Raw genomic sequence first — 105963 nt, 5'->3', positions numbered from 1 at the left:
GCAGACCGGCGACGCCCAGGTCGCCCCAGGGCTCCCCGCCACCCCACCCTCTTCCGCCCACGCGGGACGCCCCAGGCTCGGGTTCCACCATCCTCCGGTGTCGCCCCCGCGGCCCCCCCTGGCGGGAGCTGAGAACCTGAAGACACTAAGGGGGTGGGGGGATTCGGCCTTTCTGTCCCCGCAGCCTTGCAGCCTTGGTGGGAGTGCCCCCTCTTCCAGGAAGCTCTCCCTTCCGGGCTCCCCACTGGGAGGGCGTTCCCTGGGGTTGGGGCTGGGTGAGCGGGTGAGCGGGGTTGCTGGCCCAGCCCTGTCTGCCCTCCAGCCAGAGGCACACCAGAGCTGGCCACCCAGTGCCATCTTGGGGCGCTGCCACCTGGCCCATCCCCGGCCAGCAGGGCAGGCAGCCCCGGAGGGTTTAATCCCCCCTTCCGATGCCAACACTCAGGGTAAGCAGCCTAGACCCACCGGAGGCGGGCTAGGGGGACTGGAAGGCACTCACTGAGGAGGTGACTCCACCAGGAGGTCAGAGTGCAGGGCTGGAACAGCATGTGCAAAGGCCCTGAGGCTGGGATAGGGGACTAAGAGGCAGGAACAAGTTGCCTTAGGGGCTGGGGGAGATGAGGTTGGAGGGACGGGTGCTATGAGAGGGGTTCGAACCCTAGTGGGAGGGGTGCTTTGGTGCTGGAAAAGCCACCCTGTGTGGGGACAGGAGTGGGCAGTAGGGCGTCCTGAGGGGCAGCAGCTTATACTAGGGTGCAGCGGGATGGGGAACAGTGGTGGGTCCCAGCCCTGTTTGGGAGCAGAGTCGGCAGGAGGTGCTGATGGATGGGGGTGCGACAGGCAGAGGTGTCTCTGGGTGCAGGGAGGTGCCCCATCCCCTAAGTGTGTGGGCTGGGCCGGGTCTGGCTGGAGACGGTGTGTGGGTGTCATGCGCACACGGGATGTTTAGAGTTGTGGAAGAGATCGGGTGGTTGGGGGGGCAAGAGGAGAGCCAGGTGAGCCTGGGGGCCCTGAGGGAGGACGACGCAGAAGTGAGGAGGGAGGGGTGGAGTCTGTCAGACGCCACAGCGAGGTCAGTGGACAATCATGTCCCCCCTGATGTGTCCCATTCCCGGAGGCACAGTACACAGTGCTCTGCAGGGTGTGCAAACAGCAGGCACTGTGCCCCCCAGGGAAGGTATACAGAAAGCTCTGTGCATTGCAAGGAGCAGGCATTATGCTCTCTGTAGGAATATGCTCAGCAGGCACGATGCCTTGCAGGAGGTGTATACAGCAGGTGTTGCATCTTGTAGAAATGCATGCAGTAGCAGACTGCCCTGCAGGGAGTGCATATATGGTAGATACGGTGCCTCGCAGAGTGCACCCTGCAGACAGTGTATGCAGCAGATGCTGCCTCCTGCAAAGAGGGTATACAGAAGGCACTGTGTCCTGCAGGAAGTGCATCCAGCAGGCTGAGGCTCAGAGGCTCTTGGTGTCCCAGCCCATCTCACCACACCCCCCTCCCCTTGCCTGGACCCCAGCCTGGGGATGAGCTGGGTCCCCCCACTCTGAGCTCCAGCCGGGACCCCCTCCCCAAGGCAGGGCCAGACCAGGACGGGGACTGAGGCTGAGGTCCCAGCAGGGGTGTGGGTCAGCGGGGCTCCTGCTTCCTCAGTGCGCCATGGCCTCGGGGCCTCACCGTGGCCCGCTGCATGGCAACAGCAGGGCTGTGCACTTGGAATTTGTTAGGAGAGATGTCGTGTGTTCTGACCACATAGAAACCACCGAAGGGACACTTGGAAATTTGGGGAGGTCACAGATACGTCTGTCACCATGATTGTGGTGAGGCTATCACTGGTGTTCACATGTGTCCAAACTCATCCAATTGTACACATGATATATGTTATATATGTAACATATATGCACATTTATACATCCACATGAAAACACATCCATATAAAAATCTGCACACAAATGTTAATAGCAGCATTATTCACAGCAGCCAAAACGGGAACACAGTCCATCGGCGATGAATGGACACCCACAACATGGTCCACCCACACGCTGGAACGTCACTCAGTCATGAAAGGGACAAGGCTCAGACACAGGCCACAGCGTGGAGGGACCTTGAGGACATCGTGCTCAGTGAGAGGCGCCAGACACAGAAGGACACAGTGTGAGACTCCATTTATACAAGGTGTCCAGAACAGGCAGATCCACAGAGACGGGACATGGATTCGTGGGTGCCAGGGGCTGGTGGCAGCTAGAGGGTGACTGCTCATGGACACTGGGCTTCCTTTTGGCGTGATAGAAATCTTCCAGAACTAGAGAGCGGTGAGGCCATGGTTGCCTGGCAATGCGAATGTACTAAATTTGACCACGGTAAATTTTCTGGTTACGTGCACTTTACTACAGTTAAAAAACCAGAAATGAGGTAAAACTATATGTATTCATTCACTCATTCACACACACTCATTCATTCACTCATTCACTCACTCACACACTCATTCACACACTCACTCATTCACACACACACTCATTCACACACTCATTCACACACTCGCTCATTCACACACTCATTCACACACTCACTCATTCACACACACACTCATTCATTCACTCATTCACTCACTCACACACTCATTCACACACTCACTCATTCACACACTCATTCACACACTCACTCATTCACACACACACTCATTCACACACTCACTCATTCACACACACACTCATTCACACACTCATTCACACACTCGCTCATTCACCCACTCACACAATCATTCACACACTCACTCACACACTCACTCATTCATTCACACACTCACTCACTCATTCACACACTCACTCATTCGCACACTCACTCACACACTCACTCATTCACACACTCACTCACACACTCTCTCATTCACACACTCATACTCTCATTCATTCACACACTCACTCACACACTCATTCACACACTCACACACTCATTCACACACCCACTCACTCACACACTCACTCACACACTCACTCATTCACACACTCATACTCTCTCATTCATTCACACACTCACTCACACACTCATTCACACACTCACACACTCATTCACACACCCACTCACTCACACACTCACACACTCATTCATTCACACTCACTCACACACTCATTCACACACTCACACACTCATTCACACACACACTCACTCACACACTCACACACTCATTCATTCACACACTCACTCACACACTCACTCATTCACACACTCATTCACACACCCACTCACTCACACACTCACTCATTCACGAGGCCGACATAGCCCTGGGTTGCGTGCGCGTGGAGGAGGCCATCAAATGTCTGCTCAGATAACTGAAATTGCCACACCAGTAAGGGCTGAAAGTGAGGCTCACTGTGTCTGGAAAACTCCAGACTGGGAGCCCTGAGCTCCTTTTGTGGAGGAGGCACTGAGGGTCTTCCCTGAGGAGGGGACACTGAGGCAGGACCTGGAGGGTGCAGGAACTGTGCACGGGAGAGAGATGCTGCTCCTGGCACAGCATGTTCAAAGTCCCGGCGGCCACTGGAGCAGGGTGGGACCAGGCCCAGTATTGAGGCCAGAGAGCGGCAGGGGAGCAGGAGGAGGCTTTAAAAACCTACTAAAGGCCGGGTGCGGTGGCTCACGCCTGTAATCCTAGCACTCTGGGCGGCCAAGGCGGGCGGATTGCTCAAGGTCAGGAGTTCAAAACCAGCCTGAGCAATAGCGAGACCCCGTCTCTGCTCAAAATAGAAAGACATTAATTGGCCAACTAATATATATAGAAAAAATTAGCCGGGCATAGTGGCGCATGCCTGTAGTCCCAGCTACTCGGGAGGCTGAGGCAGAAGGATTACTTGACCCCAGGAGGTTGAGGTTGCTGTGAGCTAGGCTGACACCATGGCACTCACTCTAGCCTTGGCAACAGAGTGAGATTCTGTCTCAAAAAAAAAAAAAATCTACTAAAATCCAGCCAGTTGTCTAAGGCACATTGTTAGGTGGAAAAAAAATAGAAAAAAAAATTTCTCCTCTTCTTAAGCCTCCAAATTTTTAAAAATTATGCACAATATGGTGCCATTTATGTAAAAGAAAAAGTATATGTATTAGTATAAACTCAGACAAGAAATTAAAAGAAATAAACACCTAGCATCACCCACAGTGACCTTGGAGAGGGGTTGTGGGTGACTTAGAGTTATTGCCTTATAGGTTTTGTTCGAATTTTTTCTAATGATCTCCTAATTCCTTTTTTCTAAATAAAATGTTTACTTTGGAATAATTTCAGGTTTACAGAAAAGTTGCAGGGGTACTACAGAGGCTTCCTGTATTGGCAGAATAATGCTTCTCCGCCCACTTAAACAACAAAAGGGGCTCTGCAGATGGGATTAGGTTAAGGATCTTGAGACGGGAGGTGACCCTGGGCGACCTGGGCCCCAGTGTCAGCACAGGGTCCTCCCACGAGGGGCGGGAGGGTTGGAGGCAGAGAGACCGGAAGACACTCGCTGCTGGCTCTGGAGGGGGAGGAAGGGCCCCGGGCGGAGGGAGGGGACCAGGGTGGCTTCTAGACACTGGGAAAGGCGGGAGACCGGTCCTCCCTGGAGCCCCCAGGAGGGACTCACCCTAATAACACCTTTATTTTATTTTATTTTAGAGACATAGTTTCATGCTGCTGCCCGGGCTAGAGTGCTGTGGCGCCAGCCTCGCTCACAGCAACCTCAAACTCCTGGGCTCAAGCGATCCTCCTGCCTCAGCCTCCCTAGTAGCTGGGACTACAGGCATGCGCCACCATGCCCGACTAATTTTTTCTATATATATTACTTGGCCAATTTCTTTCTATTTATAGTAGAGACGGGGTCTTGCTCTTGCTCAGGCTGGTTTCGAACTCCTGACCTCGAGCAATCCGCCCGCCTTGGCCTCCCAGAGTGCTAGGACTACAGGCGTGAGCCACCGAGCCCAGCCTTTTGAAAACTTTTTAAAATGCTCTTTTTTGTTTGGTTTGGTTTTGGGAGACAGGGTCTCACTCTGTCACCCCGGCTGGAGTGTAGTGGCATCATCATAGCTCACTGCAGCCTCCTACTCCTGGGCTCAATCGATCCTAAATAGACACCTTGATTTTAAACTTCTGCCCTCCAGACCGTAAAAGGATACATTTACATTGTTTTAAGCCCCTAGGTTTGTGGTCATTTGTTACAACAACCTTAGGAAACAAATACTATTTCTCACGACTAAGGAACTGACATTGGGATGTTACTATTACTAATTAATAACATCAGTGATTACTATTACTATTTAATGAGTATTGGCTAACCTCCAAGTTTTATTTGGATTTCACTGGGCATTTTTCCCAGCTAATGCCCATTTTCTGCTGCAGGTTCCCATGTGCTATTGAGCTATTTGTCTCATAATTAGTAGAAAGAGCCACGCAGACAAACCAGACCGTCCCCATGGAGGCCTGGCCATTTCCGAAGCCACGTGGCACCTCGACTGTAGCTCAAGTCGATCGATGTCCCTGAGCGCAGGTTGACACTGTGTCTGGCGAGGAAGAGGGCACACGGGCAAGGGTGTCCACCCTCACGGGGGTCACAGGAGGGATGAGGACGGACCAGGTCCCTGCTGCTGGAGCTCTCAGTCCCGTGGGACAGAAAACCAGCCAACTAGCAAGGAAATAGCGTAATTTCAGGTCCTGATGGGACCAAAAAGTGGACAGATACAGATCGGGGCTAGGGAATGATGGGGTGGGGGCGGCCCTCTGGACACAGGTAGCCCCTGCCCGCCTGAGTCCTAAAAGATGAGAAGAACCAACAGGCAAAGACTGGGGGTGGGGAGAGTATTGGGCAGAGGGAAGGGCACGTGCAAAGGCCCTGTGGGGATGACCGTGGTGTGAGCTTGGCTAACAGGGAGGCCGCATGGCCAGAGTGGGGAGCGTGGAGGCTGCAGCGTGGAGCCCCTGCCTGAGCTTCTCGGCCCCTCTGTGCTGTGGACTAGGTGGTTAACGTCTCGTGCAAAAGCCCCAGAAAATGCGGGACAGATAGCAGGGGGTTGGGGTTTGAGTGACCAATTCTGGGGAATGTTCTACCCAGTCCCTCTGAGGGTCCCCAGTGGTGCCCAGCTCCTCCCCTCCTCCCCAAACCGAGTCCCTGCACCAAACCCTTGCTTCAGGCTCTGCCTCTGGGGAGCTCAGGCTGAGATAGGTGAGGAGGGACACTCGGCTCACGTCAGCCGTCCCCCGGCCAAAATTGAGACCCGCACTCACTGTCCGCATGAAGGCCACCTGTCTGGACAATGTCAGCAGGAGGACGTGAAGGGAGGGGACAGGGGGCCTCAGAATGAAGCCCTGGGTCCCGGTGAAGTGAGGATGAGTAGGAGGAGGCGGCTTGCAGGACAGCGGGAAAGCATGGGCCAGAAAGATGGAGCAGGGGCCTGCCGAGAGGGAGAAGACCGAAAGACCAAGGGCTGGTTTGAGGGCGCCACGATCACGGGGTTTCGGAGCACAGGGACCCCTCCCTCCCGCCTGCTCCGCTCCCGGGCACCTTCCCCTGGGACCAGCATGGTCAGCTGAGGCTCATGCGTCCGGGCACGTGGGACTCCACGGGTGCTTGGTAAAGGCCAGGGGACCAGAGAGGGATGCGGGAACGGGGCTGAGTCAGGTTGCCTGGCGGCTGCCACCCCAGCACCTTCCAGGGAGGGGCTGGCAGAGCCCCAGGGGAGTGTGGCCTCCCGCTGCCTCAGCAGCCGCCCTCCACCTGCAGCAGGTATTTTGAGCAAAGCTTCCGGGTGCTTCTCCCGAGATATCTGCTGAGTATGGAAGAGAGATCGCAGGTCAGCGAGAGGACAGGGACTGGAGGGACGTGGAGCCCGAGGCCTGGAGTGCAGGGGTGCGTGGAGGTGGGCTGCCGGGGGGTCCAGCCAGGGGCCACCCAGGACTGGGGAGCCCAGGGCAGGGGCTGCAGCGGGAGGTTCAGGCGGCCCCGCTGAACCCTGCTTCTTTGCGAGACAGCAGCGCTGTGCTTGGCACACAAGCGTGCCTCGGTTTCCTCCTCTGTAGAATGCGGGTGTTCGTGAGTCCCCTAGAGTCGTGTGTTTTGGAGGGTGAGGAACCGAATACATTTTCATGTTTTGATTGTGACAATATACATAACATAGAATCTGCCATCTTAACTGTTTTTAAATGCACAGCTCAGCGGCACTGAGCACATTCAGTGCTACGCAGCCGTCAGCACCCCCCGTCTCCGGAACATTCTCGTCTCCCGAAGCCGACACACTGTGCCCGTGAAACGCCCCCTCCCCAGCCCCGGCACCCACCACGCTACTTCCTGTCTCTGTGGCTCTGACGACTCCAGGGACCCCCTGTGAGTGGAGTCTCACACTGCGTGTCCTTCTGTGTCTGGCGTCTCTCACTGAGCGCGATGTCCTCAAGGTCCCTCCGTGCCGCGGCCTGTGACAGGAGTCCCTTCAAGACTGAGCAATACTGCACGTGGCAATGGGCCACACTGCACTGGTCCATGCGTCGGTCGATAGACACTTTCTTCCACCTTTTTGCTGTTGTGAATCCTGCTGCTAGTGAACCTCTATTTTTCAACTTAATATCCAGTTTATTTCATTCTCGAGTACAGGTTCCAAGACATGAAGTTCACTGTCGAAATGTCCCCTGCCGGGTTCTCAAACCTGAGGCCCCATCCCTTTGGGATGTGCAGAGGACACATCCCTGTTTCCAGCGTCCCAAATGGGGGATATCACTCCCTGACCCCCAGGGCAGGCCACCTCTTAGATGCTCCCTCTGACCCTGTGTCTAAACGTGTCCCCAGCCCCACTCTGCTTCCTTTTTTCCTTTTCATTATAGTGAAATTCACATAATATAAAATGACCCTTTTAACATGCACAATTCAGTGCCACTTAGCTCACCCAATGCTGTGCAACCGCCGCCTACCTCTGTCTAAGCCTGAAATATTTTCATCACCCCAAGAACACACCTCCCCCAACGTCTGTGCGAGGGTTCAGGGAGAGCCGAGGGTGGCATTCAGGGATCCATCCCCAGGTGCCCCTAAAAGTACCCAGGTCAGGCTGGGGTGGGCAGGTTCCCCAGGGCAGGGCAGGGACAGGGGGTCCCTGCTCAGAGGGCCACAAGCTGGGACCAGGAACCCCCCCAGCTCTGAAGTGGGGGTCAGCTGAGAAGACACAGCCCGGGAGAGGGAGAGGGAGCGGGAGCCGGTCCCGGCGCAGCGGGCATCAGCTGACAGGCAGGCTGTGCGGCTCCAGGCCAGGAACTCCGATTTCTTTCCCCCCCAGGAAGTTTCTGGACACCTGGCCAGCTCCGCCGCGCCCCAGCAGGAGGGCTCTGCCTAGCACAGCTCCCGGGGGCTGCTGGGACAGGAAGCCTGCAGGGAAACAGGATCGTGGGGAGACAGGGGCTCTGAGCCCACTGTGACTTAGAGTCCAGGCAGGCTCAGCCACTTGTGGCCCAGTGATCTCAGGCGTGCACAGGAGCCTCAGTTTCCCCATCTGGAGCATGGGGCTAAGAACAGCACCTTCCTCAGGGACAAGCTACTGCCCAGAAAGAGACTGGTTGACTCACGCCTCTGATACCTTCTCTGACCCCTGACTTGGTTAAATTTTGGGCCACCTCCCTGCAGTCCCTTAAATTGTTGTCATTTTACAAGGGCAGGGCTGGGTCTGTCTTGGGCACTCAAGCCCAGCACAGGTCTGCATGCAGTAGGTGCTTAATAAATACCCGAACTAACATTGGGCTACCAAGAAGGAACTAGCTTTCTGCCCCTGAGGATTCTAGGGTGACAGTGCTGTGACGGCTCAGACCCAGGGGCCCCTGAGCTGCCCACCTCTCTGCTGGCGGCGTCCGGTCCTCCTTAGCAGGGCTCTCCGGCTGCAGCCAGCTGGCCCTGCACCAGCCTGGCATCCTCGGTCCTGGCACTGAGACCAAACCCCCAAAAAGGTGCCCAAGTCTTGCCCTGTCAAATGCACCAGGGCCCCCACTGGACACACCAGGTGGACATCACCCTAAGGGATGGATTTCCTGTCCCTGGCGGTGTGGCTGGGCCAGATTCCGAAATCTTGTCTCTGGAAAATTCCAGCCGCACGGAGCCCTGCTAACCCCTCCCCATCTGTTGTGTTATGTAACATTTGGGGATTAATACTGTGGCTTCCAGAGGCAGCTGTCTGGATTCAAATCATGCACTGTCCCTTCCTGGTGAAGCAACCCTGGGCCTCAGTGTGTTCCCCTGTAAAATGGGCACAAGGTGGATCCTGCATCCCAGGATGGGTTAAGGACGAGGGTGAGCATACTGCAGAGGGGCTGGAGCACAATGGGAGGAGCCCCCGTGGGGACCAGCAGTGGCCGGGGAGCCCCTCCACTGTTTTTTTTATTCAACTGCTTCTGCCAGGTGTCCATCTCGGGGACAGCTCACCTGGCTGTCCATGCCAGGAGTCACAAACCCCACATCCCATCCCTTTCGCTGCTGAATCTCCCTCATATAGGGCACCCCCACCCCATGGGAGCCCCCAAGCCTCCGTCCTGCCTCCCTGGTCCCTTCCCCTGTCTCATGGCCCTGCCCACCAGCCCCAGCCCTACAGATACTGGGGTTGTCCTTGGGCACTGGGAGCTACGGCAGAATTCAGAGCAGGAGAGAGCCCCAGGGACCCGCCAGCAGGCAGAACCCACACTCAGACACATTCCGGATGGCGAGACTCACACTTCAAGCGCACTTTGGGGAGAGCCCTCACCCCCAAAGCCCCCAGTCCCCACCTGCGGGAGAGACTCAGTTTCCTGCTCGGTAAATGGGCGTATTGGAGGTCCCCACCTAGCGGGAGGTGCAGGGTTGGAGCGCGCAGGCTGAGCGGCGGCGCCTGTTTGGAGCGTGGGGCACTGGCGCTGTCCCCGGAGCCCCCTCCGCCCCGCGTCCCCGCGCGCCCCCGCCCCGCCCGCGGCCCCGCCCCCGCCCGCCCCCGCAGCCAATAAGAATCACCCCGGGCGGCGGTAGCCCCGGAGCGGCGGCGCGGTGGTCCTGGCCACTGCGCTGCTGCCCGCGCGTGTCCCGGCCGGCCGGGTCCCCGGCGGGATGGAGCCCGGGCCGCGGCGGCCGCGCAGGAGCCGCCAGCTGGTGGCCGCCTTCCTGCGCGACCCGAGCTCAGGGCGCGTCTACAGGCGCGGGAAGCTGATCGGCAAGGTGGGGCCCCGGCACCCCGAGTCCTGGCGAGGGGCTGGGCCAGGGGGCGGCCGGGGGCGGAGTGCGCGCGCGCCCCGGGCCCTCGTCTCTGCGAGTGTCGCGTGTCCGTGTGAGTTTGGCGAGCGGCGCTGTGCCTGCGTGGGCTGCGCGGCGGGGCCGGGGACCCCCCTGTAGTGGCTGGTGTGGCGGGAACCGGCGTCCGCGCTCGCTCGTGTGCGGGGCGTGGGCGCGCGTCCGGGTCCTTTGGAGGCGACTGTGCCGCCGTGCTGTCCCCAGGTGTGGCGTGCGAATGTGTTACACATCTCCGCTTTCTGTGTGCCCGCGTCGGAGTGCGCGCCGCTGTGTTGAGCGGCCAAGTGCTGTGCTGTGTGCGGCGTGTCCTGGGCTGCGTGATGTTGCGTGTCCGTATGCTGTGTCCCTACGCCTTCACGCGTGTCTGCGCTGTTGTGTGTCCAGGTAGGTGGGTGTGAGATGTGGCCAGAGACAGGGAGGTAGCAGGTGTCCTCTGTCTCGAGTGTGTGTGAAGAGACCTGGCCACACCGGGGTCCCTGTGCGTCGGCCCGCACTGCCCGCAGCGCACCTGCCCGCTGCTCCAGCTGGTCGCCTCCCCACAGGGCGCCTTCAGCCGCTGCTACAAGCTGACAGACATGTCCACGAGCGCAGTGTTCGCCCTCAAGGTGGTGCCTCGGAGCGGGGCCGGGGCTGGGCGCCTGCAGCCCCGGGGGAAGGTAGGTCCCCCATCAGGGGCCCAGCCGCAACTTGTCCGCAGAGAAGGCTCCCGTGGGGGGCGGGGGTGGGCAGCCCCATGTCCCGGCGTCGCCCGCAGGTGGAGCGGGAGATCGCCCTGCACAGCCGGCTGCGACACCGCAACATCGTGGCTTTCCATGGACACTTTGCCGACCGTGACCACGTGTACATGGTGCTGGAGTACTGCAGCCGCCAGGTGCCAAGCGGGCGGAGGGCAGGAGGAGGGTTGGCCCATTTCATGGCTGCTGTCCCACCTGTGCCCACCCTTGCCCACCTGGGCTTACCTGCTTCCACCTGCGCCCACACCACGCTCCCGTGAGCCCTCTGCCAGGGCCTGTCACCAGCATTTCCTGTGCCCACATGTGGCATCAGGGTCCATCCTGTACTCGCCATGCCCACCTGGGCTGTCTTGACCCACCTGGGCACACCTGGGCACACCTGGGCTCACCTGCATGGGCCTGTGCATGCATGTGGTCACCTGTGCCCTTCTTGCACTCAGCCGCGCTCGCCTTGGCCGAGTCAAACTTACCTTTCCCCTCTAACCTGGGTCTGCTGGACGCTGGTGCTGGCCGCTGTCACCTGCAGTCTCTGGCCCACGTGCTGAAGGCGAGGCAGACCCTGACAGAGCCCGAGGTGCGCTATTACCTGCGGGGCCTGGTCAGCGGCCTGCGCTACCTGCACCAGCGGCGCATCGTGCACCGGGACCTGAAGCTGAGTGAGTGCTGGGGACGGGCACCCGTGGGGGGCCAGCTGGGAGGCTGGGGTGCGGCACCCACCCTCACACGCAGCTCCCCTGCCCGCCGGCAGGTAATTTCTTCCTGAACAAGAACATGGAGGTGAAGATCGGAGACCTGGGCCTGGCTGCTAGGGTGGGGCCGGGGGGCCGCTGCCACAGGTGATAGCGGGAGGCTCTGAGCAGCCTGTCCGGGGGGGCACAGGTGGCCCCAAATCTGGCATGGGGGCCCCAGCCTTCCTGAGCCTTCCACAATCCGCTCCCCAGAGTGCTCTGCGGGACCCCAAACTTCCAGGCCCCAGAGGTTGTCTCCAGAAATGGGCACTCCTGCCAGTCAGACATCTGGGCTCTGGGCTGTATCATGTGAGTGGGGCCCTGGAGCCCTGGGCCTGGGGAGAGGGGGCAGGTCTTCCCCGGTGGGACCTGGTACGGGCAGGTGCGGGCGGGTAGGGACAGGTGTCAGCATGCCCAGGGGAGGATGGGCAGGTGTGAGCAAGAATCAGATCGGATTGGAAAGGTGTGTGCAGGGGGAGCCCGGTGCAGGCAGGTGTAGACAGGTGCTGATGTCACCCTCGGGGTGTGCGGCATTGGCCAAGTGCACATGGATGTGGGCCAGGTCTGGGGAAATGGCTACAAGGTCTGTGCCCAGTAGCGCCGTGTGGGATAGGGCCAGGTATGCACAGGTAGGCGTGAGCAAAAGCTGGACACAGGTTCCTGCCCCCACCTGGCCCAGGTACACGGTACTGACCGGCACCCCACCCTTCGTGGCGGCACCCCTGTCCGAGATGTACCAGAACATCCGCGATGGCCACTACCCCGAGCCTGACCACCTGTCGCCCAACGCGCGCCACCTCATCGCCCTCCTCCTGGCCCCTGACCCCGCCGAGCGGCCCAGCCTGGACCACCTGCTGCAGGACGACTTCTTCACACAGGTGGGGGGACCCTCTCAGCCATGGCCAGGACCCCAGGTGACCCAGGTGCTCAGGAGCCTGGTGGCCTCGTCTGGGGGGCTGACCATGGACCCCCATGCGCAGGGCTTCACTCCGGACCGGCTGCCGCCCCACTCCTGCCACAGCCCACCCATCTTCACCGTCCCCCCGCCTCTGGGGAGGCTCTTCCGGAAGGTGGGCCAACTGCTGCTGTCCCAGTGCCGGCCACCCTGTGAGTGCCTCGCCTGCCACACCTGCCCGCCTCTGCCCAGGCTCCCGACGCTGCTCCCACCTGCCCGCCCCTCACCTGCCCACGCCTGCTGACACCTCCCGCCCGCTCTGCAACTTCACGCCTGTCGCAGAGGGGGGTGTGGGTGGCAGGTGCCTCCCCCTGCACGCGGCCCAGGCTCTGCCTCGCAAAGCTTCTGCCTCCCCCAGGCTCCTTCACTCCGAAAGAGGCCTCGGGTCGTGGGGAGGACGAGCAGGACCCTGACTCCATGGAGTGGGGCAGCAAGGTGAAGAACCAGGGCTGGGACATGGGGGGCACATGGAGGGTGTCCCTGGCCCCTACTACAGCTCCCTCCTCCATGCAGTCCTCCCTGGACCCCTGGGCAGAGCCTCCAGCCCCCTCGGGGCTGCCCAAGCCTGGACCCCTCTCCCTGGCCTGTCCTGCCCCACTGGGGTGGAAACCCATCTGGGCACAACTCTGTCCCCAAACCTGGGGTCTCTCAAGGTCCAAGCCCCAGGCTGCAGGGCCCTACTCCCATCCATTGGTTCATTCCATCACATGTATTGAGTGCTTACTGTATGCCTTTGAGACACTCCAAGGCTGCATCCCAAGAGGAAACCACTTCCTCCGGGTGCTGAGCTTGGTGGGGCAGAGGGACAGGCCACCAAGGGGTCGCAGGGAGGTGGCCACCCCTCACCTCTGCTGCTCCCTGCCCAGCTCTCCCTGTCCGAGAGGGAGGCTCCCTGCCCGGAGGCCCCCATCCGCCTACTTACGCAGGGCACCCTCCGGAGTGACCCAGCAGGTGAGCAGACCCTCTGTCTCCAGGGAGGGAGGATCCAGAAGTGGGAGCAGAGGCCGACCCTTGCCAGGGTCACCCCCCCCTCTCCTGGCCTCAACTTTCCCACCTGTAAAATGGGAATGATGCCCTGAATCCTTCTGGGTTGGAAATGAGATTTTTCTGGATGCAGAAGTCGGAGGTGGGCTGGGTGGAGGGGTCCCTCTTGGTAGGAACCCGGGACTGTCTGGCCCCCACATAGATCTGTCTCCCCAGGGCCGGAGGGGAGCCAGAGGCCGGAGGTGGAGGCAGCCATGAGGAACCTGCAGCTCTGCCTGGATGCTGGGCCCTCGGGTAGGAGCCTCAGGCAGCGCCCCCAGGGGCCATGGTTTGTCTCAGTTTCCAGGGAAAATAGCCTTTGCCCCATCTGGGGCCCTTCTGGGGATTTCTGGGCTCCCCTAAGGAACAAGGGACCCTTTCTTTTAGAGATAGGGTCTAGCTTTGTCACATTGACTAGAGTGCAGTGGTGTCATCAGAGCTCACCGCAGCCTCCAACTCCTGGGCTGAAGTGATCATCTTGCCTCAGCCTCCCCAGCAACTGGGTCAACAGGCGTGTGACACCATGCACAACTGATTTTTTTTTTTTTTTTTGAGACAGAGTCTCACTCTGTTGCCCTGGCTAGAGGGCCATAGCGTCAGCCTAGCTCACAGCAACCTCAAACCCCTGAGCTCAAGCAATCCTCCTGCCTCAGCCTCCCGAGTAGCTGGGACTACAGGCGTGCGCCACCATGCCTGGCTAATTTTTTCTATATATTTTTAGTTGGCCAATTAATGTCTTTCTATTTTTTTTTTTTTTTTGAGACAGAGTCTCGCTTTGTTGCCCAGGCTAGAGTGAGTGCCGTGGCATCAGCCTAGCTCACAGCAACCTCAAACTCCTGGGCTCAAGCGATCCTTCTGCCTCAGCCTCCCAAGTAGCTGGGACTACAGGCATGCGCCACCATGCCCAGCTAATTTTTTATATAAATATCGGTTGGCCAATTAATTTCTTTCTATTTATAGTAGAGACGGGGTCTCGCTCTTGCTCAGGCTGGTTTTGAACTCCTGACCTTGAACAATCCGCCCGCCTCGGCCTCCCAGAGAGCTAGGATTACAGGTGTGAGCCACCGCGCCCGGCCTGTCTTTCTATTTTTAGTAGAGATGAGGTCTCACTCTTGCTCAGGCTGGTTTTGAACTCCTGACCTTGAGCGATCTGCCTGCCTCGGCCTCCCAGAGTGCTAGGATTACAGGCTTGAGCCACTGTGCCAGGCCGGATTTTTAAAAATTTTTTGTAGACAGGGTCTCACTATGTTGCCCAGGCTGGTCTTGAACTCCTAGACTCAAGCAATCCTCCCACCTCGGCCTCCCAAAGTGCTGGGATTACAGGTGTGAGCCACCACACCTGGCCCCCAATTTTTTAAATAAAATACAGCCTTAGAGTGTTTTGGACATCACACGTGTTTCCGAATTACTTGTTTGTGGAGACGTGCGGCGATCTCAGATGCTCCGTCTGCGAGGAGAGGGTTCGTTGGCAGCTCCTTGGAGGGTTTTGGTCCCTCCGCTGCCTGTTGGCCCACCTTAAGCACCCCTAGACCTCTGCCCAGTCCTGTCTGCAGGGCCCCACCCAGGCCCCAGCCTGACCCCAGGCTCAGCTCACCTGTCTTTGCACCCAGCCACACAGGACCCCCCAGGGGAGCAGCGACCCGTCCTCTGGGCCCCCAAGTGGGTGGATTATTCCAGCAAGTACGGCTTTGGCTACCAACTCTCTGATGGGGGCTGCGGCGTCCTGCTCAGGGATGGCACCCACATGGCCCTGCGCCCCCCAGGAGGGTAAGTTGTGGGGCTCCTGTCCCCTGGGGGACCAGGCCCTCCTCCCTACCTTTCTTTGATTCATCCCTCGAGTATTTAGTAATCACCTGCTGCACGCACCTACAGCTGCTCACTGCCTGGTAGGGGATAACAATGCTAAACAAATGAACGTCTAAGTGCTTTTTTGGTAGGAACTGAACCAGGCGAGGTGACAGATTGCGGGGAGGGGAATATCCGTGGCATGGATGGGGAAGGGGGACTCTGAGGAAGTGATGTGAATGACAAGAGGGAGCCTGTTGGGAACAGCACTTGAGGCACAGGGAACAGCATCTGCAAAGTCCTCAAGGTGGGATTGAGCGTTTCAGGTTAGAAGAACAGCAGGGACGCTGGAAAGAGCAAGAGGAAGACAGGGAGACGTGAGTCAGAGAGCCTCCTGGGCCACCGCTGGGTTTGGGCAGTGAGATTAGGGGCTCACTCAGGTCTTTAATGAAATCTTTCTGTCAGAAGTGACCCAGGGGGCCAGCCGGGAGGCGGGCGGACTAGTCAGGCTGGTAACAGCGGTGGCCTGGGCTGGGGTGGTGGCCGGGGCAGGTGAGGGGTGCTGGAGTCCGAGTTGAAGGCAGGAGGGATGGAGCAGCCGCCATCCGGGATGGGGACATGGTGGAAGGGACACGTTGGGGGCTGATCAGGACGTCCTGAGAGGCCAGGGCTGGACGTGTGGACAGCGTAGTCAGTGCCAGTGCAGAGCTGGTCTTTAAAGCCACCATTCGAGGGGCTGTCCCTGGGCGCGAAGGTGTCCACGGGCATGGGGTGCCCAGGACAGAGGCCCCGACAGCAGGCACCGCCCTGTGCCCCGGCCACAGCCAAGTCTGCTACACGCCTGGCCGCGGGAGGCTGCACACCTTCGCCCTGAGGGACGTGCCCAGCCCGCTGGGCGCCAAGCTGGCCGTGCTGCGGCTCTTCGACTGCTACATGCAGCAACGGCTGCGACAGGTGAGGGCCGGGCCGGGCGATGGCTGGGAGGTGGGGACACCCCCGTGGCCTGAGTGACCTCAGGGCTGAGTCTGTCTGCAGGAGGGGACCCTGCCCGCGCCCTCGCCACCCGCCGGGCCCAGCTTCTGCCTGCTGCGCTTTCTGGCATCCGAGCAGGTCCTGCTGCTGCTCTTCAGCGACGGGACATTGCAGGTGAGCCGGGCCCTGCACGCGGGGCTCAGCAGGGCGGGGCCTGGCCCACCCGGCTGTGGGGGAGTCCCGGGAAACATTTCCATCCCGAAAAACAACCAACAATTGGCTCCTGAGTACAAAAACTGCAACATCAAAGATAAACGGCGTGTTTCAGTGATGGCAAAACATCACCTTTGGTCTTTGTCCTGGGCGATGGATGTAGCCACTGTCAAAATGTCATTTCGGTAGAAAATGGTTTTCAGGTTAGAGTTGGCCTGAGCATCGCCATGGTTTCTGAGAAATCACAGCCAGACCAGAAACACAGTTCAGAAGCCATAGAGTGGGTCACACTTTTCCATGTCATTATTGTCACTTTACAATAACAGCATAAAAACACCTCTGTGTGCGGAGGCGGGTGTACGGGCTGCTAACGGGCTCACCCTGGTCTGGGCTGGTGTCCCCCGTTAGAAAGGATCATCTTCATGTAATCCTAGCACTCTGGGAGGCTGAGGTGGGCGGATTGCTTGAGGTCAGGAGTTTGAAACCAGCCTGAGCAAGAGCGAGACCCCGTCTCTACTATAAATAGAAAGGAATTAATTGGGCAACTAATATATATAGAAAATTAGCCGGGCATGGTGGTGCATGCCTGTAGTCCCAGCTACTCAGGAGGCTGAGGCAGGAGGATCGCTTGAGCCCAGGAGTTTGAGGTTGCTGTGAGCTAGGCTGATGCCACGGCACTCACTCTAGCCCGGGCAACAGAGTGATACTCTGTCTCAAAAAAAAAAAAAAAAAAGAAAGGATCATCTTCAGGCCAGGGCGTCGTGGCTCATGCCTGTAATCCCAGCAGTTTGGGAGGCTGAGGTGAAAGGATCACTGGAGGCCAGGAGTTCAAGACCAGCCTGGGCAACATGGCAAGACCCCCATCTCTACGAAAACCAGAAAAAGTAGCCAGGTGTGGTGGCGCATGCCTGTAGTCCCAGGTACTGGGGAGGCTGAGGCAGGAGGATCACTTGAGCCCAGAAGTTGGAGGCTACAGTGAGCTGCGGTGACACCACTGCACTCCAGCCTGGGTGACAAAGCAAGACCCTGTCTCTAAAAAAAAAAAAAATCATGAGAGAAAGTGCTGTCTCCATGTGACCCTTCTCCCTTGACCGTGGCTTCTCACGCTTGGCAGGTCAGCTCCAGGGGCGTCCAGGCCCAGCTGGTGCTGAGTGGCGAGGGCGAGGGGCTGCTGCTCACCCAGTGGGAACAGGGCCACCCCGGCACCTCCTGCTCCCCGGGTGTCCTGCGGAGCCACGGCTGCACCCCGGCCACCCGGCAGCGCCTTCGCCAGGCTCTCCGCATGCTGCAGAGCATCTAGTACCACCGAGGGTCAGAGTGGACCCCTGCATGATGGTGCCAGGGACCCAGGCGCCTTTTCTATTCCTTGGCGAGACCTGAGGGCAACGCAGGAGGCGTGGGAGGGTGTGACCCCCACTTGTGGCATGACTGTTCACCCCAGACTTTTGTTGGGCTTTGTTTCTTTTTCATTAAAGAAAACACGATGCTTTAGAGACTGCCGCTGCCTCGCTTCGGGGGAAGGAGTTTGAGAAGCGTCGGTGACGGGGTGCTCAAACTCGCTGTGACCCTGGGTCCCCTGATCCCATTGCTCCTTTAGGCAGAGACGGGCGAGATTTTCACCAACACAGAAATCAGTACCGGAAGTGGGGTTCCGCCGTCACCCCAAATTCAAAATACAGGACAACCGCTGAGAGGATGAGCAGGGAGGACACCTGGGGCAGATTGGGTAGAGGGCGAGCCGCACGCTGTTCGTCACGGACGAGATGTCACGTGCAAGAGGTGACCTGGTGACTCACACCCACCACCCGCACAAGCATGATTGTGGGGCACCAGGAGGGGCGGCCGTGTGAGCAGGCGGCTGTCCAGTGAACCCTCAGAGAGGCGTGAACCTGAATGAGGACAAAGTGAGAATATTCACAGCAGCAGTGTTTGTGATACTGAAAAAATTGGGCACAACTTAAGCGTCCAAGAGTGGGGGACTTGGTAAACAAATATCTGGGCTCATGCCTGTGATCCCAGCACTTGGGGAGGCTGAGGCAGGAGGATGGCTTGAGGCCAGGAGTTCGAGACCAGCTTGGGCAACATAGCAAGACCCCCCTCTCAAAAAAAAAAAAATACTCCTGGCACGTACCAGGTGGAGGCAGGGACGCTGCTCAGCACCTGCAACGCGCAGGACGCGCCGCCCCAGGGACGCGCCCGGCCCAGCGTGCACAGCGCCAGGACGGAGAGACCCTGCTTTGGAGAAAGGAATTGAAATACGCAGACGCGACGCGGAATTCCCGCAGCACACGGCCTCTGAAATCAGAAAAAAAGCAGCGGTGTTGAAAAGTGCCTCTCCTGGGGGAAGCAGCACGCTCCGCACCCACGCAGCACCTCACAGGCGCGGGAGCCCACGCGTGTCCCCAAGATGTCCCCTCACTGAGGTCCACGCTGCACAGGGGCCAAGGCCGGTCAGCCTCCTGCCGGACACGCAGGGGCTGCTTGGGGGCTGGGGGCCCATCCCAGCCCCGCCGGGCACCCCGTGTCCTAAGCAGGGTGTGACGCTGCTCAGACTGGGGTGTGACGTGCCCGGGGCCACCCAGCAGCTCGGAGGACCCCCCCCCACCCTCCCCACTGCGTTCTCCCTTTCAAATTATTTCCTATCAATTCCAAAAGTAAAACAAGGATGCCGTCTCTTTGTGACAAAATAGCAATCTAACCAATCAAATTCAGGTCCCGGAGTTCCACCGCCTCCTGTCCCCGGGTCCCTTCCGTTTCTGGGGAGCTGCCAGGGTCGCCTGGTTTTCTCCCATCACGCTTTTGTTCCTGGAGAGAGTAACTGGGACGACCGTGGTGTCCCCGCTTCCCCAGCCACGTGCCTGGCGGGCGACCGCATCTGCAGAGAGAGCCCCTGGCTGCTTTTTGTGGAAGGAGGGGAAGGGGACAGCCGGGTGTGCGGAAGGGGAGGAAGCGGAGGCCAAACGCACGCGGCCGGCGGGAGTGGAGAGAAAACAGACGTGTGAGGGCGGCGAGGAGCCCAGGAGGTCGGGGAGGTCACACGCCTTGGTGCGCCCAGCTGGGAGGAGACACCGTGCTGCAGGGCGGCCGTGGGAGCTGGAGGAGGGGACGCACACACGGGCAGGAGTGTCATTTTTTTGTTTTTGTTTATTTTTGAGACAGAGTCTCGCTTTGTTGCCCAGGCTAGAGTGAGTGCCGTGGCGTCAGCCTAGCTCACAGCAACCTCAAACTCCTGGGCTCAAGCAATCCTCCTGCCTCAGCCTCCCGAGTAGCTGGGACTACAGGCATGTGCCACCATGCCCGGCTAATTTTTTCAATTAGTTGGCCAATTTATTTCTTTCTATTTATAGTAGAGACGGGGTCTCACTCTTGCTCAGGCTGGTTTCGAACTCCTGACCTCGAGCAATCTGCCCGCCTCGGCCTCCCAGAGTGCTAGGATTACAGGCCACCGCGCCCGGTCTGTCGTTTTAATGATTGGCCTGAAATTCCTGGAACATGCAGTCCACCATTTTGAACTGAGTGATTCCGTGGCTTTGGGTGCATTAGAGTGCTCTGCGCCGCCCCTGCGCTGCAGTTTCAAGACTTTTTATCCTCTCCTAAAAACGCCAAGTCCCCATTATAGCTGTCACCCCACCCCCTCCCCAGCCCCTGGGGACCACGAATCCACGTCCCGTCTCGGCGATCTGCCTGTTCTGGACGTTTCATATAAATGGAGTCTCACACTGTGTGTCCTTCTGTGTCTGGCGTCTCTCACTGAGCACGATGTCCTCAAGGTCCCTCCACGCCGTGGCCTGTGTCAGAGCCTCGTCCCTTCTCCTGGCTGAGTGACGTTCCACGTGTGGATGGGCCACATTGTGTTTATCTATTCCTCTGCTGATGGTATCATATTCATTTGGCTTCGGATGACAGAAACCCCCTTACTAATGGTTAGGAGCAAAGCAAAGGATTGGCTTCTGACACCGAAGTGTTCCAAAGCAGAGACGGTTGCAGGTCAGGCTGGATCTGGTCTCAGATGAAGACTAAGGACTCCCCCCCCCACCGCCTCCCTCTTCATTTCTCTCACTTTCCCTACCTCGTCCTCCCATCCTTTGTCTTGGCTTCACCCTCCAGCCAGTCTTTGTGGCGTGGTGGCATGAGTCACTCCGGCACGGGCTGACGTCCTACCGGCTCAGCGAGCCCAGCGGACAAGCAGCGGCCACTTCCCCCTTTGTGCGGGCCAAGTCCCAGGGTCGGAGCTCACTGGCCCAGCCTGGGCTTCCTGAGCTGCCCCCACCACCCGGGCTGAGCTGCGGTTGGGTGCGTCCAGCGGCAGAGGGAAGGGGGTGTTCCCTCTCAGCATCCTCGTGGAACGCTGTGGCGTCCGGCGTCCCGGTGTTCTCGGCCTTGTGTCCTCCCCCTATGCGGAATAAGGCTGACCTGTGTAGCCGACAGTGTCTCAGAAGTGGCAGTCCGTGTCTTCTAAGTTCAGGTCATAAAAGATGTTGAGGCCAGCGTGGTGGCTCACACCTGTAATCCCAGGTGTGAGGGAGGCCGACCCTTGAGGCCAGGAGTTCATGACCAGCTGGGGCAACATATCAAGACCCAATGTCTACAAAATATTTTTTTAAAAGATAGCTCAGGGCCGGGTGCGGTGGCTCACGCCTATAATCCTAGCACTCTGGGAGGCTGAGGTGGGCGGATTGCTCGAGGTCAGGAGTTCAAAGCCAGCCTGAGCAAGAGCGAGACCTATACTATACTATACCTCTACTATACTAGACCTCTACTATAAATAGAAAGAAACTAATTGGCCAACTAATATATATGGAGAAAAAATTAGCCGGGCATGGTGGCGCATGTCTGTAGTCCCAGCTACTCAGGAGGCTGAGGCAGGAGGATTGCTTGAGCCCAGGAGTTTGAGGTTGCTGTGAGCTAGGCTGACACCATGGCACTCACTCTAGCCTGGGCAACAGAGTGAGACTCTGTCTCAATATATATATATATAGCTCAGAAGAAGGGAAACTTGGTTAAATGTTGAGACATTTTTTCACTTTCTCCCATGAACAATCACGGAGTAGAATGTCATGATTGTGAGTGGTGACGTCTAATATCTCTTCAGTGCCATGGCATCCCAAACGCAATTTCATTTTTTTTTATTTTTGAGACAGGGTCTCGCTCTGTCACCCAGGCTGGAGTGCAGTGGCGTCATCACAGCTCACTGCAGCCTCCAACTCCTGGGCTCAAGTGATCCTCCTGCCTCAGCCTCCCTAGTGGCTGGTGTACACCACACCTGGCTAACTCTTTTATATTTTGAAGAGATGAGGTCTTACTCTTGCTCAGGCTGGTCTTGAACTCCTGACCTTAAGCAATCCTCCTGCCTCAGGCTCCCAAAGTGCTGGGATCTCAGCCGTGAGCCACCGCACCCAGCCAAGAATTTCAATCTTTGACCACAGTGTTAAGAGCTCTGGCTTTCTGGCTGGGCAAGGTGGTAATCCTAGCACTCTGGGAGACCAAGGCGGTGGATTGCTCGAGGTCAGGAGTTCGAAACCAGCCTGAGCAAGAGTGAGACCCCATCTCTACTATAAACATAGAAAGAAATTAATTGGCCAACTAATATATATAGAGAAAAAATTAGCCGGGCATGGTGGCGCATGCCTGTGGTCCCAGCTACTCGGGAGGCTGAGGCAGGAGGATCACTTCAGCCCAGGAGATTGAGGTTGCTGTGAGCTAGGCTGACGCCACGGCACTCACTCTACCCTGGGCAACAAAGTGAGACTCTGTCTCAAAATAAATAAATAAATAAAAGAGCTCTGGCTTTCACAGTCCGTGAGTGCTCTTCAAAACCACCCATGCCTGATGTTTTGAATGCAACTTTATGAAAGACCTTGAGCCAGGCCCACCCTGCCAAACCACTTCCGGGGACCGGGCGCGGTGGCTCACGCCTGTAATCCTTGCTCTCTGGGAGGCCAAGGCGGGCAGATTGCTCGAGGTCAGGAGTTCGAAACCAGCCTGAGCAAGAGCAAGACCCCCGTCTCTACTATAAATAGAAAGAAATTAATTGGCCAAATAATATATATAAAAAAAATTAGCGGGGCATGGTGGCGAATGCCTGTAGTCCCAGCTACTCGGGAGGCTGAGGCAGGAGGATCACTTGAGCCCAGGAGTTTGAGGTTGCTGTGAGCGAGGCTGACGCCACGGCACTCACTCTAGCCTGGGCAACAAAGCGAGACTCTGTCTCAAAAAAAAAAACAAAAAAACACTTCCGAATCCACGGTGAGAAATAAGTGTTTAAGGTTGTTTCACGACACCAAGTTTTAAGGTGATCAGTGACTCGGGAATGGCTAATACACATGCCACAGCACGCAAAGGGACACGGTTCCATTTCTGCGTGGAACTTCTGTTTCTGGGGAGAAAAAGACAAAACATCTTCGGCGTGTTTAACTGCGTGTCTTGCAAAATGACCTACCTAGCGTGTTTATTTCCATCTGCTTGTGGGCGCAGGAGCGCAACAGTCTGTGAGCTTCTCCCACGCCTGAGCCCACGACGCTGGTTTATTAAAAATAAACCGGCCGCAGAATATATTAATTTTCTAACCTCCCAGGGCCGATTCTTATTTCGAGGGCCAAGTGTGTCAGGAGATGGAGAAGCACCCACGCCACGCTCACGCTGCAGGGTGAGGGTTCACCCTGTGCCCCAAGAAATAAAATGCTTAGTCTCACTGTTCTGGGGCTGACAGGGACTGGAGCCTTAAGAAATGGCGGTGAAGCCACTACAGCCTGGGCTAGAATTTTCTTTCTTTTTTTATTTTTAAGGAAAGCCCTGATTTAACTCTGAGGAGTGATGGGGAACTTGTCCCGGAGTTTCCAAAGTTCTATTTTACCCTTTTTCCCATCCCGAGGCTACCCTGAAGCTGGGCCTCTGGACCACCTCCTCATTGGTCCATGGGAGCATGTGACACAAGCCTCCTCCAATCACCAGCAGGCAGGGCGGGCCCAGGATGGCAGCATCTCGCGCTGGCAGGATTGGCTGCTGCCATGGCAACCATCTGTTACGTCACAAAGCTTCCCTGGCTCAGAACATTCTCACTGCTCCCCTGTGAGCTGCAGCCTCTCTGTTCCCATTTTACAGATGGGGAAACCAAGGCTCTGGGTTTCCTGACATATAAATTGCTAAGAAAAAAGGAGGCACCTGCAGGTAGGTCAACCTTGGTCCCACGGGGAGTTTGTTTTAAATCCTGATGACTCCAGAGAATTATGCAGAGCGATAAAGGCCAATTCCAGAAGGTCACGTACTGTAGGATTCCGTCGGTATAACTAACATTTTTGTTAGGGAGAAGGATGGGTGGGAAGCAGGGGGCTGTAGGTGCACAGGGGGGTCTTCATGCTGAGGGAAATGTTCAATCTCGTGACGGCAGCAGCGGAGACACAAACCTACCCCAGCGATTATAGAAAACTAAATACACACACGCACACACTACATACACACATACAAGTGACACCCAGGAAATCTGAGTGTGATTAGTGAGTTACATCCATGTCAGTATCCTGCCTGTGATGTTGACCTTAGTTTTGCAAAATGTCACCAGTGGGGGAAATTGGGTGACATGTACACGGGGTTTGTCTGTGTCATTTCTTACAACTGCAGGTGAATCCACAATTATCTCAATTAAAATTCCAATTAAAGAACTCTGTTTGATGGTCCCTCGATATGTTTAATATATAATAGAATTGCCATGTGACCTAGTGTTCCCACTTCTTAGGACATATTCAAAGTAATTGCAAATAGGTGTGCCCCCAAAAAACTTGTACATGAATGTTCATAAACAACACTGTCCATAATGGCCCAAAGTGGAAACGACTTGAATGTCCGTAGATGGATGACGAATAAACACGACGTGGTCCATCTATACATGTGATGGAGCATCACTCAGCCATGAAAGGGGACGGGGCTCTGACACAGGCCACAGCGTGGAGGGACCTTGAGGACATCGTGCTCAGTGAGAGACGCCAGCCACAGAAGGACACACAGCGTGAGACTGTTTATATGAAATGTCCAGAACAGGCAGATCCATGGAGACGGGACGTAGATTCGTGGTCACCAGGGGCTGGGGAGGGGACAAGGAGTGACAGCTGATAGGGACGGGGCTTGCTTTGGGGAGATGAAAACATTCTGGAACTTGATAGAGGTGGTGGTTGCATGACACTGTCAATGTACTTAATGCCACTAAATTGTGTACTTTAGAATGATTAAAATGGCAAGTTTTGTGTTACATATACTTTACCACAATTTAAAAAATTTCTGCTGCCCCTGTCACACTCCAGGCCTAGGCTCTGGCTTTGGTGCTTCTGAAAGCTCCTCATTAACTCCAGTGACCAGCCAAGACTGAGAACCGCCAGGTTGGATTAAATGAGATAAAGACACAAGAAACAAATGCTGAGTGAGGGTGTGTTTGGATAGCGACTTAAATAAACCAATGGTTAAAAAATAAATACAGCTGGGAGATTTAAATGCTGACCAGATGATTGCTATTATGAAATTAAGCTGAGCATCATGGCTCACACCTGTAATCCCAGCACTCTGGGAGGCCGACGTGGGAGGATCGTTCAAGGCCAGGAGTTTGAGACCAGCCTGAGCAAAAGGGAGACCCCTGTCTCTACTAAAAAGTAAACCAGTAAATAGAAAACATAGCCAGGTATCATGGCGCGCACCTGTAGTCCCCGCTACTCTGGAGGCTGAGGCTGGAGGATCGCTTGAGCCCAGGGGCTGGAGGTTGCAGGGCTATGATGACACCACTGCTCTCCAGTCTGGGTGACTCAGCGAGACCCTGTCTCAAAAAGGAAAAAAAAAGAAAAAGAAAAGAAATTAATCTTCAGTTCAGACAGGCACAGTGGCTCACACCTGTAATCCCAGCACTTTGGGAGGCCGAGGTGGGAGGATCGCTTCAACACAGGAGCTTGAGACCAGCCTGAGCAATACAGTGAGACCCTGTCTCTAAAAAAATAACATATATATAAAGAATGTAATGCTAATAACTTTGAGTCTGTAATGACACTGTGGTCACGTGTTTTGCGAAGCTTCCGCATCTTGCAGAGAAATGGAGTTTGCGCCGGCGCAGTCTTGCCGGGCAGAGGCCGAGTGGGGAGGAACAGCCCATCACTGCTGGGCGGCCGGTCACGGGGGCAGCCGGGTCCCTGTGGGTCGATTCTACTGTCCTCTGTGCTGCGATTTGTGCTTGCCATTTCCCACACTCAAAAGTTTTTAGAGTGGAGCATAAGCTGTTTTAGCCGGGACGTAAATCATCTTAATTGTTGCTTAGAATAAACCCACATCGAATTTTCTGACTCGGTAGAGCAGAACTGGGTGGGATGGGGACGCAGGAAGCACCCTAGGGACTCTGCCTGTTCAGGGGACGTTTTGAGCCAGCCAGGTTTGACTCAGCAGCGCCACATAGGGCATGTGTCACCTAATCTCACCATTGTGTCCTCTGAAAGGGCAAAAGGTGGCAGCCACATAAGTCCCCATCCAAGCGGGGCTGGCTGCGTGAGCCCGGACACACTGACTCCACGGGGGAGCAGCGGCGTGATTTGCTGCTGTTTGTGCAAAAACAAACGCTCTCCCCGGGCACGCTGCGCACACAGAGGACGGGAAAGGGAACATCTCTGGGAAAGGGAGTGGGAGGGTGAGGGCCTACTTCTGACTCAACGGGGACACTGCAGAGACATTGTCATTGTCACACTGGGGGAGCTCCTGGCATGGGGTGGGCGGGGACAGGGACGCTGCTCAGCACCTGCAGTGCCCAGGACGCCCCGCCCCAGAGAGCGACCCGGCCCGGTGTCCACAGCGCCCGGGACAGAAACCGGTCCCACTGATTAGGAAAAAAAAAAACAAAAAAAAAACAAGCCAATGAGGCAGAAAACATCATTCAGAGGGACTGACACACAATGATGACCTGGGACCGATCTGTGTGCCGAAGTGGCCCGGCCAGCAGGGAGAGGGGTCCAGGGTGGGGCGGGAGGCTTCGCCGTGAGGAACACGAGTTTTATGAACTCCCTGCGGCTGAGGGTGTCAGAGGGTGTCCCCTCTGCAAAGTGGCATTGATCCCAGCTCCTGACTCAGGGCTGTGTGAGGACTCAACCATGAGGTCGTTCCGAGCCAGGCGGGCCCCGGCAGGTGGGATGTGCTCACTGTAATCCCAGCTATTATTATTATTGTTATTGTTATTACTGTTGCTATTTGGGCTAACTGAGCGACTTTCTCGGACATGCCTGGGGCGTCCCCACGGGGCGGACAGGAGCTGGGCTTGCTGCTAGCGCGACACGCTCCCAACAAGCCCAGCCGCCCCCGCCTCCCACCCTCGCCTGGGCTGTGCCCCCGCCTGAACAGCCAGACCCGCCCGCCCCCCCCCAGGGACGAGTCGTGAGCCACGCATCTGGCTTTGGGCCAGTCTTTCAAATAGCCGCAGATGGCGCGTTCCCTGCAGCTTTGGCTCCCAGAGCCCCCGCACACTCAGGGCAGAGCCGCCCGGACTCAGCCCCGGGGACACAGCCCCGCCCCGTGTCACTCCAAGAGCCACAGAAAAATGCACTCAGCAAAAACATAGGAGCTTGCCCAGATACAGTCACTCCTTAACAACATTGCACAGCTAGTGTTTTTTCCAAATATTTTTACTCTAAAAATTATTGAGCTTTTCTTTAATTTTTTTTTTTTTAGAGACAGGGTATCGATCGATCTGTCGCCCAGGCTGGAGTGTAGGGGCGAGATCACAGCTCACTGCAGCCTCCAACTCCTGGGCTCAAGGGATCCTCCTGCCTCGGCCTCCCAAAGTGCTGCGATTACAGGCTGCACTTTACTTTTTTTTTTTTTTTAATTTTTTGCACTTAACTTTTTAAGAACAGTTTTAGATTTACAGAAACATTGAGCAGAAAATGCAGAAAGTTCCCATCTACCACCCCCGAGCCTGCAGCGTGCCCTGTTAGTAACATCTTGCAGGAGTGATTGTGCTACGTTTGTTACAATTCAAGAAGCCCAACTGATACATTTTCATTTACTTATTTATTTTTTGAGACAGTCTCGCTCTGTCCCCCAGGCTGGAGTGCAGTGGCGTCATCACAGCTCACTGCAGCCTCCAGCTCCTGGGCTCAAGCGATCCTCCTGCCTCAGCCTCCCGAGTAGCTGGGACTACAGGTACGTGCTACTGTGCCTGGCCTCATTTTAGCCATTCTTAAGTGCACAGCTCAGCGGCATGAAGCACATTCACATTGTTATGCAACCATCACCACCCTCCGTCTCCAGAACTTTCTCATCTTCCCAAACTGAAGCTCTGTCCCGTGAAACACTCACTCCCCAGCCCTTACCCAGCCCCCAGCACCCACCACCCTACTTCCTGTCTCTGTGGATCTGATGTCTCCTCCATACGTGTGTGTGTGTGTGTGTGTTTTATATATATATATAATGGAGCTGGGGCCACAAAGGCAAAAGTGCCTCAAGGTTTGGGAATGTCCTAACGCACTCCTGGTACCCAGCACTCAGGAGGAGAAAGACACCATGGCCAGCCTCTATGGGGACACCCACCCTCCTGATCTGTAACAGCAACAATGGAGCTCTTTATGTATGATGCACACTGTTTGCCAAGAAATAGTCAGTCAACAAACACTCACTGAGCACCAACCCTGTGCCAGGCCGTGTGCTGAGTCTTTGTCCTTTTGCTCAAGGAGGGAGGAGGAGGCAGACAGTAAATGAGTCAACAACCAAAACAGTCAAATTCTGCACTTGCCAAGATTTTTCTTATGCCTGAAGGAGAAAGTTTAAAACCGCTCTGGCAATGACCCAGCCCCTTGACTAAGGTGCAGCAAAGACACAAAAACCTCACTCTCCTGCAAAGTGCCCTGGCCTGGGTGTCACACCACAGTGGAGGTTTGTTATCTCCCACTATGGAGTTCAGGTAGGGCTTGATCCAGCCCCTTTCATGTACAGGCAGGTCTCCAAAGTCTCCAGTCCTGTTTTTTAGTCTGACATGTGCAGAAAGTAGTTTTACATGTACAGAAAAGTTGTGAAGACAGTACCAGAGAGTTCCCACATAACCCACACCTGGTTTCCCCATCCTTAACATTTTACATTGGTGTGGTGCATTTGTCACAATTAATGAACCAATATTGATACATTATGATGAATTAAAGACCACACTTTGTTTGGATTCCTTTAGTTTTCCTCTCAGGTTCTTTCTTTCTTTTTTAGAGACTGCTGGGATTACAGGTGTGAGCAACAGAGCCCAGCTCCTCCCTCAGGTTCTCTTTCTGCCCCACAGCCCCATCTGGGACGCCATGTGACATTTAGTCATCACATCTCCTCAGGCCCCTCTGGGCTGTGACACTTTCTCACTCAGACTTTCTTGTTTTTGCTTTTTTGTTTTGTTTTTTGGGACAGAGACTCATGCTGTCGCCCGGGGCTGTAGTGCTATGGCGTCAGCCTAGCTCACTGCAGCCTCCAGCTCCTGGGCTCAAGCGATCTCCTGCCTCAGCCTCCTGGGGAGCTGGGACCACAGGCGCCACCATGCCACCACACGTGGCTAATTTTTCTATTTTTTGCAGAGATGGGGTCTTGCTCTTGTTCAGGCTGGTCTCAAACTCCTGGTCTCAAGCAGGTCTGCCAGTGGTAAAATGAGGAAAAGGTGGGCCTCTTTGTGTGCCATGGAGGCTCACAGCCCAGGGCCAGGGCCAGGGGGCCAGGGGTCTCCACCTTAGACGCAGAACCCAGAATTTCCCAGGTGTTCTGGGCCCCGAGGTTGCTGTGGGGAAGGGTGTTGTGTGAGGCTCTGGCCACACGGTGGCGACAGAGGACAGGCCGACGGGCCCCACCTGGGCACTAGGGGGAGGGTTGGGCGGAGGAGGGGGAGGATGGAGAAGGGGAGAAGTGGGAGGTGCCTTGGGCTTCATCCTGACCCTGGCTCCGGGGCACACTCACTCTGGCTTTGGCAGGGATCAAGGCACTGGGTACCCATAAATACAGAATCGATTTTGGTCTGTGTTCCCCAAACGGCCTCCCTACCTCCCGAGTAGCTGGGACTGCAGACTCGCACCACCACGCCCCGGTAATTTTAAAACCTTTTTTTTAGTAGAGACGTGGTCTCACTATATTGCCCAGAATGGTCTGGAACTCCAGGCCTCAAGCGATCCTCCTGCCTGGGCCTCCCAAAGTGCTGGGACTCTAGGTGCGAGCCACCTCGGTGGGCCCCTTTTATCTTATAAGGACACAGGACACGAACCGCTGGACAGAGGGCTCAGTCGCATTCGGGACGATTTCATCTCCAGATCCTTAGTTATAACTGCAGAGAACCTCTTTCCAAATAAGAAAACACATCCACAGGTTCCGGGGGACATATTTTATGCACTCCCGAGTCTCACAGGGCGGGAGTTCGGACCCGGGAGCACCCGTGTCCCATGGGTGGGGGACAGCAGCTCAGGGGCCCGGGCAGGGGTCTGGGTCTTGTGTTCCTCGGAAGCCCTGTGGTGTCCGAGCTCCTGCGCCTTCTCCCGGAAGCTCCAGGCCTCTGTCCACATGGCCCTGGCTTTCCTAGCAGTTCCATGTTCAGAGCCCTGTTCACGGCCCTGTCCTCAAGCCAGCGGCCCGTGGGCCCCCAGCCCCCGCCCTGTCCCGAGTGGCCCGTCATGATGCCCCATGCTACATGCATGCTTGGGCTTCCTTCCGTCCTGGGAACGTTGCTGGCACCTGCCGACTGCTGGAGGTCCAGCCCACGGACCCTCTGTCCTAGTCTCCTGGCTCCACCCCAGGCAGGAGAACCCCCACTTTCCGGCCTTAGTGCCTGCCATGTCCTTCCTTCCCCGGCCTCAGTTTCCCCTCTGGCCTCTGGGGGACATCTCGTCACTCAGACACCCTTCACACACCAGGAGGCATTGGGGCCCATTCTGGGGGGGATGTCCAGACCTCAGTGTCCCCGTGTGCGCAGGAACCATTCAGACACACCACAGAGCTGGGACGATGCCCTCCAGGAAGGGACAGCTGGCTCTGCTCCCTCCCTGGAAGTGCCTGGTCAGATGCCAGTTGCAGTAGGGGCGGCCTCGGGGAAGGGGGGCCCCTGGACCCCTCTCCACACAACCCGACCCCTTCGGTCAGAACAAGGGACAGTGCCTGGCTGCATGAGGGCGTGGACCCCGGAATGGGGGTGTGAGGAGCGGACCGGGTGTCCTCCCCGCCGGGCCTCCCTCCCGGCGCCCACCCCCCACACCACACCGAAGCCGAGCGCTCACATGTAGTAAAAAGACTTTATTAAGAAGGCTTTGAAGTCAAAAAATAAAACTCTTGATACAATTTTTTTTAACCCTTAAATCAGCTCAGCAAATATATAATCAGTAATTTAGCTGTGTAAGATTAAAGGTCCATTACTTTATTTAAAATAAAATATATTTTTAGTTCTTAAAATTTTATTCCATAAAGTACATATTTCCCTATAAATTCCCTACATATACACGAGGTAAAAAGTAAAAGTAAAAAAAAAAAAAAAACTTTAAAAATTTAAAAAGTGACAACAGAAACCACAGCAGGAAGGGAATTAATAATTAAAAAAAAAAAAAAGAAGTTAGAAATTTCTGGTTGGGACGCCCCCGGACCCCGCCCCCCACCCCCCTCCGGCCCTGAGCGGCCGCCGTACAAAAGGGTAAACGGTTAGCCCCAAAACGGGAGTAAAAATGTCACCATGCCCTCCTCGCTTAAGTGCCTGTACAGTCTGAGGCCGGCGACAACAAACACTGTCAAATCAGAAAACGGCTACGTACAAAAGGAGCACACGAGAGTTGTAAAAATCCTGTTTTTTTGTTTTGTTTTTGAAAGATCACCCTGGAGGTGGGGTGTCTTAAATAAAAGTATAAAAGTGCAAGCAGACCTTTTCTCTCTAGTTTATTTTAACCTGTCGACTCAATACTGTTATTTGTTAAGAACTGAGGGTCGCGGGCTCGCCGTCTCCACGCCTGGGACAGGAGTTAAAGCTCGTCTGTAAACACTGGCCCGGCGCCCCGCGCCCCGCGCCCGGCCCCCAGCCCCCCGCGTCCTCGCCCACCCCTGGCGCCCGCGGCTGGCCCAGGTGGCGCCGGCCGGGGGCCACGTCGGCCCCGCACTAGGAAAAGATATGAATAGCCTGGGTGGCCGGCGTGCGGCAGGCGGGGCACTCGGGCTCGCTCTTGCCGCAGATGCGGACCGCGCAGTCCATGCAGAAGAGGTTGTGGCCGCAGGGCACCAGCGCGGCCATCACCTCGCCCTCGGCGCACACCACGCACTCCCGCGCCAAGGCCGGGGAGGCCACCGCCGCGGGGGGGCCAGGGGCCACCGGGGCCGCGGTGGCCGCGGAGGGCTTGCGGCTGCTCTCGGAGGCGCCGGAGTCCAGCGGGGAGCAGGAGGCTGCGGGGGCGCTGCTGGGCAGCGAGGTAGCCGCGGAGAAGGCCGTGCCCCCCGGGAAGGGCAGGGAGCCCTGCGGGGACCGCCAGGGCAGCGCGCCCACAGGGTCGGGGACGCCGCGGCGGGCCAGCGGGAGCTCCAGGCCCAGGCCGCCGGGCTCGGGAAGCGTGGGCGAGTGGCGCGGGGTCCCGGTGCCGCTGCTGCGCCGGGCGCTGGCGGCGGGCGGCGCCGGGGCCCCGTTGACTGCCGAGCAGCCGCTGAAGGCGGGCAGGGGCGCCGCCCGCTCAAAGGGGGCCCAGATGGTGGCCGCGGCGGGCACCGTCAGGTCCAGCGCCAGGAAGTCGAAACTGAAGTCGCAGTCCTCGGGGGCGGCTGTCCCCGCGGAGGCAGCGGGGCCGTCCCCACCGAAGGTGAAGCCCCCATTGCCCGCGCCACCGTAGGGGCTGGCAGGGCCTGTGTCCGGCACTGGCGGCCCCCCGCGGCTGCCCGCGTAGAAGGCCTCCGGGGCGCTGGGGGCGCCGAGGGCACTGTCCCCGCGGAGGCTGGACGTGGCTGTAGGGGGCCGCCGCCCCGGGTTGGGGGCCTTGGCCCAGAGGCTGGTGGCCGCGCCCAGCAGGTCCAGGCAGACGTCGGTGCCATTGGCGTGGAAGTCGCTGTCCGGGCCGGCGTCGGTGAAGGCGCCGGTGCGCAGCGTGATGTGCGCCTCGATTTCCTCGCGTGCCCGGTCCACGTTCTCCGGCATGCCCGTCACCGCAAACACCGGCTCCTTGTCGCGACCCGGCGTCACGATGTACGTGTGCGTCCGCTGCTGGATGCGCTTAATGGTGGCGCCCTTGGGCCCCACCACCAGCCCCACCACGCGGTAGGGCACGCGCACCTGGATGGTGGTCTGTCCCGGCAGGTTGGGCGGGCCCTGCGCGGCGCCGGGCAGCCCCCCGGCCTTGCTGCGCGTGGCGCGGATCATGGAGAAGTGCTCGGCGGCCGACAGGATCTCGCGCTTGGCCATCTCCACGTCCTCCTTGCGGCCCGTCACGATGAACACCGGCTCCTCCCCCCGCACGGGCGTCTTGATGTACGTGTTCGTCTTGGCGCGCAGAGCCTTGATCTTGCAGCCTGCGGGGCAGGAGAGAGACATGGTGAGGGGGGCCCCTGCCCAGCACAGGGGCCCACCTCAGAACCCCCACTTCCCGGCCTTAGTGCACGCCATGTCCTTCCTTCCCCAGCCTCAGTTTCCCCTCTGGGCTTCTGGGGGTTGGCAAAAAAGCATGTCCCTAACTCATGGCCACCTGGAACCTCAGAATGTGACCCCTGTAGCGTGAATGTTTGTCCCTGGCCCCAAATTCATATACTGGAATCTAATGTCCAGTGTGACCATATTAGGTGGGGCCAGAGGGGGGGGACTCTGTGGCAAAGGCTCCACCCTCATCTGAGATCAGCGCCCTTATAATAGAGGGTCCAACGAGCTCCCCCCCCAGCCACGCCAGGACACACAGAAGGCACCATCTATGAGGAACAGGCCCCCACCAGACTCCCAATGTGCTGGCACCTTGGTCTTGGACTTGCCAGCCTCCAGGGGCAATCACTGTGCTGTTTCTGAATGACCCAGTCTAGCCTAAGGTTGTTACAGCAGCAGGAAGGGACCGAGACAGCCATCTGATCTGGAAACAGGGTCTTTGTGGACATTAGTTACAATGAGGTCATCCTGGGTTAGGGTGGCTCCTAAATCCAGTCTGATGGTGTCCTTAGAAGAAGAGAGGACACGCACAGAGACACCCACAGAGGAGGTGGCCGTGTGACAAGCAGAGACAGAGATTTAGGGATGCGTGTCTACAAGCCAAGGAACACCAAGGACTGCCAGGAGCCAACACAAGCTGGCAGAGGCAGGAAGGACTGTCCCCTGGAGTCTTCAGAGGGATCCGGCCCTGCTGCCACCTCGATTTCCAACTTTTATCCTCCAGACACCCGGGAAAGAGAGAATGTCTGTTGTTTCAAGCCACCTGGTAGATAAGCCCCAGGACACAAAACAGAGACCCCGTGAGAGCAACTCCCTGTCCGGCGGGAGGCAGCTGAGGCTTGGGCTGTGGAGACCACCCATGATTTCCTTCCAACCAAACGACACTCTCAAGGCCACCAGGACCCCTGCCCAAGGGGAGCCCAGGCCTCAGCCCAGTGGCAGCCTCCTGGGCCTCCAAATGCCCCAGGTGGTCCCTGAGAGGGTGCTTTGGGGACACAGCACTATGGCTTCACTGTTGCCGGCTGGGCTGGGGGTCTGACTGTGTGGGGGCAGGGTCTTTTTGGTGTGTGTGGGAGGGGGCTCTTCGCCCATTGTACAGATAGCCCTGCCTGTCTAAAGGCCAGGTGTGGCCTTCCCCGGGTCCCAGGCATGCCCACCCCACCCCTAGGGCCTGTAACGGGTCTTGAGACACCCCAACCCCACATAGCCCCTAGCTCTGGGGAGGCAGAGACAGAGGGACACAAGGGTATTGTTTTAAGACAATAAGAGGCGGCACTGAGAGGGTAACAGTGTTGCTGACTCTCTAGCAGCAAAAGATACAAAATTAGTGGGACCAGCACATTTGAACATGAAGAACCAAAGAGAAGGTACCTGGGCCAGGAATGTGGAAGACGAGGGTCCCAGAGGTCCAGCAGGAGGGACGATGCAGGGGGGCCCACCCCAGGGCAGGCGGCAGCCCCCATGCCCCAGCCACACGTGACCATCCCACCTGTAACACTCTCCTGCCCCCACCACCCTCGGTTCCCTCCATTCCTCCCCAATACATCGTGGCCAGGTGCCCCCCCCCTCCAGGAAGCCCACCCTGACTGGAGCAGGAGGAGGACAGAGCCAGCAGGAGGTTCCTGCCATGGGGTCCTCCCATGCGGACCTCTGAGGTGCCTGGTCTGGGGAGGGTCACACATGGGAGGGGGTGGCCACAGCTGGGCTCACAGGTTGTGGGTCACATAGAGTCTGGATGCATGAGGAGACACATCTGGGAGCTGTGGGTAGGTCAGGGCAGGGAGGGGCCTGGCAGTCTCCCCTAACCTGTCCCCATCCTGTCCCGTCCCACAGCTGAGAGGCCGTAAGAAGAGAACCTGAGTCCAGGTCACCGACTGTGCCCAGCTGAGACCAAAGCCAAGAGGCAAAAGGCGGCGGAGGTGGGCTGTGAAGTTGGGGCTCTAGTGACCCCAGCCACACCCTTCCCCAGTGGGGAGGACACAGCCAGGCCAGAGTGACAAGAACCATGGGGGGGACCCTGCCCCTGGAGGCGGCTGTTAGTCGGGTGCGGCTGAAATGCAGATTTCTGGGCCCTGCCCCCACAACTCCAACTCAGAGAGCCGGGTTTGCCTGGGAATCGAGCGACTGCCCCAGAGGCAGGGGCTGACTCGCCCCCAAACCCACTCCCAGCCCAACGCAGCCGGATCCTCCCCTCCACGGGCAGGGCCAGCCCATGCCAGGGGGCATCGCTGATCTGACCCCGTGTGGGGTCCTGGCAGCAGGTGGCCTGTGGCTACAGACCTTCAAGTAAACTGCAAGGCTGGGAGGGGGAGCAGAGGCCACCGCCCCGGGCTGGACAGGTTTAACCCGGCCACCAGGAGGCCATGTACCTGCGGAGTGGCTGAGGGGACAGCAGGGGCAGAGTTCCAGAGGCGGGACTGTGCTGGGACAAGTCCCCATCTCTAAACTCAGTACAACACACGGCCGCCCCCAAGCAGCAGGCACAGGACAGCCCGAGCAGGTCCTGCCTGGCTGGGTGGTCTGTCGGGGGAGGAGGAAGCTGGCTCCACTGTCAAACAGGGACATCAAAATGCCCCCATTCCCCCGGGAGCATCCACACTTGTTAACAGATAAACGAACCAATGCATATCCCCGTAACACCCCACACTGTCCCCAGCCACCAGAGGCACCCAGGCCGGTGGTGGTGGGAGAGAGAAAACAGCAGGCTTCGGGGGCCTCCCAGTCCAGGGAGGCTGTCTGAGGCCTCTGTCCTCAGCCTGTGACAACAGCAGAGAGGGAGGGAGCCCTGGGTGGCTTCCAGGCCCAGCAATGACTGCAGCATCATTCATTCACCCGCTGGTTCCTGAACACCCACTGTGCCACAAGCCCCGTGCAAAGTACCAGGGACTCGACCGTGACCAACAAGCACCTGGCCTGGGTCCTGCCCCCGGGAACTTGCAGGATGTGCCCAGCGTGAGGAGGGGCTGAGGGTGAGTCTCAGAAGGAGCTGAGCCCGGGGTCCCCCAGGTGACCTTCACTGACTGGCAGGAGGGAGATGCCCACACGTGTCCTCTGAGAACCCCCCCTGCGCCCCCAGCTGTGGAGCTTTGGCAGGGGGGAAGTTCTTTGCTGACCCACCCCTGCCCCAGCGATGCAGGAAGAGTCGGAGAAACTAGAGTTCGAACCTCAGCCCCCAGCGCCTGCCCTCTCCCGTGATCCGAGAGGCTGCAGGACTTCCCCGGAGCACACCTGGGCCCGGTGAGACGTGGCAGGGGAGTCCGGCCACGGGCTCAGCACAGAGCAGGCGTTTAATAGACTTGGCAAATGAATGAACTGGAGCCTTTAGCAGACAGGAAAATGCCTCCCTGTCGGGGCCTCCGTAGCTTCAGGGAGGAGAGAGAGCTCACAAGGGGTGTGAATGACAATGGTGTGCCCGGAAAGTAATGGGTTTCCTCAACCCATTCTAGGGTTGAGAAAACTGAGGCACAGAGAACAGCACGTGGGTCTCGCGGAAAGGTCTGGCACCAAGCCTGTGTGACTCCGGTCTGGTGGTGGAGGCCGGGCAAGTGTACCCCTTCTGCCCTCCAGGAAAGGGGGTGGCCTTGGACCTTGGGTTTGACAGAAAAGCAGGAACCCCCAGGGTAGAGAGTGGGGTGAGTGACCAGAGGGAGGGAGGGAACAGACTTGGGGCACGAAGGATATTGAAGCATGTGCTTGAGAAGAAGTGGGTGGGTGACAGAAGCTGGGAGCCACAGATGGTTCTAGAGCTAGGGGAGATGCAAGGAGCACGGAAGCTGCCAACCTGTCCTGGAATTCATGGTACATCCCTGGCACCCCATAGGCTACTTTTGGGGTGGCAACTGTGTACAACCTGGAGCTGGACAAGAACCCTTGCAACCACCCCAAAGGAGGTGCTGTCTCTGCATCACAGAGAGGAGCTGTCATCTGCCAATGGCCACAAGGCCACCCCAACCTGCAGGGTGAGCGCTCAGGGCCCACTATCCACCCCCCACGCACACACAGGCTGCCTTGCTGACTGCCACCAGCGGGAACCCAGCCTGACACCTGGTAACTGGGTACTGAATGCACTTCCAGGAGGTCAAGGCTGAGCCTGGTGCCTGGGGGGTTCAGTGCTCCATGACCCTGCCAAGAAATGCTCAGCCTGAGGCCACAGGTCCCCATGCCCTCGGCCCAACTCCTATACCACAGCCTCTCAAAGGACCTCCAGGTGCCAGGACACATGCATTCATGCGGAACACATGGCCATCAGCCTGGTGACTTTGGACAATCAGCCCTGAGGCCACAGTTCACGACCAGCTGCCTGGGGGTGGGGTTGGGGAGCAGAAGGATTGTGGAGGGGAGCTGTCCAGCCCAGTCTCCCCAGGGTGGAGGGGAGCCAGCAGGGCTCAGAGAACTGCCTGTCCCCCTCCCTGACTGGCGGGTCCCAGGCTGGCACGATGCCCCACCCTCCGTGTGTCCCTACATGAGCTGGACAAATGAATGACTGAGAGAAAGAGTGCTTGCCGGCCAAACTGCCCCACCTACCCTGAACTACAGAAGGGCTGCAGGGAGGGCATCCCTGGGGTCCCCTGGCTTGGGGAGGGTGACAGGTGACCTTGCAATTAAAGCCCCCCACACCCTTCTCTGGCTCCTGCTACTGAGAAGAGCCCAGAGGCTGGCATGGGCCTGAGTGCCCCGCAGCCCCACCTCAAGCCCCGCCCCAGCCCCACCCCAAGTTCTAGAACCTAGCTGGTCACAGGCGGTCAGCAGGGAGCCAGGGTGGGGAGGGGCAGGTGGGAAGGCAGGAGAAAGTTGAGGCCGGCAGGCGGGCTGGTGGCTAACGGGGTGGTGGGTGTGTGCTGGGCCGGGCACTGCCCACCAGCCGCCCGCCCGCCCCGAAGCTCGAGGGCCAATGAGCAGCGGCCGGCCTGATGTCACCCTGCAAATCTCAGCCTAGCTCTCTAACAAAGAGAACAATGAGGCGGCCACAGGGACACCCTGACAATGCCCCTTCTGGACCCTCACACCCTGGGCCTGATGCCCCCCAGCCTGCCAAGGAGGGCTGCCAGGCTGTACCCCTCAAGTTGCTTTGATAGCCAGTCCTCCCACAAGCCCCCAGTCCCTGATTCAGGCATGAGAGTGGGGTGGGGGTCTTTACCCAGCGGGTCCTGCCCCCACCCCAATCAGGGCCCCCAGGCTGGGGAGTTGAGATGGACCCTCTTTGTGCTGTCACACTTCTCTCCCGATCCTGCAGGCGGCCCCCCAAGCTATCCCCAAATCTGAGCTTGCCCCGCCCGTGCCTGTTTTGGGTGTGGAGTGCCCACCGCCCAGCCCAGACCCCTGGTCCCTAGCGCCCCTCTCCGGGATGTCCCTGCGGCGGAAGGCCCTGGGAGCGGCGCACACCCGGTGCCGGCGGCCCAGACAAAGGCAGCGGCCAGGCCGGAGCGCAGAGGGGAGGAGCGCGGGCTGCGCCCAACTTTCTCCCGCGGCGGCTGCAGGACAAAGGCGCACAGGCGGCCTCCGGGGCCGGAGCCCACGCGGGGCGTGTCTGGGCTCCGGCGCGCGGCCGCGGGCAGGGATGTGCGGGAGCGACCCCCTCCCCGGGGTGGGCGGCGCGGGGACCCCCGGGCGGCGCCCCGACGGCGGCCACTCACCCTGGCGACCCACGATCTCGGCGACGTGCTCTGAGCTGGGCACAGGCACACACTCGGTCATGTTCACGCTCTTCTTGCGGCTACCGATCACGCTCATCTGCTCGGCCAGCAGGGTCGGGGGGCCCAGGGCCGCGGGGTGGGGCGCGAAGCCCGCGAACACGTCGGGTGGCGACGGCCGGGGCGGTGGCGGCGGCGGGGGGCTCACGTCGGGGTCCAGCAGTGACAGCGGGCCGGGGACCACGGCCACCGCGGGCGCCACGGCCAGGGGCGCGCCGACCTCGGGCCCGTCGGGGGGCACGAGCTCAGCCGCCGCCCCGCCGTCCGCGCCCCCCGCCGCCGCGCCGTCCCCGCCGCCCGCGGTCGCCCCCTCTTCGTCCGTGTCGCCCGCGCCCCCCAGCCCCAGCGCGGACAGCTGGTCCAGCGCCAGGCGCAGCGCCGCGGCCGCGTCGTCGGGCTCGGGCGGCGGCCGGGGCGCGGGCGAGGCCTCCTCGGCGCTCTCGGGCGGGGGCGGGGGCGGGGCGGGGGGCGCGGGGCTGGGGTCCTGGCCGGCCGCCGCCCCCAGCCCGCCGCCGCCCGCGCTCCCGCCGCCGTCGGGCTGGCCGAGGGAGCTGGGCATGGCGGGCGCTAGCGCTCAGGCCCGCGCTCCCGCCCCGCGGCCGCCGGCCGCCCGCGCCGCCGCCGCCGCCCGCGCCGCCCTCCGCCTCTGCGAGCTCGGCCGCCGGCCGCCGGCATCCAGCGGCGGGGGCGGGCGCGGCGGAAGGGGCGCGGGGCGGCGGCGGGCGGCTGCTCGGGGCCGGGCCGGGCCGGGCCGGGCGGCGGCGGCGGCGACTCTGGCTGCTGCTCGGCGACGGCTGCGGCGGCTCCTGGGCGGCCGAGGCGGCGGCGGCGGCGCGGGACGCTCCTTCCCTCCCGCCGCCCGCCTCCTGCGGCCCCGCCCCGGCCCGGCCCCGGCCCCGCCCCCGTGACGTCAGGCCGCGGCCCAACAATGGGCGGGCGGCAGCGCGCATGCGCGGGGCGGGCAGGGCGGGGCCGCGGGCGGTCACGTGGGCCGGGCCCGCCCCCCCGCAGCACTCGGGCGGGGACCGGTGCGCTCGCACGTGGGCGCTGCCTGAGGTAGGTGCCGGGGGCCCCAAGCCGGGTCCTCCCCAGCCGGTGCGCGCCAGGCCCGCGGGGCCTCTCCCCGAGCTCCTCCGGCGCTCCCGCCCGGCTCTAGTCAGGCTCGCGCCCTGCCTCCCCCAGCCCGGACTGCCACGCTCGAGCACAAAGGCGTGGGGCCCTCCCCAAGGCTCCTTAGAGATCCGGGCGGACTTCGCAACCTGGGCCCCTCCCTGATCCATGACCCCCATCCCATGCTCGCTCAGAGCCTGGGGTCCCTCTCCGAGTCCCCTTAGAGATCCGGGCGGGGCCCCCCAACACCCCGCTCCCGCCTTCCCCGAGCCGTGGATTCCCAGCCCCGCGCACGAAGGCGTGGCGTCCCTCTCCCCGAGTCCCAGGTACCTCTCGAAAGTCCCGCCGGGCTGACAAGTCAGGTCCCCCGCCCGTCCCTACTCTGTGCTGGGGGCAACCCCCGCGTCGGTCCTCTCCTCAGTCCCCCTGGGGATCAGGGCTGGGCAGTCCAGACAGGTCAGAGATCTCCCACCGAGGGGCCTTTCCTGCATGGCAGGTTCCCCAGCCAGGGCCCTCGGGTGTGGGGACCCACTCTCTTCAGGGGGCCCCGCCTCCCGTCCGTCCACGCCCTAGGCCACAGCTACCCCTTAATGTCCTTCACTTGCAACCACTTCTACCAGGCGGGGCTGGTCAGGACTCGGGGAAAAGCCCTCAGCCTGCTTGGGTCAGTCCCTCTGTCCAGAGCCCTTACTCACCCTAAAATGTCTCTCCTGACTCCAGGCCCACCAGCACCACTTCCTCTCTTGAGGTCCTGGACTTCTCTTTGTGCATTCAAATGTTTGGAATTATTTATTACTTTTTTTCCTATTTTTTTCATTTTAGAAATGGGGTCTGGCTATGCTGCCCAGGCTGGAGTGCAGTGGTTATTGACACATTCTATCCTACCCCTGATCAGCACGGGAGTTTTGACCTGCTCGGGTTCTGACCTGGGGTGGTTCACCCCTCCCTGGGCCAGTTCACTCCTCCCTGGGCAGCCTGCTGGTCCCTCTCTTCCAGGGGTCATCATATCGACCCCGAATTCAGTGCAGACATCCACTTGGCACAGCACATGACAGCCCAGAGCTCCGGCTCAAGTGATCCTACCGCCTCAGCCTCCGGAGTAGCCACCATGCCAGGCTGCCTGGAATTGTTAATTGCTTTGTAATAACGGATGCCTGGCCCCCTCCCCATGGGACCAAACTCTGGCAGGGGAGTTCCGGATCTGCTGGGCTCCCAGGAAACACATAGTGTGGGATTGATGGGCCTCTGCCCTCTCTGGGTCCCTTGACCTTGTCTCCCCGAGGAGCAGAAACCTCCACCTTAGCTGGTATTCAAGGCCTCAGGCCGGGCATGACGTCCTCAAGGCCCCCTAAGCTGTGCGCCTAAGGGCACCCGGCGCCAGGCTTTTCAGGTGGTGACCTGTTGGGTGGGCTGCCTGCACGCTGGGGCAGAGGGAAGCATACAGATTCCGTCCTGTCGTGACATCGACGTGCAGGGGCTCAGGGTGGGAGAATGGAGGAGGAAAGGGGTGGGGCATGGGGAGGGGAAAGGAAGAACAACATCAGGGCCGTTGGTGGTGACAGATGGGGAAACTGAGGCCAGAGAGGGGCTTGCCTCAGGACACACCTTTGTGGGCATTCATGCACCCCTGACCCCATGTTAGTTCCTATGGAGCTGTGTTCACACAAGCCGGGTGCTGGTGGCTTGTGTCCTGGGCCTGCCCCTTTCTCCTCCCAGCCCTCACTCACGCCACTTCCCTCTGCTGGGCAAGGAAACTGGACTACATTGAGGCCTGGGGCGACGCAGCACCCAGCCCAGCTAACTCCAGCCCACCGCAGCCACCTGGCAACACTAGGATACCAGGGGCGTGGGTGGGACAGGTGGGTCTGGAGGCTCAACACCCAGGTGTCCAGCCAACAGGAATCTGGAACAAGAGAGGGCTTGGGAGCTAAAAACACAGGAAGATTCAAGGTAGAGGAAATCTGGAACAAAGTGAAGCAAAAAGACCAGAGCTGGGAACTGCAAGAGGAAAAGAGAAAACAGATTCCATGTGGGACAGAGGAAGATGGAAGGAAGTTGTCAAAGAAATAATAGGAGGGGATGCCTGGGACCATGGGACCAGTTTCCAACAACCTAAGACCCTGCAGCTTGTCCTGGGGACACGTCTGGGATCCAGAGAACCCTAAATGCTTCCGGGTCACATTCCAAAGGATTAGGAGGGAGAACACCTCTGTTCCCAGGGAAGGTGATGGTGGATGCCCAAGTGGTGTCAAGTGAGGAAGAATCAAAGTGTTTCAGGCCTTTGAGGTTTTTACTAATTAGCTTAGTGTACTGGAGGATGCGCTCCAGCAAAACAAGGGAGTCAGTAAATGAAGAAAGAAACAGGTTCTGCCCCAGGAAGGTCCTGGGGAGGCTTGAAGTTGGTGGTGGAAGGTTTGGCTGTGTTGAACTGTGGGCAGCATCTGCCATCAGGAGCAGAGGCGACTACCGGTGCCAACATGCAATCAGGGATACGTGAACATTGGCCTGTTTAATGTTTGCAAGGATTTATTGATAATGGCCCCTGCAGCCATGTATTTTTAAAGTCTTAGGCTGGGCATGGTGGCTTATGCCTCTAGCCCCAGCACTTTGGGAGGCTGAGGTGGGAGGATCACCTGAGGCTAAGAGTTCAAGACCAGCTAGGGCAACATAGCGAGACTCTGTCTCTACCAAAAAAAATTTTTTAAATTAGTCTCACTGACACTAAATCTGCTGGTGCCTCTGCCTTCAACTAACAGTCTCCAGAAATGTGAGAAATAAATTTATAAAGCACCCAGTTTGTGGTATTTTATCAACCGGAACAGACGACAACCCTGGAACAGGGTTTTCCCCCCTCAATACTACATTAATCGGCAGCCGGGTCGATCTCTGGGGTGGGGCTGTCCTGGGCACTGCTGGGCCATGTCCCTGCCCCCACTCACCCCTTGCCAGGGGAACTCCACCACGTATCCCACACCCCATATTAGTTTCTAGTGGCTGTTGTGACAAACTATCAAAAACTGGGTGGTTTAAAGCAATGAGTATTTAATTCTTCCCACTTCTGGAGCCCAGGAGTGGAAAATCAAGGGCCAGCCTCCTTAGAAAGTGCCAGGGGAGGCTCCTTCCAGCATCTGGGGCTCCAGGCAGCCTTGGCTTGTGCCACATCATGGCAGTCTCAGCCTCTGTCTCCACACGGCGTCTTTACCTGAATCTCCATGTCCAAATGTCCCTCTTCCCACCAGGACTTGCACCCTCCAGTGTGAGCTCATGTTAACTGGATCATGTCTGCAGAGAGTCTGTTTCCAAATAAGATCTTGTCCACAGGTTCCAGGGTTTAGGATGTGAACATATCTTTGTTGGGGTGTGATTCAACGTGTGACACGTCCCCAGGCATGACAACCAAATGTTTCTCCAGGCGTGTCCCCTAGGTGCAGCAATGCCTCATTTGGGAACCACTGGTGTAGTTGGTGGGTGTATGGTGGTCTCTGCAAAGGTTCTTTCAACTCTGCAACTGTCAGAGACGTATGTACAGTAGAACGTCAGAATAAAACAAGGAATCAGAGGTGGTTTGGGGGACAATGGTTTATGGGAGACAAGGTGGGCCTGGGTCCTGCTGATGAGCTGTGGTTGGCACGTTATGTGTGGCTGGTGTATGTTTGAAACCTTCCGTAATACAAAAATACACTTTAAGGCCAGGCGCGGTGGCTCACACCTGTAACTCCAGCACTCTGGGAGGCTGAGGCGGGAGGATTGCTTGAGACCAGGAGTTTAAGACCAGCCTGAGCAAGAACAAGACCTCATCTCTACTAAAAGTAGAAAAATTAGCCAGGTATGGTGGTGCCACCTGTAGTCTCAGCTACTTGGGAGGCTGAGGTAGGAGGATCGCTTGAGCCCAGGAGTTGGAGGCTGCAGTGAGCTGTGATGATGCCACTGACTGCACATGGGGCAGTAGAGCAAGACCCTGTCTCTGAGATAAATAAAGAAGGCTACTCCTGCTCACCTAGGGCTGGGGTGCTGAGCGGTCTCAGGGCGTGTGTCTTGGATGCCCCTGAACTGCTGGCATTGAGCAGGGACCCAGCTGGGGGGGGGGGCCATGGCCTGATGGGCTCAGGGTCTGTGGGGAGATGACAACTCAGCCCTTGGTGCTGGAAAGTGCAAGGTCACAAGGGCTGAGACATGGGGGTGGTCAGTCAGGGGGTCCCCAAGCCAAGAGCCCAGGAGCAGGGTTCTTGAGCTCCCCACCCCCACCACTCCTGGGACAGGATGGGACAGTGGGCGGGGCACAGTGCCATGTACTCCTGGGCTCAGCCTGGCGGGCAGAGAGTCTGACAGCAGCCTGACCACCTGGGCCACTCCCCAGCCCACCTCCTGCCCCCATGTGGCCTCTGCCACTCGCCTGCATCTCTGGGGCCGCATCTCCGGGGCTGCTGGGGCCCTTGAGGCTTCAGGGAGGGAGGAGAGAATTTAGGAGGGACCCTTAAGCCTGCACAGGTGGCCACAGCCTAGGGTCTGGACGGGCCTTGGGTGCAGACAGCCCTGCAGCGGGGTGGGATTCACTTCCTCCTCAGGCCAGGCCCCAGCCTGTCTCAGGGCCACTAACACATCTGTGGTCCGAGTGACTGGGGTGTCTCAGTGGCAGAAGGCTGGGCTCACAGACCCAACGCCTGAGGGGTGAGGAGGCCCCCAAGGCCCTGACAGTGCCGTGAGGACAGGCAGCCAAAGTGCTAGGTGCCCCCAGGGCAGGACAGACCCTCCAGAGGTGGCCGGCGCAGGGATGGCTGCTGAGTGGGAACCCCAAGGCCCTGGGGCTGACCTCATCCTCCCTGGAAGGCCCATCCTGCCTCACCTCCCTCAGGGTGACAGGTGGGTGGCTCTGACCTCAAGCCTGCTGTCCTCCCTCCAGACAGCCAGACCACGACCTATGACCTGGGGCTGGGTGCTGCCCCGGGTTCCCTCCCAGGACGAGGTGCACCCACCTGCGTCACCGCTGACAAAACTGCACAGGCCAAGTCTGGAGAACTCGTGCTGGTGGCCACGCAACGCTCCCAGACACGGCGGAGCTCTGGGTCCTCAGGATTAACCGAGGCTCTGACACGTTCCACCTGAGTGGCTTTATTCCGCCGTGGGTACAGGACACCCCGCTGCCCCATCCCTCCTCCCCCAGGACCCTCTCCGGGCAGGGCACAGGCCGAGGCCATTCTACAGACAGCACCTGGGGACCTCGGGCCAGGCAAAGGGCGGACACTGAGCCATTGCCATGGGGACCCGACAGCATCCCCCACCAGAGCTGCCCTCGGCCGCCTTGAGGCTGAGCCCTCCAGGCCCAGGGCACGGAGCCCAAAGCTCCAGAAACCGTCGTCCTCTGCAAATTGTGCTTTGACTTGACAGAACAAAAGGAAAGCATTAGCGCCAACCAGGTGAGCACCCTTGGAGGGCCAGGGGACACTGGGCCCCCAGTGACCTCATTAGAGGTCAGCGCCTACGCACCTGGCATCCAGCCTTCGTGGGGTTCGGCCATGACCCCCACCCCCGCCTGGCCCTGCGGGGCAGCAGACAAGGGAGGAGGGGCACAGCCAGAGATGACACGCCAGAGGCGCCCCTGAGCCGGGCGCTGGCACACAGTCCCTGGGGACAGGGTCGGTGAGTGAGGAAGCAGCCCCCAGGTTGGGGGCGGGGGAGTATGAGTGACACGTCATTCAGGTGACCTTGGTGCCAAAGGCTCTGCCCTGAAATCTAGGCACCTGTCTCTGCTCTACAGATGAGGAAACCGAGGCACAGGGGTTGGTGACAGCAGAGCTGCCTGGAGCCCCAGCCTGGCACACTGGTGCCCGAGCCCTCCTTAAGGCGGTTCCAGGCGCAGGGGGCTCCCCTTGGGGCCTGAACCTCAGACCAGGGCGCAACAGTGGGAGACAGTCTGGTTTTCAGAAGCCAAGGCCGGAGTTCAGTCCAGATGCAGCCCGCACGGAAGCTCACACAGCTGGGAACGTCCGCCCTCGTGTGTATCATGGGTTTATTAAAGGGACGGGACCTCCTGGGTGTGCCCGGTGGTGACTCCGCCCCGCCGGGTGGCCGTGCAGAGGGAGGGCCGACGTTCAGAGCGGCGTCCCACGCACTGCATGGGGAGGCGACCGGTTCCAGAAGTATTTCTCCAGCCTCGTGGAGACGCAGCGACTGAAGAATCCTTATAGGTGGCCCCGGTCCCTGGGTATGGCCCAGGCGGGCACCTGCAGGTGGCTCTTCTGTCTCCAGGGGCTGGTCTGGGCCCTGGCACCACGTGGCTGCGATGACCCAGGAGGGGCCTCCTGCCAGGCAGGGCCCAGGAGCGACCGGCACTTCTGGAACGCAGGCCCTTCCCAGGGCAGGCATGGAGGGTCCGTCGGTGGGGAGCTGTCCCCAGCCGTGCCCAAGGTCCAAGGCAGGGAGGATGGAGCAGGCAGGGGGCAGGCAGCCTTCCTCCCCGGCCGCGCTTGGCTCCCAAGCCTGGTCCCAAGCCGAGGGCCGAGTCTGCAGGCGGCTCACGCTGGCGCCCCCGCAGCGTGGGGCTCTCGGCTGGGCATCTGGAAGAGGACAGGGAGGGACACCGTTAGAGATGTATGGGGACAGGTTGCCTGGACTCTCCCATGGAGACACCACCGAGCACAGCCCTCAGGGTTGTGGAGAGACGGCCCCTCGGCTAAGGGGCTTCATGTCCACTGACCCCCAACACCGGGGCCGCACCCGCCAGCCGCTGGCAGTCACTGCCCACGTGTGCGCTGTGCCTGGGACCTGTTCCAGCCACAGGCTTGGCCCCGAGCTCCCTCCCCTACCGGGGCCTGGGCAGTACCTGCCCTAGACGTGCTCCATCTCCTGGTCCTGGTCGGGCTCCTCCTCCTCCTCCTCTTCCTCCTCCTCTTCCTCGTCCCCACAGGCCTTGTCCAGCGGCGCCTCGCCGTCGCGGGCCAGCTCCTCCACGTGCGCCAGCATGTCGGCCATCAGCGCCTCCTCCAGCCGCTTCCGCACCTGCTGCACCAGCTCCTCCTGCTTCCTGGGGATACAGGCCACGCTCGCTGGGGAAGGGAAGGCCCCGGGGCGTCCCCGGGACAGCCCCTGCCTGCCTCCTGCCCCTCTGGGTCAATGTTCCAGGTGGCACACCTTCCACCCTGCCAGGGGCCGAGGACGTCCCAGACCCTGGCACTGGCCGCCTCTGCCTGACCCGGTCTCCCCGGCCTCTGCCGCCAACCCCGCAGGCACTCGGGAGAAGCTGCTTCAAAACCAGTTACAATCTGCTGGCGACGCGCCACCCTCTGGGCCGGAGTCACCTGTCTGCTCCGGCCTCTGCCTGCATCCGGCAGCGCTGGGTGCGCTTTCTTTTACTATCGCTTATTAAAATGGTTTGTTCTGCAGAACTCAGATTCAGTCAAAAGACCGCGCCCAAGCATCCGGAAAGTCACGTGTGGCCCGGAGGCTGCAGGGTCCCCACCCCTGGCTTCGGGAGTTTGGAAAAGAAAAAGGACACCTGTGAGTTCAATCTGGCTGTCCGACCGCGGGGCCTCTCCTACCTCCCCAACCGCGAGCTGAGCGCATTCTGGGGACACTACTCCACCACCGTCTCACGGCTGCCGGCGGCCCTCTCCTGGCCCCCGTGTCTCTCACGATGCTCCTGACCCTCCTGGCCCCAGAAGCACATCCTGGCTAACTCGCTCCCGTGTCTCTAGGACCAATTCTGCTGCTTAACGCACAGCTGAGTTCCTCATCAACGGCGTTTTCTACTTCCAGATGATTCACGGAGCTTTTCAACACCCGTCTAGTGTTTCCTGACAGTCTTGCGCTTTCTTCTGTTTCCCTTCTATCACACCTTTCCTCATCGTAGGGGGTTCCTAGACCTTGTGCAGAGTACAGACTGAGCCTGACACCGTGGTGGGGGTGTCAGCACCCGGCGGAGCCACCAGCACAGAGCCCGTGGGGCCCCATATTCCGCCTGCGTGAGGTGCTGGTGTCTGCCTGCCATCTGGTCTCCGCTCTCCTGCCGTGTGGCTTTCAGACCCCTGGGTATTGAGCAGGAAGCCCACACAGCCGGAGCCCCCTCCCTGTCCACCCAGGCGTGACTGCTCAGAGTGTGAGGTCCCTCTATTCTGGACCCTACAGAGGTCCTTTCCCTCCTTTGACCTATGATGTGCATCGCAAATAGAGCTAAGAGATGTGTTTTCTCCTGGCACTTCTAGACACTTCCTGCATGTGCACGACAATCTCAGGTGACCCCTCTGGACCAGGAGGCCTTTGCAGATGGTCCTAGCACATGCGCCCTCCTGGCTGTGGCACCACCCTGTGCACTGGACCCTGGTTCTGCCCTGAAATGTCTCCCGAGGGCCCTTTGCCCACGGCTGCTGCCCAAACCCTGAGCCCCAGCATCCAGAGCCCCTGGGGACCCGGCAGCCAGCCTCCCCTTGCCAGCTTCACTATTTTTTATTGTGGCAGCGGCCGCAGGCCCTGCCACTCTGAGCACTATACACGCTGCCACTTCTGCCGGGAAAGCCACCCCTTTCCCCCAATGCAGGAACCTCCGGAGTCACATGCCCTTGAGGACAGGAGGCCTGGGTGACCCACCCCTGCACGCCAGTCAACACGAGCACAAAGAGCCACGTTCCCTTTTCAAGAACATCCTTCGAGGGGCACCTGACTGGCCTGCCCTGAACCTAAAACTTGGGTGATCAAGTTCAAGCTGCCACTTTAACATGTGGTTCCCTTGTAGGTGGTGCTCAGGGACACCCAGGGACACTCTACCACAACCCAGAGAGATGAGGCAGAGGGATGGGAAGAGGAGGGGAAGGCCAGGCCGGCTACTTACCTGATGTCCTCATCGGTCACCATGAAGGCCTTGCACAGCGGCTGTGTCGTGTTGAGCCACACACCGGGGTTCTTCTCCACGGCAGCCGAGAGCTGCCCGGTGATGGGCATGGTGCTCGTGTGCAGGGCACTGGCGATGGCCGACAGCAGGGTCTCGTCTGTGCAGCCGGGCCCCACACCTACCAGGGCAGCAGGAGAGACGGCCCCAGGCAGTGAGGTCACCACAGGCAGCCATGACCCAGAAAGAGGCCCCCGCTGGCCCCCCAAGGCTGGGCCAGGCCTCGGGACATGCCCCAAGAACAGGGCTTCTCCTTCTGCCTTCAGCCTGGGGTTTGGTGTCCGGATTTCCTCCCGCCTGTGCCGTTTTGTTTCTTTCTTTTTTTTTTTGAGACAGAGTCTCGCTTTGTTGCCCAGGCTAGAGTGAGTGCCATGGCGTCAACCTAGCTCACAGCAACCTCAAACTCCTGGGCTCAAGCGATCCTCCTGCCTCGGCCTCCTGAGTAGCTGGGATTACAGGCATGCGCCACTATGCCCGGCTAATTTTTTCTATATATATTAGTTGGCCAATTAATTTCTATTTATAGTAGAGGCGGGGTCTCGCTCTTGCTCAGGCTGGTTTCGAACTCCTGACCTTGAGCAATCCACCCGCCTCGGCCTCCCAGAGAGCTAGGATTACAGGCATGAGCCACCTCGCCCGGCCTCGTTTTGTTTCTTTAACAACAAGCCACAAGCTCCGCACGTGTGCGTGCTCCAGGCTGTGGCAGCAAAACTGAACATCCTTGTTTGTCTTTTTAGGATCCCCAAGGTAGAGCCCTGCCTCCCGCAGGTCAAACCACCCCCCAATGCCTGGGCCGCACCCGGAAGCCCCAAAGTCCAACACCCACAGGGTCTCCAAGGCCAAGCAAGAAGGGCCTGGCCTGAGAGCCTCCCCGCCAGCGCCCGCGACCCTGCCCCCATGGCGGCCCTGCCCCCGTGGCACACAGCTTCAACACTCCTCGCGTCACCTTGCAGGCCCTTGGGGAGGTCCATGGTCTTGACCAGCTCCTCCGCGATGTCGAAGGCGTTCAGGCCGCTCAGCTTCTTCTCCCAGAAGAGCTGCAAACACAGACGGGAGCCTCCATGGTGATGGCCCTGCCCGAGCCACTCCCATGCCCTCCGGCCCCGGCTCAGGGCCCGCCACACCCATGTCCCCAGTGTGTGTAAATGACTGTGGAAAACACAAATGGTACTCAGTTTCTTAAAAAAACAGGTCATAAAACCACACACGCACAGTTAGCCCTCCTGACGGTTCCACATCCAGAGATTCAACCAACCGCAGATGTGAAATATTTGGGGGGGGGACCAAATAACAAACAATACACAACTACAAAATGATACAAAAAAGCCAAAACAGTATCATGATTATTTACATTCACTCTAGAGATGGCTGAAAGTGTGCGGGAGGACACATGCAGGTCACAGCAAGCACCAGGGCGTTGTCCACAGCGACCCGAGCACCCCTGGAGCGCCGGACATGCCCGCGACGCCGAGGCACAACTGCACTCCGAGCCCCCACCCGCAGGGCCAGCGACACTCACAACACGGCCCACGTGGCGGGCAGGGGACCCGCATCCCCGCGCTCACCTGCCGCGGCTGGTCCACCGCCTTCTGCGGGTCGCTCTTCACCTTGTTGCTGGGGTGGTTGGTGATCTTGGTCACCGGCTGCTTGAAGATGGACGCCGTCTGCCGCACGGGCAGCGCCGTGTTCAGGTCGGGCTTGCCCTGCAGGGACCAGGTGCTGCAGGCTGGGGCCGGGCCCACCGCGTCCCCATAGCACCCGCGCTCCCACAGCCCCCGGCTCGGCCCCGCAGGCTCCAGGGCCCACGTCCGCGCCATGTCTGACCTCTGCCCTCCACCCCCGCCAGCGTCACGCGTCACCGCCCAGCGTCATGACGTCACACAGCGCAAGCGGCTCACCTTAACCTGGTTGGACGAGTCATAGCGCACACGCTGGCGGCTCTTGTTCATCTTGCTCATGAGCATCTTGCCCGTGCGGAAGTCGAAGGTGCTCAGGTCCATGGAGCCGCCCAGGTAGCGCGCCAGCTGCGGCTTGCTGCGGAACTTCTTCCCGCTTGGGCTGCGGCGGGAGGGCGGCGGTGGGCCGGCCGGACCGGGACTGCCACCGCCGGGCCCGACATGCCCCGGACCCCAGCCCTAGACCCCCGCCATGGATTCCCGACCTGGACCCGGACCCCAAGCCAGGCCCCTAGCCTGGGCAGCCAGCGCGAGACTCACGCTGTCACCTACAGGATTGTGGGTCCCGGCGGGGGAGGCTGGCTCACGTGTCCAAAACATTCCAAAAACAGAATTAGCTCGTGCTCTTGCGAGACGACACCGAGGAGAGCAGATATCGGAGGGACAACCCTGAAGGCAGCCTCCTTGCCTCGGGAAGGTGTGAAGGGGTCTCGTGCAAAGATTCGGGTCCAGGACCCTGAAAAGCTGTCCGGGGGGTGCCCTGGCTCCAGCAGGGAAACGGATCTGGGTGAGGGCGGGATGCAAAGCTCTGTCCTCAGCGCTCTCTGGGAAACACGGACACCAATCTGTAGGGTTGCCCTGCGTGCTGAGTGTCATACATGACTACACACAACCGGCACAGTGTCACCATGGTAGGTGGTTGTGAAAGGGAGCTGTAGTTCTGAAAAACGGTCTGGCAGCTCCTCCAACAGTGAAAGGCTCCCTATGACCCGGCCATTGCACTCCTGGGTATCTACTGGCGAGAAACGAAAACTCGCGTCTGCACGGTAACTTCACACACGGTAACTTCTACTTGAATGTTCCCACCAGCACTGTCACAACAGCCAAAAGGTGGAAACAGCCCAAATGCCCAGACACACACAACATGGTCCACCCACATGCGGAAAATTACTCACCCACCAAAAGGAACGAGACTCTGACACAGGCCACGGTGTGGATGGACTTTGAGGACATTGTGCTCAGTGAGATTCGCCAGACACAGAACACACAGTGTGAGACTTCATTTATATGAAATGTCTAGAACAGGCAGATCCACAGAGACGGGCTGTGGATTCGTGGGTGCCAGGGGCTGGGGGAGCAATTGCTCATGGGGACAGGGTGTCTTTTGGGGGTGATGAAAATGTTTTGACATTAGATAGTGCTGATGATTGCACAACTCTATGAATATCCTAAAAACCACTGAATTGCACACCTTAAAGTGGGTAAATTGCATGCTCTATGATTATATCTCAACAAAGTTGTCTAAAAATAACAGCGCTTGCGTGGTGCTTACTAGGCCAGGTACCTTAAGCACAGTACCTCTACAGACTCAGTGAACAGTCCCTCTTATTAGAGACTGCTCAGTCCGAGAGACTGGTGAGTGGCTCTATTTTGTTGGTTCTCCCTGGAAACCTCTAGGACGAGCTGCTCCTGCACCTGCAGCATATGTCTTGGCGCATGGCAAACACAGGACAATAAAGAGAACAACTTGGGATCCGTCACAGCCAGAAGGAAACCCAATCCTGCGATGTCTGCACAGAAATGTTTGGTCACATGCTTCGTTCAATCTCCCAGATCTGAGATCTACACACTAGGTTAGTACACAGACCGCAGAAAGTTAAACTTCCCTCTCTGCTGGGCAAATTCAGTGTTACACAAGGGCACGGACACATCGACTAGGACACCGCACCCATGGAGGGCACCAAAGGACAACTGCCTGGGGCCCTGAAGCCACACAGGACTCCTCTGGAAGAGTTACTTTCCTAATTACGCTCTGGGCTGGCTGATGTTAAATCTGGGCCCACTTGCCCAGGGCAGTGAAAACCAACCCAAGGCCGTGAGTCAGCCTTCAAATACAGCCATAAAAAAGGAAGGGACCCCCTCCTCAACCCAGAGAGGCTGCTCTGCCTTTTATGACAAAGGCTAACAGGGACACACAGAAGAACAGAATGTACACTAGTGGTTGCTTGGGGCTGGGGTAACAGGAACATAAAGCAGTGGGTTTTTCCTGGGATGAAGAAACTCTAAACTTGAATCTGATCATAGCTGCACGTATCTATGAACATGCTAATAAAACCCCACTGATTTGCACGCTCTGAGTGAACTGTATGGTATGTGAACCACATCTCAATAAAGCTATCTCAAAAAAATAAATGCAAGACATAAAGTGGATGAGTGGTTAGCAGGGGGTAGGGGAGAGTGAAATGGGGAGCAACTGCTGATGGTGACAGCCTTCTTTTTAAGATGATGAGAATGTTCTGGAATTAGTGGTGATGGTTACACAGCTTTGTGAATGTATTAAAGCCACTGAAAAGAGGCCAGGCGAGGCGCAGTGGCTCATGCCTGTAATCCTAGCACTCTGGGAGGCTAAGGCGGGCGGATTGCTCGAGGTCAGGAGTTCAAAACCAGCCTGAGCAAGAGCGAGACCCCGTCTCTACTATAAATAGAAAGAAATTAATTGGCTAACTAATATATATAGAAAAAATTAGCTGGGCATGGTGGCGCATGCCTGTAGTCCCAGCTACTCGGGAGGCTGAGGCAGGAGGATTGCTTGAGCCCAGGAGTTTGAGGTTGTTGTGAAATAGGCTGACGCCATGGCACTCACTCCAGCCTGGACAACAAAGCAAGACTCTGTGTCAAAAAAAAAAAAAAAAAAAAGAGGCCCGGTGTGGTGGCTCACACCTGTAATCCTGGCACTCTGGGAGACAGAGGTGGGAGGATCACTTGAGGTCAGGAGTTTGAGACTAGCCTGGGCAACACAGCAAGGTCCTATCTCTGCAAAAAGTAGAAAAATTAGCCAGGTATTGTAATGGCATGCGCCTGTGGTCCCACCTACTTGAGAGGCTACGGCAGGAGAATCGCTTGAGCCCTGGGGTTGGAGGCTGCAGTGAGCTATGACAACACCACTGCACTCTTCTCAGGGCAACAAAGGGAGACCCTGTCTCCACAAAAACAAACAGAATGGGCCTGGTGGCTCACACCGGTAATCCTAGCACTCTGGAAGGCCGAGGCGGGCAGATCATTTGAGCTCAGGAGTTCGAGACTAGCCTGAGCAAGAGTGAGACCCCGTCTCTACTAAAAAAATAGAAAGAAATTAGCTAGACAACTAAAAAACACACACACATATATATATATATATATATATATTAAATTAGCTGGGCATAGTGATGGATGCCTGTAGTCCCAGCTATTTGGGAGGCTGAGGCAGGAGGATCGCTTGAGCCCAGGAGTTTGAGGTTGCTTATGAGCTAGGCGCACGCCACGGCACTCTAGCCCAGGCAACAGAGTGAGACTCTGTCTCAAAAAAAAAAAAAACAAAAAAACAAACAAACAAACAAAGAAAACCTCCCCACTGAATCGTATACTTTAAAAGGGTAATTTTTACGGTATATGAATTATATCTCAATTTTTAGAAAAGGTTATGCAGATCTGTATCGACACAGAAAGACGTCCCTGATATTTTATTGAATGAAAAATGATCAGACTCAATACAACCGAACGTATAAAACAAAATGGGCCCTGCAACCTGAGTGCTCTCAGGCCTACCTGAGAGTGCAGACAGGGAACAAGGAGGCCAGGATCAAAGCCTTGGGCAAGGAACACCCCAGGTCTGCAGCGGGCTGCTCTGGGCTGAGTCTGGCTTCACCTCTCACAATAGGAAACCTGAAATTTCTCTAGCCTTTTTAGAACTTTCCCCTGCTCTTCTCCACTGCCAGACCTGTATGCTCAGGGTGGGGGGCTCAGAGTCAGATCCCCCATGGCTGAGGCCCTGAGAACCTCCCAGGCAGACGGGGACTAGAGATGTAGGGTGATGACAGTCTCAGGACTCTCTCGCCAAACTGGCCTTGGTTCGGATCCCAAGCCACAGCCAGCTCTGAGCCTCCCCGGGGCCTTTGCACAAGCAGTTCCCAGTGCCACTCCATGTCACCTCCTTAGAGAAGGCCTCCCCAGTCTCAGCCAGGCGCTGTTATCACCACCCACAACCATGGTTGTAAAGGGAGATGGCTGGTGCCCTGGCTGTCACCCATGAGGGGAGAGCCTGGTCTCACTCCCAGGTGAAAAGCCAGGATCCACCCAGGCAGTGCCTGACACACTGGCATTTGTTATATTAACAAAGGACTAGAGAGGCAGACACAGACCTGCCAGCTGCTTTTGGAAGGATGAGGCATGCAGATGTGACTGAGTTAGGCATGCAGAGGTAGCATGCTGAGAACAGAAACACGAAGTTCTTATGAGGATGAAGTGTGTGTGTATGGGGGGGGGGGGTGTTGGGCAGCAAAGGGGAATGTACAGATTTATTCCTAAGTGACATTGTTTACACTCCCACTATTTCAATGCCTGTAATTACAGAGTTCCAGCTAATTACAACATTCAATGATGCACCAAGTCTCCCCTCCGCTTTGCAGCCCTCAGTTTTTGAAAATCAAAACCAGAGCTTGTCCTAGACCATACCCGCAGGCATCTACACAAGCCGTCCCTTCTCAGCTCACTTTATCTCCCTAAATGGGGACACTGGAGAACCACAGGCCACTGAAGTGCTCAGTGGATGCAGCGGTGGTCCTGCCGATTCTTGGCTCATGAATACTGGCCTTCACAGGGCTGGGGGATGGACTGGGACCAGCAGCACCCAGGCTGAAGAACGCGGCGGGTGTCCGGCTTTCCTTTGGAGGGGGACCTAAGGGCACCGCGGGATACCGAAGCACAGGGGCCAGCGCAATAAAAGCTGGCTCAGACTCAAGTGTCTTTTCTTTCGCCAGCCAGGGAGGGGGAGAAAAAAAGGAGGAAGACAAACAGCAGGTGGCCGACTGTCTGGGGCTGGGCTGCATGCCAGCGACACACTCTTTGTTCCACGGAAAGGCTGCCCTGCCACCTTTCCCAGGCCAAGAGCGGCGCCTCCTTGCAATTTCGGGGAGGGGGCTCTGAAAGCCTCCGACAACCAGCGACAGCGACGCCAAGGCTACCTTCCTGGGCTCAGAGTCGCGTGTCTAGGTCCTCCACCACGACCTACCAGGGGCAATGGCCTGGGAACATGTCCGAGAGTGGAAAAATGTGGTCCGGCCACCCTGGGAGGCCCATTCCGAGCACCGGGAAGGGCCCAGGGACTTGCCTGTACAGGACACCATCCCGGTCGCCCCAAGCAAGCCCTGCAGCCCGCTTCCCGGCTGGCCGCCCCCCTCGGGCCCCGCGCGCACCGAAGGGCGAGCCCACCCCCACCCCCGCCTCCCAGCAGCGTCAGGCCGCGGCCGAGCGCCCCTCGCCCAGCGCCTGCGAACAAAGGCAGCCGCCGCCCGCGCGCCCCGTGCCGGCCAAGGCGCCATGAGGCCGCGCGGGCCGCGCACGCGCACTGGGCCGCCAGCAGGCACGCACGCACGCACGCACGACGCACGCGCAGGCGCGGGGCGGCCGGGCAGGGCGCCGGCCGCGCGGAGGCCGCTGGGAGGCGCCCGCTGGGCCCTGCGCGGCCGGCGCGCTCATTCACCTATAGTAAAAGACATCCCTGTGGCCGGCCGACAGCCCCGACCTTCTGGGCACTTCTTCCCTCTCCCAGCCCTGCGGGAGCGCCGGGCACTCCCACCTCTTCCGCTCCATCACGCCCGGCTCCTCGGCCCGCCTCGGGGCCCGCCGCCGCCGCTGCCGCCGCCCGGACCCCCGCTCGCCGCCGCCGCCGCTGCCTCCGCCGCCGCCGCCACTCGCCGCGGCTGTTCTGGCCTGCGGGCCCCCACCCTCCGCCCCCAGCCGGGCGCGCGCCGGCTCTGCCGCCCTCTCGGCCCCCTCCCCGCGCTCGCCAGCCCCCGCTCGGGGGGCCCGCTCCGCCCACCCGCCCGCGCGGGGCCCCGTGCTGCGCAGCCGCGGCTCCAGGCCCCGCCCCGTGCCCGCAGGCCCCGCCCGGGGGCGGCTACCGCCAATCAGAGCACGATCCGGGCGGGGCCTGCGGCGGGGCGCGCTTGCGCACTGGGCCCGTCTCCGCGGAGCTGGTGTGCCCCGAGGCCGAGTGGCCGCCACCTTAGCAGTCTGGCCCGGGGGCTGCTGCGGTGCCGCCTCCTGCCGGCCGCGCGCGGGAAAACTGGCGGGGGCTGTCCCCTCTCGGCCCGGGTCTGGAGGACCGGAGTCCAGTGCCCCGACCAGGCCTTGCACCGACTTCCGGGTCTCCCCGCCTCCGGGGGCTCCTGTGACCTCCCCATCCACCGCCTCGGGGCCCGCCTGGGTCTCCACCCGACACTTTGATCCCTTGGAGTCAGAACTCTGACTCCCTTTCCCCGTCTCCCACCTGCACCTCCGTCCAGCCACCGTCCTACGCTGGGAGGATTCCAGTACCTTCTTATGGAATCGCCCATCTCCCATCACTTCTGTACCCAAAGGAGGACCCAGGGACACAAAGGTGGGGCCGCCCGCGCTCAGCCCGCGCCAGTTTCATCGCTCCCCAAGGCAGGGCTGTCTGGCCGGAGCAGGTGTTTTAGACAGAACTGATCTTCCCTCTGCCCTTCTCTTGTGCCTCGGGCTGGAGAACGTTCGTGGTTTTAAAGACCCCTGTGTTGACATTGGGCCCACCCAAGTAATCCAGGATGATCTCCGATCTCAAGGTCTTTAATACCATTTGCAAAGTCTTTTGCCATGGTAGGTGACATGTCCACAGGTGCCAGGGATTAGAATGCAGACACTGTTGAGTGGCGCTGTGCTGACCACACAAAGTCTGGATAAGTCTGGCTGGCTGGTGGGCAGGAGGGGACTCATTCATGCCCCCACTCCTCCCACCTGGCCTGTGTTCCCAGCATCCCCCACCGAGGACACCTGCTCTGGGGTGGGTGGGGTCTCAGCCTCCCACCCGACCTCGGCCACAGGACTCTGTCTCAGTAACACTGGGATCACATGTGTATGTCACTGAACCTTGTAGTTGTTTTCTTTGTTTGTTTTTGAGACAGAGTCTCACTCTGTTGCCCGGGCTAGAGTGAGTGTTGTGGCGTCAGCCTAGATCACAGCAACCTCAGACTCCTGGGCTCAAGAGATCCTCCTGCCTCAGCCTCCCGAGTAGCTGGAGCTACAGGCATGCACCACCATGCCCGGCTAATTTTTTTCTATATAGTTTTAGTTGTCCAGCTAATTTCTTTCTATTTTATTTTAGTAGAGACGGGGTCTCGCTCTTGCTCAGGCTGGTCTCGAACTCCTGAGTTCAAATGATCCTCCCACCCTGGCCTCCCAGAGTGCTAGGATTATGGGAGTGAGCCACCACACTTGGCCTCCCTGTAGTTTTTTAATGGTCAAAAATTTCCCCAGAGCATTAAAGTGATTGAAAAAGTATTGAAATACTAAAAAGTAGTTGTATGAAAACTCACAATATTTGAAGCTTAAATACACTACTTCTATCCCAACCTGGATGTATTAGAATTGTACTTTTCTGGCTCCCAAGGAAGCAAAAACTCAGCTCTATTTGCTTTAAGACCACTAACCATTACAAAAACACATAAAAATGTGCCTGTTTGGCTTTTTCTCTGGGGGCTGTAGGCCTGGGCTCAGCACAGGGCCTGGAGGATGGGTGGTGATGCCACCATGTGGGTTAGCAATGTGTGTTGGCCCGGCACAGTGGCTCACACCTATAATCCTAGTACTCTAGGAGGCCAGGCCAAAGCAGGCGGGTGGCTCAAGTTAAGGAGTTTGAAACCAGCCTGAGCAAGAGGTTGCTGTGAGCTAAGCTGACGCCACTGCACTCTAGCCCAGGCAACACAGTGAGACTGTCTCAAAAAAATAAAATAATAAAAAAAGAAATGCTAAGAGTAATTCATTTGCCTCATGTGGATCACTTACAGGTAGGTATTCATCTGACAGATACATTACAATAGGTCTGAAATTCCATTACTACAAGGCCATTATTTTCATAGCAAATAACAGGAAATGAGCATCTCTTGGTAACAGAGTGGCTGATAAACTTTGGTGTGGCCCCACTTCAGAATACTAGGCAGCTGCCTAAAAACTGGGTAAGCTCCGTGTTTACTGAAGTGGAAGGATTCCTCTGGGAAACAAGCCTTAAGTGAAAAAAGCAGGCATACAATGGTGTGTAGCAAATACTACTATTTCTGTTAAAAAAATACATATATGGCTGTGGCTGGGTGCCGTGGCTCACACCGTAATCCCAGAACTTAGGGAAGCTGAGGCAGGAGGATGGCTTGAGCCCAGGAGTTTGAGTCCAGCCTAAGCAAGAGCGAGACCCTGTCTCTACAAAAAATAGAAAAATTAGCCAGGCATGGTGGTGCATGTCTGTAGTCCAGGTACTCAGGAGGCTGAGGCAGGAGGATTGCTTGAGCCCAGGAGTTGGAGGCTTCAGTGAGCTGTGATGCCACCACTGCACTCCAGCCTAGGCAATAGAGCAAAACCCTGTCTCAAGGGGGAAAAAAAGGCCACTATGGACTGCATGTCTGTGTCCCCCACAAATTCATATATTGAAGCTCTAACCCCCATTGTGACTGTATTTGGAGATGGGGCCCCTACAGAAGTATTTAATATTAAGGTTAAATGAGGTCACAAGGGTGGGACCCTGATCAGACAGCATTAGTGTTCTTATTCCAAGAGGCACCATAGGGCCCACCCCCGTCCACCATGTTCGCACACAGCTGCAAGCCAGGGGAGACTCACCAGGAGGCCACCCTGCCGGACTTCAGTCGCAGACTTCCCAGCCTCCAGAATTGTGAGAAAGTAAAGTTCCCTTGTTTAAGCCTCGAAAAATCTATGGTATTCTGTCATGGCAGCCCTTGCAGACTAATACAATAGTTGTTTCCACAATATGCTTACATATGCCTAGAATGTTTCTAGAAGAATTTTCAAGAAATTGGCAAGAGTCAGGGAGAATGGCAGAAGGGGCACAGAATAGACTTTTCTGTGCCCCTCATGATGGTGTTGAAGGTAGGAAGCAGGTGCCATCCCAAAAGATGCCTAGTTGACTTTTTTTTTTTTTTCACACAGTCTTGACCTGTTGCCCGGGCTGGAAGTCCAGTGGCATCATCAAAGCTCACTGCAGCCTCCAACTCCTGGGCTCAAGTGATCCTCCTGCTTTAGCCTCCCAAGTAGCTGAGACTAAAGGTGTATGCCACCATACTTGGCTAATTTTTTTTCTATTTTCAGTTGCCTGGCTAGTTTTCTATTTTTAGTAGAGACAGGGTCTTGCTCTTGCCAAGGCTGGTCTCAAACTCCAGAGCTCAAGTGATCCTCCCACCTCAGCCTATATTGACTATTTCGAGTTAAAAATATTGGAGAAATTTAGTTTCAGAAAGGGTGAGATGACTTGTCATTTCTTGAAAGCAGCAACTGGGCTCACTCCTATAATCCTAGCACTCTGGGAGGCTGAGGCGGGTGGATCCTTTGAGCTCAGGAGTTCAAGACCAGCCTGAGCAAGAGCGAGACTCTGTCTCTACTAAAAAATTAGCCAGGCATGGTAGTTCCAGCTACTCAGGAGGCTGAGGCAGAAGGACTGCTTGAGCTCAGGAGTAGTTTGAGGTTGCTGTGAGCTAGGCTGACGCCACGCCACTCTAGCCCAGGCAACAGAGTGAGACTCTGTCTCAAAAAAAAAAAAGAAGATTCCTCTGGGAGGGATACCCTGTCTGTACCAGGGTGAGAAAACGGCCTTTGTCACCAGTAACATGGAGGTTATTGGATCTGAACCAACTATAACCACATCTCCCACTGGTTTTACACCTCCCCATGTAGCTCCTAAGGACCCCCTAGAAAACGTACTGCCTGCGGCCAGATTTTCTTTGTCCTGTCATTTCTTCTCCACTTTTTCATTCTTTGTTTAAAAAGCACAAAAACATCTTGCTTTGGCTACTTCTTTAGGTATCACTCTCCTGTGAAATCCCCATGTACGTGTAAAAGTACTGAAATTTGTATGCTTTCCTCATTAATTTGTTTGGTGTCAGTTTGGTTTCTAGATCTAGCTGAAAAGCCCATTCATTAAGAGCTACAAGGCAGGTTAGAGGTGATCTCTGGCTCCCTTACAGTTTAAAATATCTACACACTCTGGGAGGCCAAGGCAGGAGGATCGTCTAAGGTCGGGAGTTTGAGACCAGCCTGAGCAAGAGCAAGACCTCATCTCTACAAAAAGAAGGGAAAAAAAAAAATGAGCCAGGCGTGGTGGCACACCTGTAAGTCCCAGCTACTCGGGAGGCTGAGGCAGGAGGATCGCTTGAGCCCAGGAGTTTGAGGTTGCTGTAAGCTAGGCTGACTCCATGGTACTCTAGTCTGGGCAAGAGATGGAGACTCCATCTCAAAAAAAAAAAAAAAAAAAAGGGTCAGGCCTGCTTAGTACTTGGATGGGAGATAAAATGTCTACAAATTCTGTCAGCCAGTCTTCCCTTCAAAATTTAGAGCCAGGGCTGGGCCCAGTGGCTCAAGCCTGTACTTCTAGCACTCTGGGAGGCCGAGGTGAGAGGATTGCTCAAGGGTCAGGAGTTCAAAGCCAGCCTGAGCAAGAGCAAGACCCCGTCTCTACTAAAAATAGAAAGAAATTAATTGTACAACTAAAAATATACAGAAAAAATTAGCCAGGCATGGTGGCGCATGCCTGTAGTCCCAGCTACTTGGGAGGCTGAGGCAGGAGGATCGCTTTAGCCCAGGAGTTTCAGTTTGCTATGAGCTGATGCCACGGCACTCTAGCCCAGGCAACAGAGTGAGACTGTCTTTAAAAAAAACAAAAACAAACAGAAAAAACTTAGAGTCAAATTCTCCTCCCTTTGAGTGTGGGCTGGGTGTAGGGCTTATTTCTAACAAGCTGGACGTGGAGTAAGTGACAGCACAAGACTTCTGAGGTTAGCTCATAAAAGCACATGGCCTTCTCCTGGCTCTCCTTTGGATCACTTGCTCTGGGGAAACCGGTGGCCATGTTGTGAGGTGCTCAAGAGGCTCTGTGTCAGGGTTCCAAGGGAAGGAACTGAGGTTTTCACCCACCAGCCACATGAGGGCACCAGCTAGAGGGTGGCTCAGCCCCCCCCCCCAAGCTTCAACTGCAACCTCAAGAAAGACCCTGAACCAGAATCACCCAGATAAACCACTTTCAAACTCCTGACCCACAGAAACTGTGAGATAATGAATGTTTGTTGTTTTAAGCCACTAAGTTGTGGGGTAACTTATTCTGGCAGCAACAAACACACTGTGCAGGCCGGGCGCGGTGGCTCACGCCTGTAATCCTAGCACTCTGGGAGGCCGAAGTGGGCGGATTGCTCGAGGTCAGGAGTTCGAAAGCAGCCTGAGCAAGAGTGAGACCTCGTCTCTACTATAAATAGAAAGAAATTAATTGGCCAACTAATATATATAGAAAAAATTTGCCGGGCATGGTGGCACATGTCTGTACATGCCTAGCTACTCGGGAGGCTGAGGCAGGAGGATCGCTTGAGCCCAGGAGTTTGAGGTTGCTGTGAGCTCGGCTGATGCCACGGCACTCACTCTAGCCTGGACAACAAAGCCAGACTCTGTCTCAAAACAAACAAACAAACAAAAAAAACCTCACGGCACAGCAGTTATCCGTTAAATGTTTTAAACAGTCAAACAATTTCTGCTGGCCACTGGACAACTAACTCGTTTAGATTTGCAACATTTAGGAGCTGAAGGGACCCCTGGGTCACCTAAGCCACTGAAGCTGCAGCCAAAGTAACTGTGTCACCAGCATGATCAATACCCAGGTGGGGGGCAAGTTTCACAGTGAGGTTTAATGCTACACAGACATTAAAACATCCGAGCTGTTTTCAGAACATGAGACGTCTTATGTAGCGCTGCGGACTTCCTCGGGGTCCGTCTGGAGGGCATGGCTGTTCCTGATGCAGCAGGCACTACGATGGCAGGAGCTGGCACCTCCAGACCACTGGACGCCTGCAGGGGAGAGGGGACAGGCAGGGTTAAGTGGAGACGTCCCTTCCACCATAAGTTGGCTGTGCCAGTGTCCTGGGGATGCCAGTTCACCAGACACTGAAATGGCACAGGCTCTGGGCTCCGAGTGGTGACGAGGACAGACCCTGGAGCCAGACTCTGTGGCCCATGTCCACATTGAGCTGTGTGGCCTTGGGCCTCAGGCTCCCATCTGCAACATGGGGGTGTGAAAGTCATGTCCACGTGGGACTATCAGGCAGGCAATTAGCTCTGACACAGGCCAAGTGGCCGGCATGACACCCGCACCATAGAGAAACAGGCAGGTGAGTCCAAGGTCTTGAGTGATGCCCTCGGCAAGCTCCTCGGGACAACAGTGGCATGAAACAGCCTTAATCTTCCTCATCTGCTGAATGGGCATCCATCCCACCAGGACTGGGGTGCAGACTGAGGTGGCCAGCACTGCTCAGGTTCCAAGACTGCTGGGAGCCACCTAGCAGCTGAACGATCCCAGTGAGTTCCCAAGACCTGCCACCCCTAGCTCTGGAAGCTCCGGGCACCGGCTCTTGCATCATCCGGCAGCCACACGGCAGGCAGGACTTTCACATGCTTGCTGGGACTTACCAGAGGGGTCCACAGACGGTCGCTTTGATTAATCATCCTTCTTAAACTTGCCATTGATGTAAGGCACCCAGTCCAGAATCAGCCGCCAGTCGGTCATCCATACCAGCCCCACGGCACCCACGGTGCCCCACATGCCTGCCGTGGGCATCCTGCCAGAGGGAGTGGGCAGTCAGGCCCCGCTTGGGGCTCACCCTCTGGGGGCCTCTCCTCCCCCACAGCTGGTGTCCTCCCCAGCCCCAAGCTACCCTGCCTAGTGCTGTGGGCTCTTCAGGACTCAGGGAGGCGCCATGATCAGAGTCCCTGTTTTTTGGTTTTCTTTTGAGACAGAATCTCACTCTGTTGCCCAGGCTAGAGTGCCATGGCATCAGCCTAGCTCACAGCAACCTCAAACTCCTGGGCTCAAGCGATCCTCATGCCTCAGTCTCCCAAGTAGCTGGGACTACAGGCATGTGCCACTATGCCCAGCTAATTTTTTATATATATATTTTTAGTTGTCTAGCTAATTTCTTTCTATTTTTTAGTACAGACAGTGTCTTGCTCTTGCTCAGGCTGGTCTCGAACTCCTGAGCTCAAAGGATCCGCTTGCCTTAGCCTCCCAGAGTGCTAGAATTACAGGCATGAGCCACAGAGCGCCACCCAGAGTCCCTGTTTTAAACAATAGAGGGGGTGAGTCACTCCCTGAGGACACAATGGCAGACAGTGGAGATGGGAACCCAGGGTCCGAGTTCATACCCTTGCCCACCACAGCACACACTGGGAAAGTCCAGGATGGCCCAGCAATCCCACCCCCTGGCATTCACACCCCCATAGAGTGTGAACCAATGCACCTGCTTCTGGTGTGCAGAACGCAGCAGAAGTGATGGGTGTCACTTCTGAGATTAGGTTATAAAATGACTGTATTTCCATCCTGGGTGCCCTGTTGTGCCCTCTCACTTGCTTTGTGAGAAGCCAGCTGTCACTGCCACACTGTGACCTGTGCTACAGAGGGGCCCATTTGGCAGAGAACGGAGAACAGCCCCCAGCCAACAACCACCAGGGAACCAAATCGCACCAACAACCATGTCAATGAGCTTGGAAACTGACCTGCCCCAGCCAAACCTGACCTCCACCAGGCACTGATCATCCGAAGCACCTAGTCTCCCCTTTCTCAGCCCAAGACACCAGGGCCCAGAGAAGCTATAACCTGTGGGGTACCCGGTGAGCAGGGACCCTCAGATCCCTGAGTCTGAGACACAACCCCACAGTGCCCCGGGGAAGGGGACTGAAACCTGCTTCCTGGTCTACCAAAGCCATGGTCTGGTAGGATAGACAGGGCTGCACCCGCGTCCCCTACTTTATTAATTCAGGCCAGCCACACCCTACAGATCTCACTGTCTACTTTGTCTTGCAACTACAGTGTCAGCCCACAGGATTCTGTTTATTGCTGCGTGTCGAGCACACAGTGGGTGCTCGATAAATGCTTGCTGACTGAATGAAATCAGGGATGGGGGCGGGTCACTGCACTTACCAGGCACAGATGGGAGTGGACCCACTGCACCTGGGAGAGGCAGCACTGACTGCCCCCAGCCGCTATGTTCTCGTCCCAGTTCGGAGTCACCCACGCTGTAAAATGCCACCATCGCACTCCACCTGAAGGTCCTCGTCACCTCCAGAGCCCCCACCCCCAGTCCCCACTTCTGCCTCTCTGTCCGGGATGGAGCAGCGTGTTCCAGCGCGGGGACACGTCGCCAGGCACAAGCCCTTGTTTCTTAGCATGCCACGTGGGGACACCGGACAGCGCCTGCCCCCGGAGACCTCCCCAACCCTGTCCCGCCGCCCGCGAGCAGGTGCAGCCACAGGTTTCACGCTCCTTGGCAAAAATCACTTAAAAATAACAATAAAAGCAAAGCCAGAGGCTTAGAGGTTTAGTTTCAGGCCCAAACACCTGAGCCGAGGGCGCCGGGCACAGGTGGGCGTCCGCAGGCAGCAGAGCTGCGCACCTTCCGGGCGACTCGGTCCAGGTGGGCACCGCTGGGATCCCCGGGTAGAGACGGGGAAACTGAGGCTCCGGGCGACTCAACCACGGCGCCGGGGATGCTGGGCTTTGGCCTCGAAACTGCCGCGTCCCGCGCGCCCCGGGACACACCGCCAACCACTCTGGGTCTGTTTCTTCCTCTGTCACCGGTCGCAACAGAGGACCCCAACCCAGCCCTAGGCAGCAGCCGGCGGGAGCGGCGGGGGCGACGTCCTCACCAGTTCTTCGCCAGCTCCCGGTAGCGCGGGCCCAGGAACCTGGTCAGCATCGCGGCGCCGTCCGCACCCTCAGGGTGACCCAGTCAGGTCTGCTCGGCCGCATTGCGCAGGCGCGAGCGCATGGCGCACGCGCACAGGGAGCCCCGCCCCGGCATGCCTGGAGCCGCCGCGGCCTCTGCGCGCGCACACTCGGAAACTCATTACAGTCGCTTCCGGGGAGGGCAGTCTTGGAGTGGGCGGGACCGGCCGGTCACATGATCTGTGGACCACGGAGCATCGTCTCTGTGTCAAGCGGTAGGAGTGGGCCCCTGGCGGCAGGGCTGTCTGTAACTCAGTCCAGCCAAAATACTCGGCTGGTGACTGTTTACCCCTAGTATGTGCCAGGACTTTATTTATAAGGAAGGAAGCTGCGATCCGACAGGGAAGGTATTTGCCCAGAGGCGCACAAAAGGGAAGGGCTGGGACTTAAACCTCTTTGGGAGGCGTCCTGGGTTCTCACCACCGCGCTGCTGGAATGTCATTACAAATCTCTCTCCAACTTTGTTGTTTCTGGTGTCTATCACTGAGCATGATGTCTTCAGGGTCCCTCCACATCGTAACCTATGTCAGAGCCTCGTCCCTTTTCATGGCTGATATTCCAGTGTGTGGACGGAGCACGTTTGTTTACCCATCCATCTGTTGATGGACACTTGGGTTGTTGCCAAAATATATTTTCACTATTGAAACAAAACAGAATGGGGTGTCAAAGGCAGCTTCCTCGACCCTCCGTGCAGGGCTAGGCCTCTTCCCCGGTCCCCACCTTGTTATTTCCTGATTACTGCAGAGCAAACCCCAACATGAGTTTCATTGCTAAGTAGTCACTGTGCCCGGCCAAAAGAGTGTTTTTTTATAAAAGGAAAACAGCTACAATTCCATTACCGAACCTAAGCAGTTCTAAAAATAATTGTTTGAAATCAAGTACTCAATGCTTGTATTCTCCAGTGTCCAAAGTCATAATTTGTCTTTATGCTTTGACACCAAACCAGGGAAAGCCCAGAATCCGCTTTCTGGGCTTGATAACATCTCAAAATATCTCTTGATATCATCTCAAGAGATTGATAACATCTCTTGAATCTCTTTCCACTGACTTCCCCACTTTTTAATTTTCCTTGCAATTTATTCACAGAAGAAACGGATGGAGTTCCCTCAGCTGGCTCTTGCTGGTGGCCTTGTGGCCCTAGGGACACTTGGTGATGTTGGGGGCCATCTGTGTTGTCATGACTGGGTTGGGAGTGCTCCTGGCATGGAGTGGGTGGAGGCCAGAAGTGCTACATTCCCTTCTCCCTGGGGAGCTGTGCCCATGATTCGCAGGGATCTGATTGTTGGGGGTCATTTCAAATGTCCCACTCAGGAGCCTATAGTTGCCACCACAGGAACAGACAGTGACACAAGCAGACTTGGGCAGCAGGGCTGGAGACAGGGAGGCCAGTGAGAAGCCAGTTCAACCTGCCCAGGGCAGATGTGGGGAGTTCTCGAGCCCTGGGGGTGGGAGGACGAAGGGTCCAGATCATCCCCACACTCAGGACTGTCCCACAAAGTGCAGCACCCCAGGGAGGGGCTTTTCCCCAGGAGTCAATCCTGCTTCCAGATCCCCTGGGGCCCTTGTTCCAAGTGCAGGTTCCTGGCCTCCCCCGCAGAGCTGTGCACCCAGAAGTTCCCGAGTTGGAAAATGCTGCAAACAGTACAGGTGCATGCACCTCCGGCCCCCTTGTGGGCTGCACCCCATGACCGGGTGTCAAACCTCAGATTTCTCCCCCCATTGACACATAAGCACCCAACACCTGAAGGACTCCGGGGACAGCTGAGTATTGTTATAAAATGTCACATTTATTGCTACACTGCTGTTATATACAGGTCTCCAAATCGACTTCAGAGAGGATCGTTTAAAAATCCCAAATAATCCAGCCAGTTGTGTTGACATGTATAAAATTATTTTTCTTAAAAAAAAAAAACAAAAAAAAAAACACAAAACTTTGTTTTGAAAACCAGTTATCTTGAGGCACTCAGAGAACAATTTCCCCCAGCAACTGCGGTTCTTCCCGCTGCCCACCTGCTACGTTTTCTTCCTTTTTATGCTGGGTTAATCTTATTACATATATATAACTTAAATTATGTATATAATACACAGTTCCAGAGTCTACGGGGCCTTGGGGGGACATGGTGGCTTCTCAGCCGCTGCCCGTCTGGATGTATGGGCAGGACCAGAACCAAGAGGGAAACAGAGGCAGGTTCTCCAGGAGACAAAACCCACAAAGACCTGGTTGGGAGAAATGGCCACAGAAGGTGAATCAGCTCCCAGTCTGGACAGCTCTGCCCTGTGCCTGCCCACCCTCGGCAGACCCCATAGGACACCAGAGGTCAGGTGGCAGCCCCCAGGCCGTGGGATTGGCCCACCTAGAGCTAGCCTTGGGCTCTCCTTGAAGCTCCCGTGGGGCCACAGGTGGGGAAGGGAAGTCAGGCAGCCCTGGCTCTCCTGGGAGCAGATGTCTGAGCTACTGGCGGGCAAACACAGCCAGCCTGGGGTCCATAAGGCCTCTATGTGGGGGAAAGGAAGATGAAGGCACCCGGCAGATCTGATCCCACACCTGGGTGACACAGCGATGATGACCCTGGTGGGCCTGGGACAAGTTTGTTCTTCTCAGGACGTGAGACCACAAAAGGAGGTTTGGAAAGAGGCCTGGGTGCTGGGGACACAGAACAGATGGCCCCAGGGTGGCCCAGCTCTTGGTTTTGCAGCTAGGACAGATGGGAGGCCTGGGGGGCCTTTATGGGGCCCCAGGACCCTGGTCCCCTCCCTGTTCCAGCCATTCCCAGCCCAGGCCCTGCATGGAAGGGTGGCAGGCATGGCCCCAGACCCAGGAGTCCTCCCTGGGGTGGGGTGTGTCCTGCGCTGGCCCCCAAGATACAGCCCCCCTGCTTGAGTCCAGAGAAAAAGCTTGGGTCCCTGGGTGGAAGGAATGAAAGGTAAAGGTCCGGGGAGGCCCCCAGCATGTGAGGGATCATTGGTCCCAACAAAATACCCCATTTTGGAGAGGAGTGCAGGGAGTCCCGGGGAAGGCAGCTGGTGGGGAGGGGGAAAGTGCCTGGGGGAGCAGCTTCACCTGGGAGGAACGTCCCCTCCTTGCAGAAGTCCCTTCCCCACAAGGCGAGGAACAGCAGAGGCCTGTCCCCTCCCTGAGTAGGGCAGAGGACAGTCGGGGCAGCCCCATCCATGGCACTCACAGCAACACCAAGAAAACCCCCAACACTCAAGTAACAGAACACGTGACAACACGCCTGCCCATCCCTGCGCCGTCTGTGTGCAGTGGCCTCCGGAGCGGAGAGGTGCGGGGACCTCAGGTTTACATTGGGTCTTTTTAATGCAACTTTTAATAATCTGGTTGATCATGAAATGCAAAACTCATTTCTAGAAACAGCAGCAGAAATAGCAAGAGACACGAGACTTTTATACAAAAAAATTTGTTGCTTACAAAACATATGCCAAAAAAGCTTTAAAAAAAAAAACAAAAGATAGACCAAGACCATCCTTACTAGTTCTCTTCTACATTAAGGAAGAAAAAAAAATCTCATAACTAATGTTCTTTTTATTTTCCTTAAAAAAAAAATAGGCTTAGGCACGATTTGCTGGCGGCTTCAGAAGAACAAGCCGCGTTTGCACAGCGTCTCCCTCGAGTGATATGTTTCGGCTCTCGTTTTAGAGTTAAGGCATTTTCTTTCTTCTCTGACAAAGTGTATATTTTGTTGCTTGCTTTCGGTTTTGTTCCCTGCCCCCACCCCAAAATGCTGTTTTCGGCCCAGGCGACGGGACCCAGACACAGTTTGGGGGTCAGGGGGCACGTCAGGGCATCACAGCGGCCAAGACGAGGGGCAGGGGGTGGAGGCCAGTGGCGGTGGGCCGAGGAGCCAGGCAGCTCCCCGACCTGGTATCACCTGCGCAGCCCCCGTCACTTGGAACCTCGGTGGGTCAGTCGTTGGCTCAACGCTGGCGACGGGTGTGTGTCAGGCACGGCCCGTCCAGCCCACTGAGCGGCCGAACACCCGGCACCTGGTGTTGACTGTTCCGGGTCAGACCTGAGCCCAGGACGCAGGCCCAGGCCGGGTCACTTGTCCCACGACGGCGTACCTTTCACATGTGCCCGGCGGGGTTGTGGGCCTCGCTCAGGCCAGGGTGGGCAGCGGAAAGCACCATCTGGGGGTCTCCGACCACACCGGACACCTTCTCCTCTTCTCGCCGCTTCAGGCAGGCAGCTTTGGGGTTCAGGTTACGCTCTGGGAGGGAGGGGAGAGCACCGTGGGGGAGGGTCCCCAGAGAAACACGAGCGGTGGCAGTGTGGGGGGAGGCTGGGGACAAGGGCCCTTCACTCATGGCCCCTCCGTTTCTCACGTCATCTCCTTCCCAGAGAAGGCCCTGGAGTGTGTGGGGTGTTGCAGTGAGACCTAAGTGTCCAAGGGTGTCTGGGGGACGTCACAGAGTCTGAATCCAGCCACTAGGAGATGTGGACAGAGACCAGAAGCCCGTGCACACAGGTGTCCCAGCAGAGCGCGCGGCGGGGCGGGGGACGGCCACCTGGGGCCCTGGCCCGGAAGCCTACCTCGCACCTGCTGCTCCAGGCCCAAGATGACCTGCACGGCCTGCTGCAGGATGAGCAGTTTGGTCTGCGCTTTGTCCGACTTGAGGTGCAGCTGGCACATGCGCCCCAGCTCCCGGAAGGCCTCGTTAATATCACGCACGCGCACCCGCTCCCGTGCGTTATTGGCCATGCGCCTCTCCCGGTCCCTCAGGTCTTTCTCCTCCAGGGACAGCACCTCCTCTGTACTGCTGGGTCACAGCACGGGGCCTCAGTTAGTGACGGGCCAGGGGTGGGCGGGAGGGTGGGGACAGGCTGTAAGGAGGGGATCGGCAGGCTGTGTTTGTGCTGGTGTGGGTGGCAGCTCAAGCACACAGCTGGTGTCAGTGTGGGTGGCAGCTCGGGCACACAGCTGGTGTCAGTGTGGGTGGCAGCGCGGGCATACGGCTGGTGTGGGTGGCAGTGTGGGCACATGGCTGGTGTCGGTACGGGTGGCAGTGCATGTACTCAGCTGGTACCAGTGTGGGTGGTAGCGCGTGTACACAGCTGATGCCGGTGTGGGTGGTGGCGCGTGTACTCAGCTGGTGTCAGTGTGAGTCACAGCGCTGTGGGCACGTGTACACAGCTGGTGTCGGTGTGGGTCGAGGCGAGTGTACACAGCTGGTGCCGGTGTGGGTCGAGGCACGTGTATACAGCTGGTGCCGGTGTGGGCCGCGGTGCGTGTACACAGCTGGTGCCAGTGTAGGCCGAGGTGCGTGTACACAGCTGGTGCTGGTGTGGGTGGCGGTGCGTGTACACAGCTGGTGTTGGTGTGGGTGGCGGTGCATGTACACAGCTGGTATTGGTGGCGGTGCATGTACACAGCTGGTGTGGGTGGCAGTGCGTGTACACAGCTGGTGTCACTGTGGGTGGCGGTGCGTGTACACAGCTGGTGTTGGTGGCAGTGCGTGTACTCAGCTGGTGCCGGTGTGGGTGGCAGTGCGTGTACACAGCTGGTGTTGGTGTGGGTTGCGGTGCGTGTACACAGCTGGCGTCGGTGTGGGCCGTGGTGCGTGTACACAGCTGGTGTCGCTGTGGGTGTCGGTGCGTGTACACAGCTGGTGTCGCTGTGGGTGGCGGTGCGTGTACACAGCTGGTGTCGCTGTGGGTGTCGGTGCGTGTACACAGCTGGTGTCGCTGTGGGTGGCGGTGCGTGTACACAGCTGGTGTCAGTCTGGGCCGTGGTGCGTGTACACAGCTGGTGTCGCTGTGGGTGGCGGTGCGTGTACACAGCTGGTGTCGCTGTGGGTGGCGGTGCGTGTACACAGCTGGTGTCGCTGTGGGTGGCGGTGCGTGTACACAGCTGGTGTCGCTGTGGGTGGCGGTGTCGGTGCATTTGCTGTTCGTGTGCTCAAATCCATGAAACTGTGCTCATCGTGTGCACAGGGGACGCGTCCCCCGTCGAGTGGAGACTGCCGTGCTCGCCTGCGTGTCGAGCGGCTGCCCACGTGCACAGGCGCGCACCAGCTCTAGGGAAGGCGGTGTACACGGTCGTGCCCAGGACGGGCCGATGCCTGACTGCTCCCGGGACGTGTGCAGAGGGAGGGAAGGCCTAGGTTTCTGCATCTGGAAATCTGGGGGGGCTGGTCCCCTTGCCCTGAGCTCACGCCACGTGCCTGGGGCGGGCTGGGGAGCAAGAGAGGCCCAGCGCCCCACCCCTGTTCCTCCTTCCCGAGGAGACGACCTTCCCCACTCAGAGCGGCGCCTGCTGGGTGACAGAGCTAGGCCTGGCTGAAGCGCCGTCAGGGGTGCCAAGAAGGCCTGGCCCCCAAGCCCAGGACTGGGGAGTCCGGGACTCGGAGTCGGCACCCACAGGGCGTACCCGCTCACACCCTGCGAGACCCCCATGCTCTCGGGGGCCTCAGGAAAGCGTCTGTTCCTCACAGTGACCGCTGGTTGCCCCGGCGGGCCCCAGGCCTCCACGTGCCCCCCCACCTGCCTGGGCGGAGCACTCGTGCCCTAAGGCCTCCAGGAAGGCAGCCGCTGTGTCCTCGGTGGACGGTCCCCAGGGCGGCTGCCATGCAGCCTGCACCAGGCACAATGCTGAGACCCTTTTCCGTGCCCTGCAAATCCTGGCTCGGCCCTTGTAGCCATGGGCTCTGCACAAGTGACTCCGCCCTGGACAAGTTTTCTCCTCAGCATAAACGCTAACTGCCATCGCCCCCCGCACTCCGGGTGGCGCCAAGATAAGACAGCGGCGAGGCTTGGCCACGGCCTGTCCTGCTCCTCCACGGACGGAGCTGCCCTCACCTCACCTGCCTGCCCTGCCCCTTGGGTAGCAGCGGCGGTGGCCTCTGGAGCCCAGGACAAGCGCGCAGACCAAACTGACAGTGGGACTGGAGGCCGGCATGTTCCCTGGGTCTCTTTTCTTCCCTCAAATCCCCACTGGGGGCTTTGGGGGAGGAGGTCCCCGAGGGCGCGGCCCCGGCCAGTCCCGGCGTCGGGCAGCAAGTGCGAGGTGAGGGAGGGCCGCCAGGGAAGCAGCAGGGACGGACGGGGCGGGGGACAGGCAAGAGGCAGAGAGGAGAGAGGCGGGGACACAGGCAGGACACACACACTGCTGTGCAGACGCAAAGGCCTCAGAGCTGAGGGACAGCGGGTGGGGCAGGCCGGGGCTCGGGCTCCGGTCCAAGCAACAGCGCTGCAGGAGAGAAAGGGTTAACGGCGCAGGACGGGGAGGAGTTAAGGAAGCAGCTGCCAGCGGGAGGGGAGGAGGGAGCCAAGTCACATTTGGGGGGGCCAACCCCACCCACAGACGGGGAAACTGAGTCAGAGGGCAGGACAAGCTCATGCGGGCCCCATGTGGCACCTGCTCAAGGTGAACAGTCTCTGGGCTCGGGGCGCCGGCTCCATGCCCCGGGCTCTGGGCTTCCTGGGAAGGAAGTGCCGGGGCGCATGGGGGCTGCTGCGGTCTGGGAACATGGTTCTGAGCCAAAGGGCCCAGGTCTGCAAGGCTGGGGTGCAGAGAGAGACTGGTCCTCCACCCCAGAGGGGGACGTGGAGGCAGCCAGGCGAGGGGACGTCACTGCAGGACGAGGGCGGGTGGGGGCAGACAGCAGGGCAGGAGCAGCGGGAAAGTGGCGCACTGCGGGGACGGCTGGTGGCCCGCGCCCCCACTGACCTCGCACTTGCTGCTCCAAGTTCAGGATGACCGACACGGCCTGGTGCAGGATGAGCAGTTTGGTCTGGGGCTTCTCACTGTTGAGGTGCAGCTGGCACATGCGCCCCAGCTCCTTAAACGCCTCATTGATGTCGCGCACCCGCAGCCGCTCGCGGGCGTTATTGGCCACCCGGCGCTCCTTCTCCCGCTCGGCCTTCTGCTCTGGGGGGAGAAGGTCGTCCTCGTCCTCGTCTGGGCTATGGGGGAGGGGCCGGGAGGGGCCAGAGGGAGACAGTGAGGTGGGGGACGGGCGGGGGGCCCGCCACGGCCTCCCGGCGCGGGCGTGTGTGCGTGTGCGAGTGTGTGTGTGCGACCTGCTGGGGTGGGGGTGGGGGGTGGGCGGGGCCGAGGAGGAGCTGGCACCTGGTCCGCGTCCGGGGGGCCTTCAGCTCCTTCTTGTCCTCTTCCGAGTTGTCGGCCACCGACGTGTTCTCCTCATCCTCCTTCTCCTCCCGCTTGATCTCACTGGCGCCGCCTGCTGCGCCAGCGCGCCCGAGCCCTGCAACAGGCCTGGGTCAGGGGCTTTGGCCGGCCTCCGAGGCCACCTGACAAATCCCTCTTTGACCCTCTCACGAAGGGCACAAGCTCTCCTGGGGCAACCAGTTCTTCATTTGCCAAAAACAAAACAAAACAAAAAACCCAAACACAGCCAGAAAGGGATCCCTACCTCACGCCATACACAGCACCAATTCCAGACAGATTAAGGACTGGAAGGTGAAAGGCAAAATGTTACAACCTTTAGAATGAAGGACCCAGAATTCTGTTGCAACTCTGTGGCAGGCAGCCTTTTCTTTGTCTATTTTTGTTTTTTGTTTTCGTGAGACAGGGTCCCACCGTCACCCAGGCTGGAGTGCATTGATGTCATCAGAGCTCACTGCAGCTGTGAACTCCTGGCCTCAGCCTCCCCAAAGTGCTGGGATTACTGGCATGAGCCACTGTGCCCAGCCAGAACTTTTTCTTAAAGTATTAAATGAGCTGTTTTCTTTCGGGGGGCAGAAAATTGGTTAAATCATTTATTTAAAAATATGGACAGCTTCACAAATTTCCATGCCACCCTTCCCCAGGTGCTCTGCCAATCTCCGTATCATTCTTATTTCAGTCTGCATGCCCCTGAAGCAAAGGCTAAAGGAGCTGTTTTCTAAAGAAGAAACAAACCAATACATTCGACGATATAAAATTTGAGAATTTCTGACAACCAAAAGATAACACCAAGCAAGACTGGGCTTGGTGGCTCATGACCGTAATCCCAGCACTTTGGGAGGCTGAGGTGGGAAGATTGCTTGAGCCCAGGTGTTCGAGACCAGCCTGGGCAATGTAGTCAGACCCCATCTCTATAAAAAACACAACAAAACGCTAATGTCATGGTCTCTCCCCCGGCACTGTGGACACTGGGGCCAGATGGTTCTCTAGGGAAGGGCGTCCCTGCCTCCACCCACCCCATGCCAAGAACACCCCCAGTGTCAACCACGTATGTCCCCAGACATGGCCAATGTCCTTGTGGGGGCAGAACTGCCTAGGATGAGACACTGCACTGGGGCTGATAAAATCTAGAAAGTCAGGGAATCCAACAGCACCGTGGCTTTGGCAAGCACGCACACATGCACACACACGCACAAAACCTCAGGAAAGGGCTAATTTGAAAAATCAGGCTGGGTTTTGGGGGTGGAGGGCCCTGGGGCTAGGATGGGGCCCACAATAACCCAACTTTCTCTTCCACAAGTCATGGGTGTGCTGGGTGGTTAGCAAGCCCCAGGACTGTCCCACCCGTCCCCTTCCTTACTGGGCATCCCAGCACTGTCCTCACCCCCTCCCCGCCCACGTCCTGTCCGCATGCAGACCCTGTGGGCTCCACCTTCACAACACCCAGAACCCACCCACTCTTCACCCCCCAAGTGGCCCCCGTCGGGCAGGTCCTTATCTGTCCTGGACCTTGGATCCCACCTGTGCCCCACACAGCACATCCTCTCCACAGCAGCCACCAGAGGGCGCCTGTGAGCACCCAAGTCAGGGACCATCCCTCCTCTGCCCACAGCCCGCCATGGCTCCCACCTCCCCCAGGGCCAAAGCCCAAGTCCTCTCCCAGGCCCACCAGGCCCTGTGTGCCTGCCCTGTCCCCTCCTCACCCTCTTTTCCCTCTCTCCCCCGCCTCACTCTCGTCTGGCCACACAGGCCTCCTCGCTATTCTTCCAACACGCCAGGCCCACCCTGTCCCAGGGCCTTTGCACAAGCTGTTCCCCTGCCTGGACACCCTTCCCCCAGGTTCCTGCCTCCTCCCGCCTCCTCCTAGGCTCTGCTCACAGGCCACCTTCTTGCCTCTGGACCACCTATTTAAAGTGAGCAAAAGCTCCTAACGCCCCTGCCCGGTGTCCTACACTTGTCCTGTGTGCTGAGCTCACTGCCTCCAAGGGAGGCCTGTGCTCTGCTTCACTCCCTTGTTCCTCAGCACAAGGATGGCACCAGACACATGGCGGATGCTCCACGTGTGCCTGTTGGATAATCTCAACTTGAGAACCAACGGGCAGTGGCCTGGAAGCCACCACCATCACCCACTCAGAGGCCAAGGCCAGACGTGCTGGTCCCTCCCAGAGGAGCTAACCAGGCACCATGTTCCAGGAGCGCCCCTCCACGGTGACGGCACCTGTCCCCATGTCCTACCCCCAGATTCTTCACCAACAAGGTGGGTGGGATGCCCCCACTCTGTGCCCTGCTCTGCTGGGACCAGTGTCCCAGGCCTTGCCCTCGTGGGGCCCCTGAAAGGCTGAAGGACGGGGTGACATCCTGTGACTGGGAATCCCAGTCGGACTCCCACTGTGCCTCAGTTTCTCCAGCTGGAACCAGGGGTCAGAGTCCTGTGCCGAGGGCTTACCGCTGTAGGAGTCGGGTGGCCGAGAGAGGTCGGGGAGGGCCCCGGGCTGGCTGGGCAGTGCCGCGTGGTTGTGCAGGAGGCTGGCGCTGCCCGCGAGGCTGTCCTCCGAGTGGCCGCCTCCAACCTGCGGGTGTCGGGAGGGGGCTCGTCAGGCCTGGGCTAGGGCCCCCGCCTACCTCCGCCCCGACCTGCCTCGCCCGGTGCTTACCAGACCGGCGTGCCGCCCGCCGATCGGCATGGGGCCGGCGAAGCCAGAGGCCAGCGCGCCGTGGCCGGGCATCAGTCCGTGCATGTCTCCAGCTGTGCCCACAGCGTGGCTGCGGAGCACATGGATCGCTTCGTCCAGGTGGTCCTCCATCTTGTTCTGCTGCGGGAGACGGCGGTGAGGGCCGTCGGGACGCCCACACAGCCCCACACGCGTCCCCTCTGTGTGCGGGCAGCAGGCGGTCCCACCTCCCCTTCCCGGGAAACCCGTCGGCCTGGCTCTGGGGGCTCCCGAGAAGTAACTGAAAGGGTTCTCCCCAGGGGGCATGCGTCCTAGCGCACACTCCACGGGTCTCGAGACCCCCAGGCCGCACGCGGGAGAGCAGGGTTGCTCACCAGGCCGTGGAGACCCCCGTCGTAGCTGGGGGATAAGGCACCAGGGGCTCCTGCGCGGGGCCACTGCGACGTCCCTGGAAGACATAGAAGGTGCGTGAGTGAGGGTGCACGAGGCGGGGCGGGCGCAGCCTGACCCACCAGGTCCCTGAAAAGGAACAGTGAACAGCTGTGCTGCCCAGGACGGCCACATGGGGGCGCCCTATACCGGCAACGCCGCACTCAGCCTGCCAGGCAGGTCCCCACCTCTGAGCCTCAGTTTCCCCACCTGCAAAACCCACCCCTGCACAAGGGGAAGATAGCTCAGGGGTGCACAGCAGGTGCTCCAGGAGGTGGCTCTGCCCACCTGCCCTGGGGACCAAAAGGGCAAAGAAACTCAGCTCCCCCCGCCCGGCACGTCCATGCAGGGACAGGGTCGGCCCCCCTCGCCAGAGCCAGGGACGGGGCACACAGTTGGCATCTAATAAATATCTGTCAGGGAGCAAATGACAACACGCACAGTGGCTGGAGTCCAGGCAGCCCTGGCCCTGCTACTCTGGCCTCTCCCTACTGGCTCCGGACTGCCCAGGATCTGCCTGGTATGTGAGCGTCCCCATGTTCACACACCAGGAACTGTGGGCCCTGCCTCCTGGCCTCTGCCCGAGCTGCGACCCAGCCCAGACACCACCACCCAGCCCCTTACACTGCCTGGCCACGCACTGTGGCTTTGGAGGAGTGACGTGGAGGCTACCTCCTCCAGGGAGCCTTCCTGAATTGCTCACGGGAGCACACACCCAAGGGGGGTCTTGTCCAGCTGCCTGGCTCTGTGACATGAAATGCCACAGGTCCACTAGGGCTCCCCGTTCCCTCCCCCACCGCCTGCCAGCCCCAGCACCCCTCACAGACCTGCCAGACCCTGTGGGGAGCCCACGGGGGAAGAGGGGCTGGAGGAGAAATTATTGCTTGAGTGATCCGGGGAGTAGATCTGCAACGGGGCGAGAGACGGGCAGTCAGGGGCTGGCCTCATGGCCCTTGGCCCAGCCCCCCACCCATGCCCCGAGCCTCACCGAGGCGAGCGCCTTCCCAAGGGCGTCCCCGGAGCTGCCGGCTGTGGTCCCTCGTGAGACTGTGGGAGGAGAGAGGTGAGGCCCAAGCTGAGGGCTGCCGCCCTCTGACAACATGGCCTAGCTTAGATACACTGGCCGACGGGGAGCTCCCTCCTGCGCCCAGCCACTCTGCAGACGTCCCACTCCAAGGGCTCCCTGCCCCTGATGCCTTGACCCCACTCCACTGGGGCTGAGGCGCTGGGGACAGGCAGGCCACGGGACCCTGGCTGTACAAGGCCCTTCTCTGAGCCTCGGTTTCCCCACATAATGTGGGAAAACCGACTGCTTAGAGAGCTGTTTCCAAACCTCCCATGCCCAGTGGGCAGGGTGGGCCCAGGGGAGGGTGGGTGATGTTAGTGACAGGCAGGGGCCGTACCCATCAGGCTGTCAGCCCCGCTGACGGGCGGCGTGTGGCTGGAGACGCTGCCGTACGCGACTCCGGGGGCTGAGGAGAAGGTGGACACGGCTGGGAGCCCCCCGTTCACCTCCGCCCCGTGCAGCTGGTAGCCCTGGGGGGCGGGGAAAGCAGCATTGGTCAGAGAGTGCTGTCCCCGGGCCACCACCCTGCCCCGCCCTGCCCCCATGGTCCTACCATGCGCTCGTGCTGATGCAGGCCACCAAACGTGCCACCACTGCTGCCACCGCTGCCCACAGAGCTGCCGCCACCTGCCGGGAGAGGCAGGGGGGACGAGCCCCCGCCCAGCATGGGCCCGAAGCCCGCCTGGCCCGTGGGGCTCCAGAGCTCAGCGGAGGGGTGCAGGCTGCCGTCTGCGGAGAGGGGGATGGTGAGGCAGGGCCGGGGGGCCCCAGGCCCTGCCCAGCTGTAGGGAGAGCCCCCATGCACCTGCCATGTAGAAGGGGCTGGGGTAGGCGCTGCCAGGGGTCTTGGCAGACGGGTAGGCGGCGGCGTCCCTGCCATAGTCATCACCTGAGCTGGGCGGGTACACCTGCAGGCACGGAGGCGTGGTGAGGAGAGAAGGGCCTCGAAGGGATCCCAGCCTCGGCCCCCCAGCTTAGTCCACCCAGCACCCCACTTCCTGTCCTGCTTCATACCTCCCCTCTAAACCACCCTCACTCTGGGTAAACCCAGGCCCAGCGCTCGAGGTGGTTCTGCAGGTGCCCTGTCTCTCTTGCCACCTCCTGCCACCCTCCCACCTGCTAATATTCTGGCCTTTTGCCTGAGGCCTTGAGACTGGACTCTGTCCAGAGTATCTCCTCCCTCCTTAATCCAGCAAACTCCCGCTGACCCATCAAAGCTGTTGCTGCGGTGCCACCAGCCCTTCCTTCTCCTTGTGCCCCACATGAGATCCCTAGCGAGGGAACTTCGCTTGGCTCCAGCCCAGGTCACAAGAGACCCTGGGGCGGCAGGGCCAGTGCCCTGCAATGACGTGTGTCTGTGGCTGGCCCCAGAGGCGACTCTGATGGGCTGGCTCTGCCTGGAACTGGGAGGCTGGGCTCAGCAGGAAAGCGCTGGGATCAATTGGTAATGTCTGTCCCCAGCACTGGGAGGGAGAGCGGGCCTGGTGGGCCGGGGACTCTCAGCTCCGATGCTGTGGGAACCTGGGGTGTCAGGGCTGAAGAGGAGCCCTGGGGAAGCAGGGAGAACAGCAGTACCGTCACGTGTGGAGCCTTAAAACTGCTCAAGCCCAACTGCGCCTCCAGGCCGGAACCAAACCCAGGCCTGCTGTGAGCCTGACAGGCTGGAGCGAGAGCCCAGCCTGGGCGTGGGAGCCAGGCAGAGAGCGGTGGCAGCCGAGCCGGGAACCAGCAAACTGCCTGTGCTCCCAGCGTGGTTGCATCTCGGAGTGCAGCGCTGTGAACTGCCGACGGGCCACCACCATCTGCTGGGCCTGGCACCCTGCCAACTACCAGGCAGCAGGCGGGGACACAGGCAGGACACAGGGCAGTGGGGCAGGGGCCCCTCTTAGACTGGCCCTGGCCCCCGGGAGCTCCATCCTCGCCCCAACCAGGAAGGCCTCAGCCATAGAGCCCAGCTTTCTCTCAGAGCAAGAAAGGTGCAGGCCAGACCTGAGGAAGGACTTCCCCACCTGCCCTGCAGAGCTGGGGCCTTGAGGCAGATTCCGGCTCAGAACCCAGGAGAAGCCGGTGACCCCTGGGGTGGGCCTAAGCCTCAGGATCATGAGAGGCACTCGACCATGGGGTCCCCTACTCCCATCCCACAACTCACCGAGGACGGAAGACCCGGCGGGACCTTCCGGACCTTCTTGGGCTGCGTGTCTGCTGGGAGCAAGAAGAATGAGCGACACCACCCAGTGCCCCCGCACCAACTGGCGTGGTGCTGCCTTCCCCCACCCTGAGGACACCTGTCACTGCCCCCGGCCCCCGCCCCACGCTCTTGAGAAGAGACCCTCGAACTTCCCATTTGATAAAACTGTTAAAAACATCAGATCTACACAGGCTGAAAAGTGCAAAAAAGTCATTTTCCCCCAGCACGGAGGCGTCTGAGAAACAAGCTGCTCACGGTATGTGCGCCAAGTCCCCCGGCCGTCCCCTCCCCCCAGGACCCCCACCTGCCAGTCGTCCTCTCTAATCCCAGATGCGTGTTTGCAAATTTCCCGACTTGATAAAACCGGTAGCCCCAAAACCCACCCCACAGGCGCTGCTGGGATGGGTTGCGGACATGCGTGGATCAGGGAGAGGTCTGAGTGGTGGATGTGCACGTCCCCAGCAAGGCCAAACGAGGCTGCGCCCTCGTCCTGCCTTGCAGAGGCTCTCAGCAGCTCAGAGCCACCACTCTCCACACTTGTGTGCATGTTGCCAGGGACGTTGCTGTTTAAAAAACGACCCAGCACGGTGCTGACACTGCCTTGCGCCCCGCGGGCAAGGAGGCCACGGGACCTGCGGCAGAGAAGCCTCAAGGGCCACATTGCGCTGGACATCCGGGGTGAGGTGTGGGGTCTGCCCCGTCTGTTCCCTTGGCTAAGGATGCCCCACTTTCCTCCCACAGCCTCCCCCACCCAGACACCACTCACCCAGGCTGCCATCCGCGGCTCTCCGCCGGGGGTTGCCGGGGTAGGAGTAGAACTGGGAGCTGCCCTTGAGGCCCGACGGGGACAGCGGCCCGGGGCTGCCAAGAGCCAGCTCACCTGGCAGGAAGCCGGCCTGCGTGGGGGCGGGGGAAGGCAGGGGTCAGGAGGTGTCCAGCGCCCAGGCCAATCCCAGCTGGAAGGCCAGAGCCCCTCAGACCATCCGCAGGGAGCCCTGACCCTCGGGGTGCAGTGGGAACGGGGTGTCCCCTCTGCCCGCTTGCCACCTTTCTTTCCCAACACCTGCCATCCCCTAAGACTGTGGGCCTCGAGCCGCCCACTTACTTTCATAAACAAAAGTCGGAGAAAGAAAAACTATTTTTTTTTTTTTTGAGACAGAGTCTCACTTTGTTGCCCAGGCTAGAGTGAGTGCCATCAGCCTAGCTCACAGCAACCTCAATCTCCTGGGCTCAAGCGATCCTCCTGCCTCAGTTTCCCCAGTAGCTGCGACTACAGGCATGCGCCACCATGCCCGGCTACTTTTTTCTATGTATATTATTAGTTGGCCAATTAATTTCTTTCTATTTATAGCAGAAACAGGGTCTCGCTCTTGGCTCAGCTGGTTTCGAACTCCTGACCTCGAGCAATCTGCCCACCTCAGCCTCCCAGAGTGCCAGGATTACAGGCATGAGCCACCGCGCCCAGCCAAGAAAAACTATTGATGCTAAATGTGCACAATCGTGTGTCTTAGTGTCAAGAGAATCTGGTCCTTTGGACCTGGTGGGTGCGTTTTTGCTTTGTTACAGCTGAAGGGTTAATTCTGTCCCTGTTGGTCTCACACGGGCTCTACTCCCAGGGATCGCCCCCCCACCAGGTCCCACATGCTGGCTGGAGTGTCTGAGCTGCGTGGTCTGTGCCCTGCCGCATTCCCAGCATGGACGACCGGCATGGGCGCCCATCTGCTCTGAAGACCTGCATGTCCTGACCTTCTCATTTGTGCCACAGGCACGCTGGCTGTTCCCTGGCCCAGGAGGGAGTGAGTTCTACCCTCAGCACAGGGCCTGGTACCCAGTTGGTGCTCAATAGCTGCAGTTGCTGCTATTGTGTCTCCAGCACAGACGGGACAGTGCCTGCGGCCGCCCAGAACGGAAGCCCATGCTGGGGACACTGTGGCCGGGTGCTGCCCCCACACCTCGGGACTCTCAACAGGGGCCAGAGAGGGTGAGAATTTCACCTGGGCTGCCACATTGCCTCAGTTTCCTTGTCTGCCACTTCATTTGCATGTGGGCCCCCCAAGCCTAGACCCTGGGTGGGGCAGCTGTGGGGCCAGGGGCCATGGCCTCCCCGGGTCCCGCCTGCCTCTCTCCCTCCCATCCACACCCGGCCAGCCTGGCCTGGCCCAGGGCCTGACCTATTTTAGCTGCTACCAGGGAGTGGACAGAACTTGGCCGGGCCGGGAAAGCTCCCGAGGATCAGAGGAGGAAATCATGCCATATTTAAAATTAAAACACACAAAAAAATAACACGTGGGGGCAGGCCGGGGAGCTGAGCCGGCCACATCCCACCAGCTGGATCACCCCAGCAAGTTGCTGACCACCCACGCCTGCCACCCCCCCCCAAGTAGGTCCCACATCTGTACATGGCCACGGCGTCACATCCCTCACCTGACTCAAGCTGCCAACACCCGTGTCTCTCCCGAAGGGGGCGTACGCGCTCCGCTCACTGCCCTTGCCTGCAGGGGAGGAAGGAAGGTCACTCGGGGCTGACCCCAAGGAGCAGCCTGAGGGGCTGTTGGGGTCAACCCAGCACCTGGCACAGGGCTGCATACAGGAGGTATTCAGTAAGTGCATAAGACAGAAAACAGGGCCTGTCCCTCCGTCCACTGGTAAAGGGGTCCCCAGATGGTCTTGTGTCAAAACGCAAAACACCCCGCAACCACCACGTCCCCTGCCTAGGAGCTGGGGCCACTAAGGTCAGGGTGGCCTCTGCCCTTCCCGAGCCTCAGTTTCCTCTGTTCAAGGTCGTGAGCTGACACCCAGGGCTCACATGAGGCATCCGTCGGGCCCTGTGGCCTGCGTATGTGGTGTCTGCCAGGCTCAGCACCAGGCCCCAGGGCTTCTGCCAGCAGCAGTTCAGGAAGGAGCACATGGTCCCCAAGCCAAGAACAAGTACCTCCCGGGGGACAATTCCCACTACTGTGACAAGCAGCAGTCGGGGCCCCTGGTGAGGCGAGGACACCTGGGTCCAGCCTGGCCTGAAGCAGGCTCCCATGACTGCTCAGTCCCGGAGCCATTTAAATCCCCTTTCGGCTTAAAGTGGGCGCTGAACTTGGCCGGAGGAGTCAGGATGCTCAACTAAGTTATTTTCAAACCAGGAAAAAAAATCTCCTGGTTTCTTCGATTTAAAAGTACGACTTCGACTAGACTCCCAGAGCAAATGCTCCTGGAGTCTGGTGTTTCTTCCCTCCCACGTCATCACAGCGACCTCGCGGGGGACAGGCCATGCTCACAGCCCCCCGGCCACACCCTATAGGAGTGGCCTCCGGACCCACCACACAGGTGAGAAAACGGAGGCAGAAGGATCCCCAGGTGCTTGAGCCAACCTCCCACCTGCCTGCCCTGTCCTGGGCTGAGCCCAGGCATGGGGGCCCAGGCGGACGCAGCTGGACAACTGGCCGTGGGAACCGCCCGAGTCAGCCCCGGGGCCAGCAAGAGCGAGAGGAAGAGGCCGTGAGGAAGGAACAGCTAGATGGGAACCCAGTGTCCGGCAGGTGCAGGGGCCACCCCAGGCTGCAGGGCAGGGCTAGGCCTCACCTTCTCCACCTGGGAAATGGGCACAAAACTCAGATGTGCCCTCCCCTCCCCCCTGCACGCAATTCGCTTCCTACCCAGGCCACCAATCTACTGTGCGCCAAATCGCAGCACGGGCAAAGTGACACATGACCCCCTCCCCCAGGGCCTCAGCCAGGGGCTGCCCCGTCAGAGTCCAGCACGAAGGCCGAGGTCCCCAAAGTCCTCCAGCCTCAGCTTCCCCACCAACCAACAGTGCTTCGGGCCATACAGTTCGCATAGGAGCAGAGCACCTGAACCCAGCCACACCTCAAAGGTGCCTGCGGCAGAACCCCGAGCACGCTGCGTACTGTTTTCTCACGAACACGAATACAAACGCTGCTGGCCACCCGCCTGCCACCCAGACCCCGGAGATGCACACGGAACCTGTGGGCGCTCAGGGGCAGCACAATCTCGACTTTAGCAGACAAGGCACTACGGGGAGCTGCCCTGGGCCCTCTCCAGGGGGTGAGCCCCTGAGACACCAGCCCTTCCGAGGCGCCAGCCTCCTGCAGGAGGGGAACACGAACGTGGGGGGGGAGGGCTGCAGAGGTCACCTGGGGGGAGGGCGGGCTCAGGGGACAACCGTTCAGGCCAGCCCAGCCCAGCCACAGGCTCTGGACAGGCCATTTCTCTCAGAACCTTGGCTTGCTGTGCAGGACAGGCTGGAGCAGTGACAAGGACGGACACTGATGGCACTGTGCACATGGCAGGGCCTGGAGAGCTTCACACGTCCTCACTACCTCCTACGGGGACGGTCCTGGGGGGAAACTGAGACTTGAGAGGGGAGTCATGGTGGAGCAGGACTCAATCCCAGGCCCGTCTGAGTCCTGACTTTCTCGGTTACCATGACGAGGGCCATGAAAGGGCGCAGGTGGGCCCTGACCCCTGGAGTCTCCAGGGCTCCCAAGTCCACCTCCCCACAGGCACCCGGAGCCCCACAGCAACCCCAAGCAACTAGTGGGTCCGGAACCACCTTCCTGCCCCAAATTGCAGGAAGAGAAACTGAGTCACAGAATGCCATGCCGGGGAGCCAAGGCTGCATCCACCTGCACCCAGGGGATGGGCAGAGGCTTCGGCTGCCAGTGTGCCTTCTGGGCGAACATTCGGGAGGTGCCACTGCCCCGAGTGCACTGACCGTGCCTGGCAGAGGGACGGGGGCGGCACCACGCCGGCACTCACCTCCAAGCCCGGGTCCCAGGAATGTGGACGAAGAGAGGCTGCCGTGGGACTCACTGAAGTGGGCGCCTTCGCTGTAGGTCTAGAAGAGACGGGGGATGAGTGGTGCTGGGGGCTCCGGGACAACCCCTTTATGACGGTTGCTTCCAGGGGCTGGGCACCTGATTTTCCTCCTCCTCTCGGCCTCAGTTTCCCTATGTGTCCCCACCCCAGGAAAAGGACACCCAGGGACTGGGGCCCTGCAGGGCCTCCTCACCCGGCTGGGGTCGAAGGAGGAACTGTTCTGGTCACTGGTGCCCCAGGAGCCGGGGCTGGGCCGGTCCTCGAGACCTGTAGGGCAGGAAGGAGAGAGTTAGTGTCACCCTCGCCCTGCCTGGCTCTGACGCCAGCTTTGGGCCCCACTGCCTAGGGGGAAGCCTCACCAGATGCAGGGGGCTCTGGGAGCCCTTTCCCACCCTGCTTCACCCCATCCAGCCCACACGACACCACAGTCAGTAGCAAATGCCCCAGACGCCTTGGGATTCAGGGTGCCTGTAAGCTCAAATAACCCTTCCATCAGCTGTCTCTGCTGGCAAACTCCCATCCACCTGCCAAAGCCCCAGCCATCATGCCCATTCTGGGCAGAGCACTCACACTCACACTGAGCCTCCTCCTCCCAGACTCAGGTCCCCGCCTCCGACCCAGCACCTATGTGAGGCTGAGGGGGCTGAGGTGTCTCCACCTCAGGTGCAGGCTCTTCTGACCCTGCGAGCTCTGGGGAAGCTGGAGTCTCCCTCTTCCTACTGCTGCCAACGCAGGAGACAGGGCCATCCCTTTGCTGCAAGAGCAGCAGCAGCCGCCAGGGACCATCCGCCAAGCACAAGGCTGGTGGCCCGGCGAGGGAGAAGCAAATCCCTATCGCACAGAAGCAGGGCTGGCCTGGGCGGCGGGCAGGCCATGGCAGGGCAGGAGTTAACCAGCGTGGGGACCAGGACCTTGGTCGCGAGGGCGGGGCAGGGTGCGGCCCTTATCTCCTGGAACAGTCTCGCTCAGGGCACCCACCCAGGACTCCGGAATCTTCTGCTCTGGGAAGAGCCTGCTTGTACCCTTCCCGGGGCTGGGACTATGTCCCCCTTCATGGGGGCCACGAGCCACTCCCTGTGCCTCTGTTTCCCTCCTCCATAGATGGGGCTACAGACAGATCAGACTTTGCTGGACTGACGTATCCATGCCCAAGTCTTGAGACCGAGCGCCAGGCCTGGGAGCCCCTGCCTGACGCCTGTGCTGGCGCCAGCTCGGGCTGCCACCACAGCCAGGCTGGACACACCGGGTGGCCACGCATCACAGCCTGGCTCCCTCGCCCCGCCCCTGCTCATCCGCACCAGAAACTTCTTCCAAATTGCATCCTTCTATTTTGGTGCTTTTGTGTTAATCATTTCCCCCAGAGAATTGGTGTTTAATTGCTGTCTAATCTGCATAATTATGCATATTAATCTCTCAGTCTGATGAATATTCATACCACTCATTTAGATTTTGTTTCCTAATCAAAAATTTCCAGCGGGATTACAGGGTAGGGTGGGGGGTTGGGATGCTGCCTTGGCAGATGGGGGGCCGGGCAGGGGGCTCTCATAAGTCTCCAGGAAGCCGCTCGGCATTTGTCGCTGGGTTGGGGTGTCTGCACCCCAAGATCCTGGACGCTCACTTGGGCCCTGGGAGAGGGGGCTGGGTACATGAGCTTGGGCACAGTGCCAGTACCCACGGGGCCTCAGTTTCTCTCAACAGGTACCTGCCTACTGTCCGCTCCCCGCTGGCCACAGCCCCTACCTTAGGCAAGGGCGTCCCTGCGCTGGGGAACCCCACCCCAACGGGCACCTGCAATGCACCTGCAGTGCCAGGGCCCTGGAGTGAGCCAGGGGAGGCCCCGTGCCAGCCAAGGTGCCCAGCAAGGACGCACACCCGGCCCCACAGCCCTTGGCTCCCACAAGCCCCCGACAAAGGCAACAGCCCCCCTCTGCCCCTTCGGGAAACCCCCCTCACCCGGCCCTCGGCCTCCCCACTTCCAGCAATGACAAAAATAGGGACGGCTCCCCCCACGTTAATGCAGTTATTAAAATCCCCCACTGATTAATTATGCATTTTAATAACCCAGTCATGAATATTCATAATACATTCCTTGCTCGTGTTCTAATTAAAACGTACTAATATAATAAGACGTAGCTGTCGGAGTGTAATTTTTTTTTATGATTTTTCTTTTTCTTTTTTTTTACATGTTAGAGGTGAAGTCCTCAGAAGCAGTGCCTGGGAAGGACGCTGCCCACTCTGGGACCGAGCGGCCCAAAAGTGGGCGTGCAGAGGGTGCTGGGCAGGGGGCACAGCCACCCCTTGGGGCTTTAGCTCCAACTCCAGACGACCGAGTGGCACAGCCGCACACCTGCCCAGGTTGCCTCGAGGATGACAATGAGTGCTGTGCTCAACAAACCCTCACAATCCCCGGCTTTCTGGTTCGCCTGTGACTGTGGCCCATTTGCGAATGAGGGAGCAGGTTCCACAGGTGCTAAGTACTGGGCAGGACCCGGTGGCCCATGGACGAGTCCGTCCCCCTGTTTGTTTCTGTAAATAAAGTTTTATTGGCACACGGCTATGCCCGTCTGTTCCCATACTGTCCATGGCAGCCTTGGCAGAACCAAGCAGTGGTGAGAGTGACCCTCTGGGTGGCAGTCAAGATAGTCACAACACGGCCCTTTTCAGCGAGGGTGGGCTGACTGCTAGGCAGGAAGACTGGCGTAGAAACTGCCAGAGCCTGAGCCCCAGAGTTCAGAAGCCATGATGGGCACCAGAACCCTGGAGGAAGAACCCTGGTGCTTGCCACCCTGCCCCAAGCCCTTGGGCACAACAGCAGGGGTGTGGCTTCTGATCCCCCTGGAGCCGTCATCATGCAGCCCCAGCTCTGTGATGCGCCCCCCCACTGGGGACTCAGGCTAGAGTCCCGGGAACCATCCCCCTCCTACGCCATACCCCAGGTGGCCTCACCAAATCAGAACCCCAGCTTTAATCCTCGCAGCGACGCCTGGGCACGGCAGCTTTTAGAAGATAAACCTGGCTGTGTTCCCTCCCTCCAATGCCTCCCAAGGCTCCCATCGCCCTCGGAATAAAGACAATACTCCTCCCTGACCTGGGCCCTCTCTGGTCCTCCCAACACACCCCTGCCCGGGCCCGCCCCTGCCCCATCTCAGCCCGGGCTCCCCACAAACACTTGCGTCCCACTTCTTGATTTTGCTCATAAATGACTGTGTCTCCAACGGAACTAACTATCCAGCATGACCAGAAAGTTCTCCAGCCGCGCGCCGTCCAACAAGCAACTTCTGATTCCATGTGACTGTGACGAGTGTGAACGCAGACAGCTGTCTGCGGCTGGTGGCTGCTGTGCTGGACAACGCAGCCCCCAAAGGTAAAGACTGAACTACTATGAACAATAACCCCAACCACCACCAACCACAATCACACCTAACAAAATAAAACAGCGACAAGCGCCCAGGTGGCGCTCACTCACATTCTGCTCCACTCAGACCCGCTCGGGGCCACCCCCAGCATGCGTGGGCCAGGCGACCCCTGGGCCCGCCAGCTCTCCCTCCTTTCTTCCTCCTTATAATTAAAATCTTGGCGAAACCGACCTGCCCTGCTGCCCCGCAGCCCGTGACGCTTCTCCGACCCACTTCTAGTCACCTGGGGCTCTCGAGGGGCGAGATCAGACGCTGGTTTGGGGGACGGGCAGATTTCAATTTTTATAGAAGCCCAAACGGAGGGAAGGGCTGCAGGGAGGAAGAACGTGCCCTCCGCCCAGACTCACTAACTTCTGCCCCTTTCATCTTTCTGTTGCTTTTCCGGTCTGCAGAATCTGGAACCTGAGACTCCCAGGGCAGGCAGCGGCCGCAGGGTCCGGCTAAGACGCTCCCAGCGTCCTGCAGAGGATCGGATGTGGGGAGGAAAGTGTCGCCCGAGTAGCTCAGAGCCCTTCCTTGTGGGGGCTGGGGGCATCCTGGGAAACCCTCCTATATCCGCCCCTGGCATCTGGGCTGCAGGAGAGCGGGGGCCCGCAGCCCACCCGTGGTGAGCAGAGAAAGTGAGTGGAGGCCTGGAAGTGGCGGGACGTACTTTGGGCGGAGCACCCGTGAGGCTGTGCGGGCCACACGGCAGCCTCCTCCTCCAGCAGAAACCGGGGGCTCCTCTGAACCCAACCTCTCCCTTGACCCCAGAGGGGCAGCCCCAAGCCCCGGGCGCTTTCCCGGTGATCAGAGCCGGCCCTGAGAGCGAGGGTCCAACAAACACGCAAATAATAATTCACAGAAAAACGGGCTCCCCCTTCTGCTGCAAATCTCACATCAGTGACCACGGTGACAACAGAGACACCCCCAGCTGCCCCTGTAGGTGTCTAAGGATACCCAGGCAGCACCCAAGGTTGCCCCCAAAACCTGTGACCTCTCTGCAGGCAACAGACATGCGAGGCAAACACACACGACAGGAAGGGTGGGCGAGGTCTGGGGACTAAACGATTTGTCCCAGGACACAGAAGACTATGAAGGCAGCGACCACATGTCCTCGAGGAAATCACAGAGCACGCAGGGTCTACGGAAGGACCACGCCATTCTGAGCACGTTGCGTGTTCTACATCATCACATCCTTGCCATGGCCACAATTATCCCCATTTTACAGATGAGGAAACTGAGGCTTAAAGAGAAGTTGTTTGTCCTGGGCCTCACAGTACGCAGCAGAGTCATCATCGTAAGGATACAAATGTTTCCCAGCAAGATACAAGTAATATACAATCCACAAACGGAGAGACACAATGTTTTTTAAAAGTGGCGATTTACTGACACCAAACCCCAGGGCGGAAGAGACACAGCAGCTCGCTCCTCCCCGTCCCTGCAAAAGAGGGGCATGCTCTTTCTGAAGCAGAAAGAGCAAGACATGGAATGTTTATGCCCGTTATTGACAACTAGGAAAACAATCGCTGGTAGAGCCACGACCTTTCTAAGAACGATTCGAGGAGACGCGCCAGAAGCCATCACGGCATGAAGATGGGAAATGGAAAATGAGAGTATGGAGGCAAGGCTGGGAGGTAAGACAGACCTGAACTCAATTTACTTAAATCTAAAGACACACACGGCGCCTGCAACAGACAGTTCCGGAACAAGTGACCCGGGCAGACCACAAGCAGGTGCACACGGACATGCCAAGCCACACGAACAAAAGCGGAGGCTGCGACAGGCATCCCGCTGCCTGCGGCCTCTACGTGCCGGTAACCCGGAACCTGAACACGCAGAAGCAGACACCAGCAAACACGACCAGTGGGGACAGCCCTGCTCGTCGCCCTCCACATCGACAAACTGAACATCTAAACGGAGCAGCTACAAGCTAAAGGCCTCAGGGGCCCACGTCAAACCATCCCCCAAGCAATCGGGAAGGACCCCACTGCGCAAGTGGCCCACCCACGGGCCAAAGCAAGACAGATGTGGCTTCCAAACAGCAGCCACCGTTGAAGACGCATCTGATTTCTGACAGTGGAAGCCAAGAAATCAATAAACAAACACTCCACACACAATTTGGAACTCAGAAATCATCTTTTTAAAAAAATTAAGTATCAGGCTGGGCGTGGTGGCTCACGCCTGTAATCCCAGCTCTTTGGGAGGCTGAGGCAGGAGGATCACTTGAGGCCAGGAGTTCCAGACCAGCTTGAGCAACAGTGAGACCTCGTCTCTACTAAAAATATAAAAATTAGCCAGGTGTGGTGGTAGCACCTAAAGTCCCAGCTACTCGGGAGGCTGAGGCAGGATTACTTGAGCCCAGGAGTTGGAGGCTGCTATGAGCTATGATGACACCACGGCACTCCAGCCTGGGCAACAGAGACCCTGTCCATTAACAAAAAGCAAATATCAATATCTAATATATATGTAATATATATAACATATATGTTATATATAATATATATTATATGCAACATATATAACATACATACCTAACAATTATCAGTACCTAATACAATGAAAATACATATTATTGTCAGTTATAGGATACAACTAATGTGGTCCCTAAGATGAAAATTTATAATCCTTAACACTCTGGCTACTGAACAAGAGAGAACAAAAGTAAACAAATTACGATCTCGATTCAAAAGTTTGGGGAGGGGGGAAACTCTAAAAAAAAGCAGAAATTAAGATAAAAGAGAAAAGCAGTCAATTGATAAATATCGATCCACCGATGAAGCAAATTCCTTGGAAGAACAATCAATAAAGTAGATAAAGCCCAGGCAGCTGAGTCAAGGACAGGAACAAAGAGGAAGGAACACAAGTAAACGTCAGCAGAGACGGGCTGCAGCTCCTCACGAGCAAACAGACAACTGAGAGGTGACCCCACACGCTCTTAAAGAACAGAACCTTGGGGCGTTTTAATACGTGGCTGAGAGGATTTTTTAAGAAAATGCTAAAACGGACAAGAGGCATGGAAACCAGATCGCCACGAGCAGGGATTAAGGACGCCCCCAGGAAAAGCGTCAGATGGAGTCACTTGCTGTGCCCACTTGGAGGCTGTTCCCGAGACAGGGCAGCCTCTGGCGGCCGCTCCGGACACAGGCATTGCGAGTCAACGCTGCCGCTGGCGGAGCTGGCTGAGCGGCTAAAACAGGATGCCCCAAATTCAAGGGGTCGCTAGTACGAGAAACTATTAACAAGAAACATCACTGGCTCAGCGCGGTGGCTCAGATCTGTGGTCCCAGCTGCTCGGGAGGCTGAGGTGGGAGGATCACTTGAGCCCAGCAGTTGGAGGCTACAGTGAGCTATGACGACACCACTGCACCCCCACTTGGGTGACACAGTGAGATTCTGTCTCAAAAAAAAAAAAAAATAGGCCGGGCGCTGTGGCTCACGCCTGTAATCCTAGCTCTTGGGAGGCCGAGGCGGGCGGATTGCTCAAGGTCAGGAGTTCGAAACCAGCCTGAGCAAGAGCAAGACCCCGTCTCTACTATAAATAGAAAGAAATTAATTGGCCAACTGATATATATATAAAAAATTAGCCGGGCATGGTGGCGCATGCCTGTAGTCCCAGCTACCCGGGAGGCTGAGGCAGAAGGATCACTCGAGCCCAGGAGTTTGAGGTTGCTGTGAGCTAGGCTGACGCCACGGCACTCACTCTAGCCTGGGCAACAAAGCGAGACTCTGTCTCAAAAAAAAAAATAAATAAATAAATTAATTAATTAATTAAAAAAATAAAAACTACTAAGGGCTAAAACGAAACTTAAATAAATGGAGCAGGATGCCAGGTTCTTACGATACGAAAACTGTAGAGACTAATGTATCTATGAATTTAAACATAATGTCAAAATCCCAAGTTTTGGGGGGTGGGGTATGCAAATGTAATTATTCAAAAGATCATGAAGAAATATCAACATGTCTGAAAACCTGGGGAAGAAAACATATGAAATGAACAAGCGAAGTAGGACTATAAAAACACCACAGAGCTCCTGCAACTAAAACCGAGTAGTACTAAGGTGGTGACAGGCAGACAAAAAGATGAGGGAAAAAATTCATGGATAACTGGCAACTTAGGAAATACTAAGAGACAGTCCAAACCACCTAAAAATGTTTCCTTGAGTTTATTGTGTTGTTGGGTAAGTCTTCAACTTAAATACTTAATCCGTTTCTTTTTACTCTACCTGCTCTAATACTAAGAATGTTGAAGACTACGATTCTTCCCCCAAGCACAGCTTTGGCTGCACCTCACAAATGCAGTGTTTCCGTTATTGCTGATTGCTGTCTATTCTACTATGGCTGTTCCTTAGAGATCTGGGCCTGAGGTTTTCCAAAAATGGGGGTGAAGGAGCAGTAGAAAAACTATTCCTGTTTTAAATGTCTTCCAATCTAGATAAGCAAAGACTCCTGGTCTCCCATTAGTTTGTCTCTAATGCCTCTCTCTCTTTTTTGCTTTTTGAGTCAGAGTCTCACTCTGTTGCCTGGACTAGAGTGCCGTGGCATCAGCCTAGCTCACAGCAACCTCAAACTCCTGGGCTCAAGCAATCCTTCTGCCTCAGCCTCCTGAGTAGCTGGGACTACAGGCAGGCACCACCATGCCTGGCTAATTTTTTCTATATATTTTTAGTTGTCTAATTAATTTCTTTCTATTTTTAGTAGAGATGGAGTCTCGCTCTTGCTCAGGCTGGTTTCAAACTCCTGACCTTGAGCGATCCGCCCGCCTCAGCCTCCCAGAGTGTTAGGATTACAAGCGTGAGCCCAGCCTCTAATGCCTCTTTTAACACCAGTGTCTTTTAACAAAACACAGACCAGGCAGCTGGACACTTCCCCAGGCAGCGCTGTGGACAGCGATGGTGCAGCCTGGCCTCTCTGATTACATGTCGATGGCTCTGTTACAAAGTTTCCTTTCAACATGAGTTTAAGAGAAGTGAGCTGATCTAAAGGAGCGCTTAAACAGGTGTGAGGCTGGGCCACACCAGGATGGGTCAGGCAGATAAAGTTGGCTGGAGGAACCCACTAGCATTTGGGACGCCCTGGCAGATGGCAGTATCCCCCAAGCCGACCGGGCCCGTCTAGAAGAAGGCTGTGCCCCTCTGGGGCCTCGAAGGGGTCCGACAGCCCCGGGGTTGCCCCACCCTGCTGATGGACTACCAGGGTCCTCCGAGAGCTTGCGGTGACTGCAGGACTGGGGTCCCCTTCAGCACGGGGTCCAGGCAAGGCCGAGAAGACTCCGCCAAGACGTGCCCAAACACCCCACAGCTTACAGAGCCCTCTCACACCCGGTGACTCCAGAGTCCTCTGAGAACAGGGCAGACGCCCATTGTGCAGATAAGGAAACTGAGGCTCACAGGGTGACATGGTTTGTCCTGGGGCCTGGAGCAAGACCAGGAAGCCAGGGGGCCAGGGCGGTGTCTAAGCTCAAACCTTAGGGCTCTCCGTTGTGTGCCACCCCCAGGCTCAGACTGGTGTTAGCTGCGGGAACTGAACCAGGGGATGGGGTGTCCCAGGCCAGACCAACCACACCACATCCCTCAAAGGCAGTAAATACTGCATGATGGGCCTCACAAGCCCCCCAAAAACTCAGCCTGATGCATTTAGGGGTACCGGAACATCCATCCGCAAATGTTTAAAGGGCTCCTGCCAGGGCCAGCCAGGAGGGAACATTCTTGGAGCCAAGACCACCGCCACAGCTCCAGCTGCTCGGGGTCCGCGGGAGGGGAGGAAGAGGGAGGGAGGACAGTGGATAAGTAAAGACACCCTCCTCCCACCCCAACCTCCCCACCAGGCACTGCTTTAAGCTTGTGGCAGAGGTCTGGGGGGACGATGGGGGACTGCCGCTGTGTCAGCACCACCTCCTCCTGGAAGCCTTCGGGCCCGACCCTCTGCCGAGGCAGGGAAGTGTCAGCACCTCCAGTTCCTAGGGGCTGCTTCCGGGGGGATGGCAGGCGGCCATGGGGATTTCCAGGCCTCCGGGAGCACTCCAGCCACCCTGCGGCCACTTCCTCAGGCTGAGGGGAAGGCCGGCGGGGCAGCAACATGATGTCCCTCCCTTTGGGGGTGGGGGTGCCAACATGAAACACCCTGGCCACCCCCTGAAACCCCTCCTCCCCCAGGTGGAGTCCACAGGGCACCCCCAGTGGGTTTCGGAGACAACTGCAAGACGAACTGTCTGCCCCAATCCCAGAGTCGGGGAGGGACACAGCCTAAGAGGCCCCAGTCCCAAGAAACACAGAGCGACAGTCAGAGGCACTGGAGACCCTAAAACAGCCCTGAGGATGTGCCTGCCCCGGCCTCCCTCAGGGGCTCCTGTGCACAGCCGGGGTGGGATTCCTGGATCATACGACAGACCACTGTCTGCCATAACCCTCCATGGTTCCCTGCTGCCTCCGGAACATAGACAGGGACCCCTCGGTGGCCCACGAGGACCGCAGCAACCCACCCCATCCCCTCCCTGTCCTTACCTCCCAGCCCTCTGACCACACCAGCCTCCTCACTGATTCCAAGAGCCAGGCACCGCCTGGCCTCAGGGGCTCTGCACAGGCTGAGCCTGCTGCCTGGCACGCTCTTCGCCCCACACCCTCACGGCTCCCTTCCTCACGCCCTCAAGTCTCTGCTCGAACACCCGCTGCCCGGAGACCTCCCCTCCCCGGGCTGCAGCCTGGCCCTGCCACGTGCTCCTCCCAGCCCTGTCCACGTGCCATGTATTTCAGACAGGGTCTCACTCTGCTGCCCAGGCTGGAGTGCGGTGCGCAATCACAGCTCACTGCAGCCTCCAACTCCTGGGCTCAAGTGATCCTCCCACCTCAGCCTCCCAAGTAGCTGGGACTACAGGCACGTGCCACCACACTTGGCTAATTTTTTAAATTTTGTATAGAAACAGGGTCTCGTTGTGTTGATCAGGCTGGTCTGAAACTCCTTGCCTCAAGCGATTCCTCCTGCCTCAGCTTCCCAGAGTGCTGGGATCACAGGCAAGAGCCAACTGCACCCGGCTGTACCTCCATTCAATTCTCAGCCCTCCTCCCTGCTGGCTCCCAACCCCCAACACCCCTCACCCACCGCATGGGTCAAGGTGACGACTTGTCACAACTTGTCCAGGTCAGCCTGGGAAGTCTTTGGTTTTAGTGCTCGAAGTCCCAGATGCCATGGAGCCCCCTGGGCCGAGTCAATCCTGGGCATGCCAGGATGGTTGGTCACCCTAGTGCTGGGCCTTGTATACAGTAAGTGTCTAATACATAACTGAGTGAAAAGGGACGGGGCAGCTGGACCTCACCCAGGCCTTACAAGGTGGGTGGGATCTGGGGCTCCATGTCACACCTCCTCTGAGCCTCAGTTTCCCCCTTATGCACAGACTAGAGACACGGAGGCTCAAGCTCTCATCTGAACTCGAGCCAAGCCCCCACCAGCCCCCACCCGGAGGCCAGGGCCCAGACTCCAGACACGAGGGGTGGAGGGCCCGACAGGACAGCACTCTGTCTGCTGGGCTCCATGCGCCAGGCCCTGTCAGGTCGTGGACAGTGGCTGCACCTGGGGCTCTCAGAGTCACTGCCCCCACCTGATCTGCTCTGCAGACCCCCGTCCCCTCCACAGCCCCTGCACCCTACGCTCCACCTCCAACACACCCCACACGCGATGGCCGGGAGCTGCGGTCCTACCTGAACCTCCAAACTGCGTGCCGGCCAGAGAGGTAGGCCGGCCCTTCCCGTTGGCCACAGGCAGCGGGAACATCTGCAGGGAGAGGAGGGAGGAGGTGAGTGGGAACACGTAGCAAACTGAACCCCGAAATCCCAGGCTCCACACCGGGGGACAGCGCTTGGGGACCAGCAGCCTAGTTCCACCCAGGCACATCCCATCCCACTGGATACTCAAAGACCCCAAGGCCTGTCATGCCCCAAATCTGGGCACACCGTGGGCCCCGACCCCCAGGGTGAGAAAAGGCCAGACAGTGGCTCCTCCAAGGGCAACAGTATCCAGCAGAACTTAAGACTGCTGTTCCGGAGATGTGTTTTCTGCTGGGCAATCAATACAACTTATCCCCTCCAGAATCGATACAAACTTGCCTTTACTTTTCAACTTTATTTTTTTTATTATTTTATTTAAATTTTTTTTTTTTTAATCAACAAACCACAGTGTTACTACTTTTCGACTTTAAACACTGCCTGTGTGAGCTGACACCAGACCCTGTGGGGGAGGTCCCCCAAGCTGGGAACAGGGGTCAAGTGTCCCCCACCTGTCTCCCCCAAGGGTCCTGTCCTTACCACACCCTATGAGGGTGGTCACGAGGCCTGCAGAGCCCTAGGCATCAGCCTGCCTAGCAGAAAGAGAAACTAAGGCTCAAGGAGGCAGCAGGTTGAGGCAGGGGTGACACGAGCAGCTCTGGGCCTGGCAGGCAGCTGGAGGGGCCAGGGAAGGCTGCGCAGCACAGCACAGCGATTCAGCCGTGCTCCCAGGCGCTAAGGTGTGGGGCCACCTCCCTCCCGGCTCACCCGTACCCAGGGCACTAAGTCCCTAAAGATTAAACAGCTTAGCAGCATTAACCGGAAAAAGCCAACATCAACAAACCCTTTTGCCACAGAAAAAACAAACCATGTCCCTGCCCTGCCCCAAGGGGCTGGGTTTAAAGATCCTGTCTGGGGCCCAAGTGATTCAAGTGGCTGGAATCCGGGCCAGGGGCTCACTAGACAGAGTCGCCCCAGGGGTCCCCGAGACCTCCCCGCCAGCTGGGGGGGTGAAGGCAGGGTGTCTAGGGCCGTGCCAGGGAGCGGGATCCCTTCCCCACGCCCTCATTCTACAGAAGGGGAAACTGAGTCCACATTCTCATCTGGCCCAAGAGAACAGCACAGGTTCACAGGGAGGGGTGGTGCCGCCTGGAGGTAGGTTCTGACCCAGGACCGCATCCTCCGTGTCACATGGGAACTGGCCCAACCTCCCTGCAGGGAAAGGGAACAGGGCCGCTCTCCCACTGGGAAACTGAGGCCTGCTGTGGGGGAAGGGTGGCATGGCCAGGACCAAATGGACCCCAGGCCTACGGCTCAGCCAAGCATATGGCAAGGGGGGCGTGGGGTTGCTTCTGTTTCTGTTCAACTGTCCTCTAGGATGCCAGGGGCTGTGGTGACGTGGCACCTGCCATGAAGGGACACCGGGCCGTGTCCTGAGGGCTCTGCAGGCCTCGTGACCAGCCCAGACCAGCACCTGCACCCCGTGGAGCCTCAGTTTTCTCATCTGTGAAATGGACTTGGGGCTCTGGCCACGTGGTGGGCCTTCTGCACAGCCTTGGGGCCAGGGAGACTGGTCACCACCTGCCAGGGTCTCAGCGTAATTGATCTGTGTTTGCTCGTTTCAGCCCAAAAGGAGTTGTTTCAAAGACACAAACTGACTCAGTGTCTCTGGGGCAGGTGGCACAGGGGCAGCTATGAAGGCACAGAGGGACCTGGGCAGTGGTGGCGGCTGCCTCTGCACCCCTGACCGCCCAGGCAAGCCACCCTCATAACATCAGGTAGAGGAAAACGGGGCTCTGCGCAAAGCCCAGGGGAAGACATCTGGAGGGGCCGCACCTCCCCTCATCTCAGCCTCAGTTTCCTCATCTGTGAACGGGGCTAATGGCTCTGACCTGGGGTGGGGGAGACCTCTGCCTGGCGGCTTGGGGCTCTAAGTCCTACAGGGCTGAACCTGGGCCCCCACAACCCGCCAAAAGCTGGTCTGTTCCGGCCCAATAGTCTGTGACTTGTCAGTTTAACAAAAAAACAACCAAACCACCTCTGGTTACTCAGCCGGGGAGGCAAAAATAAAACGGAGCTTAAAAATACCGGCGTGGCCCTTCCGGAGCTGTGGCCCCTCTGTCCCGGAGGCTGTGTTTTTCCACAGAGTGGCTGATGTTTCAGTTTGGGGACTTTTGTTTTTGACAGACCTCAGTGGCCTGGGCTTCGTACCAGGGGAGGGTTCAATTCAGACTGAAAGTGCCTCCCCCAACCTGTTTCAAACCAAAATGGTGCTTAGCAGGGGTGGGGGGCAGGTTTAAGGCATTGTCCACAGTCAAGCCCGAAGAAGGAAACCGAGATTCCTGGGTTTTTCAAAGAAACACTGACTGGTCCCCGACACCCACAATGTGTGGCCCCACTGCACAGATGGGCAAACTGAGGCCCCCAGGTCTCCAAGACGCCCACCAGCTCACAGCACCCAAGGAGGCTCCGGTTTTCAGCCTCACTGAGCTTCAGCTGTGTGACCTCTGGGAGCCAGTGCCCCCTCTGCGCCTCCATCGGCCCAGCTGCAAAAGGAGCCATTCAGACATGGATCAAACCACCTGGGACACCTATGGATGCACACACGTACCCCATGGAGCCTGTCATCTCCCCAACAACCAGGACCCTAATGACAGTGCTTCCTCCTGGCCAGGGGCCATCCGTGGATGCCACTCCTGAGACTCCTAACACGGTCTCCTCCTGCTTAGCCACACCCAGGCTCCTGGCGAGGTGACCACTCCACACCGGCCATCCCGTGTGACTAAGCAAGGAGTTGCATTTATTATCGGTTCTCTGCCCACATGAGCCGGGGAGCCCTGTGTGGGCCAGGATGGGGCAGCCCCATTCCCAGCACACGGGCCCACTCAGCACTCCCTCTTTTTTGCCTCTGTGATGGAGCAAATGGCCCCTGACTGTCCCCATTTTATAGATCGGAAGGTCAAAGTCACAGTTTGCTCACCAAGCCAAGCTGAGGCCCCAGGGCTGAGAACTTGAGGCCAAATCCCAGCGCCCCATGGAGAAGCCAGAGGCCCCAGGCAGTCCTTCCCTTTCTCTGGGCCTCAGTTTCCCCATCTGTAAAGTGGTGGGCTGTCCCCATTCTGTGGCTGGGCAAAACCCCAATGCTGCACACATCGCCACAGGGCCGTCAGCCTGCCCAGCGGAGAGGACCCCACCTCCCTCAGCCCCTCCCAGAAGACCTCCCACCCAAACAGACCGAGGCTCCCTGGTTGGGAGTGTTTTCAGCAGATCCAGTCTTTCCATTTAAAAGCCTGCCCGTGGGTTCACGGGCAAAGGGGGTGTCTAACAGGTGGACACAGGCCTGGGCCGGGCTTGGGGGGAAGCGGGGTTCCGGCTTACCATGCTGAAATCCAGGAGGTCACTGAGTTCCTTGTCTGTGCCCACGGGCGCCATCCTCTGCGGCTGGCTCATCCTCTGGCAGCAACGGCGGGTGCTGAGGCCGGGGTGGGCACCTCAGGCCTAGAAACAGCCCTGCACAGGGGACATGGGGACAGAACAGGGAGGGGAGAGAAGAGAGTTGAGCGACCATGGCCTACGTGGACAGAGGGGAGTGGGGAAGCCTTTAAAAAGCCTCCTGGCTGGCCCTGAGGGTCTAGGGGAGAACGAGGAAGCTGGAACTCCAGAGCTGGGGGCAGTGCAAACCCATCAAGAGCCCACAGGGAGTTTGAAAAGTGGGGAGAATCCAAGTTCCCTCGATGCCCCTTGGTGGCCACCAGGGAATCAAACTGCAAGTTTTAAACTGGACACGGAGTGACCAGAACCTCCCCTGGCTCCACATATCCCCTTTCCAGCCACTTCCAGGCTTCCTACCAGCCCCACCCCAGGAAGGGGAGGGGTGGCACAGCCCCGCCCCAAGGGAAATTTGGTAACCCACCCAGCAGCTGTCACAGCACACTGAAGTCACCCCCAAATTCAAACTGAGAGAAATCCACCAGCCAGACAGCCACGAAGCCCCTTCCTGGGTTTGCAACTCAATGGGGGGGTGCCCTTTAGAGAGACCCATGAAGCTTCCCTCCACCCCCAATAAACTCAAACCAATTCAGAAAACGAAAAAAAAAAACTACTACCCTAGGTTGTTTTATTGCCATGATGTATCCGGGAATTATTTTTAAGTAACTTTGAAAACATCCCTTGCCTCTGGCCCCTGGGGGTAAGGAGTCCCAAGACCAGGGTGCCCCGCAAGGTCCAGCTCCGTTCTAGGATGGGGGATCTACCTGTCAGGCACCATCCCACACAGGAAAAAGGGGGCAGAGAAAGGTGTCTTGCCCCAAAAAAGGCAGGCAGGTGGGGGTTGGGGAGCGCTGGGTGAGGGTTCCGGGGTCGCGGAAGCCCCAACTTCGGCAGCAGGGAAGCCCCGCTCTTTGTCTGCCCACCGGGGACGGGTGTGAAACAAGCGCCCGGGCGCGCCCCCTCCCCCGCGAAGTTTTCTTTCTTTTTTTGGAGGGCGTGTGAAACTGACTTTTTTGAGGAGTACGAAACCGCACTTTTTTGTGGGGTAGTTGAAACCGATTTTAACACAGACTGGGGTGGAGTGGGGCGGGGGGAGGGCAAACACGGGCTTTTATACGGGAGCTGAAAGACTTGTGGGGCGTCACAGGACTTTTGGGGACTCGAAAGGCGACCTGGACGACGTCTGAAACCACCCGGAGCGGGGGGGGGGGGGGGGGGGGGTGGAGGAAGCGAGCCGCGTCTCTCTTTCTGGGGGGAGGGGCGGGAGGCGGCCAGGAAAGCCCCCCCACCCCCACTCCCCCCACTCCCCCGGCCGGTGCAGGCGGCGCGGCCCGGGCCCTTTGAAGCGCGCGCCGCCGTCCCGCACTAACGCGGAGCAGATGTTCCCCCCGGCCTCCCCCCGGCCGCCCCCACCCGCGCCCGCGGCCCGCGCGGCCGTCCGGTCCCCGCTCAGACAAAAGGCCTCTCCCGCCTGCCCCGCTGCCCGCACACTCCGCGCCCCACCGGGAAGCTCCGGGGAGGAGGCGCCCCGAGAGCCCCCCGGCCGGGCTGGGGGGTCCCCGCGACGCCCCCCGCGTCCCCGCCCGGGCTCAGCAAAGTTTGTCCCGAGTGCGCGGCCGAGCCGGGGGACGCGCGGGCCCCTCCACGTCGCCGCGCAAAGTTAGAGAACAATGACCGGGGCCCCGCCTGCCGGGCCCCCGCGCCCCCGCGGCGCCCCCTGCCCGCCCGGCCAACTTTGCACAAAGCGCGGGTCCCGGGCGCGCCCCTCCCCCTCCCCCCGCCCCCCGGCCCGGCCCGGCGCGGTTACCTGCTCGGCGCGGCTGGGCGCGCGGCGCGCGGGGGGCGGCGGCATGAAGCGGGGGCCCCCCCGGACAAAGGGGCGCCGCGCCCGGGCCCCCGAGGGTCGCGCGTGGGCGGCGGCGGCGGCGGCGCGTGGCCCGGGCCCCTCCCCCGCTCCGCCCCGCGGGGCCCGTGCGCGCGCGCGGCCGGCCGGGGCGCTGGGGCAGCGGCGTGCGCGTTGCCCGCGGTGCCCGCCGCCCGCGTCGGGTCCGGCTCGGCTCCGGCCCGCTACGCCCGCAGCCGCCGCCGCTGCCTCATCTTCCTGCGGCGGGAGACATGTTCCGCCCCCCGCCCGCGCCCGCGCAGGCCCCGCCCCGCGCAGGGCACGCCCCCGCCACGCCCCGTGTCGCGCCACGCCCGCCGCGCCACGGATCCCTCCGCCGCGCCCGCGCCCCGGCCGCGCCGCTCGGCCCCAGCGAGCGCCCGCGAGGGGACCCGTGCGCCCCCGGGGCCTGGAGCCTGGGAGCAGGGGCACCCGGGAAGGTGCCGTCAGCCCACGGCGCCGGGACGCGGGAGGGACTATCTTTCCGCGCGGAGGCACATGTGAACGCAGCGCACCTCTCATGACGCAAGTGGAGGAAAGGACCGTGAGATGGAAAGATAAGGCGGACGCAAGTGGCCAATCCGGAGGGCGTCAAAGCCTGATTGGCGGGGTCGCCGGCCATTCGCCACGAGGTCCCGCCTTTCCCCGGCCCCACCTCCCACTCCCGTGGCGGAGGCGGGACTCTCCAAGCGAGAGGCCGCGAGAAGCGGTGGGGGTGGGTCGGGAGTTTTATTCTTAGGTTTGCGTGGCCGCCTGTACGGCCTCTTTGCCTAGGTCGTCTCTGAGTTTCTGGGGCTGGCCCCGGGTGCTGAGTGTTGTGAGCGGGCATCCCAGGCCCACATGGGACCCCATAGACCCATTTTCCTGGCGGGGAAACCGAGGCTCGCTCCGCATCGGGGTCACAACGGAACCCGAGCTGTGCCTTTGCCTGCCGGAGCCTCGTTTCCTCATCTGTGAAATGAAATTTGGATCTGAGTTGGGGCAGACCTGGGGCCAGATCTGGCTTTCTACATTTAGGTCAAAAGTTACCCCGTGGCTTTTGAGGACCATAGACACTGCAGAGTCAAAATGAAAGTAATAATAAACGAAAAGACAATCTTCCAGGGCCTCCTGGGGCCTCAGAAACTGACCCTCCCCTGGGCCCTAGAGACCTTCCATTCCCACCTTGCCCTCTGCCTTCTGCCCGGAACACTGTTCCCACCACCACCATCACTGGGCTGACCCTTTGTGGCCCAGAGAGCACCCCATGAGCTGCAGGTCTGGGGAGAGGCCGTGGGTGGGTCTTAGGGTCTGGGTTGGAATCCTTCATCCTTCCCCACCCCACTATGACCTCCCTGGGCACATTCTTGCTACTCTCTGGGCCTCAGTTTCCCTATCAGAAGAATGGAAGAGCAAAGTGAGGGGCACAGAGTAGGCGCCAACAGCTCTCGCCTGCGGCCCAGCCCTTCCCCGCCTCAGACCAGCACCAACCCCGTCGGTCTGAGGCCATCTGTGGCTGGTTCTGTGCTCACTGCCCCAGCTCTGGGGTTTCTCGAAGGCCAGGCGCACTCCCCACCCACGCTGGGGCCAGAGTTTCTAGACAGGACCTTCAGTTTCACCCATGGAAGAGAAGACACCAGCCATTCCTCGACCATTCAATTATTGAGCGCTGATGGTATGCCAGGCTTTGCACCCGGCATTGCCACGCTGGTGATGGTGACCAATTTAGTGCCTGCCGTCCACAGCAAGATAAGCTATTGGAGACCCCCGTTGGGCCTCAATATAGCTCTTTCCAGCCCCGTGTTGACTGTGAGGGCCTTTCCCCTGAGTGGTTAAACCCATTGTACAGCCAGGGAAACTGAGGCTGAGAGAGTTCCTCCCCGGGGCTCACACCTGTCAGGAGGTTCTCCTGGCACCCACAAGCCACCATTGTCTTCCCAGGGGAGGCCTGAGTTGGGGCTGAGTCACCGGGCGGAGCAGCCCATGGGGGCTCCCCCACTCAACTGCCACCTCTGCCCAGCCCCGAGGCCTGGGCGCTCCCTCCAGGGCCCTGGCACAGGGACAAGCAGCCGGGCGGCTGGTGCCAGAGGCCCCTCGAGGGCAGCCCACAGCCCGCCCACCCCCGCCCGCCTGACTGTGGCCTTTGTTCTCCTTGGGGTGTCTGCTGGGGCCTGGGCGGGCAGGAGGCCATGGCTTAGTGGCTTGGCTCAGCCACCTGCTGCCCTTTCCTTCCATTCTAGCCACACCTACCTTGTGCGCCCCCCACCCCCATAGTCCCATTTCTGGTGGAAAAACCAAGGCCAAGGACAAATTCCCACCAGTGGCCGTGGAAGGGGAGAGACATGGAACATGGAGACGTGGGGACAGACACGGCTGTCCCCAGGGAGAGTGGACTTGGACTTGGGACTTGGGGGCCACCTCCTGACTTCTGTTTTCATTTGTCCCTAACACAGGCACCTTTGACTTCTCCTGGGGTGTGAACAAACTGCCCCCCCTTCTCCGCTTCAGACGCACCGCTGGAGGGAGGGCAGGGCGGGCCGGGCCCTTATCGGGAGAGTCAGGCCCTGCTCCGGCACAAACCTCCTTTCATCATTCGGGAGGTGCCGACCGTTGGGGGTGAGGGGCTGCTCTGGTGGGGGGCTCTGGCTCCACTCAGGCCTGCAGTAGTTGGGTCCGGCATGGACAAGCCCACCATGACCCGCCCACAGAGCCCTGGCTTTGCTCCCCTGGGCTCCTTCATTCATTCATGCACGCATTCATTCATCCTCCCTGCTTTAGGGGAGGGGGGTTCTCCAGGCCTGCTGGACAGACGGGCCTGGGAGTCTCCCAGGACTGGGGTGCTGGGGGGGTCACTGTCCGCCCTCAGCGGAGGGAGGAGTCTCTGGCCGGGGCCCTGTTGGGCGTCAGTCGGTCCTGAATTATCTGGCACCCCCAGCTGTGACACAGCGGAGGGGAGGGGAAGCCCGCAGGTGGACCCCTGTCCTCTAATCCAGGCATGTCCCAGGGAGCCCATGGCGGCAGAAGAGCCTCGCAGGAGGGTCCAGGATGGGTTCTGAGCATGACCCACAGGACCCCTGGCCATGCTGGGGGTGGGTCCCCTTGGGACAGTGACCCTTGGGCTGTGACCACCAGAGTGGGTGAAGTTCAAGCTCTAGGCTGGGAGAACTGTAGGGGCAAAGGCCATGAGGCAGGAGTGAGTGTGGCCTATTTAAGGCTTGGTGCCCAGAGAAACCCAGAGGAGCGAAGGTCGGAGAGAGGAATTGGGTCTTTAAGGCGAGGGCACTAGGGAGCCATGGTGGGAGTTTGAGTGGGAGAGGGATGTGATGGTGGGGGGTGGGTGATGAGCTGGGTGGACTGGGGGATTTGGGGGATAACTGAAGGCTTGCCCTGGTGGGAGTCAGGAGGCACACCCAACCCACCAGTGCTAGGTGTGGGTTAGGGACCCCGGCATGTGAGTGGTGGGGCCCATTTCTGCATGGGGACAACGTAGAGCAGGCAAGGGGTGTGAATGGGGGACAGGAAGCCCAAGCCCTGGGGTGGTGTCCAGGCCCCATTGGCAGAGCCGGGAACGGCCAGGAGGGGCCACCCTGGACTGAGCCCCTCATGCCTCCTCCCCACCTGTCCCTGGGGAAGTCCCCAGGGCCCGTGCCACCTGCTGAGGATGCTCCGCCCCTCCTGGCCAGGTGCCCACAGCTCCTGACTCAGGGGCCCCCAGGGCTTGTCCCACCACATTCCGGGGCGGCCTGTGCAAACACGGGGCACCACCCTGTCAGCCCCCACGGGGCATTGTTCAGCCCAGTTACCCCAGGGTGGGGGGCGGGGAGGGAGCTCAGCTGGATTCCGCCACCCACACGCCCGCCCACCTGGTGGCCCGGCTGACCTATGCCCGCCAAGGCATTGGGGTGGGGGCTCCCTGTGCACCCTGAGCACAGTGGGGTGTCCCCTACTTCTCAGGGGTCTTGAGCTCCCTTGAGCTCCGCCCGGGGCACGGAGGAATCACCTCATTGTTCAGATGGGGAAACTGAGGCTCCAACTCCAGAGGACCCTTGCCTGAGTCTGAGCTGGGCTCCCACACCTGGGTCATCTGCCCTCCCAGGCTCCTCCTTCACCTGCACCTTGGAGCCTTCCAGAAGTCAGGGAAGGGTGTTCCAGGCCGTCAGCCCTTCAGGGGCCCCTGCCATGTGGAGGAATTTGGGTTCTATTCAAGGGTGCTGGAGACCATGGGGACAACGTGTTCTCAAGGGGGACTGGGTGGAGGGGCCGGGAGATCCAAGTGGAGGCCGGCAGTGTGCTGAGATGCCTGGTAGGAGAGGAAAGATGGAAAGAGGCGTTCATTTTACCAACAGAGAACTGGGGCCTGTCCGTACCCCTTGTCCCCCAGGAGCCGCCCCTGGTGAGGCGGATGTGGACCCCCAGACAGAGCAGAACACAGGCACCCCAGATCCATGGGGGCAAGGGCCACACTCGAGACAGGGACTCA

General features: G+C 58.7%; 5 protein-coding genes across 14 annotated transcripts; 1 reads left to right on the top strand and 4 right to left on the bottom strand.

Moving 5' to 3' along the window:
- The first annotated feature begins 10059 nt into the window (after positions 1 to 10059).
- On the top strand, positions 10060 to 18737 carry PLK5 (polo like kinase 5 (inactive)). The gene is given in 15 exon segments (XM_075998128.1): positions 10060 to 10167; positions 10782 to 10895; positions 10994 to 11110; positions 11500 to 11629; positions 11722 to 11809; positions 11915 to 12010; positions 12381 to 12579; positions 12682 to 12808; positions 13015 to 13091; positions 13523 to 13607; positions 13857 to 13934; positions 15290 to 15402; positions 15405 to 15446; positions 16500 to 16610; positions 17764 to 18737. Coding segments are annotated over 15 exon segments (1671 nt in total). The 3' UTR covers positions 17950 to 18737.
- A 12780-nt stretch (positions 18738 to 31517) lies between these two features.
- Positions 31518 to 39510, bottom strand: MEX3D (mex-3 RNA binding family member D). The gene is made up of 2 exons (XM_075998134.1): positions 38895 to 39510; positions 31518 to 33140 (listed from the first exon to the last, which is right to left on the bottom strand). The coding sequence occupies exons 1-2, from the start codon at positions 39508 to 39510 to the stop codon at positions 31750 to 31752; spliced, it is 2007 nt and encodes a 668-aa protein (XP_075854249.1). The 3' UTR covers positions 31518 to 31749.
- Positions 39511 to 46051: 6541 nt separating this feature from the next.
- MBD3 (methyl-CpG binding domain protein 3) lies at positions 46052 to 56614 on the bottom strand. 2 transcript variants are annotated; one of them, XM_012745757.3, is made up of 7 exons: positions 56353 to 56614; positions 50838 to 50997; positions 50505 to 50642; positions 49886 to 49976; positions 48883 to 49060; positions 46882 to 47082; positions 46052 to 46615 (listed from the first exon to the last, which is right to left on the bottom strand). In XM_012745757.3, exons 1-6 carry the CDS (start codon positions 56460 to 56462, stop codon positions 46887 to 46889), a joined length of 873 nt encoding a protein of 290 aa, XP_012601211.1. In that variant the 5' UTR covers positions 56463 to 56614; the 3' UTR covers positions 46052 to 46615; positions 46882 to 46886. The 2 variants fall into 2 exon arrangements, with proteins under 2 accessions (XP_012601211.1, XP_012601214.1); XM_012745760.3 differs by having other exon boundaries at positions 56449 to 56612.
- Positions 56615 to 62534: 5920 nt separating this feature from the next.
- UQCR11 (ubiquinol-cytochrome c reductase, complex III subunit XI) lies at positions 62535 to 65714 on the bottom strand. Its single transcript, XM_012745763.3, has 3 exons — positions 65571 to 65714; positions 63339 to 63487; positions 62535 to 62720 (listed from the first exon to the last, which is right to left on the bottom strand). Exons 1-2 carry the CDS (start codon positions 65618 to 65620, stop codon positions 63367 to 63369), a joined length of 171 nt encoding a protein of 56 aa, XP_012601217.1. The 5' UTR covers positions 65621 to 65714; the 3' UTR covers positions 62535 to 62720; positions 63339 to 63366.
- A 3248-nt stretch (positions 65715 to 68962) lies between these two features.
- TCF3 (transcription factor 3) lies at positions 68963 to 101580 on the bottom strand. Of its 9 annotated transcripts, none has more exons than XM_075998222.1 (19): positions 101430 to 101580; positions 99512 to 99643; positions 96071 to 96143; positions 85175 to 85248; positions 84922 to 85000; positions 82576 to 82643; positions 80918 to 81047; positions 80113 to 80165; positions 78769 to 78871; positions 78517 to 78692; positions 78301 to 78433; positions 77886 to 77944; positions 77725 to 77803; positions 76843 to 76916; positions 76451 to 76609; positions 76243 to 76366; positions 73740 to 73875; positions 70202 to 70428; positions 68963 to 69878 (listed from the first exon to the last, which is right to left on the bottom strand). In XM_075998222.1, exons 2-19 carry the CDS (start codon positions 99581 to 99583, stop codon positions 69736 to 69738), a joined length of 1962 nt encoding a protein of 653 aa, XP_075854337.1. In that variant the 5' UTR covers positions 99584 to 99643; positions 101430 to 101580; the 3' UTR covers positions 68963 to 69735. The 9 variants fall into 9 exon arrangements, with proteins under 9 accessions (XP_075854337.1, XP_075854341.1, XP_075854339.1 ...); XM_075998226.1 differs by having other exon boundaries at positions 70209 to 70428; XM_075998224.1 differs by having other exon boundaries at positions 70202 to 70425.
- Between the last annotated feature and the right edge of the window lie 4383 nt (positions 101581 to 105963).

This window comes from Microcebus murinus, chromosome 27, assembly GCF_040939455.1.
Source record: "Microcebus murinus isolate Inina chromosome 27, M.murinus_Inina_mat1.0, whole genome shotgun sequence".
Taxonomy (NCBI): Eukaryota; Metazoa; Chordata; class Mammalia; order Primates; family Cheirogaleidae; genus Microcebus; species Microcebus murinus.
The sequence above is the reverse complement of the archived record's forward strand: the minus strand, read 5'-3'. Positions and strand labels throughout refer to the sequence as shown.

Bases quoted from the DNA above. Each gene is read 5' to 3' on its own strand.
- UQCR11 (XM_012745763.3), bottom strand. From the start codon at position 65,620: ATGCTGACCAGGTTCCTGGGCCCGCGCTACCGGGAGCTGGCGAAGAAC. The intron at 63,488-65,570 runs GTGAGGACGTCG...TCCCTCTGGCAG, and splicing joins CGGGAGCTGGCGAAGAACTG to GATGCCCACGGCAGGCATGT.
- MBD3 (XM_012745757.3), bottom strand. From the start codon at position 56,462: ATGGAGCGGAAGAGGTGGGAGTGCCCGGCGCTCCCGCAGGGCTGGGAG. The intron at 50,643-50,837 runs GTGAGCCGCTTG...TGGTCCCTGCAG, and splicing joins ACTCGTCCAACCAGGTTAAG to GGCAAGCCCGACCTGAACAC. The intron at 49,977-50,504 runs GTGAGCGCGGGG...CTGTGTTTGCAG, and splicing joins CGGTGGACCAGCCGCGGCAG to CTCTTCTGGGAGAAGAAGCT.
- TCF3 (XM_075998217.1), bottom strand. From the start codon at position 99,583: ATGAGCCAGCCGCAGAGGATGGCGCCCGTGGGCACAGACAAGGAACTC. The intron at 85,249-96,070 runs GTAGGACCGCAG...CCTGCCCTACAG, and splicing joins CACGCAGTTTGGAGGTTCAG to GTCTCGAGGACCGGCCCAGC. The intron at 78,434-78,516 runs GTAGGACCATGG...CCCGCCCCCCAG, and splicing joins TGCATCAGCACGAGCGCATG to GGCTACCAGCTGCACGGGGC.
- MEX3D (XM_075998134.1), bottom strand. From the start codon at position 39,510: ATGCCCAGCTCCCTCGGCCAGCCCGACGGCGGCGGGAGCGCGGGCGGC. The intron at 33,141-38,894 runs GTGAGTGGCCGC...CCTGCCCCGCAG, and splicing joins CGAGATCGTGGGTCGCCAGG to GCTGCAAGATCAAGGCTCTG.